The 144,179-nt window shown below is 45.5% G+C and overlaps 2 protein-coding genes across 2 annotated transcripts in view; both read right to left on the bottom strand.

The window, feature by feature from the left end:
• Nucleotides 1–34,948: 34,948 nt before the first annotated feature.
• Nucleotides 34,949–123,129, bottom strand: IPMK (inositol polyphosphate multikinase). Its single transcript, XM_075935027.2, has 6 exons — nt 122,759–123,129; nt 106,196–106,281; nt 76,899–76,995; nt 62,328–62,500; nt 41,062–41,143; nt 34,949–38,977 (listed from the first exon to the last, which is right to left on the bottom strand). The coding sequence occupies exons 1-6, from the start codon at nt 122,982–122,984 to the stop codon at nt 38,343–38,345; spliced, it is 1,299 nt and encodes a 432-aa protein (XP_075791142.2). The 5' UTR covers nt 122,985–123,129; the 3' UTR covers nt 34,949–38,342.
• A 19,332-nt stretch (nt 123,130–142,461) lies between these two features.
• The window catches only part of CISD1 (CDGSH iron sulfur domain 1), a 14,852-nt gene continuing 13,134 nt past the window's right edge, over nt 142,462–144,179 (bottom strand). The window contains exon 3 of the mRNA XM_006131979.5: nt 142,462–142,844. Within this exon, the coding sequence (XP_006132041.2) occupies nt 142,755–142,844 (90 nt within the window). The 3' untranslated portion in view covers nt 142,462–142,754. The remainder of the gene's footprint in view (nt 142,845–144,179) is intronic.

The raw sequence follows: 144,179 nt of genomic DNA, 5'->3' as shown, positions 1-144,179 counted from the left end.
GCGGGTGTAAGTATCAACCTGTGAACATCTCTTTGCAGGACTGAGACTGAAGAAAACAGTAGCTATCCTCTTTGTGAAGGTATGAACCTATATTTAATAGTAAATAAAAACTATCATTTTAAAACAAAACAAAAGAAACAACCTGAAGATTTTCTAAGCATGATAGAAGGGGAAGTGAAGACTGTTGGAAGTCTTGAAGACAAGTGGCACAGGAAGAGGGAAAAATGATAAGGAATGTACATCCTCATTCTCGAAGGTATGTCTTGTGCTTTCAAGAATTCCTGGAAAGTTTTTACAAATCTTCCTTGAGAACTATACAATAAAAAAAAATTATATAAAAAATTTTTTAAACAGACAATCTTTCTAAAAGTGCACCAAAAGACTAAAAATACTAAAAAAGTGCACCAAAAAAGTAAAAAATAAAGTTTTAAGCTAGCAATGTAGCAGAAAGTTTGGATGGCTAACAGTTAGCAACTGCCGTGAATCATACTTAGCCATCCAATCTTTCTCCTAAATTGCTAACTTAAAACTTTATTTGTGAGTTTTTTGTGCACTTTTTATTATTTTTAGTCTTTTGGTGTAATTTTAGAATGACTGTCTGTTTGAAAGGGTTTTTTTAGTTTGTATTTTTGGTCTTAAATGTAGTGTGTTTCAACTAATAAACATATCAAAATGAACCATGGAATTTTTTATGTATTTTTAGCTAGACTGTCTTACAAAATGTTTTTTGCACTAGGTATCTACATTGTTGATTAAAATCAGTTGTGTTTAAGGAAAGGATAAAGGAATTGAGGTGATCGATCAATTGTTTTCTTGATCAGAAAAGGAAGAAGACTTCAAAGATGCTGTAATTCTTCAAAGACGTCTTTATGACAAACATTGTCGCCCATGAATTTGTTTGGATCGATTTCATCGATCTCTACACCTTCCAAAGAACGGACTCGACTGAGTGCAAAGTATTTGTTGTGGCTTGCAGGGCACCCCATGCCAGTCCCTGCACCCCTCAGCCTGCCCGCATGGGCAGACGTTCCCCCCCACCAGCAGCCCTCTTTGTGGGGCTTATTTGGGGCTCTGCCTGCGCCAAGGGTGGGGCTTGCCTGATTCATCCATGGTGGTGTTCGCATGCTGGGGACCCAGTCTACAGGAGCACAGTCTGGGTGGGGACAGGGGGCACATGGGGAGCTGGGGGCGGTTGGATGCTCCTGCTCCTCTGCAGTCTCCCATTCTTCTTTGATCTGCACCAGCACGGCTGCCATTGGCTGCCCGCTTGTGACATGCAGGGACTGCAGTTGTCCCACGTAGCAGCGCTGGGCTCAATTTCCATTCCTTTAAAGGAACCAGGATCGGGGGGTGGGGGACGGCGGCAGAGCATGCCTGCCATGTCGGCCACAGCGACAGCACTTCCCCACGAGTGGAACTGCACAGCACTGCACCGAGGCAGGCCATGTTGACACGTCCACAGGAGCTGCTGGCCGGCGGGGGAGGGGGAAGTGGTGGTGGCAAGAGGCAGTGGTAGAGCACGCCTGCCGCATCGGCCACTGTGGCAACGCCCCATGAGCGGAGCCATGCAGCACCGTACTGAGCCAGGCTGCATTGGCACGTGTGCAGGAGTGTGTGTGAAAGTTGAAAATCCCATGACAGACAGACTTGAATGATGGCCGTTTAATAGAAAGATTGTCTAATAAAAAGAGGATTAAAAACAAATGATGTGCATAAGTATTCTGATCCAAGTAAATAACCATGCTTCCTTAGAGTGAAATCATATTGCCACACTTTGGTCTGTGTACTAAAAAAGGGAGATGATAGTAGTCACAAGCCTAGAGTTCATTTGCCCCCATTAAATTTTAAGATTACTGATGCCTCTTTAATGGGCTCTGTCTCAAAACAATCTAACAGAGTGGAGAACTACAATTCCACATTTTCTTCATCAAGATTGAGTCATCATTGCATAAGAGTGATAAAATAGCTTTCATTTGCCACCCTCCATTTCAAAGAACAGCAACTCTATAACACTAAGAGCTAGAAACATAGCTATTATTTATAATGGACTTTCATCATTCATTACATGTGTTAAGATACATGAAGCATCACCTATACCCTATTCTAAACAAACTGATTTATTACAAACAGGATTAGGCCTAAATGTATTAAAATAAATATGGAGATTTTGATAAACAAGCATTTTGTGCTTTTTCTGAGAGTAAGAATCTTAACGTAATGTTTTCAAATAGTCCAGTTAGATTTCTGGGTTGTCTGATCCAGCTAAATATTCCAATGTGACTTCATTCAATAGGGCTGGGATATGTCATTGTGGCCAAAGATTGCCACCACATTCCTATAGGAGAAGAGAAGCCATGCTCAAATAAACAGCTGTCCAGTGTTTGCTTTAAAAATAATTCCTTCGACCCTGATGATCTTCCCAGGTTCTAGCCCTCATCTCATCTTGTGTTTTGGGCCCAGTTATTGAGCATGTTATGACTAAGCAGTTCTAGCACTCCCTAGAGTCCCTACCTGACTGTTCGACCTGATTGTGACATAGCAATAAAGTTAGTGTCCCTGATCAGTTGCACACTTTCGTTCATCTGGGCAGCAGTTCCATCAGTGCTCTGATGACACTCCATTCTGCATGTCTTCTTCACAAGCTCCAGATACTGCAGCTCGTTTACTTGCCCAGTGCCCGATCAAGAGAGGGCCATGGCACAGACTGGTCTGCCCCAGATAGTTGAAGGTGAAACTAGACAAGAAGGGGCACAACAAAGAAGTGTGAACCTGCTTTTTGTTAGTGTGATTTGAAGCCTGGGGAATCTCTAATGTTGCTGGAGTCCCAGATAGCAGCAGTAGCCAGAGAAGCTTTTTCATATGTGTGTCTATCTTTCATATTGTGACCATTCCTTGTGGAGGCAGATCTAGTCAGTTGCCTACATACATGGGGCTTCCAGGGCTGTGTCCAGACTCAGGGGGTTTTTCGGAAAAAGTAGCCTTTTTCCGAAAAAACTTCACCTGCATCTAGACTGCAGCCGCGTTCTTTCGAAATTAAATCGAAAGAACGTGGCTTTTCTTTCGACGGTGGTAAACCTCATTTTACGAGGAAGAACGCCTTTTTTCGAAAGTGCTCTTTCGAAAAAAGGCATTCTTGAATGCAAACAGGGGTTTTTCAAAAGAGAGCATCCAGACTGCCTTTCGAAAAAGCGGCTTGCTTTTTCAAAAGTTCCGCTTGCAGTCTAGACGCTCTTTTTCGAAAGAGGCTTGCAGTCTAGACATAGCCCAGGTTGGTTGCTGCATTGATTTCTCCATGGGCCTACCCTTACAGACCACTTGAAAGCTTCACCTAATGCAGATGCAACCACTCCGTTTTATACAAGTCCTTCTCATGCTGAGCACATTCTCCCCATGTTCTCTGGTCTGCACTGACTATACATTTGCCTCTGGGACCTCTTCAACATATGTGGTTTTATTATGGCCATTGCAGAGATCTTTCCTCTCCTTGTGCACAGCTCTGGAATTCACTTTCCCACTTAGCCTGTAAGTCAGGGATGAGCAACAATTTTTGATGAGGGGGGACTCCAAGAATTTGGAAAGTGGTCAAGAGCCTCACTCCTCCATATTAATGGAGGAGGTGCAGGGTCTGGGATGGAGCTTGGGTGCAAAAGTGAGCTTGCAGTAAGGTAGTGGGAGAGGGTGTGGGATCTGGGAGGGAGTTTGGGTGCTCCTGATTTCTCCTGTTGGGATCTGAAAGCTGAAGGCAGAAACATCAAGGAATGACAATACCACGCTGAAATGCTGAATGGCTGGGACCATGCTGTTTTCCTGCAGTAGTACTTCTTGAAGAGATATTAGTTTGCTTTGGGATGAATTTTCAGGGGAATTTTCATGCCAGACCAATTTTATTTTACAACAGTTAACAATAAATGACTGCATGAGGATAACTACATTACCAACGTGAAGGGCTGGCCATAATCAGGAATTCTGTAGAAGAAGGATGCTTACAGAGAAAGTTATATATTTATTAATTTTCAGCTACTCAGCCATTATAGCTTTACAAATAAGGGAACAACTAACTAATATCCTTAAAATCCCATTAAAAAAACACTTGAAAAGAGGTCAGTGTTTTTCAGTAATGCACACCAATGAGAATGTGCAATAACTTCCACCGAAAAATTCCACTGCTCATTAACACTGAATAATTAATCCTAACACTAATTACCACAGACCCATAAGAGCTCAATTACTTCTTTTTTGCCTTCGAAGTAACCCTATGCATTTATATTATTATGGTGCTCCCGATACTCCTGTTTATTGCTTGCAATTATATCAACGTAAGCCAATCGTGGCCAGGTTTAATGCACTGTCAGTAACGTCTAGGAGAATGGGGTATAACTTTTTACTGTAAGCAATCGTTAGGTGCTACCTTAGAAAATGATTCTAAGAGCAAAACTTAGGCCCTAAAATGTATTAGTGCAGGCAACAAACATCCTCATAAGATTTCTCTAGCTCTAATCAAAAGATTTTACGACCAGAACGCCAAATAATCTCTGTAACAGTGCCATCTGGTGGTATTGCATTAATGTTTCACTATATTTTTAAGGCTGCCATTCCCTTTCAGAGTCCATGATGTAGCAAAATCACTCAAACAGCCCTTCCAATTAGTTTTAAAGATGCACACAAACATTGATCCAAGACCATTTGAATAACACTCTTAGTTGGCTCTTGCAAGCCTCTGTTAGAAATGCAATCAGCAGCCTTTTTCAGACAGAGTCATCATATGGCCCCACAACAGAAACACTAATCTAGGAAGTTATCCATGCAACAAACGCTGTTGCCAACTCTGTCCAAACATTTACTCTAGTGACACCATCACAGGACCTAACCACATCAGCCATACCATCAAAGATTCATTCACAAGCACATCTACTAATGTGATATATGCCATCATGTACCAGCAATGCCCCTCTGCCATGTACATTGGACAAACCAATGTCTCTGCACAAAAGAATAAAGGAACACAAATCAGACATTAAGAATGGCAACATCCAAAAGTCAGGAGGAGACCACTTTAATCTCCTTGGACACACAGTTTCAGATTTGCAAGTTGCATTCTCAGACAGAAAAAAAATTTAAAAAAGACTTCAGAGAGAAACTGCTGAGCTGGAATTCATATGCAAATTTGACACTTGAACCAAGGTCTAAATACATAGACTGGTTCTCACATTACAATAGGTAATTTCCCATTCAGGTATTCTCAGCTTCTCACCATAGTTGGAGATGAGCCACCTCCACTTTCACTTAGTTCACAAAGATGTCAAATTCCCATCTCTGATTCCATGTTTTTTTCTTCTCTTTCTTTTTCTCTTCAGCATCTGAGGAAGAGAGTTGTAGTTCACAAAAGCTTGTGCCCTTAAAAAATGTTAGCCTTTAAAGTGCCACAGGACTGCTTGTTGTTTTTGCTGAAACAGACTAACAAGGTTACCCCTCTGAAAACTTTCAAAAATCTATACTCTTTTAGAGTATGTCTACCCTGCCACCCTAGTTCGAACTAGGGTGGCTAATATAGTCATTCGAACTTGCAAATGAAGCCTGGGATTTAAATATCCCGGGCTTCATTTGCATGTTCCCGGGTGCCACCATTTTTAAATGGCAGTTCGAACTCCCTGCCCATGGCTACACGCAGCATGGGCTAGGCAGTTCGAACTAAAGCCCCTAATTCGGACTACCGTTACTCCACCTGCAATGAGGAGTAATGGTAGTCCAAATTAGGGGCTTTAGTTCGAACTGCCTAGCCTGTGCTGCGTGTAGCCGCGGGAAGGGAGTTAGAACTGCCAGGCATTTAAAAATGACGGCGCCCAGAAACATTCAAATAAAGCCTGGGATATTTTAATCCCGGGCTTAATTTGCAAGTTCAAATGACATTAGCCACCCTAGTTCGAACTAGTTCGCGCCCCGCCTCCCAGCCACTCCCCCCACCAGGCTTCCGGGCGCCCAGTCGGAAAACCAGAAAATACCGGACATTATACATGTCTGGTATTTTCTGGATTTTTTTTTTAACCGGTCAGAGCCCCCAAAAACTGAACTGTCCTGTAGAAAACTGGACACCTGGCAACCCTAAGACATTAGGATGTGCCTGGGCGCACCCAGCACACTCGGTACGCACGCCAGTGATTGTACCCCAGGAGACAAAGGCAGTGTTGCAGACCTCTTTAAATGTAGTACCAAGCCCTCTGATGGGGGGCATAGGGAGCAGTTGCCTGAGAGCCTGGTAATTTAATGGGCCTCAGCAGGGGCGGATGAGAGTGCCGCGGGGCCCAGGGCAGCACAATTTTACGGGACCCCCCCCTTTGACACGGCACATGCGCCGTGGTGCCACGGCACATGCGCGGGGCCTCTGGAAGCATGGGGCCCGGGGCAGCAGCCCCACTCGCCCTGCCGTAAATCTGCTGCTGGGCCCCAAGGCTCCCGGCCACTGCTGCTATAGAGGGGTGAGTCTGCAAGCTAAGAAACTGCTCCTCTTCTTTTGCTCTTATTGGCTCCTGAGTTTGAAGAAGGAGGATGTTGCACATTCCTAGTAAATAAATGAGATTGCATCAAAGAAAATACCAGATTCCATCTATTCATACTTACAGCAGGAACATCTCCAGGGTCCCAAACTTTGACTCAGGCTAAGAAGGGCAACAGTATCCAAAAAGCAACAAAGGCTGCCAAATTACCCATACATGAGCTGACAACATCCAGCACCAAATACAGAAAAACAAATACTGAGCAAATGGCTGAATGCAAATTTCAGAAACGTCATGCTTGAACAGCCTGGCATGAGGGAGGAGAACCTGTGTGATCCCCCCTAACCACATATCTTTTTGTGGTCTTAATGCTTCCACTAACTTCCTGGATAGAGGAGTAGAAATACATGTAAAAGACAACACAGTAAGAATGTGAGGTGGGTAAAGGTGAATACTTGGGGTTTGCTTGTTTGGGTTTTTTCAACATAGGATTTTCCTTTTGCTAGGTTGAGATATCCTGGAGATATCTTGAAACCCTCAGAGCCTGATTTTTGGAAGCACTGAGCAGTTCCCTTAATTTTTTCCATCCATGTGCAGAATAAATTTTGTTATGTGCACTGAGGCATATTATGTGCACCATCAATAGAATCACATGCTGCCAGATGTAAGTACTCTGCTAATCAGGATAGCATTTGAATCTCTCCTGAGTGGCTGTCCAAATGCTCTGCTGTCAACGCTGTTCTGGCATGATGAATGCAGAAGTTGGGGACCCACAAGAGCACTCCAAAACCTTGCCTCTACAGGCTCTGGTATAAAAACTTCCCCCACAAAATCTTAATACCCAGATTTTGGGGGACCCTCTGCCACCACCCAAGTAATTCTAAGAAAACCAGGGAAGAGATTACTTGGGAAATCCCCTCCCTAAAGTAAAGCTTTCCTCTGCCCCAACCTCAATTTTGCTTGGAGTTGGGAAAAACAGGGATTCCACAGAGAACAATGGACTCTGCCCTTCTATCTAGGCATTAAGTCCTAAGAACACAACAATCACCAATACCAGTTAATTAGAAAAAAAAACAATCTTTTATTATCAGAACAAAACTACAGGTGCAAGCATAGTAAATTGGCTAGATGGAAAGAGCCACCATTTGATATAAATACTCAGGGAAAAACCCTGGGCTGTAATGCTTTGTAACAAAAGAGGGGAAAAACAATTAGCAAGCTCAGACATGATTTCCAACCCCCCAAACAAGGAAAACAATAAACTCTGACAGACTACCTAAACTTTTCCCTACTTACACATTTTAAGAAATCCATTCTTGGAGAGCGAACCCATCTCCATCTCCCTCAAGCCCTGGAAGAAACTGCTCTGGTCTCAAACAAAGACAAGAGAGAGAAAAACCCCTCTCTTCCAGTTTGAAATTCCTACCTGCATTGTTATTGGCTGACTGCCTGACACCTTGGCTCAGTACCTGAGTTAACCCCTCAGTCACCACTCCTGATTATGACAACTGCTTACAAGGAACACTGCTTTATAGCTCCCTTTGACTTCAAATGGAGTTAGGAGTGCTCAGCACATCTGGGAATGAGGCTCATGGCAGAGAACAAGTTCAGTAAATAGGATGTGTGGAAGGCTCTGGGGATTTCAGACCTGTGAAGTTTAGAAATAGGGTTTGGGGGAGAGGGGGGTGGGTTGGTTGGTTGGTTTTTTTGGAAAATAGCTTTATGCACACAGGTTTTTTTATTGGGCAGCCTTGAGAAGGCACGGGGGTAACTTAAAGATGTATTATTTCTTACTGATCGCTAGTTCTGAACTATACCTTTGTCTCTGCATCAGTCCAAGCAGCAACAGGGGGGAGCTGTTGCTTACCCTAGCTTTTGTCTCCATAGGAATGCCTTAGAGCAGGCATGTCCAAAGTCCGGCCCACGGGCCAACTGCGGCCCGTGTTCCGGTTTAATACGGCCCCACAGGTAATTTGGCAATATCTATCTTTTATGGCCCCCAACGAATCCATATGTATTGAGATGAATACATTGTAAAATCTCAGTTAATGTCAGTTGGTCTAAATCAGTTATAAATATATTTGGACACAACATGTATACTTGGTGTTATGTTCCTCTTCATATTTTTTGAACTTAAAAGTTGAGACAACCTTTATTACCAATAATATGTAATGTACTTTACAATGTTCCTGACATATATTTCAGCTTCCTGGATTTTTTTTTTCATCTGGCCTTCAGATATGAAAGGCAGAGTGATTTAACACCTGTTTAGATTTGTCATCCATGTGACGAAATGAAAAGTATGCCGTTTGCAATAAACTTTGCATAAAATAGTTAATTTGCATTTAATTTTAATGGTTCAAAGAATGTCAGGCAAAATGGTCGGCCCTCAAGCATGTTCACGTCATCAAATCTGGCCCTCTTTGAAAAAAGTTTGGACACCCCTGCCTTAGAGGCATGTACAGACAAAGCTTTTAAGGCCATCTCACCTTTTCCTCAGTCTTTTAAGAAATATACTTATGTAAGTAGGTGGACATTCTCTTGGAGGATTGTTTGTGCCTATATACAGACAAGGTTTGCACAAGAAAAATAAGCTGCTGCTAATAACTGGTATCAGCAAGGAGGGCAGCAGAACAAACGCTGAACATGACTCACCTGCAAGCATAGACAGGAACAAACCCCATTCAATATCATCTCAACAGCTGTGATTAAATATGGCAACATTTGTATTAGAGGGAACTCATTAATTTCCTATGCAGTACATAGGCGAGTTATTTTAAAAAGAGAAGAAGATTTTAATTCCATTGGCTGGGGATTCCCCAACCTCTCATCACAGGTTCTGAAATCTAAAGATGGTTTGTGGTTCTTTGACTGCAATGGGGATTGTTGACAGTATTGTATTTTGACTGTGATAAACTGAAATAGATTACAGAAGCAAGAGAGAGAGGAGTCTTGTGCAGACCAACCCCATGAAAACAGTTCCCATTGTCATCCACATGCTCCTCTAGAAAAGGGAGAGAGAATGTCCCTTATATTAACCAAAAGCATGTTTGATGTGTCAGTGGTTTTGGATCACACAGCCAAGACACTGAGATACAATGGTTCAGTTAGTGGGTCTAGTGATGGGGAAACTCAGGAAGAAAATCTCAGTTTATTTAATTTCCCATTATACGTCATTATGGAATATATGAACAATTTCTTCCTATGAAGAGACTTGGGGTTAGCGTTTTAAAGAGAGGGAAAGAGAGTTTGCACTGCAACTTCCATGTTGTAATTGTTGGGCTGATAAATAAGAGAACATCAGTTAATGGGCCACCAACCTGCCATATCTTTCTTGAGCATTAAACACACTTATCTTTCATTAAACCTCTTCTACTTTTCACAGAACATTTCTTTAAGGACAAATTCATGCTTCCCCACTACTTGGCTCCAACTCTTCTGAGAAGTTCTCCTCTGTCTTTTATTCTCTCTCTCTCTCCTTCAAGCACATTGATTTTTATAGCCTTAGTGCAACTCTTTTCATTTAGACCAAAGCTAACATAATTGAGGTCTATAAGTGACACTGCAAATCACCTTAATTTCCTGCCAGCAAAAAGTTTAAATTTTAAACAGACTCAGTGATTCATCTCTCTGAAACATTTCTCACTGGGTTGTCGTGCTGACTGCTCTTTCTGAAATGTACTGCAGCTACTTTCGTATGATAAAGCATCAGGCAACTTCAAAAGATTTTGGGAAGCTTCAAAGTTATGAAGGTAAAAAAAAATCATAATAGCGAGGGAATTTCCAGTAGCTGTTCTTATTCTTGTCTGCTCTGCTCTTGCCATGCAAGCTTTTGGGCAGGTGCATACAGCTATTCCTCATTTCTTGTCACTGTTTGGGTACAGGTTGGAATTCCCTGGTCCAGGACCCTTGGGACCTGACCAGTCTGGAATGAGGGAACTTGCCAGATGAGGGGAGGTTCCCTGCCACCAGCCCACTACCCCTCCCTGCCAATGTCTCCTCTTCCAGTCTGGCTGGCTTGGATGGGAGGTCATCCCTCCACCCCACTTCTGCTGCCAGCCCCCAGCTCCAGGGCTCTCTGGTCAAGAAACATTCATGGTCCTTGTGGACCATGGATGTTGCTGGACCAGAGAGTCTCAGTTGAGGGAGGTACAATCTATGGACCAGGATGGAGAACCTAAGGCTCAGGGGCCAGATGCTTCCCCCTACTTGCCTGGATCCAGCTGAGGCTCAGGGGTCCCTCCAGCAGCGGAGAGCCTGTGCTGGTGCTGCAGCCTGCCACTACCACCACCTCCCCATGGGGCTGGGGCACACAAAATCTATGAGCCTCCCCCCCCCCACCCCTTGTGAGGTTCTGGTGTGCGAGGAGAATGTGGGGAGTGTCTTTCTCCTCAGTCAGGGGCTTTTCGCTTTGATTCTCACTTGTGTGTGGCCCCTGACTGATTTTTCTGTGGGTCAGCAGCCCCAAAAAAGATTCCTCATCGCTGCTGTAGACCTTTCCCTTCCAAAATGTCAGTCTCGAACACTGGGTTGCTATGTCACAATGCTGCATCATCTATTTTACCTACAACTATGTCACACGAGATCCTTTGCAGAACAGAGCTTCAGTGCATGGATCTCTCCCTTCCCAAGGAGAAAATAAGACCTACAGATTTCATTAATGCATCCCCCTCTCCTCAGATCTCAAAAAGAGTCCAAGGAGGATCCATAGAATGCAATATGCTATGGAGTGGGCACATCACTGACTCCTCTACTAAGCTTCAAGACAAGAGCCTATGACTTGTGTTCACTTCCCAGCAGAGTGTCTTCTGTGCTGGGAAATTCACATAAGAGAATGAAGTATCTAGGCAGACAACAGATGGGAAGGGAGCAGGGACAGAAGACCCAGAGCCAAGCAGACATGGGGTTTCTGTGTGTTCTGTTGGATCTCAGAGGATGTGCAGGGTCTGGTTACGTCTAGATTGCAGGCTTCTTTCAGAAGAAGCTTTTTGGAAGAGATCTCCCAAAAAAATCTTCTTCCAAAAGAGCACGTCCACACTGCCAAAGTGCATCAAAAAAGCGACCTTCTTTTCCGAAAGACAGCATCCAGGCTCGCCCCTCAGTCCCAACTGATCCGGCTGTGGAGAATACAAAGAGGAAGAGGTGGTCAGTCATCCATGCAGACACTGTCCCCACTCTCCTCTGTGTGCAGCGACCAACAGTCCTCGGGGCAGAGGAGGGGGATGTCCTGGGAGCAAGGCCATGTGTGGCCTGCACAGCAGGTGCTGCCTCACAGGGGCCCCGAGGTGCCCAGGGGTCCATGCTACCCACTTACCACCCCCACCTCCGGCCCACGGACAAGCAGGCAAGGGAAGTGTCCAGCCGCAGTGGGATCCTATGGGAGGTAGAGGAGCTGGGAGCTCTCCCTGGGGCCCACACACCTGTGCCTGGCAGCACTGCCCAATGTGTGTCTAGGGTCGTGCCTGCACCCTTGTGGCTAGCCTGTTTCCAGCCGTGGCAGGTGGTGGGAGAACATCCCCACCCCCCGGAGCCAGATGTGTGGCCTCCCCGAGCCTGCGAGCAGGATCATGGGCATGCTCAGGGCCGCCTGCTGTGTCTGCATGGTGCACACTAACGCTGCACGTAGTTCCATGTGTATGGACTGCAGCACAATGTGCAGCCCGAGCAGGCAGATCAATGCTCGCACCTCTCCCCCTCTGTACCCACCTCCCCTGCCTTATGTGCGTGACAAACTGAGAGCACTCATCTGAATATCCCTCTCTGGCATCAGAGGAGACCTGGGAGACGTCCAGGCTCACAGGATCAGCTCTAAGGAGAGCGTGACAGTGGCCATATCATCCACTTCTTCCTCCCCCTGCTGCTGTCCCTGGTCCTCCTCCTCCGCCGTGACCTCCGCTCCAGCCGGGCAATGACAGGAGTGTTGAGGCTGGAATCCATGACAACGGGTGGGGAAACGGCTCCCCACCCTCCAGGAATTGGTACAGCTCCTAGTATGAGGGGCAGATGTGGGGTTCTGTCCTGGAGCATGTGCTGCGCTCTCTGGCCCTCGTGTATCCCTGGCAAAGCTCTTTGACCTTACTCCGGATCTGTTCCAGGGTCCAGGGTGGGTGTCCGTGCTCTGCCAGGGACTCAGCCATGTGCCCAAAAATGTCAGTGTTCTGCTGCTTGGAGCGGAGATCCTGGCCCACAGCTCGAGAAGGGACAGGATCTCCGCTCCAAACCAGGAGGGTGCATGCCTCTTGGTCCCCTTGGGTGGGTCCTGGGAGCCCTGTGGCCAGGTGGGTCAGGGGGCTTGTGGCTCAGACATAGCTCTGAATGCCTGTGGCAGGGAGAGCCGCACGGTCAGGGTGCTGCTCCCAGGCCAGCTTCCTGCCACAAGGCTTGTCCAGGGTGCTTGTAGCTTTAAGAGGGGCCAGGAGACAGGAACTATAGAGTTGATTACTTTCTGTGGAGTGGCCACCAGGACACCTGTGTTATTTCCTGGAGGCCTCTTCTTTCAAAAGAAAACCTTCTTCCTCGTCCCCACACACGCCTTTTTCCGAAAGAGCTCTTTAGGAAAAAGGCTTCTTCCTCGTAGAAAGAGATTTACCACTGTCGGCAACAGCTCCTCTGTTCTTTCAATTTTCTTTCAAAAGAACACAATTGCAGTGTGGATGTAATTGAAGGGTTTTTTTGGAAAAACGGCCATTTTTCTAAAAACACTCTGTAGTGTAGACATAGCTTCTGTGAGCCAGACATCTAATTTATTTCACAATGAGGAGAAGAAGCAACAGTCCTCCCCCGTTTCAACCAGCAAAAGAACAGAGATGACACTGACAGAGGGACTTTGCAGAGTGCCCTCTTGCCTATATGAATATTTCTACAGAGCACTAGGATTGACCCCATCCATCTACATAGGTAAGGGGGGCATGCAGAAATTGAAAAACTATTTAAAAGACAGGAACTGACCCTTAGAATCTTATTAGACAAAAGTGAGGCAGGTGCTGACAAGAATAGGAGAGAATGGAGATAAAACGTGTTACAACAGCAAAGGGGTTATGAAACAGTTAAGTTTTAAAAGCCCATTAAACATGAGGCTATAGGCCCTAAAAAGAAATAGGTTTCATATTCCTCATAACTTCTTCATTGGTATTAGACAGCTTCAAAGGTCATTTCATTTCACTTAAGTACCTACTTTTATGTCCTTCCCTGGGAAGTTTTCAAAATGTCAGAGGTTGATAACTTTGCAACAATTTCACAGGCAAATTGATCTGTTTGGCAACCACAACTCTTACTTGATTTTGACAAGATTCTCTTTCCTTCAGTAGCTGAGAGAATGTTACAGACCCCAAGTCCACCCTGCATTCCTCATCCCCAAAGCCCTTTTCCAATGATAGTCCAGACATTTCATGCCAAGCCTTGTTCATGCCATGTAAACACACCACCTACAAACACACAAGAGATCCAGCTGAAAGGCAGGCAAAGCACATCACCTATAGAATCAGAGAGCTAGAAGAGACCTCAGGAGACCATCAAGTCCAGCCCCCTGCTTAAGACAGGATCAATCCCAACTAAATCAACCCAGCCAGGGCTTTGTCAAGCCAAGACTTAAAAATCTCTAGGGATGGAGATTACACCACTTCCCTAGGTAACCCATTCCAGTGCTTCACCACCCTCCTAGTGAAATAGTTTTTCCTAATATCCAACCTAGATTTCCCCCACTGTAACTTGAGACCATTGCTCCTTGTTCTGCCATCCCTCACTTCTGTGAACAGCCTCTCTCCGTCCTCTTTGGAACCTCCCTTCAGGAAGTTGAAGGCTGCTTTTTAATCCCCCCTCACTCTTCTCTTCTGCAGACTAAACAAACCTAAATCCCTCAGTCTCTTCTCATAGGTCATGCGCTCCAGCCCCCTAATCATTTTGGTCACCCTCCGCTGGACCCTCTCCAATGCGTCTACATCCTTTCTATAGTGGGAGGCCCAGAACTGGACACAATACTCCAGATGTGACCTCACCAGAGCTGAATAAAGGGGAATAATCACTTCTCCAGATCTGCTGGCAATGCTCCTCCTAATGCAACCGAATACGCCATTAGCCTTCTTGGTTACAAGGGCACACTGTTTATTCATATCCAGTTTCTCATCCACTGTATCCCCAGGACCTTTTCTGCAGAACTGCTACTGTTCTTGTTGAACCTCATCAGATTTCTTTTGGCCCAATCCTCTAATTTGTCTAGGTCACTCTGGACTCTATTCGTACCCTCCCACCTATCTACCTCTCCCCCTAGCTTAGTGTCATCTGCAAACTTGCTGAGGGTGCAATCCATCCCCTCATCCAGGTCATTAATAAAGATGCTGAACAAAATCTGTCCTAGAGCTGTCCCTTGGGGCACTCTGCTTGATACCAACCACCAACTAGCCATTGAGCTGTTGATCGCTACACGTTGGGCCAGACACTCTAGCCAGCTTCCTAGCCATCTTACAGTCCATTTATCCAATCCATATTTCCTTAACGCGCTGGCAAGAATGCTGTGGGAGACCATATCATAAGCTTTGCTGAAGTCAAGATATATCACATCCACCACCTTCCCCATGTCTACAGAGCCAGTTACCTTGTCATTGAATGGCATCAGGCTGTCAGGCATGACTTGCCCTTGATGAATCTGTGTTGACTATTCCTGATCACTTTCCTCTCTTCCAAGTGCTTCAAAATGGATTCCCTGAGGATCCCTTCCATGATTTTTTCTGGCTAACTTTTCCAAATAGTTCTTCATTTGTTCTTTCTCCACTGAGGGCTGCCCTCCTCCTTCCTATACTGTGTTACCTAGTGCAGTAGTCTGGGAGCTGACCTTGTCTGTGAAGACAGAGGCAAAAAAAGCATTGAGTACTTCAGCTTTTCCCACGTCATCTGTCACTAGGTTATCTCCCTCATCCAGTAAGGGTCCCACACCTTCCTTGACCACTCATTGGGTGTGTCTAAACTACATGGCTCTGTCGACGGAGCCATGTAGATTAGGCTGATCGGCAAAGGAAATGAAGCCACGCTCTGCTGACCAGCTGATGATCAGCTGTTTGTCGGCAGATCAGGACAGTCTGGACGTGCCGCAGTTGACAAGGAAGCCTTTGTCGACTGGCGCAGGTATGCCTCGTGAAACTTATTGCTAACATGCCCACAGAAACCTTCTTTGTTACCCTTCACATTCCTTGCTAGCTGTGATTCCAATTGCACTTTGGCCTTCCTGATTACATCCCTGCATGCCTGAGCAATACATCTATACGCTAGTCAAATAAGTTTCCACTTCCTTTAAGTTTCCTTTTTGTGTTTAAGCTCGCCAAGGATTTCACTGTTAAGCTGGTCTTTTACTTGCCATCCATGAGTGCAAGGCCAGAGAAGCCAGGGGGTCTACTAGCACATGGGGCCTGCTGCACCTTCCTCTTTGTTTTCTTCACTTCCTTCTCTCTCAATCACCTCTGTTTACCCTTTGACTTCCTAGTGCAGCACAGCCCTCCATTATGGCCCCCCATTATTGGCTTCTGGCGCCAATGCTGAAAGTTTTCAAGTCTCTTTTGCAAATGTCCTTGAGTGTGACCTAGGTCAGCCCTTTGGCTTTGTTACATCTATATCAGGCCCAGGCAAAACATGGCCAATGGCCCCAATCCAACCCACCAAGCCACCAGCCTAGCCCTGCCTGCCCCATTCCCACACACCACTCACAGCACCAGCTATAGGGCCAGTGCATCTCTGAGCACTGCCACAAGCCAGGGAGGGCAGAGGACTATGTGTGCTGCCCCACCTCCAGCAAAATTTCACAACCCCTATTGGTCAGTTTCTGGCTAATGGGAACTGCCTGTTTTCAGGGCAGGCAGTGCATGAAGTACCTTCCTTTCCATCTCACTGTGCTCAGAGTAGCACATGACCCCTCACAGCCGGCCTCTCTGAGCAGTGTGAGAGAGCTACAGCAGCCAGGAGAGCTGCCCGAGGGACCTGCTAGGCTGCTGGCCAGGAGCCACCCAGGTAAGGGCCTCACAGCCAAAACCTGCCTCTGGCACCCCAGCCCCACCCTGCCTCCAACCCTCTGCCCCCCCCATCCCATGTAACCTAAACCCTCTGCATTCCCACTCCTGAATACCTCCCTCCCAGACCCTGCACCCCAATCCCCTGCCCACAATCCAAATCCCTGCCCCAGGTTACAACCCCCTCAACCCAAACTCCCTCCCTGATCCCACACCCCTTCCTGCACCCAATACCCTACTCTAAGCTCCCTTCTGCATCCAGCCTTCCTCTCAGACCCCTCACATCCTCCATTAACAGAATGGAAAAGTGCAGCTCTTGACCACTTACCAAATTCTTGGAGTGACTCACCATCAAAAATTATTGCCAACCCCTGATCTACATGTTCTCCATTCAAAACACCCTTTGGACTTCATCCATCTGATCCAAGTGGTCATGCCACAGAGATGTCTGTGTATGAGAGTAGTGATTAGCCTTGGCAAATTTGCTATCTCAGGTACTTCAGTGTAAGGAACTTGCTTTCCCACTTGATATTTAGAATATAGTGAAGATGGTGAGCGTGGAAGAGGTTTGGCCTGCTCTGGCCTGCTGTAGGTAGTCCAGGGTCTTGTCATCATACTGCAGCATGCTCAGAATGCACATCTGACAAACCCAGCTCACTGTTAATTTCCCGTTATCCCACATGCACTTTGCTATTTGGCTGAATGTGGTGACTACCTGTCTAATGTGAGAATTAGGCTTACCATGTAGAAATAAGTTACATGATATAGTTGATTCTAGATAGCAGGGCTTATGCACAACTTCTAATGCATTGCGATTAAAACATGTACAGTAAACAAATCTTATGGCAGAAATATGATCATGTTTAGGCTGATGATTAGTCCTAATTCACTATGAGCTAGCTCAAAATACTTACAGAGTTGCAGGAGCTCTTCTTCACTGTGTGCAACAAGCCCTGCATTGTCAAAGGAAAGAAACACTCTTACAGCAGGTGTTTGAGTTTGCTCTTTGCTTTTAGATGTCCAGTGGTGAAAGATTTTCAAGCTAATCTTGCATGGAGAGGTTTACCTATGGTGCTAGATAAAAAGGAGTGATGAAGCAGCAGACAGAATATACAAAATGCAAAAGACATCCCTCTTTCCCACCCCTGCAGATATCAGTGGTCATATAGATCACCTTTATATTGGACTACAGCTTTCATACCATCAAGGAAGGACAGAAATAGATTGAAAGAGACTGCGGGGGCAAACAATTCTCTAGCAGCTGGAAAAGGCCCTTTTTACTCACCAAGCCAAAAACCTTTTGAAAGATCCATGATAGCTATGTAGGTAGGTTTTCTTTGTTCTTGACATTTGTCTTGTAGTTTTCTTAATGCAAAGACCATGTTGATAGTTGATCTACCAGCAAGCTGCACAGGCTCTGGGTATACAGATTCTTTTAGGCATGACCTTTATGACTGTCTTACCCTAAAGTACCAAGGAGAGACTTCCTTTCATCATTGTTGCTATTACTCTCATTGCCTATAGATTTCAAAACATTATGTTGATATCTTTTGTTTCGTGGGGTATTCCTATTTACATCTAACCGGCAAGCCACCTGTGGTCAAATATTCTTAGGGAAAAAATACAATCCAATGTCGCAACAGGGTATTCAACCAGGGATGCTAGCTAATGAGTTGACTGTAAAACCCACCCACATCTACAGCAGTCTTCTTGGCTTTTTCCTTGCTAGAGGACAGTGTAATGTGTGTTGCATAGAGAACCTGCATCAGCTAGCCTGGTCTCGGACACATTGCTACATTCATGCCCAGCTCAATGATGGCTCTTTCTAGAGTCATTGATCTCTTTTAGATTTAGATAAACCAGTGCATATTGTCCTCACATGCCAACAAGAAAGTTTGACGAGAGTGACCATCCTAAGTCAACCTTGGGTTGTACTCCTAGGCCTTGGGCCCTCCATCTCACTGGGTTGCAAGACTGTTGTAACGAAACAGTCTCCCATGATAGGGTAATTTTGCTAATTACACTTGCATACCTAGAATTTGTGGGATGTGCCCAACTGAACACTAGCAGTGCTTTGATTGGATGCACGGCTCTCACAGTCCATGTTGTGTGCAATCATCATGCACCTCACTTCATGTGCCACTTTATTAATACCAGAAGGAGAAATAGTAGGTGAACGGAAACCAGCAGAATCTGGCAACTCTGCGTGTGGGCAACGGTAAACAAAATGTCTCACAGTCCACAGGTTACCCATCACTACCCTTGGCAGGAAAAGAATTAGAGGCAGAGGCTTGCCTTAGAACTAAAGCTTCCCTTTTGGCAGAACTGACAGTGTCCAAAGACTAGGAGACCAAGTCTTTTGAAAGCCCGTATACGACAGAAAATGCTGGAAAACAGTTGCAGTGCCACTATGTGATACTTGCTCCACAGTGGATTCGTTCCAAGATTTTCTTCTCTGGCCTTTGTTCAAAATACTAGATTCACAGCAGCAGAGTGAGACTGAGTTCCCCCTTGCAATGAAAAACAATATCCACAAAGGAGTATCTGGCATTCCCCCACCACCACTCAGTGAGTGACAAGGTTCCCAGTGTACTTGTCAAACAGCTAACCAGCAGCAGTTTGTACTGGGACATGGCATTATTAGCAGGTACTAAATACATCTACTAAACAGAAAAGCTTGCTTGCAGCTGTTGTATGTCTCCTCCTGTCGTTTCTGGGAATGTTCACAGATGTATAATTGAGAACCAGCTGAAATATTATGGGCATGTTGGACACATCACAGAACATTTGGCCAAGATAATTTATCTACAATTCAAATCAGATTTTTCATTGTTCTGGCATTAGGCACATGAATCACAAAGGTGAGCAACATCAGTCTCCCTATGGCTGTCCATATAGGGCAAAATGATGTACAGGGGGTTAGGATTAGATGTTTTATGCTCACTGAATGGGTTATAAAGAAGTCACATTTTTTATGTTTAGGCCAAATTTAGAAACTCTACTATTGCAACTAACTTCATTTGTTTTTTCTGTATATAGGAATTTTCAGTGATATCTTAATTAAGTGCGATGAGTGCCTTCAGAAATTTACACAGCAGTTTTTATGAATCTATGATAACTGCATCAAAAATCATGTTAAATAAGCCTTCATTAGCTTTAAGCATGTCTGCAAATTCATAGAACAGATTCATGGCCATTGCTTTTCTGCAGTTGGTCTAGTAATGCAAAGAAGAGTCTGTGCAAACTGTACAGATTTATCCATAATGTGATACGGTTTTCCAATTTACAAAGATTAATATATACCCACAAAAATGCATCTACTGACAGAGACAGGCCACGACTGTTGCTTTGATGTCCATATTGTTTTGTTGATTAAACAGAGCACAAAAATTGAACTATTTCACTGACAGCAGAAATTGTGATATGCAATCCTAGCATTTATTTTCAGTCCACAATTAAAAAAAAGTGTAATACATTTACAAGTGAAATTTAAATCAGTTTTATACCAAATAGAATCTGGAGAGTCCAGACGACAAGAAACAAAATTACTTCCAGCTTTCTGTTCCTCTTACAGTAATGTGTAGCCCTGTAATTTTGTAAGTAATAAGTCAGTCAGTTATAATGAATGTATGTTATAGAAAAAGGTTTGGATTAAACTTAAACACAAGGGCTGCGTCTACACTGGCATGATTTTGTGCAAATACTTTTAACGGAAGAGTTTTTCCATTAAAAGTAGTTGTGCAAGAGAGCGTCTATACTGGCATGTGCCTTTGCACAAAAGATTTGCTTTTGCGCAAAAGCATCCGTGCCAGTGTAGACGCTCTCTTGCACAAGAACATTTAGCCATCGGGCTTTCTTGCATAAGACACTGATGTTACCTGTCTACACTGGTCTCTTGCGCAAGAACACTTGCGCAAGAGGACTTATCCCTGAACGGGAGCGTCAGAGTATTTGAGCAAGCAGCACTGATTTTGTACATTACAACGTCAGTGTTCTTGCACAAATACTCATGGCCAGTGTAGACAGGAGGCAAAATTTTGTGCAAAAGCAACTACTTTTGCGCAAAATCTTGCCGATGTAGACACAGCCAAGATGTAGGCTTCAGACAGGCCAGGCAGCTTTGTTAACTTAGCTCCAGCTCTGTTTGATGTTAGCATGTTGAAGCGATGAGATGGAACATTGTAATTAGGGTTGCCAGATGGTTAAAACAAAAATACTGAATACACACACACCCAAAAAAAACACCAAGAAAAAATTTTGTTGAAGGGGGAAAAAAAGGGGAAGGGGAGTGAAACCAAAGTTGTTGAGCAAAAAAAAAAAAAAAACTTCAGGCTAGTCTGGATATTTAAATCCCACGCTTCATTAGCAATCCCACGCTTCGAACTAGGGGGCTAGTTAGACGTACCCTTCTTCATTCTGTGGTGCAATTGTGTAAATGTATTGCTTGTGTGAATGAGAGAGAGAATGTTTTGGAGAGATAAGAGTGAAGGCCACTGCATGGTCAGAGGAGGTCCAATGGTCAGAGGAGGGGCCGTTGACTGAGAAGCACCAAATAATTATCAACTAAGCCAGGTATGTCAAACTGGCATTTGGAAGGCCGCATGCGGCCCGATCAAAATTTTTTGTGGCCCACCAGAACATTTTTATAAAAAAATGAAGTGAGGCCCTCTGGCCACTTGGAGCATGTGACCGAGTGCCTGCTCACAGCTGGCTGGGCCACTCTGCACCGCAGCAACTAGTCACGGCCGGCTGGGTACTCTGCGCTGGGTACTCCAGCAGGTACTCATAGCTGGCCGCTGTACTCATGCCGCACCAGCGCCTCAGGCGGCAATGTTGACTCCGGGACACAGGTATTAGGTTGGGAGGGGCTGGGAGTGCCTGGCTCTGGGGCAGTGGGAGGCATTAGGTTGGGGATACCTGGCTATGGTGGAGAGAGGAGGTATTGGGTTGGGGGACTGGGAGTGCCTGGCTCTGGAGTAAGGGGAGGGCATTAGGTTGGTCTGGGGGAAAGCAAGGGGTTATTTTGTTAATATTTTGTCTTTTATTTATTTATTCCCAAATAAAATCACAAAATGTATATTAATTTTATATCAATAAATGTCAATTTTTTGCAATTCCATGAATAATTATATCTTTATGCAAAATCTCAAACTTACAAAGTATCTGCAATTTTCACAGAAGCCTGTTTTATTTGAGTAACCATGGTCTATACTTGCTTTTATTTCAACAAAACAAGTTATGTATCATATACTAAATTTAAAAGTACCTTACATTTCTATTTAAATTTAAAAATGTGAAATTAATTTAAAAATTATTTAATATGAGCAAATAAAAATTTTACACATCCAATTATTGTAATAATATAAAATATTCCTAAAACATAATCTATAATAATAAATAACTATGACTTTCCAATAAAGTACATTTTCTTTGGTGGCCCTAGGGTGCCAAATATCTGGTATTGGTGCCTTCTGCTTGGCACTTTAAATGTACCTTTTTTTTTTTTTTTTTTTTAGGTGGCCCTGAAAGCTATCAGTTTTCATTTGTGCAGCCCTCAGTAGGCTTCAAGTTTGACATGCCTAAACTAAGAGAAAGAACACTGAAGACGCAAACTGGACCAAGGCAGACTGACGAACCCTGAAGTTAATGGCAAGCACCCCTTGATAGGGAACTGATGATGTCTTTCTGGTGAAAGTTAACACCTCGAACTGTTTGTCAGCATATCGATATCAAATCACTGCAAGAACAACTTCTTCCCGATAACATATGTCATAGGAAGATTGATTGTGATGCTGAGTGACTGATTAAGGCCTGACAAGTCAAAATGCATAGACTTGCGTGGAAGGAAAATCCTATAAAAGATGGGGTGTCTTGTATGGTTTTTCAGGTTCCTGAGCTGCTAAGACCATGGAGCATCAGTTCGGACTGACAAGAACCCAGCTCCTTCCTCGCACCCGACCTACCTGGCCAATAGGTTGCGCAGAGCAACAGACAGCTAACTATTCCATGAGAGAGAGAGAGAGAGAAAGCATATGCTACTTTGTTACATTATCAATAAATGCAGTATGTTGCCTGAAAAAGATCCCTTGTGCTTCTTTTAAGCATAATAAATGTCATCCTGTTATCTTTATGTACAAGGTTTCTACCCTACCAAAGCACACCAATGTATGAAAAAAATACAGCATGCAGCAATGTACTTTTACAGATTACAGGATTTCAAAATGTGTAAATGGATAAAGACAATAGCAAGTTTCTAGGAAATGTCTTTGGTAAGCATTTCAGCTTTGTTTTGTGTACTTTTTCATACATACTGTCCCAAAATGCTTTACCTTGAAATAGTACACCGCCCTCTATAAGAAGCAATGGCTATTCAGTCTAAACAATCTCTGTAGACAGAGGGATGCAAATCAAGCACATCAAAATTGATAATGAAGCAGGGTTTTAAATATCCCACACCTCATTAGCATAAACATGGCTGCCGCTTTTTTTCAAAACTGAGGTTTTTTTTAAAAAAACAGCAGTCTAGACACGGATCTGTCAAAAATAAAGCCTTTTTCGACAGGTCCTGTATTCCTCAAAAAATGAGGTTTACAGGATCTGTCAAAAAAGGCTTTATTTTCAACAGATCAGCATCTAGACTGCCTTTTTTTAAAAAAAAACTCCGTTTCGAAAAAATGTGGCAGCCATGTTTGTTAATGAGGCACGGGATATTTAAATCCCTGCTTCATTAGCAATTTCAATGTGCCTAATCTACATCTCTCTGTCAACAGAGAGGTGTAGTCTAGACACACCCTCAAGTGTGGTAATAAATTCAGTGTCCAAGTCAGAAGAAAAAAGAAATTAAGAAGTACAGGCAAGAGAGTTTTAGATGAAACAAAGTCAGATGGAGCTTCTATGAGCTATATGCACACAGGATGGCTATTCCTTGTGGCAGAAACGGCAAAGGAGACTTTTTTATAAATAAGCTTTGGTGAAACTAAACAAAGGAAGGGAAGTACTTGGCAAGGTGAACGATAAAGGGGCAGAGAATTACATAGTTTATGAGGCAGGCTAGAACTAAACAATTCAAAGGTGTTCAACACAAGGGAAATTTTGCATTGGATCTTAAAGTGAAAGAGAAAATCTAGTGCTTAGGGTGGTAGGGATGTGGAGGTAGGCTTTTCCATATGTGAGAAAAGGTCGTGATCAGAGCATTGTGGAAACTATACACTGTTCCATTTTGAGAGCTATGTAATCCAAGGAGTCAAGTTATTCTAAAAGTGAGAAGTTCTAGCTCAAATCATAAATTTGATGGTTTTAGAAAAAGTGATTCTACAAAACTGGCTCTTTGTCACAGCATCTATTTGATCACTTCCCATCTGGCTGCTCAATTACATCTTCTGAATTTGATAACAAAACCAAGTTTTTACTGCTGCCCACATTTGAAAGTTAATACAGCTGTGGGAAAATGGACTGCACTCAATTCATTATGGTTCAACAAAATTGTCAGCTGATTTCGATGCCACAATGTTTATTGCTGCTGATAATGGTGATGCTGTGTGAAAGAACACTGCTTGTACATCAGATGCCATGAGCAAGTGACAGTTAGAAATATTTTATTTCTGATTCAAACAGCAGCTTAGATATATTTGTTGTCCTTCTGTGGCTCCTATATCATAAAAACCACTGATTATCACTGCATTCAAAACTTGCTTCAAAGAAAGATTGAAACTAAAAAATATTTTGTAGTATGAGTGGAAGCATGAACTTGGAGAAAGGAGAGAGAGAAATGTAGCAGGGGGACTGAGAAGCAAAGAAAGAAAGAAAGAGACTTAGGTCCTCAACAATAAAGCAGCCCAAGCTTATAAACAAGTTCGATTTACTTTGGCAAGTCACACCCTACCCGATACCAACATAGGGCAGTCCTGCTGAAGGCAATGGGATGTAGCATGACGTCTACAGCCCTACCAAATTCATGGTTCATTTTAGTCAAGTTCAGTTCTAAGATTTTTAAAATAATAATTTTCACAATTACAGCTATTTAAATCCCCAAAAGGGAACTGAGTGGGTGGGGAGGGTCATAAGATTATTTAAGAAGGGTCATAACATTGCCACCCTTATTTCTGTGATGCTGCTGACAGCAGTGCTGCCTTCAGAGCTAGATGGCTGGAGTATGGTGGCTTCTGGTAGGGATGCCAGCTCTGAAGGCAGCCCCACTGTCAGCAGGGGTGCAGAAAAAAGGACAGCAAGGCATGGTATTGTCACCCTTATTTCTGTGTTGTTACCTTTAGAGCTGGGTCCTCCTTCAGCAGCTGCTGTTCTCTGGCCATCGACCTCTAAAGGCAGCACAGAAGTTAAGGTGGCAATACCATGACCTCCCTACAATAACCTTGCAACCTGCCCATAACTCCCTTTTGTGTCATGACCCTCACTTTGAGAAACCCCGGTCTCCTCCATGAAATAACCTAGGTAAAAGTTCACAAGACTAGATTTCACAGGAGACACTAGATTTCACAGTCTGTAATGCGTTTCTCTCAGACATGAATTTGGTAAGGCCCTAAGCACGTTTGTAAGGCCGGGACAGGCAAAATCCAGTCCACCAAACCACCATATCCAGCCTTCCTCCATCCCACAGCCCAGTGGGAGCCTTGGGCAAGCTCCCTGTCTACCACATCCCCATATGCCACTCAAAGCAGCCAGCTGTGGGGCCATGTGCTTCTCTGAGAGCCACACACCCTTGGGAGGAAGGGAAGGCTTTGTATGCTGCTCCCAACACTAACACAATCTCACAGCTCCCATTGGCCAGAAACTGGCCAATGGAAGTTGCCTGGACCATGTTTGTGGCATGGGCAGTGATCAGAGGGGCCTCCCCAGGGATGCGTGGCATGCAGAGATGCACATGGTCCCCGCAGCCAGCCACTTTGAGCAGCATGCAAGAGTACAGCAGGCAGGGAGCCTGCCTGAGGGTCCTGCTGGACTGCTGGCCAGGACCATCTAAGGTAAGCAACTCCCAAACAGAAACTCACCTGGTACCACACCATCTCCCTCCCCCCCAATCCTCTGCATCCCTACCCCAGGCCACAGCCCAACCCTCTGCACCCCCACTCCTGCACCTATTTCCCCTCCTAATCCCCTGCTGTCAGCCAATGGTCAGGGCAGTGTATGTGTGTGTGTTACCAGGGAAAGGTTTAACGTTCGTGACTTTACCGCTAGGACCGGGGTCCCATCGTGGAGGGCAGCCAACAGGCTGACAGACGCCCCAGAGTTTATAGGAAGAGCTTATTACATCTCAGATTTCAGCTGATAGGATACAGAATCCCTTCGCAGCGGGCAGTCTAGGGAAGACTGAGAGATGCCCCAACGGATCTGTCACCTGGGAGTGACACGATCCAAAACGCCCAAGCTCTTCCTATATCTGTCCCTTATGACCGGCTGAAGTTCTTTTAAATTGTGCTTGGTTCTGTTACAGCAACTGAAGGAGTCAGGTTAAAGCTTAAACAGTTACTATTTTATTGTTACAGGGTAAACTTAGCTGTTAAATGCTACTACTGTGTTACAGATAACACAGCCACTACAAAGGACAGGACAGAAATTACACTAATAAGTCACTTACAGGTACCATGAAACCTTTTGGTTCTCTGAGCTCTGATTAAATGCATGCAAAAGACACCTAGCAGGTATATATTCTCACCCCTGCGTTCCAGACTCGGCATGGCCAGCGTCTTTCTCTCAATCCCTCGGGAAGAAGTAGGGCGAGGTTGGGTGTCCCACAAACCTCGGGAGACAATCAATACCTGCCAGCAGGTGTAGATGACTGGCGCTCAAATGGGGTGGGCTACTAAACCCCTCTTTATACCCCTTGGGTCACGTAGGCTTCTTCCTGGTCTCAAGTGGCCAATTAGGAAAAATGGCTTTGAACACCAAGTTTCCCACGAAGGGTGCAAAGCATAATTCACACCTGGGAAAATGCAGACAATGGGCACCTCTGGTATGTGATGGGCGAAGATTCCTCTTCTGGGACAGTGCAGGCGTGTCAATTACTGGTACTAGCCATCAGGGCGACAGGTGGCTTCAGGTCGTCAGCTTGCCCATTTACTGTCTGGTTTCTGTTTATGGTAGAGCCAGGGACAGGCAGCACACCTGTGTTCCCAGGGCATCAAAGGCTGACTGCCTTTCTAATGCTCTCGGGGGGGGGGGGAGGACAAGATGGGGTTCATGTCTGGCTACACCTGCCCTAGGTCACACCCCAAAATCTTGAACCCCTGCCCTAGGTCACAACCCCTTCCTACACCCCTTCCCCAATTCAGGTTCCTCTCCTGAATCCATACTCCTTCCCGGACCCTGCACCCCAGCCCCAGGTCACAACCCCTTCCTTCACCCAAATTCCTTCACAGACCCCACTCCCTCTCCTGCATCCCAAACCCTTATCCTGAGCTCTCTTCTGTACCCAATCTTTGCCCCAGACCCCATACCCCTTGTATTAATACCATGGAAGAGTGCAGCCCTTGACCATTTACCAAATTCTTGTAGTGCCCTCACATCAAAACTTACTGCCTACCCCTGAGGTAAGGGGCCACACATGAACCCCTTTGTAGGATTAGGATTTCAGTAAGTTCTTTGAAACTGGGAGTTGATATTCCCTTATAGCCTGTACAATACTAAGCACATTGTCAGTGCTCGAAAAATAACAGTAAGGGAGAATAAAGAGGAAATACAATGTATAAAAACAGAAGTAAAGCTATAAGATGGCGAAAGAAAAGCTGAAAAAAATAAAGCAAGACTTCAAAAAAATGCAGACTCTTCAGGAGGAAAAAAAGGAATTTTAATGAAAAGTCATTTTTAAAATGTGTTGTACACACAGCAAGCCTCCGGGTACAATGCTTGAAGTAGAAATTAAACAATTTCTACGTAATGTAATTAAGAGGAAATCAGGCTGAATTCTTTCAAGTTTATAGAAAATACACTATGAAAGTACATCTCCATTTTGCTTTGTGATTATTTTAAAACAGATTTCATGGCTCTCACATTTCTGGCTGCTTACAACAGAAAAATGTTTCTTTCTTGGATACATTCTCAGAGCTCTTTAGGACTCAGGACTGCACTTTTCGTGCACAAAAGCATTGGCTAATATGATCAAATTCTACTAGATGGCATTTTTCTCTTAAAGTGAAATCACTTTTTGGGGGTGGCAATTTTTGTTTGTAAGGAAGTGATAAAATTATTAATGAAATCAAATGAGGTATCATTAACACCAGCATTTCCCAAACTACGGGCCGCAGCCCGGTACCTGGCCACAGGAAAAAAATACTGGGCCACAGCATACCTGGTGGCTGCCAGCAGGGCCGGCCTAAGGCCGATTCAGGCCCCGCGCCCCTGAACCCGGAAGTGCCAGCGAGTTACCAAGCCAGGGGACCTGCTCCACCAATACATGGAGCTGCGTCTCTCCCCCGGCTCCACCTGGAGTGGGCCGGGGCCCCCGCGCCAGCCCCCCCACGTGTCCTCCCACCCCACCCCCAGAGCATCCCCGCCGTGCGCAGCTCCTCCTCACTGCCAGCTGCTGCCCATGTGCAGCGTTGCATGTGGGCGGGGACGATGCCCAGGCATGACGTGATGTCACGTCCCGGGATTTTAAAACTCTTCAGAGGCACATGGCAGGGCCATGCTGGCTCCAGGTTCGGCCTCCTAAGCGCAGCCTCCGGCCCCACAATGTGGAAGGCAGAAGGTAGGGAACGGGCTTGGGTGGCGAGGCGGAGGCGGAGGGCAGAAGGAGAAGGGGCTTGGGAGGGGAAGGCACTCAGGGACAGGGTGCAGGCGAGAGAGACAAATGCCAGGGGGCCAAGTGCAGACAATGAAGAAAAGAGCAGGAGGGGAGGTGTCAGTGGGAGGGGGGACAGGGTGTTGCTGGAAGAGGAGAGGAGAGGGGAAGGGCATTGGGGACTGGAGGAGGAAGTGCTGGGAGAAGGCTTGAAAGAAGGGGTGGGCATGAAGAAGGCCAGGATGAACCAAGTCATGTGTGAAGGCACAGAGGGGCAGGAGGGGAATGGGGCAGAGATGGTGAGGGGTGGGTATTAGGGAAAAAGAGAGTAAAAGGGGGTAGGAGCAGTAAGGGAAGGGGGAGGCACCAAGAGGGTGCAGGGCTAGGGGAAAGTGCAGGTGCCAGGGGATTTTGGGGTGAGGAGGAGGGGACAGCTGGCCACCGGAAGTAGCACTGGACGGGGGAATCGGGGCAGGCTGAGGAGATTGGGGGGCCGGTGGAAGCAGGGCTGCCGGGGGGTGCGAGGTTGGGGCAGGGAGCTGGCCGGGGAAGATGTGGAGGGGGTGAGAGAAGGGGCCGCCGGAAGGAGGGCTGTCGAAGGGAGATTGGGAGGAGAAGCGGGGGAGAACTGGCTGCCCGGGAGGGGGTTGAGGGAATTGGGGCTGGCCAGAGGCGCAGCAGGGGGAGAAGCGGGAGGAATGAATCGGCCTGCGGGGAGTGGGACTGACCCGTCCATATGTAGATATTGGGGTGCTGCCCCCGTTCCCCCTTCCCCCCCCACAAAGCACAAAGGATGAGTTAGTCCAGCCCGGGGATTCTATTGTCCCCTCACACACACCCCTCGAGTAGTTGCGAACTGTCTGGCTGGTAGACACACTCATGCAGCCTGAGCACATTTACCAGCCAGGCAGTTCGAAACTACAAACTGATACATCTAGTAATAATACAACTTACCTAATGAGAAAATACCAGACATATTATTTGTTTTTTATGTGTTTATATTTTTGGGCTGCAAAAAGCAGTATTGAAAAAAAGGGTTCCAACTAAAGTAAAAAGTTTGGGAAACCCTGGTCTAACCAGCTTTCTGTCTGTCTTACAGTCCATTTATCCAATCCATATTCCTTAACTTGCTGGCAAGAATATTGTGCGTGACCATATCAAAAGCTTTGCTAAAGCTGGCACTGGGGGTTTTGGGAGGACCAGAAACAACTTATTTGAATATTCATCATGTGATTAATAAATATACAAATGAACATTACCAGTCCTCCAAACGTTTGTGAATGGATTTACTGGTCCCCGTGTCAAAAAGTTTGGGAACCCCTGATTAACACCATATAGCATTAAAAGTCAGACAGGTCATCTGCAATCCCAAGCTGAGCTACGTGACACTGGAATGTTGTGCTATTGGGACTCTCATGGCTACATCGTTGCATGCATATTTGAGTACTTGTTTGCTGAATAGCTCATATGCCTTGGAATATGGATGTCTCTTTCCATTATCCTTAAAAGTAACAGGTACTTGCTGCATTGAAAGGCACTGTATAATTGATACAAATTTTCCTTACCTCCAAGACACCAGCAAAATTCAGACAGCTATAGTGAAGATTTGACTGTGAAATACACAAGGATAGTGTATTGAGCTTTTTACCTGAGATGCATTCTGCCTTTGAAACAGTGGGTGCAGGAAGAATAGACATTTAAAAAATGTTAAATATCAGAGCTGAATCTAGAAATGAGGAGGAAATATGTAGCACAGAAATTTAATACAACTCAATCTTATAATTTATTAAATGTTAATGGATTTGATAGTCTCAGTGGCTGCCAGAACACTTATCCACACAATAAACCAACTTCAATCATCATATCCACACCAAATTTGAAAACCCAAATGAAATAAAGCACCAGAAAAAGAAATTACAGTTGTGATCTCCATTATGTGTGAGATGCTTTTGATTTCTAATATAATGTAATGAGTTCTCTAGAAGTGCTTGCCATAGAGACAGAGCATGTGTGCCTTTGGAGTCCTAGATCCTTTGCATATAAAAGCTGGCAATTTTGCATCTAACCTTCAAGGTAAGTTTCCTAAGTATTTTAAGTCTCTATAGAACTGAAAATTTAATCTTGCTTATAATTCATTTCATGCCTCTTACTATAATGAGGCACTTCTGCCAAAGCTATCTTGTTAAAAATTTTCCTTATTACAAGAAGTCCTGTCTCCATTTACTGGCTAAAAAGCTGCCCTCTACTCGTGTTCCAATATAGGCTTCCAAAGTTTCACTGTATGAGAAAAAAACAGGCATCCTATCTTCTGTAACTTCAAAAGGCAAAATGTTCCCAAAATGGCTGAGAAGTGACTTCTCAAACTATTTCCTCAGGCAGAATCGCATTTCCATTAGATTTACAAATGAACTTGTGATGCCTGGACGGCTCGGCCATCTGTAATGGGTGGAAGGCTGCTTCTTTCAACAAAACTGTATTTTATTAGCTAGTCAGGCCAATAATGTCCTTATGAATTTTATTAATAGCTGTTAAATCAGCTTAAAAAATGTCCTCCAAGTCTAGAAAAGGTTAAAAGTATGACTATCCTATTTTAAATGTTACCTGGAATGGCAAATATTAGGAAGTGGTAGCAAAGGACAACTGGGATTCAGGAAGTCTAGTGAAAACACAGATCTTCTAGAGCAGCAGTCTCCAACCTTTTTATACCCAAGATCACTTTTTAAATGTCAGAACAAGCCAAGATCTACCACCCATGCTTCCCCCAAAACCCCACCCCTTCCTTGAAGCCCTGCCCTCTCTATTCTCCTCCTCTCCATCACTTGCTATCCCCAGCCGGTATACACTCTACACTGAAGCTTCCCCTCCCCCCCCCCCCCCCCCCGATTCTTCTGTAGGAAGAGGTTTTTCAAACATATGGTCTATCTAGACTGGACCAAATGTCAGGAAAAACCCTTCTTTCAGAAGCCCCCTTATTCCTCATGGAATGAGGAAAATAGGTAGGGGTTACAGAAAGAGCATATTTGCTCTTCCACTAAAAAAAAGCGGAAAAACAAACACGTCCCTGGATGCGGAAGAGTTTTTCCAGGATATCTCTGGAATTCTCAAAAAACTCCTGCAGTCTAGCCATACCCTCACTGGGTTGAGACAGGATGTGTGGGCTCTGGGGTGGGAATGAGGGATTTGGGTGTGGGAAGGGGTGAGAGGGCAAGCTCTGGGAGGGAATTTGGATGCAGGAGAAGGTGGAGAAGGGGACGTTGGCTCAGGGAGGGGGCTCCAGGCTGGGGAGTGTTGGGGTCAGATGGAGGGTCGGTGTACTAAGCAAGCCACAGACTTGTAGATTTGAGGGTGCAGGAATTTGGACTGTATATGATAAGCTCAGTATATGATAAGCTCAGTATATGATAAGCTCAGATCTAGGGTCTGGGGGCGAGGGGTGTGCAGGAGTGTTATGATGCTGCGGCCAGATGGGGGCTTGGCCCCAAATGGGGGTTTGTTGGCCAGGCTTCATTTTTAAATAAAATACTATGTCAAACACAAAAAGTTTCTGCATTGTCTTTATTTCTGAGAAGGGCAGGGAACCTGTTTTGAGTTGGGGTCACTGATCCACAGAAAAGTCAGTTGGGGGCCACACAAGTGAGATGCAAAAAAATAACTTCTCCAAAAACCCCTCAATCCTCACTAATGTGGACCCAACTGTGCTGGTGGGAGCAGGGGACATGGTACTGGGGAAGGGTGACAGTGGTATTAGGGAAGAGGGCAGGGTGCCAGTGGGGGCAGGGGACAGGGTGCTGCAGTGGGAGCAAGCTACCAGTGGAGACAGAAAGCAGGGTGCCAGTGGGGGACAGGGGGCAGGGTGCCGGGGGAGGGGCAGGGGACAGGGTGCCAGTGGGAACAGGGGACAGGGTTTTGCAGCAGGGGACAGGGATGCCAGTGGGGACAGGGTGTTGCTGGGTGCAGGGGACAGGGAGTCCCCCAATCCCGCCTCCTCCCGGGACTCCTCTCTCCTCCCCCCCGCAGAGCAGGGAAGCCCCGGCACACGCCTCCTCCAGGGCCGACTCCCCCCTCCCACAAAGGAGGGAAGCCCCAGCAAGCGCCTCCTCTGGGGACTCCGTCCACCCCTCGCAAGTATCCCAGCACGCCACAGACCTAGGAGTGGGGAGCAGCCAGCGCACTTCCAGAAGTGGCGCGCCAGCTGCAGGACTTCTGTCCAACCTGCAGGAAGCCAGAACTACCTCCATTGTGGAGGTAGATAGTGGGGCTTCTTGGGGGGGTGGAGGAAAATGGGAGGGCCCCTCTCCCCGAATACCTCACGATCGACTGGTCCAGCCCTCACAATCGACCAGTCGATTGTGATCGACAGGTTGGTGACCACGGTTCTACTGCAAGTCTTCTGAAACATAAGTCTAGTATTTGCCAAGTATCAATTTCCTTACCGTCAGATTTAGGTCTGAAAATTCAAGAACTTGTTAGAAGCCTTGCTGTCTGCTCTCCCCATCTAGAGGGTTCATTTGTCTTCTCTCTCAGAAAGCTGCTTCTTAGCAGGGAATCAGAAAGTAGTTCTTCTACAGGGAAAAGGCTTTCAATGGATAGCAGCAGTAACTAAAAGCAACACTAATTGATGGAAGCAGAGAACTGTACCTCAGAAGTAGCACAGCATTCTTTCCAGTAGAGAACATTGACTTCTGTGGGAAAAATCCCAGTTTCAGCAGAGCTGACTTCCTAGTCCTGGAAGGCAGACTTTTCCAGGCATGGGTGCCACATACAAGAGAAAAAATTCTCTCTCATCAATGGTGCTAAATCCAAAGAAATATCTCAGTATCATTCTTGTTGATACTATCTGGTATGTAATGCTGAAAAGAATGAGAATGAACTGGACAATAAATTAGTGTAAGCAGTGGCGAAAAGAATATAGATATACAGATTTTTGTTTGTTGACAGTAGACCATATTAATAAAAGAAACCATTACACACACAATGTTGATTGCTGAAAATTTTAATAGTTTGCGAAATATACAGCTTATTACAATTTCCTAAATATCACTCATAATTAAATTTAAAAAATTGGTATATAGCATATGATATTTTCTATAAAATAATGGACACGTTATACATCCACAATACCCCCTGCAGTCCAATAATGGCAAAAAACGAAGTATGAACCACATTCAAACATATACAAATTAAGGAAGGTAGAGTGACATAATTTAGACATTTGAACCAAAGAAACTGAGATCAGACTAGGTACATTCATTCATCAAGTACAATGAATTTAGCACTGTAGTTTTTAAAGTCACCAGTTAATAACACAGCTTTAGGTATAATTTCACATGCTTTCATATATCTTCCAGTACAGATCCCAGAGTAATAAAGTGCGCCTTTGTTCACTCTAGTTTCATTTATAGGCAGGTGTAATATACATCACACATGGAAAACCTTATTCCATAGCAGATTTATTAACCTCATCGAACAGATTTGTATCAAGTCTCAATGTTTATACAACTTAAAATAAGGTGTTCTTAAAGTACATTTGTTCCTGGTTACCTTCTTCTACATAACCCCCTTATTTCTGTTGGATTTTACATCATCAAAATGATTTCCAACAAGAGTTAACCGTAGGGCCCATCTTTATGAAATAAAATTGTGGCAAAATATTGCCTGAAATTCACTTTTCCTATAATTGATTTTTTTAAATGTTACTGTGTCAATTATTAGAAACATTTGCCATTTGTAAGTTGTAATGTTCGCTGGTACTTTAACAATTTATGTACAATGGCAAATGTGCAGTATTTAGCCTGTGGATATGTAATTGAATCAAATTCACAGTAACCTTTAATTACAATATGTTGTAATTCAATGGACAGCATGAGCAAGTACCATAGCAATGAGACACATGAAAGATTATAGTCTTTGGACAATCTGTAATAGCTACTTGCATTGCAGGTTAGAGCAGATGTTCCATTCATTGCATATGACAATCTTTTACTTTTTTCAGCCACACCCAGCTATTTTAGCCACCCCCGGGGCCAATACTGAATTCTGATTACATTAAAACAACAGTTTTGTTTTCATGCATCATGCTTTGAAAGGTTCTCTCAAACACAGACACAGCTAGTTTAATAAACCCTAAAATAACTAGTTTTCAACCAGATTATATTTCAAAATCATAATTCCATTACTTTTTTGAAGGTGACAAAATGTTAACACACAATTTCATTTCCATATTATTTAAAATATCTGGGTAATGCTTACCAATATGTGTACCTTAGGTATATGGATATGGGACTTTTATATTTTAGGACATCAAAATCCTTTTTAAAGTGTTTAATTATGGTGCTTAATTAAATGCTACATATGTGAGGTCACCAAAGGTATAAAAGGAGGAGCTGAAGGCACTCAGCCAGGAAGAGTATTGCAAAAAAAAAAAAAAAAAAAAAGTGTAAACAATTAAATAAGCAAATAATAGTTTTGAATAGCAGATGTAGACATGTTTATATAGAAGACTATTAAACTAGTCCAAGTCCTTAAAAAGCCCACAACAAATCTAGTTAAATTTGTTAGCCCCTACCAAACATGTTAGTGGTTTTATCCTTTCTTCTTCTTCCTAGACTTTAAGGCTTTATATTACTTCCAGTTAAAACAGAAGATAAAATAGGTCCAATGGTGTTCAAAAGTTTTTAGGCTGCAAGTAACAAATGCTCTCAATCTTAAATAGGGTTTTTGGGGGGTTTTGGTTTGGTTTGGGGGTTTTTTTTTGGTCATGGACTAAGGGCCTGGTCTTGAATACTTTCATATCCAGAGCTCCCACCTAAGTCAACAGGAGTTATCCATACACATAATGCGTCTTCCTTTTGTTACATGATTGGCACCCTAGACATACAATACATGTTGACATCACTTTGGAAACCAGTCTATTGACTTATGCCAATAACTTCATTACTCTGTTAATCCAAAACATGTAATTTTCCTATTTGACAATCTCTAAACCCCCACATGAAAATGTAGTGTTACGAAGAAGCAAAAATACAGTCCAACTGCACACTTGAGAAAAATAATTAACTGTTTAAGAATATTATAAGCTCCACGCTAAACACCGTTCATACAGAAAATTTTATATTTAACTTGTAAAACTAGTTGAATAAATTATTCAACATTTCATAATGGCATAATAATTTCCAACTTCATTTCAATCTATGCAATGAATTCCACAAATATTCAAAAATATCAAGAATGTAAATGCTTTGTTATAAAAATGTATACAATTGAAATTCCTATTAGGTAAACCTGTACACAATTCCTATAATTACATAGCATAAAGTCTTTAGACTATATTCACAAAAAGTACATTTAAAGCAAAATTTTAATGAATTTTCCCTTTTGACAACTGACTATTTTGCTAGTTCACATGTCTTTTATGCTTATTGCTTAAATCAAAACACTCATTTAGTCAAATTCAATCAATAGATAATACTGATCAGGTAACACTCCAATCAGATGTTATTTGTTTTTATTTAGGAGAAATACCCATTAAGTTTCACTAATTTTTAAGTGACAACTACTAAGTAACTGTTCTCTATATATTGTACATTTCATACATGTATAATATGAGGATCATAAAGAGGAGACACAGATCATGTGAAAAATTAGGCCCCAAAAAAATCAATATTAAAAACACACATACTGGTCAATGTGTCTTCCTTTTGTTTACTGTTGATTTTTGTAATCAGTTTGCCAATGAAAGATGCAAGGTACTGGTTTCAGCAACCCAACTGCATTTCCAGCTAAAACTGTAAATGTTTATTTGAACTGCACAAGACATTTATATATTAACCTAAAATGTGCAAAAATAGTCTGAATGTCTGTAGTAATTTTTTAGGCTCAAACTCTCAGTTGATACTATGCTGAAGCACTTCCACAACAAGCATTCAGCTATACCTAATTTCAGATTAAAAATACTAGTTATATCTTCTTTGTTGCATTCTTGTTTAATTAATAGAAAATATATTTGTAATTTCTGTTAAAAAAGGATATATTTCAATTTTATTCAAAATAATCAGACATGTTAAGAATATTCCAGATTCACGGCCTGCCATAATCAACACAGCCATAATCAACACTAAAAGGGCATTCCAACACTTACACATATACTACTGTATAGACAACAGTGTACTCACATTTCTGACAGAGAAGACAGATCATTTTTGCAGCAACAGGCTCATTGGAATAAAAAACCTGATTTCCCTCGCATAAATGGAGTAATATGCAACAGAGATGAATTACAGGTAAAAACTCAAAGCTATGAAGAGGATCTCTACTGCTTTTTTATAAAGCTTTTTTAATATAATTGGAGAAATTACTTTAGCTTGGTAATGGCAGTCTAATTACCAAAAAGAGGCTAGAATAGTGTTAACTACTTGCAGGGTAGAACAAAACTGTAACGCACAGAAAAGAGCACAACTGCAACAAAAGGAAACTTTACCAGGAATATGACTAAAATCAGTACTCCTAACTTCTGGTGAGCATCAGAGAGTCTAAATTTAACCTTGTAAATAAAATGCCACCAAAACATAAAATATCTGTTATTTTCCTTTAGCCTTCACTATACTTTGCGTAACATTTCCATTAAAATGACTATCTTCCTACTTTTGAACAATTATTTTACCATGCTTTGAATATATCTTGCCTTGCAAGTTGCTTGTTTCAACACTCAAATATTATCAAATACGAACTTTTAAAAAAAAATCAAACAATTTCGTTTACAACCTATTGTGTTATACTTTTAGTTTGCTTCTAATTAAATAAGTATCTCAAAATCTAAATGTTAAGACAGCCTAATATAAAAATGAGTTAGATCAAAAAGGCAATTATCTGTTTCCAATGTACAAAACCTGTTTCTAACAAAATTTGCAAAGGTATTGAACAAATGAGTGCACAGTGCATAACACTATATTGAGAAGCAAGGTCACTTTAAATCCATATTCAGATTTAATAAATATTGTAATTCCAAGAGCAGAGTTCTAGCCATTTTATTATGGGGTTTTAATTCAGCATAAAGCACCTTTCATGGCACCAACCACAACATTCTAAACACCTCTTCCTCACAGTATCTCTTACTGCTGATTGTGTAACCCAACAGACAAAGGAAACCACAATATGTAACCATTTTTTTCTTTTTAAAATGTCATGTTTTGTTTTGCCTGTTTTTGCTATAATATCATTTTAGAAGGAAGGTGTCTAATGGAAATTCTCTAGACATCCACTGAGTCATAATGACCGTTTTATCCATGGAATATCTTTCTTAAAAATATGTTTCTGAAGACAACCTGATCAGGCTTAGGAATTTTACATCAAACACAAGATGGAATTTCTAGATTTTTCTTTTTCCTTTTAAAACATTAATGAAGACTTCCCAGGCAATTATACAATTAAAGTAATTTTCATTTATGATTCTTTAGTCCAGCACTTCGATAGTACTTACACATTAAGTACACTGTAGCCTGAGAGAGGCTACACAGAGAAAGAGGAATCTCCTACTAGTTTTAACAATGTAGCAATATCATGCCATTTCATTAAAAAGCACCATTTGATATGCTGGTTGCTAAATTAAAATTCAGCATGTAAATAGGATTTCTCTCAAAGTAGGGTTACTCCAGTTTTAAAAATGCAATAATCACACAAGGGCAATACTGAGGATATCAGCCTGTGCTTCTAGTTTTCTGCCTATCTTCTAACAACCTGTTAATTTAGATATGGCTCAGTGTCAAGGCTTGGTGGGCAGACATCATCTAACCTAAAGAAGTTAGGGGGAGCTACCTCAACCATTGATTATGAGATAGCACTTTTCCTTTGATTTGGGTAAAGCATGTTTCATTACATTAAATCATTTATCCACTATCACTTCTGCTTAAATGTCCTAAGAATTATATCCTTTCATACTTCACTAATCAACTACCAATTAATTTTCCTGAGTAAGAGTATAAAAAGTTAAATCCTTCTACCAAAAGTACAAAGACAAATAAAATATAGTACAACAATACAAACCCAGTTATACACGTTACAAGTGCAGAAATTCTTTATGTTGTTGCTTTTCATTATCATTGGCCCCTACTGAAACCTATAACAAAGAATTTAGTTATCCAAAATATTCTGAAGTACAGTAATTAAATTCTTCAAACCATATATGTAGCCCTTGTCCTTTGTGTTACTAGGAAACACATGAGCAAAATCTATCATTCTGACTTCTACATCTGCATTTTCCTTTGTCTCTGTGGGCATATGGCAGAAAACTTTTTCCAGTTGGGGTATAACATTTCCATTTAGATGTTCTTGAGAGATGCGAGTGCTGTTTTTCCATTCATTCTCTTGTTTCAGGTTTTCAGCTTTTAGTGAGATCTGACTGTGGTGCCTCTTTGAATACACCTTTTTATGAAATGCATAAATTTTGGGCAAGCTTTTACCTACAGAGGACTCTATTTTTCCATTTTCTGTAGAATTTATTACATGAATATTATTATTATACTCCAGTAAATCTCCATCTTGTAACAGTCCTTTGGACACCACTCTCTTTTCTGCTAAAGTGCTGTCACTCAACCTTGTGGCTGCCAGATGACATGAACCTTCATAAACAAACAGTAATGAACTTGCATAGAAGTTTAGTTGTTCCTGGCTCTCGAACCACTGCAAGATTTTTTCAATCTTTTGAATACTGGCAGCAACAGCATCTTTTCTCAAGCAATACCCATTGTGAAAAAACCTGGACATTCCTGAAAAAGGAAACAAACTTTCAGGATAAGTAATAAGGTATAGTTTAATAATTTTAAAATCAATATTAAAATTATTTTCTATTACTGTGATAAGCTACATGGCACACACTAATCTGTTCTCACCAATTTCAGGTGTTCAAAAATCAAGATATATCCAGCGTATTTCTTTCTAGACACACTTAAAATTCAAATTAGAACTATATTGAAATTCATATTAAATTAATTACCATATAGAGTTTTTTGGCAATATATCCAGCACTCATTATAAGTATAAAACTGAAAGTACTCAAAACTGACACATTTCTTCACAGAACAAGTACAACAAGACCAGCCAAATAAATTTTCAACCATGTTATACTACCAATGCACATCAATCTTTTTGTGGAAAAAACAATGTCCCAGAAAGAGCAGGAAGTTTGGTCTCCATGCTCAAGCAGTTCCTTAGTTTCGTAACTGTCAACAAAGATGGCAAATTAGTGTAGGCACTTTTGTTAAATGTACAGATGTCAATTAAATGTCTAGCTTTGAACAGACTGGTTTTAGAGAGAAATATTTTATTTTGAAATATACCAAGGCCACAGCCCCAACCTTTTTGTTACCGTTATTTAGGAGGCTGCTAAAGGCTCATTGCTGCTAAAGTTGCATGGTTAGAAGCAGTCCCCCCCCCCCCCCCCAAGCTGAAAGGCTGAACAGCTTCACAGGTGATTAATCAGCCCCACCCAGTCAGAGGCTCAGGACTCATGCATGGAGTTGACTGACTGGGCAAGGCTGATTAATCACCTGTGAAGCTATGCCGCTGCTCAGCTTAGAGTAGGGGTGGGCAATAATTTTTGATAGGGGACCACTCCAAGATTTTGGAAAGTGGTCGAGGACCGCACTGTTCCATGATATTAATGGAAAAGATGTGGGGTCTGGGATGGAGGTAGAGTACAGAAGGGAGCTTGGGGTAAGGGATTAGGGTGCAGGAGGGAGATTGGGTGAAGGAGCCAGTTCTGACCTAGGGCATGTGACTGGAGTGCAGGGTTTTGGAATGTGACCTATGGTAGGAGGGTATTGTGATCTGGGGCAGGAGATTGGGGTCCCAGATCTGGAAGGGGGTATGGGTGTAAGAGGGGGACAGAGGGTTTGAGTATGTTGAGGGGGGAGCGGGGAAGAAAGGGCTGGGGTGCCAAAAGCAGACTGTGGCCAAGAGACTTACCTGCCAGCTGCCAAACTAGCCTGCCTGGCTGCAGAGCTAAGGCTTGCAGAACTTAAAACGTTTCCCAGACAGACAGCCTGCCTGCTTGCATGGCCACATGCTTCACTGAATAACTGAGTTGAGGAGAGGGGGCATAGTTCTTCTTGGCTGCCTGTTATTCCAACAAGCAGCTCCCATCTGGCCAGAAACTGGCCAATGGGATTGTGCTGGGGGCAGAGCGGCTCCTGAAACTTTCCCCGCCCCTTCCAGTTTAAAAACAGAAACAGAGACCTGCAGCCACATTTCTGCATGGCGCGCAGGGCTGCGGGGCAAGCAGGGGAGCCTGCCTGGGGCTCCCCGCTGCCTCTGCAGGCTTATGCAGGACAACTGATGTTCTTATATAGCTATGAGACATGTATGTTGGCGGGCCAGATTTTGCCCAGGCCTGGCTTAGAGGGAATACTGGTTAAAAGGTAAGGGTGGGCTTTAACTCAGGAAAACTGAAGTAAATATACATTTACAGCAGCCTTATAAAAGTACATAATCCATGTTCTATGATCTTACAAGGGTAATTTTTTTATCTGATGCTGCATATTTAATACTCTTGTGAATTTATTTTACTAAATCATATCTGCACAGAGCAATTTACTTGTATTTACTTGTAGTTAACAAACTACTTCCCTATTCACAAGAAATTCACAAATATTCTGGGACATTTACCATAATGACTCAGGTTTACTTAGACTGTCACTGACTAATTCAAATGCCACTTGAGGCTACTGCAGATCTAGCAGATTATCCATTGCACAAGGGCCTACAAAAATAAAATAAATTTACAGTCTGAAATTACTTTTCACTTAATACTGTATGCATGTGCACATCCTTCCACACACACTAATTCACTTACCATCTTTTATTGTTTCTTTTGTTAAGCTTCTTCCATAGTGCTGGTTTTGTGTCTCATAACTGTCAGAATGGATGTGGTAAACCTGCAAAAAACAAAGGAAAATCTGAATCTGCACTTATGCAGGACAACTGATGTTCTTATATAGCTATGAGACATGTAAAAGATATACTAAAACATCTTTGATGCATTTGTTTTACTGGGTCATATCAGATTTTAAGAGGTCAACACTGCCCTCTTGTGCTCTATTATGTCAATTACCAATCTGACCCAACTGTCCTTTTTAAGAACACAGACTTTTGTAGTGATGAAACATCCTCAACTAGATCATTAACAACAAATTACTAATATATGGGAAAATAATGAATGTGGAGTTATTTGGCAAACCAGAAACTAACATTTCACTACAGGTTTAATTATTTCAGTAAGTTATTGCAACAGTAAAATACTCTAGAGTAAACCAATAAAACACAACAAACTTATACAAATCAATCCTAAATTTATAGTTGTATAGTTTTCAAAGTATGAACTATTTCTACAAGTTTACTAACAAGTAGTAGCAGATTTTCAAGGCCTGACAGGTAAGTTTTCCATTTGGAACTGAAATTGGCATCAATTGGGGATGTTAAAATGTATTTATTCAGGTAAACATGTAACTTCTGAAAATGTCAGTGGTTACACATTTTCAGGGTAGGTGGCTCCCCATGCACACCTGCTTCCACCTGCCCCCCCATTGCCATTGATAGAGGCAGGAGTGGGGGGGGAGGGGCTTGCATTTAACTATACATATTAACCAATACATCAGGCTCAACGGTTAACCATGTACACGTTTACATTTTTACATCCCCAGTTAATATATGAAATGATATGTCTATCCTATCAATGATCTAGTTTGGGAAGCCCATCCACCATTATTTGAATGTAGGCCAGCACAGCATTAGCTGCCTTGAAATCTCCATTACTACTGCACTAACTGTCTATTGCCTAACCCTGAACGGGTCACCAACAAATCTATAAAGCAGTCCGGGTTGCCAGTTTCTCTAGGGTGGTAGCAACACACTTTTGAACCTTTTCTTGTTCTCTCATATGGTTGTTTACCCATGCAAATGCCAGGGTAAGGTCCCCCCACAGCTCCGTGAATTTATCTTCATGTGAAAGTGCTGGGCCCACTACTGATTATCTTATGTTTCCATCACAATTAGGTCCCCCAGTGTGTGCTTCTGTTCTTAGCTCAGAAGTGGCAATCTACACAAGGATCATTTATCATTAAAACTGCATCAGCTCTGTTTACATTGGGTGATGTACTACTACTAATAGCAAATTAGAAGAGTCTTCTCTGCTCCAGAACAGATTCTGAAACCCCTGTCAAAGTTCCCTGGCAGCAGCTTGTGAAGAAAAACACTGCTTCCCTAAAAAGCCTTAGTCCCGTTAATTAGGAAGAGTAGAACCCGTACCTCCAGCTTGTAACACCACATCAGCACCCTACTTGGCTAAAGGTTAGTGCATTAAACTCTGTCTCCTTAATTAATCTGAGTGCCATGACCCCCAATGGCAAAGCGTTAAAACATTTTGAAGAAATACTGTTATTGCCATTACGCCTTGTTCATCAGTCGTTATTCCACCAAAATGCCAAATGACCTCAGCGTTTTGCTTCAAAGAGACTCATTATATTTGTCTCCTCTTTACACAACGTCCTTTCCAAATGAGGGCCTTTTGATCATTTTTGGTTTTTAAAAGTTATATATTCTACAGTACAATAACTGTGCACCCATCCACAACATGATCCATGAAACAAGACAACAGTACCTCCCAGTGGATCCTATACATGACCTCCAGTACACATACATACCCACTGACATTCTCTGAGTCATTCATTCTCTAATTCACAAATGATTCATCTTAGGATCTGTGATGGGGCGTCCCGGCCCCGCACTGTAAATCAATCTGTGTGCAGAGCCCAGCTGGCCAAGAGCACCCCTCACCCATGGCCTTGCCGGGCATGCTCCCTGAGGAGCCACACTATAAAAGGCCTTGAGCCAGCTCACTTGGGGCTGACGGCCAACGGGTCAGAACTTGCAAAGCCAGCTCCTGAGTCAGAGGAGTCCACGCAGCCTGAGCCAACGCAGCAGCCACTACAACTGCAGTAGCAACTACCGCAGCTGCAGCTGCAGCCACAGCCCCGACCCCAGAGATGGAAGAGGTATGACAGCAGAGCTGTCCGGAGTAATGTAGGAAGCAGCCCAGGGCAGGGAATGATAGTCCCCGGAATGCTCGGCTGATTGAGGGGAGAAGTCTCCTGGATGAGCAAGCAGCTGATCCTTCTACTGTCGACAGGGCCCTGGGTTGGGACCCGGTGGAGTGGGAGGGCCTGGATCCCCCTATCCTCCCCTTCTGCAGCACTTGGAAGCAGAGGAAGGCCCAAAGCCTGAGGACTAGGCTGCAAGGCTGTATATTCCCCAGGAGGGGAGCCTATAAAGGCTGTGCCATAAGGCCGCATTTACTCCAAGTGGAGACTGTAAAGACTGTGCCACAGGGCCGTATATACCACAGGAGGGGAGCCTATAGAGACTGTGCTGCAAGGCCGTAGTGACCCCAAGTGGGGAACTGTGTAAAGACTGAGCTGCAAGGCCAGACTGAGGGAGATCCCGACTGAGGGGCTGCACCCCTTGACAGGATCTTGCGTTCTTGCTACTAATTTTGTTCATTTTATTGTTTTATCAGTAAGACTCCAAAATAGACAACTGAAAAATTAAGGAGAGCTGCTGCTGTTTCACAACAATGGTAAGATGTGTTCTTTGGAAGAAAAAGCAGTGATTGTCACAGTCTGGAGTGCAATTCAGACCAGTGATGGGTTGTGTCACACTGTAACCCTGGTGCCTCACAATGCTTTGCTTCCAATCTGTGCTGCTCACAACCTGCCTACCCTGAATATCTATGTAGAGCTGCAGCTAGGGTTGCCAGGTGTCCAGTATTCACCAAGACAGTCCAGTATTTTCGGCTCCTGCCTGGTAAAAAACAAAAACAACCAGAGAATACTGGACACCTGAGATGTCCGGTATTTTCTGAATTTTTCTCCAGCCAGGAAGTGAAAATGTCGGGCACCTGGCAACCCTACAAATATTCAGTGCCGAGCCTCCCTCTGGCCCCCCCAAGCCCAGTCCCCATGCTTACCTGGTTCGCAAGGCTACAGGCACAAAATGGCTGCCAGCCAAAAGACCTAGGGGAAGTTTCCCCCGGGTCTTAGTGCTCAACCGCTCCCCTGTTCCTATCCCTGCATTTAAAAGGGACATGCTCTTTTATTTTAATTTTTTTTTTTTTTTTTTTGTTGTTGTTTAAATCATTGGAGACTTTTTTTAAGCTCAACAATTGTGGTCCACCTCCCCTTTCCCCCCCCCCCCCTTTCAACAAAATTTTTTCCCTTTTTGGGGGTGGGGGGGAGTGTTCGGTATTTTTGTTTCAACCATCTGGCAACCCTAGCTGCAGCCCTGAACCAGCAGCCTGACACCACCACATCAGCTTCACACTGGATTCCACCAGCCTTGACCCAAACACACCCCATTCTTGAACTTCCCCAGACATTTGTGCTCTGATATAACCAGCCCACTCCTGTAACATACACAGGAATACGATCCATTGGCTCCTTTAAAGAGACAACACACCACCAGTTTGCCACACTAACTGTGAGGAGGGAGGCAAAGAAGTGAGAAGCAAAGGAAAGCACAGCTTCTGCAAAGTAAAATTGTATCCCCCCCGCCTCACATCTTCCCTCTGCTCCAACCTCACTCCCCTCAGCCCCATGATCCCCCCCAGCCTGATCCCCTGTAGCACCCCATCCCCCTCAGTGCAACCCCTGTCCCCTCCCATCCTGCTTCACCCCCCCATACGCCCACATCTCTATGCCCCCAGCGTGCACACCTGCAGGGCAGCAGTGCTGGGACTTGCAGCCCCCCAGGAGCAGCGCTGGGGCAAGGACAGGTTGGGGGGGCAACAGAGTCACTACCCTGCCTGGCCCAGCCCTTTCCCAGGGCCTATCCCTCACCTGCAGGCTGCTGCTCTGTGGTGGCCAGAGCCCAGGGCTGCTCAGGGCTAGTTCCAGCCCAGCAGGGTGCTGGGGAAGGGGCTCCCTGCTCCCAACGCACATCTTGCAGGGAGAAATGCAGCACAGCCCAGGCCCCAGCACCCCAGAGAAGCAGCAGCAGCTTGTGACCAGCTGCTCCACCCCTGATCTTCAAAGCAGGCAGCAGAGCCTGTAGTGAGTAGTGGGGGGGGGGGGGGGGAGTGCTAACCACTTAGACCCTGGGAGCTGCATGCCCAGGCTGGGCAGAAGCAGCCCCAGGACATGGAGTCGAGTGCAGGGTCATTCTGCCCACCTTGACCTCTATATGCCCATGTTTCCCCTGCGATGCTTGCCCTTCCAGCAGGAAGCCGTAGCTGGTTCTCCAGCCTGCAGCGGCATGGCAACGCAAGCTCCAGTACGGTTACCAGATGGTTTCAACAAAAATACCTAACACACTTGACATTACATCACAATCTACATTATATCTTATTTAGAAAATACCGGACATTTATATGTTCTCAATTTGTTTTCCAAACAGAAAGCTCAAATACTGGACTGTCCGGTTCAAAACTGAACACCTGGTAACCCTAGGCTCAGCCACTGCTGAGCTCCTGCTGAGTATACCACTCAAAATTGGCTTGCATGCCATTTATGGCATGCGTGCCATAGGCTGCAGACTCCTGAGTTAGAGTTTTGGGCTATGTCTACACTGGCATGATCTTGTGCAAAAACTCTTCCAGAAGAGAGCGTCTACACTGGCATGTGCTTTTGCGCAAGAGCATCCATGCCGGTGTAGACGATCTCTTGCGCAAGAAAGCCCTGATGGCCATTTTAACCATAGGGCTTTCTTGCACAAGAAATTCATGTTGCCTGTCTACACTGGCCTCTTGCGCAAGAACAGTTGTGCAAATGGGCTTATTCCTGAGCAGGAGCATCATAGTTCTTGAGCAAGAAGCCCTGATTTCATACAGTAGAACGTCAGTGTTCTTGCGCAAGAACACACGGCCAGCGTAGACAGGCAGCAAGTTTTTGTTCAAGAGCGGCCGCTTTGGCACAAGATTGCGCCAGTGTAGACACAGCCTTGATGTACACAGTATCCCTACAATTCAAAAGAAAAAAAGAGAAACACCAGGCCTGGAGAATGGATATTTTATCATTGTAGTGTACCAGAGTGTTACAATTACTAATACATTTCTCAATCTCCCTCTACACTAATATAAATACTACGGGGGTTATCCATATTCAAAATGGATTTAGCTGCAATTCCTATATTTTTAAAAAATGTGTTAAAAGAATGTCTAATTGAAAGCAATATATAAACTTCATTAGGAATTTTGTTTCCAATAGCTAAAAACAGTTAATCATGACTATGGTACTCAATTCTATTCAAAAACATCTTTTCTGAATTCAATAGAAATTATCTATTTGAATGTTCAAGGAAAAAAAGTCTGACGTCTCAAATACATCAGTTCCTTTTCTGATCATCAGTTGAAACTCAGGATCCAATAGGAATGTTCCATTATACCCATTACCTAACCTTTCTCAATCATTAGCTGCTGCCAAACAATAACAGTTGCATAGTTGTGGCTATATTCCTCTGTATAACCAACTCCTTCTCCATACTCAACACAATTAATTAAAACAACCTGAATTCTTATTTGAATGTGTTTTCTTCCCATTTAGATGCTGTTAACAAGGAGACTCCTTTCCCCAAATGTATTTTCCTCTGAACTAAACTGTTTCAACCCAGCTGTTGCAACTAACAGTACTAGCTCAATTCTGTCAAATATATTAGCTAGGCATATGACAAGCCAAACTTATAAACTTTAATGCAAAAAGATCATTTAGATGGGAAAGGTCTCCATCTATCCTCCTCTTTGCAACTATACTTCACCAATTGCAAGGAGCATGCCCACATGATTTTCATTCAGCATCCCAGGGAAATGTAAAATCAAGGCCCTTACCAAAATTACCTAAGAAAATTCCTCCCTTCAAAGTTAACTGCCATTGTTGTGCTATCCATGCAAGCAAGAATTACTGCAAGGATCTGACCCCCACGAACCCGCAACAAAGCCCATTCATCTGGTTTTTGTCAGCATATCTGTTCATCAATGAGGTACTCCAAGTTAATCAGTTTCCACATGGGAAACTCAGATACAGAAATGGGGCCCAGCACACTAACATCTGTTTAAACAGATGCTAGTAACATGGATTCTACAAGAGGAGGTGGCAAAGAAATCCAAATAATGATTAACTTCCAAAGAAAACCATCCAGATATGCACTTAACCAGGACTTTGTTCTTATTTCCAGGTGTGTCAATGTGTTATCTTCTTTCTGTTTAGTTCAAACAGCCATATATTTGTGAAATCTCTTTATAAGTACAGCATTAGTTAACTTTACATATTTAATGTAAACCTCAATTTCAAAAGAAAAGGTGGATCCAATATTTTCTTTTTAAAATACTGACTACATTAATAAAACAATTGGGTTAAAAATTTGCAACTCCAATGTCAGATATTAAGTTGCAAACTGATTTACAGAAGTCAAGAAACATATTACAGGTTGGACCTCCCTGGTCCATCACGGTTGGGACTTCACCAGTCCCAAATGAGAGAATCTGCTGGACCAGTAGAGGTGTCCCCTGCCACCTCCTGCCTCTGGCCCCCTCTATTCCCTCCCCAGCTAGGCTGCACATCGTGCTGCCACTGCCTCCCCGATTCCAGGCCGCCATGAGCAGCTGGGGTTCTCCAGCTTCGGCACTGGCCTCATGCTGTTTTCTTGGCTCCATGCTGCCACAGGCACCTGAGGCTCTCCAGCCCCCAGCTCCATGCTCCTGAGGGTATGGATGTAAAAGAGTAGTCGACTACCCGATAAGCCTAGGCACAAGCTGGGACTGAAGCCTAGGCATAAGCATGGGACCTGGTGTGAGCCAGGACTGAAGCAGTCTTGGCTTGCACTGGGTCCCAGACCTACTCCCACTGCAGCTCTGCTTTTTAAATGAAGTAAGATCTGGGCTGCCTGTGTGCTCAGCTCCTACTACAATTATAATGCAGAGATGCAGTGGAGATAGTTCCTGAGCTGGGACTAAGCTGGTCTTACTCAGTCCCGGCTCGCACCAAGTCCCAGGCCTGCTCTTGCTGCAGCTCTGCAGATCAAATATAGTTGAAGCCAGGCTGCCTGCACAAATTGTATCAAGTACATAATTAGTCATTTACTTGATACTTAACATCCTTAGCTGCAGGAGGCCTGGCTTCTTTGGCCCCACACTGCATGGGCAGCTAAGGCTCCCTAGCCCCTCACTGCTGCATGCTGCCAGGCTTCTCCAGTCCCCAGCCCTGCGCTGCTGTGGGTGGGCAGGTTTCCCTGGCTCAGTGCTGCCACATACTGCTAGAGTTCTATGACCCTGGTTCTAGCATTGCTGTGGGGCTCTGGCCCCGCTGCCTCCAGCCCTGCGCAGGCTGCTTGCCCTCCTGACGTTAGCCTCCTGAACTCTCTTGTCCCGGTGCATTCATGGTCTGATGCAACCTGTACATTATCTTCATCCAGTACAGGTTGAAACTCACTAGTCCAGAACTCTCAGGTCTAGAAACATCCATCATCCGGAATGATTTTAGTTAGCCAGATGTCCACTTTTCATGGGTTTCGCCAAGTATCCCGTGGTCCAAAAAGTTTGTTTACAGCCACCAGTCCTAGCTTTCAGTGTTCTGTGCTGTTGTTTAACCCCTAAATGTCCTCTAACAGCCCAGTAATCAGTGGAAATGTTGGTAATGCTGCTAGACAATATTGACCACCCCTTGTCCAGAAAATTCTCATTTAGAACTGGTCAGGTCCCAAGGGTGCCAGATTAGAGAGGTTCACCCTGTATTGATTTTTAGGGGAAGACAGCAAAATATATACACAGTTGAAAATCATAATCTGTGGCTGATCCCTTCTCCCAATCCTCTAAATACTTTCATCTAAATATTTATCAAGTACAATTCTGGTTTCAAAAATAAATATTTTGATTAAATATTTTTCAGACCTCTTGTACATCTGCCAAAAATCAGTCTTATAAATGTGTAAACTTCATTACTGATTTGGAAAACATTTAAAGGATGTTCACTTGTTCAGGAGTGCTTTTATTTATTTGGTGTATCTCATTTATTTTTACTTCTATAAACATTTTATAAAATATAAATACATAAAATTATATATAAAGGTATATCAGCTCTTACCATAAAAATCTTAAATTAGGGATGTTAGTTTGTACTTGTTTCCACAATTAACCGATAAGCGTAGGCTCATCAGTTAATCTTAATGATTATACATACACCCCCCCTTTGCTGCCTCTGTATCAGAGACAGAAGAGGGAAGCCAGTGCACATGGGGAGCTGTCTGCACCTCCCCACCCACTGCCTCCCACAGAGACAGTAGTGCCAGGGGAAAGGCAGTACAGCTGCTTGGTGGGGAGATGGCTTAAAAGCTGGTTCCACATGAGCACCAGGTCTCACAGACCCACCTGGCCCCCATGCGCTGCTTCCTGATACAGGTGCAGCAGTGTGGTGCGTGGGAAGACAGGACATGTGGGAGGCCGGAAAGCTGGTTTGCTGTATGTACCAGCTCCCATGGAGCCACCTGTGTGAAAGGCAGCAGTGTGGGGTGGGTGGAAGGCAGGCAGGAGCTGGTGCTCACCGCCTCCTCCCCAGCATGTAAAAGTATAACCGCTAAAAACTTCAGTGGTTACACATTTACAAGAATAAACATCCCTATCTTAAACACCCCTATCTTAAATATCAATAGCCTGCCTGCTTTCTCAAGACTGGAAAAGCCCGTCAGAAAGGAGTATGTGACATGATGAAACATAGCAACCAAACAACCTAAGAACATCTTTTGATGCAAATCAGTCGAATTCCACTATGCCAGCAGAGGACCTTTAACACCAAGTTTTGATAAGCACTTTTTATTGGGGGAGCAGGAGAATTAAGGATTAGAAAAACTCTAGGATTTTTTTTTTAACTCTCTCATTCTAATACCCAGGGCTTGACAAATCCTTTTATCTACTTGCCCATGGCGAGTAGATTTCAGCCAGTTGCCCCGTTCACCAGCAATGCATGCATGCACAGCGCAGGTCTGGAGAGTGGATTTCGCAACGGTTTGTCGAGCCAATAATGGCTGATATTTTACTGTTATTGATAAGGACTGTAAATTTACTTAGCAATGTTAACATAGGTTCCTTTTGTTGTGCAAAATCTCACTGCTGCTGAGTGAGAGTCACAAAGACACAGTGTACAGTTTGTTCTCTGGTTTATAAACGGTAGTTCTGGATTAAGTACACACTGGTTTAGGAGAAGAGCTCTGAGTAAGCATACAATTAACCTGAAGATACATACTTTGAATATACAGTTTTAACTCATTCCTCCTGTAAGTAACAAAGAACATTTCAATAACAAGTTATGGAATCAGAATGGATTTAAATTAGTTCAGTGAAAAAGCAGAATATAATTGAGGATTCCTATGAAAAACCCTCCAAATTTCGAAATCTTAAAATGTTTTCTGAAATACAGAAGATCTGAGTCCAGAACATTATTCCACAAAGTAGCTAAACTTTCAAGACCAACTAAGACATCTGTATTGCATCATAGCCTTTCCATAAATGAGGGGTAGTTGGGGACAGTCTCTTTGCCTCATGCATTATTATTATTTATATTATTATGGTAGCACATAGAAATCTCCAACAATGATCAAAGCCCTGTCCCATTACAGACAATAATGGCAACCGTCTAGAAAAACTAGAGATATATATTTTAACAGTCAAAGGATAATTAACTTTTGGAATTTTTAACAGGCAATGTAGTGATTACGAAACACTCAGAATCTGTCATCAAGAAGAGAAGTCTTTCTAAAAGATATCTTAGTTCAACTACAACTTATTGGACTGACATTTTGGATTTATTGTATGGCCTACATTCTTCCATAAATCAGACTAGATAATCATAGTGGTCCATTAGACCTTAAAATCTATGACTTACAGTATAGCTGTCAGAGAAAATGACAGGTGACTAAAACAAATAGGGGAAGTCGGAGGACAAACTAACTAACTAAAGAGTTTGGCAGCAAATCAAAGTCTTGGCTTGTTACTTGCCTTAAACAATCATCTTGGATTTAACTTGCAGTAAGTTCCTCTGAGTTTTAGTATCAGAAATGTAGACTCATTAGTATGTAGGAGAATGTGACCTGCTATGGTTTTCATCACACATTTACACTGTTAAAAGAGTATGAAAAGTGGGTGTGGGATTTTTCAACAGTTCCATCACTAGTCCCCCTTCATCCCCTATCGGATCTTGCTATAGCATATTAAATACAATGAGCCTGACAATCACCTCTGGAGAGAGCATTCAACCATAACAAAAATGGTTTCAGTTGCAATCTGTCAAGGTAACTAGCAAGAATATATGGGTCATGGAAACTTTCCATATACTGGAAAGAAAAGCCATCAAAAAAGCTCTAATGCAGCGTTTCCCAAACTATGGGCCGCGGCCCGGTAAATACCGGGCCTCAGCATACCTGGTGGCTGCCAGCAGGGCCGGCCTTAGGCCGATTTGGGCCCTGCGCCCCTGAACCCGGAAGTGCTGGCGAGTTACAGAGCCGGGGGGCCCTGCTCCACCAATGCATGGAGCTGGGTCTCTCCCCCGGCTCTCCCTGGAGTGGGCCCGGGCCCCCGCGCGTCCTCCCACCCTGCCCCCAGAGCGTCCCCGCCGTGCACGGCTCCCCCTCACTGCCTGCTGCTGCCCATGTGCAGCGTTGCACGTGGGCAGGGACGACGCCCGGGTGTGACGTGATGTCACGGCCTGGGATTTTAAAACACTTCGGAGGCACGTGGCAGGGCCACGCTGGCTCCGTGTTCAGCCTCTGGGGCTTGAGCGCGGCCTCCAGCCCCGCAATGTGGAAGGCAGGGAACGGGCTTGGGCAACGAGGCGGGGGCGAAGGGCGGAAGGAGAAGGGGCTTGGGAGGGGAAGGCACCAAGGGACAGGGTGCAGGAGAGAGAGACAAATGCCAGGGGGCCAAGTGCAGACAATGAAGAAAAGAGCAGGAGGGGAGGTGTCAGTGGGAGGGGGGACAGGGTGTTGCTGGGAGAGGAGAGGAGAGGAGAGGGGAAGGGCATTGGGGACTGGAGGAGGAAGTGCTGGGAGAAGGCTTGAAAGAAGGGGTGGGCATGAAGAAGGCCAGGATGGACCAAGTCATGTGTGAGGGCACAGAGGGCAGAAGGGGAATAGGGCAGAGAGTGGTGAGGGAGTGGGTATTAGGGAAAAAGGGGGCAGAGGCAGTAAGGGAAGGGGGACCAGGAGGGTGCAGGGAAAGTGCAGGTGCCAGGGGATTCTGGGGTGAGGAGGAGGGGAGAGCTAGCCACCGGAAGCAGCACTGGATGGGGGAATCGGGGCAGGCTGGGAAGATTGGGGGGCCGGTTGAAGCAGGGCTGCCGGGGGGTGCGAGGTTGGGGGCAAGGATCTGGCTGGGGAAGATGTGGAAGGAGTGGGAGAAGCAGCCGCTGGAAGGAGGACTGGCCAAGGGAGATTGGGAGGAGAAGCGGGGGAGAACTGGCTGCCCCGGAGGGGGTTGGGGGAAGTGGGGCTGGCCAGAGGCGCAGCGGGGGGAGCAGAGGGGAGGCATGAATCGGCCTGCGGGGAGTGGGACTGACCCGTCCATATGTAGATCTTAGGGCGCTGCCCCCGTTCTCCCGTCCCCCCCACAAAGCACAAAGGATGAGTTAGTCCAGCCCGGGGATTCTATTGTCCCCTCACACACACCCCTCGAGTAGTTGCGAACTGTCTGGCTGGTAGACACACTCATGCAGCCTGAGCACATTTACCAGCCAGGCAGTTCGAAACTACAAACTGATACATCTAGTAATAATACAACTTACCTAATGAGAAAATACCAGACATGTTATATGTCTGGTATTTTCTCAGTTTGTTTTTTATGTGTTTATATTTTTGGGCTGCAAAAAGCAGTATTGAAAAAAAAAAAAGGGTTCCAACTAAAGTAAAAAGTTTGGGAAACCCTGGTCTAACCAGCTTTCTGTCTGTCTTACAGTCCATTTATCCAATCCATATTCCTTAACTTGCTGGCAAGAATATTCTGGGTGACCATATCAAAAGCTTTGTTAAAGCTGGCACTGGGGGCTTTGGGAGGACCAGAAACAACTTATCTGAATATTCATCATTTGATTAATGAATATGCAAATGAACATTACCGGTCTTCCAAAAGTTTGTGAATGGATTTACTGGTCCCCATGTCAAAATGTTTGGGAACCCCTGCTTTAATCTATGTACTAACTGTATTAACATCTATTACTGGGGGACAGATAACACTTGTGAAGATTAATTTACTGTCATATGTAGGCATGTGAACGCTAGTCGACTAGTTGCTTCCCCCTGTCTTGATGCCTCTAAAGAAGTAGCAAGGGTGGGGGAAAGAGGAAGGAGTGCTTCAAAATGGCAGCACCGTGTGCAGCTTGGGGCCAGACCCAGGCTCCACACAGTGCTCCTGCTTTGAAATGCTATGTTCACCCTGGCGTTTCAAAGCGGAAGCTCCACGTGGAGTCCAGGGTCTGCCACTTTGAAATGCCACGTGCAGCCCAGGGATAGCTGGGAGTCCCCAGCTGGCCCTGGGCTTCATACAAGCTGCTGCTTTGAAATACCACAGGGAGCACGGGGCCAGCAGGGCACTGCCTGAGTCCCACACTTGCCCCATGCTCCCTGCAGCGCTTTCACCTTTGAAGTGTAGCAACAGTGAAATGTAGCCAATTAATTGAAATTTGACATCCCTAGCCATACGTTTTAAAAGTAAATTACATTAGCACTAAGGACAAGTTTTGAGTGCACTGTTATAGATGAAAATTTAATCTCGTAGAAGTCAAGAAATTTAAAATTACAGATCCTAAAATCAACAACTTCCCTTGTCACAGGGTGACACTCTATCCCTCTAAGCTGTGCAGCTGCCTAACAAGCCCCGCGCAGAGTTTACGGGCTGCTGCACAGAGTGCCAACGCCTCTGTCCACCAGCCCCAGCACATAGCTGCAACGGAACAGTCATGGCAGCTTCATGCTAATGTTGGCTGGGAGGGGAGCCCCTCTCCCAGCAGCTCCATGCTGAGGCTAGAGGAGGAGCTCCTCCCTCCTAGCCATGGCAGCTCCATTCTGGGGCCAGAAGAGCACACCATGGCATCCAGCCTGGAGCGGCCCCAGAGGTGCCGCTGGAGCTGCAGTGGCTGTAGAGAGGCACCTCTCATCTGGTACCTAGCTGCAGAGATAAGAGAGAGCTGGAGATAGGGAGATAGGAGATAGGGACTGTAGGTTTGTTCTTAAGTTAAATCTGTATGTAAGTCGGAACTGGCGTCCAGATTCAGCCGCTGCTGAAACTGACCGCCAGTTCTGACTTACATACAGATTCAACTTAAGAACCCCAAGCTTCCCCAAGTCAGCTGCTGCTGAAACTGATGAGCGCTGATTCCAGGAAGCCTGGGGCAGAGCAACTCTGCCTCGGGCTTCCTGTGGTCAGCGTTGGTCAGTTTCAGCAGTGGCTGACTTGGGGACGCCTGGGGCAGAGCAGCTGGGGTGCTGCTGGGTTGCTCCAATAGCACCGCTCCTCGGCGCTACTGGACCAACCCAGCAGCACCCCAGCTGCTCTGCCCCAGGCATCCTGATTCAGCCACTGCTGAAACTGACCAGCAGCGGCTGAATCAGTATCTGGGGCAGAGCAGCTGGGGTGCTGCCGGGTTGGTCCAGTAGTGCCCAGAGCGGGTGCTGCAGGACCAATCCGCAGCGCCCCAGCTGCTCTGCTCCAGGGTCCAAAACAAAAGCCTGGTCTGCTGGGGAGGGGCACACTATCCGCGCCACCCCCCCCAGCAGACCAGGGACACGGGGAGCAGAGCAGCAGCGGCAGTGGGGTGCCGCGCCTCTGAGGCTTTGCTCTGGCAAAGTCTCAGAGGCGCGGGACCCCTCCCCCCTCCCCCCCCCCCCCGCGGCTGCGGCTTCAGTCCCAGTGCCTGTGGTCTGCTGGGGACTGTCCCCAGCAGACCACAGTCACCGGTTCTCAAGCGGCAGCAGCGGCGGTTCCCGCGCTTCTGAGGCTTTGCTCTGGCAAAGCCTCAGAAGCGTGGGAACCCACCCGGTGCCCCTGGTGTGCTGGAGACGGTCTCCAGCAGACCAGGGGCACCGGAGCAGCTTACGCACGGGGCTTTCTTGCCCCGGAGCTCGCAGGTAGCAATCCGCTACCTCGACCTCCGGGGCGAGAAAGCCCTGTTCGTAAGTGCGGATCCGACGTAAGTCGGATCCGCGTAAGTCGGGGACTGCCTGTACATATTGTTCGTTTTAAGATAATTTTCACTGCAGATTTGACAAAATGCAAAGAAAGTTCCAATGTGAGATTTCTACAGATAGCTACAGCACTCGATCCAAGGTTTAAGAATGTGAAGTGCCTTCCAAAATCTGAGAGGAACAAGGTGTGGAGTATGTTTTCAGAAGCCTTAGAAAAGCAACACTGACATGCGAAAACTACAGAACCTAAACCATCAAAAAAAGAAAATCAATCTTCTGCATCAGACGCGGACGATGAAAATGAACATGCCTCAGTCTGTACTGCTATGGATTGTTATTGAGCAGAACCCATCATCAGCATGAATGCATGTACTCTGGAATGGTGGCTGAATCATGAAAGAGTATATGATTCTTTAGCGCATATCTGGCATGTAAATATCTTGTGATGCTGGCTACAATGGTGCTATGCCAACATCAGTTCTCACTGTCAGGTAACATTATGAACAAGAAGTGGGAAGCATTATCTCTTATTTGTCTGAATGATTCTCTGAACAAGAAATGGGACTCAATGGACTAATAGTCTCTAACATGTTTGATTTTGGAGTGCAGTTATTTTTGGTACATAAATTCTCCATTTGTTAGTTTAACTTTCATGATAAAGAAATTGCACTAAAATATTGTATAGGTGAACTGAAACATTCTATTTCTTTTGTTTATTACAGAGCAAATATTTATATTAAAAATAAAGTGAGCACTGTACACTTTTTATTCTATGTTGTAACTGAAATCAATATATTTGAACATATCCCAAAATATTTAAATAAATAGTATTCTATTATTGTTTAACAATGCAATTAATCACACAAATGCATTTAACTTCAAAATTAATTCCAATTTTTTAATTACTTGACAGCCCTATGTTAAATTCATGCCAGACTGAAATACTGTTTGCCATTTTTTACAGTTGTAAATGGGCTATATGTTGCTAGGTTATCTTGCAGTGATATGTATCTCTGTACTTGTGATAATTAAAACATGCTGTGGCTTGTTTTTTTTTTTTTTTTAATATACTTTTTTTTTCCTGTACTCTGTCCAACATATCCACCTCAAAACATTACATTTATATAGCTTTTACTTACATTACATGAGTCATAAAGTATTAAGAGCCTGATTGGATAATATAGTTATTCCGGTGGACCACCTAAAATTGTCAGGGCCCACAGTTTGGGAATCCCTGCTCTAAGGAATTGCCTCTCCAGCTCTTTTTTTGTGTAGACCACTACACAAGAGAAAAATCCCCTATGGATTCCCTACTTCCTATCCTTCACCTAATGGCTCTCAAAATGTTTCGTTTTGCAAAGCCTATTCTGTATGGCATGTAACTTGAATTATTCACAATCGCACAAATTCAATGTCTCTAGATCTTTCCTCATAATTGCCCTTCCAGGTACATTAAAGCCAAGAGATATTTAGCACGGTTGGTAACTTGGCTGATGAAACTAAAAACATGATCCTTTAAAGCACTTCTCTGCAATCTACTGAATTATTCAACAATTTTTATTATTCGAGATCATCATTCTTGAAGAACAAGGAAATGCCTACTTTCTTTATTATAATGCCCTTAGTTTATCAGCTTCTCTATCAGAGGGTAACACCCTTGCACCCAACAGCTGGCATATTACATGAGAGATGACTGCATAAGCAAGTATTCAGTTAAAATCAGCTCTTTACCAAAAATAAAACAGGAACACAGGAAAAACTTAACCAATCATGGGAGTTTGGGGTCTGGGGGGAAAGTCTTGTGAATCCCTTATCAGCTGAGTATTAGACAACAAATGTACACATAAGTACAAAACAGAAATTCTATTTTACCCTGCCACTTTTGTACACAATCCAGATACAGCATTGCAATGCCACTAGACAAAGAAAGCCTGGTGCGCAGATGAACTACAGTTGTGAAGATAACTGAAAGAAGTGGAACGAATTTTCCATGTGAATAAGACTACCTCAATTAACGACAGAATGTAAACACTAGCTGTCACAACTATAAAATAATGTAAAAATAAGCATTCTATTTACACTGTCAGTGAACTATACAAACACAAACTATAGTGTTTTACAGATCAGAAAAGAGAGGTTATATAACAAGAACAATAATAGTTTAAAAAGCCACATTCCAGCAGAGCTGTAATCTCCATCCTTCCTTCTGGGACTGGAATCCAATTGCTTCAGCTTAGTCATTTTATTCTTCCTGCACAGTTTCTTATATATTGTTACGAAAGTACTACCTGTCCATATTACAGTTCCTAAACAAAAAACCCCAAACAATACCTAGAAAAGGAATTGCAGTTAAGAGCTGATGTCAGTAATTTAGAGTAAAAAGCATCAGAGATATGGGAATTATCTTCAAAATAATCATTATAAACCCAAGTATCAGAGGGTAGCCATGTTAGTCTGAATCTGCAAAAGTGACAAGGAGTCCTGTGGCACCTTATAGGCTAACAGATTTATCGGAGCATAAGCTTTCGTGGGCAAAGACCCACTTCGTCAGATGCATGTAGTGGAAATTCCAGAGGCAGGTATAAATTACAGGCATAAAAAAAGAGTTCTAATCAAAAGTAAGGCTAGAGATAATGAGGTCAATTCAGTCAGGGAGGATGAAGCCCACTTCTAGCAGCTGATATGAAGGTTTGAACACCAAGAGAGGAGAAACTGCTTTTGTAGTTGGTTAGCCATTCACAATCTTTGTTTAATCCTAAAACGATGGTATCAAATTTGCAGATGAACTGTAGCTCAGCAGTTTCTCTTTGAAGTTTGTTCTTGAAGGTTTTTTGGGGTTTTTTAAGCTCTCCATACAAAAGTTTTCAGGCATAATGAAGGTTCTTCCCCCACCACCACAGGCTGCACAGGGAGCCCATGGCTCCCCTCCCCATTTGCAAGCTCCCCTCCCAGCTGAAGCTTCCTGCCTCCACCTCCTCAAACATCTTCAAACTTTGCCTACTGCAGCAGGGACAAGATTGTTGGTGGGGACATTGCCTGTTGACACTGAAGACATGACAACATCATTCTGTTATCTATCAGGAAAAACTTTTTTATATAGGCTGTGTCTAAACTACACACCTCTGCTGGCAGAGATATATAAATTAGACACTTCGAAAGTGCAAATGAAGTGAGGATTTAAAGATCTCACACTTCATTTGCATAATTGCATCATGGCACTTTTTCTTCGAAAGTAAAACCATGGTCTAGATGCAGTTCTTTTGAAAACAGGGAGCTTTTTCGAAACATCCTGTAAACCTCCTGAGGTTTTCAAAAGAATGCATCTAGACCACGGTTTTACTTTCAAAATGGCACTTTCAAAAAAGCGCCATGATGCGATTATGCAAATGAAGCGCAGGATATTTAAATCCCTGCTTCATTTGCACTTTCGAAGCGTCTAATTTACATCCCTCTGCTGACAGAGGGGTGTAATTTAAACATAGCCATAGAGAAATTAGCTGAGACAGCAGAAATTTCAAAATTTCCCCAAAAGATCTCAGAAAAACTATTCCAAAGAAATATAATGTAAAATAGTAACAGGCCATCCCACTCAACAAAATAAAGTAGAACCTCATTAATTAGCAATTAACAGAATGTAAAGAAAAACAATGAGAAAACAAAATGAAGACAACAAGCGTAACAAATCACAAACAAATCATGACAAACCAACCTGATAAGATAAGAAGCGTTGGGAGTAAAAGAGAAGTAGTAGATGTGCTATATCTAGATTTTAGTAAAACATGCTACAGTCTTGAGTGTCCTTATTAATAAACTATGGAAATAAAACATAGACGGGGCTATAGCAAGGGGGGTACATAACTAATAAGGGAGATATAAGAAATAATTCTTCTGCCCTACTCTGCACTGATTAGGCCTCAATTGGAGTACTGTACCCAGTTCTGGGTACCACATTTCTAGAAAGATGTGGAGAAATTGGAGAAGTTCCAGAGAAGAGTAACAAAAATGATAAAAGGTCTAGAAAACATGACCCATGAGGGAAGACTGAAAGAAAAGGGTTTGTTAAGTTTGGAAAAGAGAACAAGCGGGGACATGATAGCAGCTTTCAAGCACCTAAAAAGGTGTTACAAGGAGGAGGGAGAAAAATTGTTCTCCTTAACCTCTAATGATAGGACAAGCGGTAATGGGTATGAATTGCTGCATAGGAAGTTTAGGTTGGGCATTAGGAAAATGTTTCTGTCAGGGGGGTTGCTGAAGAAGGTTATGGAATGTCCATCATTGGAGATATGTAAGAACAGGTTAGTTAAACATCTGTCAGGGATGTTCTAGATCCATGGTATCCAACCAGCTCTGAAGCAGAAGCTATAGGAAACTTGCCACATTCAACTGGTCAGACAGCCATGTGTGGCTAGTGGCTAGTGTGTTAGATACCACGGAGCAAGATGGTGCTTGGTCCTGCCATGACTGCCGGGGACTGGACTTGATCTTTCAAGGTCCCTTCCAATTCTAATATTCTATGACTCGAGGAGTAACACTTTTCATCTACTATAAACACAGACAAAAATGCATGACAAATTGAAATGTGTAGTAAATCCATAGAAAAATAAAGTCTTGCTGAAAAGGATAATCTGGTTGATAGGCTGCAACAAAACATGTCAATCGATGTACAAAATTACTGTATAGAGAAGATTAGGGAAGATCTAAGTGCATGCAATAGTTCTTCTAATGCAAAGGAGCTCTCTGTTGCCCCCAAAGCTATAAAGCTTAGTTTTTAAATGCACTCCAAAATCATGATCTGGTTTATAGAATTGAGAGCAAAATGCTTCATGATCCAGAATAAGCAGCTTAACATTTCAGTATAAAGGGAAATTGTGCAAGATCGTTACAAGTACATTTTCCATGATTAGTAATAATATAAGTGAAAAAAGCCTTATTTTAAACCTGGAGTGAGACAGGCAAGGATGAGAAAAAAAGATGCAGCAGTTTAGCTCAGATGTTCTAAAGGTCTGTAACCCCAGCCTTCCCTTCTCCCATCTCAAACATGCATTACACTGAGTTTCTATTTAGATACAAGTATACAAAGGCTTGAGTGGTTGGTGTTTGAAAAGTTTGCTTCTGATAGAGAACACACTCAATACAGTACTCAAGAAACTAGTGATTTTTTTTTGTATTTACTTTTTGCCTACTCTGTTTCCCTCAGTCCATTAAAGCGTAAGCAAATGCACACATCAGAAACTAACAAATCAAAATTTCAGATTAGGAGACTACCGATCATTAATAGATTATCCATCTATACTCAAGAACAAGTCTCAACGTGCGTTTTTGGTCCCCAACATAAGTAACAAGGAGCAGCATCATGGTCTATATTATTTTTTCTCCCCAGAGTAATTCTTTGGTATTACACTAAGACTCAGTCTGAACTACACCCCTGTCAGCAGAGGGATGTAAATTAGACGCATCGAAAGTGCAAATGAAGTGGGGATCTTTTGAAATGGGGCATTTCTATCGAAAATGCCCCATCTAAACTGCCTTTTTTTTTTAAAAAAAAGCCCCGTTTCAAAAAAAGTGGCGGCCAACATTATGCAAATGAAGCGTGGGATATTTAAATCCCCACTTCATTTGCATTTTCGATACATCTAATTTACATCTCTCTGCCGACAGAGAAGTGTAGTTTAGACCCTCTGGATCAACACCAAAACATGATCGTGAAGGAAAGACTGATGCAATTAATCTATTCAAAATTACCTCATATTAGTAAAAACGAGCAAAAATGTTTGTAAGTAAAATCCTTGTCAATTATTTTAGTTTATCAGTCTCTGTCATGAGCTCAATAATTAGTGCAAAGGGGTTGGAAAGTGTTTTGGCAATATAAAGAAATGTTACTTCTATAAACCGGAAGAAAGACATGGATAGAGGAGAAAAAATTCCTATTTGAAACAATCGTGAAGATAAAAAAGTCAATCAGGCTGTAGAGCACTGTCTTTGGTGATGGAGTGCACCATGTGTCTCTCCACATGATCTAATCAATATCTTCATGAACTAAAGTCCAACAATGCCAAAAAATGTGACTTTGTTTATTGTTAATAGTAAAAACTGAAAATTCAGAAAGTATTAGAAGCATAAATAAAACATTTAAAAAAAAAACAGATTGTAATGTGTGCATCTGTCCATGTACAACAAATTTCTTTGAAATTTCAACATCAAATTTCTTTTCATCTCAGAAATATAGCATCTGTTTTTATTTAATATCTTAGGCTCTGATCCTTGCAAACACTTAAGCATGTTCTTCACTGTACATGAGTACAGCTGACTATTGGACTATTCGTGTGCAGAATTGAGCTAATGTAGACATTTACATGATGGATCTATAGTGTTGAAAGCAAAGCCAAAAGCTGTCTTAATGTGTATATTACTGACAAGATGTTCCATGAAAACATTCTATTTTTAAATATTTTTATTTTTCATGTACCAAAATAATAAAAACACATTAAAATGTGGACTTATTACTATGCAAAGTAACTAATACATTGTTTATAAATTATTTTTAAGGGAAAATTGCTTTGATAATCCCCATAAATTATATAACGAGTGAAAAATAAATCTTTGGGACATTTAAATTCAGTTTTAAAACAACCAATTTCTAGTTTGACAAATTTCTATATCATACTCATTTCCATTTTCAATGTAAGGCTAGATCTTGGAAGGAATATTGTACAAACGCTTGCTTTAAATATTAGTTTTGGTTTTAAATACATTTTATATGACATATCAGTACTCATGAATTTACTCAGATAACATTTTAATGACACAAGAGCAATAGAAGTGTGTTTTTAAAAACTACTTGTTAAATCTTGTTAATTCTTGGCAATCGATCAGAGCATAAACTGAACTTGAATACGACAAAAGACTAAGTCTTACCCTCATGCCCAGCACCAAGAACCCAATATCTTCCATTAATGGGTACTTGCTGATCTGTTGTTGAATCTTCTCAGCTGAAGCATATGGATCATAACTTTTCTGGCCTATTTTCACATCCATTATACACGGCTTATTAAACTTTCGGGTAACATCTTCCAGTTTCAGGTACAGATCTGATAAAAAGACAGCTTAGTTAACAAAAGATTGAAACAAAGCACTTTATTATGTAAGTTATGCCTGAATCAGTGAGGGAAAAACCCAAAGCACACATTAGATGTTAAGGTTAAGTTGCAGACTAGGGAGAACAAATCTGTATCAGTGTATAAAAAAACCTCACTAACATTGTACACCTATTTCTCAAATGGTAGACATCAATCTTCCCTGCCTCAGGAAAGCACACTAATTATAGCAGCATAGCTGTCACTGAATCGGACTCCAATTTATTGCTGAAAAGGAAGTTAGAAGTTTGATTCACATGACTCTTCAACTAATTTAAGATTAGTATCCAGGATCGTCAAATTAAATATTATTTTTAAACATGAAACAAGTGGAATTAAAAACAACTGCAACTGCGGTTTTAGGGAAAAAAGACATTTTATATCCTTGCCACAACAAGATGAGAATTTTCCACCCACTTCTCTCATCAGTTTGACCAACCTAGCTCAAGTCTGAAGCTTCCATCTGTACTTAGCAACAAAGCATTTTGGCCCAGGATGTGCAATACAATCTTTAACTGGAATAACAGAAACTTTCCAGATGTTTACAATTTCACAAGTTTTTTGGACTGAATCACATTCAAGGTCCTATATCTAGTTTGTAAGTTTATCCAACCAGAAATATTCTCTGAGCATTTTCAGGCATGCTTGCATGTGTTCATTTCTCCACTTTTCATGGATACTAGTTACTATATCGTGGGTTAGAGAGTCTTTAAGATCAGCCTGAGTATCAACAGTATATTTGCTCTGTCTCCCCAGAAGGAGTGTTGAGTAAGGATGTTAAAATGCGGTTAATTGACTAATTAACTGGTCAATGGAATTTCCATCGATTAGTCGATAGGCACTTCCACATTCCACCTTTGAAATGTACAAGAGCCCCCGCTGCATCCTTATGCCCCCAAAAAGGAGGTATACCAATCTTGCGGAAAAAGGGGTTTTGGCGCAAAGTAAAACATCCACACTGCTTGTTTTTTGCAAAAACACCTACCGCAAAAAGGATCGGCAGAAAATATGCAAACAAGATCATGACTCATGCAAATTAGTCTCATTAGCAGGGCTTGACAATTAGTGTAATCTACTCGCCCGTGGAAAATAGATTACAAGCCGGCACAGCCATGCAGTGCGATAAGCACATGCGCAGCATGGTCTGAGCATGCGCAGCGTGCCGAACCGTGCGTCTGGCGAGTGGGGCTCGCCGCCGCTTGGCGAGCCCTGCTTATTAACATATTTTTTGCCAAAACTTGTAGTGTAGATGTAGCCCAAGAGCCAAGGGTTCTGGGGAAGTGCCCCGCAGAGTCCGGGATCAGGACTCCCCAGCTGATCCCGGGCTCTGAGTGGCATTTCCCCAGAACCTAGAGTCAGCTCCTGGGCTCCACGGCAGTTGCCCCTTCGAAACACGAGAAGTGGCGTTTAAAGGGGTAGCCGCCACACAGCTGATCCACAGCATTTCAAAAGGGCAGCCTCTGGCATTTCAAAGGGGCAGCTGCTGTGGAACGCGGGGAGTCCTCAGCTGACATTGGGCTCCACTGCTGCCTCTTTGAAATGTGTGGAGGTGATTTTTTAAAGGGGCAGCCACCGCACAGCTGATCCGCAGATCAGCTGTGCGGTGGCTGCCCCTTTGAAACGCCGCCTTCGGGTTTGTGCAGTGCTGCCACTTTGAAGTACCCCTTCCCCCACCCTTTGTTGCCTCTATCTCATACAGTCAGCAAGCGGGGGAGGGGGAGAAGGTAAAATCGACTAGTCAAAAGACTATCCGATAAGCATATGCTTATCGGATAGTGGACTAGTCTTTAACATCCCTAGTGCTGAGCAGGGAACACAAACTCAAACTACAGAGAAGGATCAAGGCTGGGCCAGGGGGTGACAGGGGAGAGCCCTAGAACTCCAGGACCCAGCAGAGAACCATCACCTCCGATGATGTTTCTTGAAGTGCAGTTATGCAGGAAAACATATCAAAAGTGCACTCTCATTCAAGAGATCTCATTTTTTTTGCAGAGACTTTAATCAATCTTATTTACTGACAGCTCTTATTGCTTTTAACTCCTATGAGCACTGCAAAATCAACACTGCTAATGGAGAGAGAACTGGGTTATATTCTGATTCATTCATCAAGAAGAATTGTTAACTACATTCCAGCTGCAGCAAGACACATTATTTCTCAAATAATCTACAGATTAGGCACAAGATCAGAATATGAAAGAAAATAAAAACTGTATTACCACTATAAAAGTGACACTAAGTGCATTTAATAGTTGTTTGCCTTATGAGAAGAGGGAAAAAAGCCAGAAACTATCTTGAAAAGCTGTGCAGAGTCTTTCTTTTGACTTGAGTCAACTTTGGACAAAGACCTTACTCAGCCAGAACCAACTCAAGCAACCCCATCACAAGATGCCAGTTTAAATACACTGCACTTCTTCTGACTGAAGCGTTTCATCTTTTTATGGTTATCCAGGAAGCCTATAACCGGCCCATTGTCATTGATTTCTTTTAGTTTTTATTCAGTAATACAGATGACATGATAGTCACAAACTGAGTACTTTTTTGTCTTTCATTAATGCCATGTTCACAAAAAGGGGCCTCAAAGACTCAGCCATATGCCTCCAATCTCATGTATTTGGTCCTGGTATTTCCATACTCCCTCTCTTCCTTTGAGTTATTTCTGACGCCTGTATCCTTACTACAGTACTTGATAGTTCAGACTATCCAGATTTAACTAACAATTCTCTCATCCACCAGAATCTCCTATTGCCAAAATCAGGCTTTTAATGCTTTTTACTTGTACTGCAATACGAGCTTAAGCTCCCTTTCCGTGTTATATGCTCACAAAGTGTCTTGCTTATCTGTTTGTATGTACAGGCAGTCCCCGGGTTACGTACAAGATAGGGACTGTAGGTCTGCACTTAAGTTGAATTTGTACTTAAGTCGGAACTGGCATCCAGATTCAGCCGCGCTGAAACTGACCAGCAGCTGACTACAGGAAGCCCGGGGCAGAGCAACTCTTTTGAGACCATGGAGACGCGGGTGGCGGGACCGAGACACGCCGCGGTGCCGCCGCCCGGGTCCTCTGTGGCTTTGCTCCGCGTCTCCCTGGCCTGCTGGGGGGGGCCTCAGAGCAGGGAGACGCGGAGAAGCTTTTCTCACCCCGGAGGCCGCAGGCAGCGGGACCGCGGCGTGTCTCGGCAGTCCTGCCGCCCGCGTCCTCCGGGGCGAGAAAAGCCCCATTCGTAAGTACGGATCCGACATATGTCAGATCCGCATAACTCGGGGACTGCCTATATTTTCTTTCTGAAATGTTTAATTTTTACCTCTATTCTCTTCAACACTTTATTATCTAAGACCTTTACAATACATCTACTTATATAGTTCCCATAACTGTAGTATCAGAGCACCTCACAACCTTTAGTGAACATAATCATCATTATACCTCACAGTACTCTTGGGGAGATGAGGAAGTGAGAGACACACAAAATGACTTCCCAAAATTCATACAGTGAGTCTGTACCAGAGCAGAGAACTAAGTCTATGTCTCAAGTTCCACATTAGTGCCCTAACTACTGGATCATCCTTCCTGTCCTATTAAAAAAAGCTAATCGTATTTTACAATGCAAATTTCCAAAACAGCCAAGTAAATCATAGCAAGTATTTAAAACAAAATTTTCTAAAAAGTGTGTACATCAGTTACTCCCAAATTTTCTTCAAATTATAACATAGATATACACAAAGATGATATGTATTAACAATATCTAAACAAGTATCAAAACAGAACATGAAGGGACTTTGCATACCTTGGATCAAAAACCAATGTGGAAAAGAGGATTTCTACATGTTTAGATTTCCATAATTGTGCGCCCTGGTATTATGAAGGAAACATTTTTATAATAAAAGTTAGTTCCTTTAGATATTTTAAGAGGTATAGAAACTGAATATATTGTTTTCAGCTGGTTCTTTTAGCAATATTCACTCACAGATGCATTAGTGTGAATTTGCTTAAGCATTCAGACTTTACTGGAAGAAATAGTGGCATAATTAACTGAGGCATTTCATTTGTTTTTCTTAACTTACATAAACACATTTTGAAATAAATGAAGAACTCAGAGGGAAAAAATGTCTATCAGTGACAAAGGTGAAATTTTAAAATAATTCATATTGATCTAGCCTGTTCTGAGTGCAGGAGAAAAGAAATTAGAGCTGTGACAGACCCAGGGCAGCTGGCTACAATAGTTTGGTGGAGGGCACATATAGGCTACGTCTAGACTGGCATGATTTTGCGCAAATACTTTTAACGGAAAAGTTTTTCCGTTAAAAGTATTTGCACAAAAGCGTGTCTAGATTGGCACGGAGTTATCGTTATAACGATGCGCTTTTGCACAAAAGCGTGTCTACATTGGCAGCGCGCTTTTGCACAAAAGCAGAAGCCCGGAACCATTTTGCAGAGGGCAAAAGGGCACCAGCCCTCTCCGGGGGCGAGGGATGGAGATCCTTTGAGACACGTGCTTAAAGGGATCTCCCTGGACAGCCATTTCTCTCCTGCTCTGTGCTTTAGTACCACTTGCAGGGACTGACACCGTAGCAGTTTTGGTGGTTGCCCTCTGCCTTTTGGACATCACTGCCTTTTGCCACCTAGTGCTTTTGCCTGGTTTTTTTTTCTTTTGCCTTGTTTTGTCTGCCATGGAGACAGGGGTGGCCATGTGCCTGCTCTGGCCCCTTCCAGCCATTTTGGAGTGCCTGCAGCTGGTGCTCCAGGCTGGTGCCCTCCTGTTCCAGGACCAGGAGGCGCAGACCGCTTTGGACTCCCTCACCAGGGAAGCCATGGCGTCCCTGTGGCATCACCACCCCAGGGTGGAGAGGCCACTGTGGAGACTGGACACCAGTATGGACTGATGGGACCGGCTGGTCCTGGGGCAATGGGACGACCAGCAATGGCTCCGGAACTTTCGCATGCGAAAGCAGACGTTCCTGGAGCTGTGTGCCTGGCTCACCCCTGCGCTCCAGAGAGCCACCACCCAGCTGTGGGCACCCATCCCCGTCAACAAGAAGGTCGCCATCGCTCTATGGAAGCTGGCCACCTCGGACAGCTACCGATCGGTGGCACACCAGTTGGGATGGGCAGATCCACCGTTGGTGTCATCGTCATGGAGTTAAGTCCCAGGGGAGTGGGGTAGGGGGGAGGATGCTGCACTCCATGCCCAGGGGCAGCATGCTGCGTGCTCCACAACGTTGTGGAGTGGAGTGGGGAGGCCTTCCTCCCTGCAGAGATGGCAGCCGAGGCCCAGACTTACGAACAGCCCCACACAGCTGCCATCCGCCAGGCGCACCAGGATGGGGTGCACATCTGAGAGGCCCTGACAGGCATGTTAGCACAGGTCCCTTAGTAGGGTCGCCTCAGTCTCCCTGTACAACTCCCTCCCCTTCCCTTACCTCCCAATAAACACCAACACAGTTTTGTTTTCAACAGAAAAACTTGTATGTTTTTATTTACAAAGGAGAGAGGGGGAGGAGACCTTGAACAGGTAGGGGGAGGAGCTACTCCTGGGAGGGGTGGCCTCTGCACATGGGGGGCAGGCCACATCGGGGCAGGCTGCACAGAGAGGTGGGCAGGAGGGGCAGAAGCAGCGGCAGGATGGGCCATTGCAGGAGGGGCAGGGACAGGAGCAGGAGGGGCGAGGGGCAGTGCTAAGGGAGGGATGGCATGGGCATGGGGCAAGGCCATGCCATAGTGGACGGCATGGCAAATATGGGCGGTGACGGTGACAATAGAATCTGCCATGCGGATGCACTGGGCCTGGAAGGCGGCCCAGGTCTCCTGGCCCCACTGCAGGTCCACCTCCATGCGCCAAGTGATGGCTGCCTCGATGCGCTCGACGGCCTGCACGTGGCGCCGAAGGAGCTGGTCCTGGTTGCAGAGCCGCTGCCTCGGTGGTTGGGCGGCTGGGGATGCTGCTGCTGCCGCTGCTGCAGGACTAGAAGGTCCCTGGCTTGTGCTTGGTCCTGCTGCAGGGAAGAGAAGAAAGGATGGGTCAGACAGGCAGGCCAACCACTGTCCCCACACCTCATGCCCTCCATCCCTGAGTCCAGGTGACACCACAGTAGTGTGGCTTGGGCACACTCGGTTACCCCCGTCCCCTGTGTTGTATGTTTGCATACAGGAGCGCCCCTGGAGTAGGGTCCTCCTCCATGTATTGGAACAACCGGTCTGTGTCCTGGCCCCGTGGAGAATGGGAGGGCGCTTGTGTTGTGTTCACTTGTAGAACTCCCTGCCGGTGGAGGCTGTGAGGCTTTGGGCTAATCACTGGTGTTTGACAGGGAGCGAGATGAATCCCCACACAGTGCCTGGGAGCACATCTGGCAGACGTGGTCTGGGCTCTCAGATCCCCATCACGTGGGATGTCTCCTGGACAGAACCAGGGGTGACTGGGGAGTGTACCATCCTTGCAGCAAAACTCAGGTGGCCCTAGGGCCGGCCCGAGCACTTCCCCTCCCGTTAGCCCTCACACACATAGCCTGGGGACATGTGTGGCTGCAGTGGGGACTTCCCTTGGGGAGCCAGCCAAGGCACCGGGAGCAGGCGAGGGGCTCAGTGGGGGCCACGCTCACAGAGCTGTGATGCTGCGGTTTTCCCAGGAGCAGCTGGCTGTGCCTCACAGCCAGGCATGGCACAGTGTTGCCATTCTGTGTGCTGCACCCTTGCGGAAGTGCGGGCTCTGGCCTGAGTCCCTGGGGCCCTGGCTGGTTCCAGCCGGCATCCACCCTTCCCCCTGGTCCCGCCGGATGTGTGTGAGCAGCACAGTCCCAGGCGTGCCCTGTAGCTGCCTGCCGTGGCCACATCCCGCTTGGTCACCAGGCTGCACGTGGTGGCACGTGCTGCTTCCTGCCTAATGCTACACAGCGTGCAGCTCACGTGGCCTGAGTGACGTGCTATCCCTCCTCTCCCCACCCCACCCCCGCCCTTGTGAGTGCAAAGTGCAACACTCACCAGTGGATCCTTCCCCGGCCTCTGAGGATGCACGGGAGACATCAGGACTGCCGGAGGGGGCCTGCAGGGTGGCAGTGCTGGCCTCGTCCTCTGACACACTGCTGTCCACCGGGACATCTGGTGCCTCTGGTGCTGGCTGGCACAGGATGGTGTGGAGCCGTTGGTAATGGGGGCAAGTGTCGGCTCCTGTCCCCTGGCCCTCGCTGGCCCGCACAGAGCCCAGGCGCAGTTCTTTGACTTTTGCCCGGACTTGCTCCAGGGTCCGGGCTGGATGACCCTGCTGGGCGAGCGCCTGGGCCATGCGGGAAAAAATGTTGGCGTTCCGGCGCCAGGAGCGGGTCTTGTGCAGGGCCTCCTCCTCCTGCCAGAGATCCAGGAGGGCTTCCAGCTCCCCCGGGGACCAGGATGGGGCCCTTCTTTTTCTGGCCCTGAGGGCCTCCTGTGCTGGGGGTGTGAGTGGCTGATCCCCACCTGGAGCTGCCATTGTGCTCAGGGGGGTGTCTGCTGGATGGCAGGGGCCACGTGGCAGAGCTGTGGCCAGAGGGCTCCTGCCTTGTGACCTCAGCAGCCTGCGTCTGCTTTAAGGAGGCTCGGGTTACCAGGAAGTCCAAGAGCTGATTGTGGCTATGAAGCCTCCGAGCGTCCACTCAGGGTTTTTTCCGTTTAGCCTGCTTTTGCGCAAAACGTCTTGCTGCCTGTCTACTCTGGCCCTTTTGCGCAAAAACATTTCCGCAAGAGGGCTTTTTCCCCGAACGGGAACATCAAAGCATTTGCGCAAGAAGCACTGATTTCGGACAGTAGAACGTCAGTGCTTTTGCGCAAAATCAAGCAGCCAGTGTAGACAGCTGGCAAGTTTTTGCCAGTCTAGACACAGCCATAGAGAGAGCTAGGTAAATAGTTTTCTGTTCCCTAAGCGAAGTGGCCAGGTAATTAATGCAGGTACCCGAGGCCAATTAAGCACTTGCCTGAAGCAGCATGCTAATCAGAGCACTTGCAGCCCATTAAGGCCTGCTGGGGCTAGTTTAAAAGGCTTCTCCTCAGGAAAGGCAAGGGAGAGGAGAAAAGCCAAGTGCTGAGAGTAAGTGGTACACTACCAGAGAGCTGACAGCTGCAAGGTGGGAAATGTGCTGAGCAGAATCAGGAGAGGACTCACTCAGGTACCAGGAAGATGGTATTCAGGGAAGCATTTGGGGAAGTGACCCAAGGAAGAGGCTATTGGTCTGGGGCTAAAAGGAAAAATCCTGTCAGCTGTAGCTACCTTAAGAGTCTCTGGGCTGGAGCCTGGACGGGCATGGGTTCCCCTCAAGCCTCTCCACACCGTTGCAGAGTCTGCCCCTGGAAAGGAAGACCAGGACTACAGAGGGGCTTTACCCAATCCTTGGACATACCTATGATGAGGATGGCTCAGTAAGCTGTGACTCTTGCTACTAGTAAAGTGCCTGGTGCCAACCCCCTGCCCTCAACCTTGCCCTGGGGCCAGTGAATCTATCAGCTTGCCTATGTGGGACAAGGTCCCACAACAGGGGAAAAAACTAAACTGCACTGCCATGAAGCCTTCAGGAAAAACTTTCCTAGATATCTCTCTGGAGGATTTCTGTGAGATCGTGGTGTATATCAACATCCTGTTCCTCTGTACTACCTACCTACCTAGGCAAATATCCAGCTCTCAGAAACACAGCAGCTACGTCTAGACTAGCATGATTTTCCGGAAATGCTTTTAACGGAAAAGTTTTCTGTTAAAAGCATTTTCAGAATAGAGCGTCTAGATTGGCACAGACGCTTTTCCGCAAAAGCACTTTTTGCGGAAAAGCGTCCATGGCCAATCTAGATGCGCTTTTCTGAAAAAAAGCCCCGATCGCCATTTTCGCGATCGGGGCTTTTTTGTGGAAAACAAATCTTAGCGGTCTACACTGGCCTTTCTGCGCAAAAGTTTTGTGCAAAAGGGACTTTTGCCCGAACGGGAGCAGCATAGTATTTCTGCAACAAGCACTGATTTCTTACAGTAGGAAGTCAGTGCTTTTGCAGAAATTCAAGCGGCCAGTGTAGATAGCTGGAAAGCTTTTCCGCAAAAGCGGCTGATTTTCCAGAAAAACTGGCCAGTCTAGACACAGCCAGCCAGCTTCACACATTTTTATACCCTAAGCCAGTGGTTCTCAAACTTTTTGGCCATGGCCTACCTGGCTAAATTCAAACCTTTCCATGAACCACCAGTTGCTAATGGAAACTCACTGTTAATTACATAATTGTACCTGAACCATCTTGCTAGTGCTGCAGCTAGAAAGAATGGTTTAATTTAATCAGTAAGAAAAAAATATTAAATTATTAAACAGATTACGCACTCTAACTTTCTCGTGTTACATTATTTAAAATGAAGTTTGATAAATTAACACATTTATGTCCAGCACAAAAGGTTTCAATGTTTTCTTTATTATGGCAGGAGTGAGGAACCTTTTTTGATCGGGGAAACTAACCCACAGAAAAAAAATCAGTTGGAAACCACACAAGTGAGAATAAAAAAATAAAAATAAAAAACACACACACACACACACACACACACACAAAAAAACCCTCAATCCTCACTGATATGACCTCCCCCCTCCCCCCCCAACTGAGACACCTCACTCCTCTGGCACTCCAGCCCCATTGGGTGAAGGGGAGGGACAGGGAGGACTGAGGTTCAGGGCTTCCTATGAGCTATACTCTTCTGGGGTTCCGGGATTAGTAGAATTTTGTGGACCCTTCCCCTACAGTCTCTGGAGTGGGGACAAAAATGAGGGGTTCAGTGTGCAGGACAGGGCTGCTGGCAAGTGGGATGGAGTGAGTGCACGACAGGGTGAGGGAGCAAGGACTTGGCAGGAGGTGGGTGCAGAAGCAGGCTGGAATTAGGGAGGCTGGCCAAGGGGGAGGGGGAAAGAACAAGAGTGGGTTCAGGAGTAGGGATGTTAAATTTTGATTAATCGACTAGTTGATTGGGGGGGGGGGGTTGCTCACTTTCCTGCTGCACCTCTCCCTTTGAAATGTACAAGAGTCACCTGTGGCCCCCCAGCTGAGACGCTGCTGGGGGGCACTGGCTTTTAAGTCAGCTCCCCCCAGAACTGGCTCCTGCTCCATCCCGCTTGTTGCCTCTCTCTGATGGAGGCAGCGGGGGGGGGGGGGTCAAGCAACTAGTTGAGTGACTCCTCAACTATGCAATGTGTTTATGCCTAGCAGATAGTCAACTAGTGGCTTATATCCCTCTTCAGGAGCAGGCTGGTGGTGTGGTTTCTAGCCAGGGGAAGAGTACAGGAATGGGCTGGGGGCGTGGGGTCTTGGCGGAGGGTGGTGCAGGAGCACAGTAGGAGTGTGAGTATGAGGGACGGAAGGGCACTTACTTTTGCACCCCATGCCACTCCCAGGCATTGTGTCTCAGGCACGGCCTCCTGCTGCTCTCATTGGCCAGACTCCAGACAATGGGAGCAGTGGGGAAAGCTTCCAGGGAGCATGTCAGTGTGCTGCTGTTTCCCCAGCCAGGGTAGGGGGAGTGGAAGCAAGGCCACTTCTAGCTCTGCTTCTTCCCCGTAAGGCAGATCCAGCGGGGAGGCTCGGGGTTCCTCCCCAACCTCCAAAGGATGCCAGCACTGGCGCTTCAACCTCACAGCCAGGTGTGCAAGGCTGGAGCACCAGCGCAGGCTCCCTGCTACGGAGAGAGGGAGGTTGAAAGGGGGGAGCTGAACTTGAGCCACAGATCACCTAGAAGGCAGCCACCGACCACTAGTTGTCCGCGGACCACAGTTTGAGAACCACTGCCCTATACCCACTTTCACAATACACAAACCACAGCCACTTACCATGTGTCTCATTTCCTGGTTCCTGCTCCCAGAGAGCAACTGCTGAGTCTGGCTAGGCACCTCAGGAGTGGAGAACAGTTCCTGGCAGCCAGCCCTATTAGGTGACTGTACCAGAATCTGCACATCCTTGTCTAATTCCACCTCCTCTTCAATAATTTTGGTAGGTCTGCTTTCTGTTGCCTCTGTGTCCTCCAAAGTATCCATGGGCTCTTGGTGGTGGACAGGCACTCATCACCAAGGATAGCGTCTATCTCCTTACAGAAACGGCAGGTCTTAGGCAAAACACCAGAGCAATGGTTTGCCTCTCACCTTATGGTGCACATGCCTCAGCTCCTTTATTTTTACTCTGCATTGTCACATGTCCCGATCATAGCCATTTTCACAACAGCCTTGAGAAATCTGCCCACAGATATCCCAATTCCTATGGTCAAGCACAGCTGAAACTGCACAGCTCCTCTCCCCATATACTGATCAGCTCTAACAGCTCTGCAGTGGTCCAAGCAGGAGAGCATTTGGTGTAATAGTCTGCCACTGTCACCTGGAAAGGTGCAATGAGACATCTCCATGCCAACTCATCAGGAAATGGAATTTCAAAAATTCCCAGGGCTTACCAAGGCGAAGGGCAGATGGTTGGTACACCCGGTTGCAGGACAGAGGAGTTCAAACTGTTGATCAAAAGGTTAGGATGGGACAATGTGGAGGTCAAAGTGATCAAAGCAAGTGTAGATACTTGCTTCTTTCCAATATATACATACAGGCAGTCCCCGGGTTACGTACAAGATAGGGACTGTAGGTTTGTTCTTAAGTTGAATTTGTATGTAAGTCGGAACTGGTACATATTGTAGGGGAAACTCTAGCCAAACATTTCTCCAGAGCTCAGTTTTATTCTCCCACACCTCACTTCCCTCAGTCCTTTATTCTCAAGCTGAGGTGTCTGCTGAGAAAAGCCGCTCTGCGTCTCCCTGGTCTGCTGGGGGGAAGCAGCTAGTGCGGGGTTGCCTCACCCCGTTTGTAAGTAGAGATCCGATGTAAGTCAGATGCATGTAACCCAGGGACTGCCTGTATAGGGAAAAGTCAAGCCTCTCCTCAGGGTGGAAGTATTTTATTGCCAAAACCAGGCATTTTTCCAGACAAAAGTTGCATTGTATCATGTACACCCTCAGTGTTTTGTCAGCAAAAGGGACAGAGGTTTCCTCCCACCCCCCAGGTAACAATTATTGACACTGATTTTAATAATAAACAAAAGTGATTTTATTAAATAAGTAAAATTTAAGTAGTTATAAGTGATAGCAGACAGATCAAATAAGTTACTTAGCAAAATAAATAATAAAAGCTTAGCACTATAAAACTTGTTACATGCAATCTCTTACCCTAATGGTAGTACTAATAATCTTTGATAGGGTCTGATCCTTCTTAAAGTTCAGTTCCAGGTAGCTGCAGCAGACATCTTAGATGGCAAAACAGGGGTGTCTTGAATTGTGGCCACCACCTCCCCATTGTCTCATTACTGCAAGTACCTAACTGTTGCCCAATGTGGGAACCCTTTCTGTTCCGTTTAAACTTTCACACTTCTCATGAGAAAGTACAGCATCTAAAAATGGGCTCGAGCATCAAGTTACCAGACCATATGTCTTGACAGGACCAAAAATAGTCCAGGTTTACAGAAAAAGCAAGGACTATTCAGAGATCATTGTCCTGAGTACCAGGCCATTAAGTTCCTTGAGTATTACTAATGGTCCTCGCTTAGCATGTCTAGATTAGTGAACAGGTTTATACTTCATATTTGTAACTTCAAAAGCAGGAATGATACATACATATACACAGAATATTCAGATAATTTCATCATCGATATTCAGCAGATTACTTTTTTTAAATAATATGGTATGAGGTGTTTTTCATTAAGCATATTTGAGATCTCATTCCTATTCATAGGCATATTTCTATAAAGAATAAGGGGTACAATAGCATACTCGGGAGGCTAGAAAAAGCCTTAGACTTCTCATTTCCACCCTTTACCAGTGAATTAAATCATCCTGTCCTATCTTGGTTATCACCTGTTCTTGCTTAATTCCTGGCCTTCATAACAACATTTGTTTGTCCCTCCCAGATCTGTTCAAAAAATCTCAACTCTGAATAGTACTGTTCTTTCCCACTCTCATTTACCATTCTCAGCAGAGTGTAGAGATCAGGTGGTTCTCAAACTTTCTTGATCCCATTCTGACAACAAATCACTACATAACCCTAGGAAGAGGGCTTGAAAGTGGAGACTGCCCGTGCCCCATTGCCCAAGGGGCAGGCTAACGTTAAAGCCCAAGGACTTTTGCCCTGGGTGAGGGAGTCCTGCCAACACCAGCCTTGGCAACCCCCCAGTTTGAGAACCCCTGGACTAGATCAATCTTCTCTCCTATTCCCACTCCCTTTCCAAAAGAACATTTCTAGAAGGAGTGACGATTTTGGCACTCTCTATGTACAGTTTATAAATTCTGGTTGACATTACAGAAATTGTCATAAGAATAATTTGATTTTTTTGAATATCTCTGTGTATGGGGATTCCAGGGGCTGTGTCATATCTCAGACAGAGCAGTTGTTAAACCTTTACAGTCAGCCATTCAAGTGGAAACAATGGGCTAGCTCCTGCCTATGAGAACCAGCATTCTCCAACCCCTCAACAAAGGAGCAGGTGTTTGGAAAGTGGAAAGTTATTGGTAGCAAGATAAGAGAACCAGGTATTTGACAGCAAAACATATAAACATGAGGGACTCACAGGAACACTTTAACAGGAGAGAAAAAAGAGCCTGGCATGCTGAAGAAGGGGAACAGGGGAATCCATGACTGAGGAGATAAGCCATGTGCTGCAGCAGAAGGACTCTAGACAGTCCTAAAGGAACTGACTCCATACCAAAAAATGAAGGCTAAAAAGTATAGGTACTATGATAAAGCTCTCTGCGATACTGTCAAACAAAAACAAGAAGTCATTAATGTGAATCAAAACAGTACCAGGCATTAAAGGAATTATAGTAGAATTTCTCTATATAGAATAATTTATACTTTTAAGTGGAAAACAAGTTATCCTAAGGGAGCATAAGCAACATCTAACAGAGTTATACAAAAAGAGTGCAACTGGTAAAGATTTACATAGGCTTTACAGTGTCCTGTTCCAGAGGGTCTACCTTCCCATATGGATAAAAGACAAAGGAGGGGGGGGGGGGACAAGTTCATTTCTTAAATATAAAACAGAAATTTGCATCTTTGTTCACAGATACCCACCAGAAAGATCAGAGAAAAAATTGCACCATATTTATAGCGTTATACAAATAAAGTTTTTGTAAGTGTCAGATCTTGGTCTCAATCAGATACTCAGGATTATCTATAGGACAAAATATTTTCCTACGTTGACATTTCTTCTTAAATAGAGTACCTATTTAAATAACTGTCAGGTTCAATATTATAGGGAATAGGATTATGCCACAGAGAAGTCACAAAGGATGGTATTGCTGAACTAACTCCCCAGAAAATTTATCAAGTTTGGGAAACTAGCAAAAAATTAAAACAATACCATTAGGCGCAGTGGGTGGTGACCAGTTGCCAAAATATTTTGGTAAGTATTTTCGCAGCTCTAGAAGAACACTGTCACAACAGTCAGCAGCATAAACCTGAAACAAAAGAAGACAAATAGAACTTTAAGTTATGCATTTTATACTTTCAAGAGCCAAACAACTGCTACCTCTAACAGACTGTTCTAGGACATTTCCAACTATTTTATATATAGAGAGAAATTCAAAGGCATTTGTAATCTTCCAACATGCAGAACACATATTCATTGTTTTACAACCCATAGCTAACTTGAACAAAAAATAGTTAATCTTGTTTTATCCAAATTTAAGTTGCAATTGTTGGGATTAAAAAGTCAGTATAGAGTAGACTGAATTCATTCTTCTACCCTAAATGCTGGATTTTGAAGGAGTACTACAGATTTTAGCCGTTTTAAATTGTATCAGGCTTAAAATACAAATTCAGTTCAGATTTATTCCTTCACTTCCCCCAGAACAACCCACTACATCATTTGAATAAATTACACAGGCTTAACACACTATTCAGATACATCTGTGTTCCTCCGCTTTTGTGTTTTTCTAGAATTTAGCAAGAAAATTTTGACAAAAAAATGTTCTGCTCTTTATTATATTTCTGCAGTACAGGCAGTCCCCGAGTTACGCGGATCCGACTTATGTCAGATCCGCACTTACGAACGGGGCTTTTCTTGCCCCAGAGGATGCGGCCGGCGGGACCGCCCAAACGTGCCGAGATCCTGCCGCCCTCGTCCTCCGGGGCGAGAAAAGCTGCTCCGCGTCTCCCTGGTCTGCTGGGGCGGGACCGCGGCGCATCTGGGCACTCCCGTCCCAGGGAGACCAGGGAGACGCGGAGCAAAGCCGCGGAGGACCCGGGCGGCGGGACCGCGGCGCGTCTGGGCGCTCCCGTCGCCCGAGTCTCCATGGTCTGCTGGGGGGGGGGGGGCGGCACGCAGCTAGTGCCCCCCCTCCCCCGCAGCAGACCAGGCTTTCTTGGGACGCCTGTGGTAGAGCAGCTGGGGCGCTGCCGGTTGGTCTCGCAGTGCCGCTCCTCGACGCTACTGGACCAACCCGGCAGCACCCCAGCTGCTCTGCCCCAGGCGTCCCCAAGTCAGCCGCTGCTGAAACTGACCAGCGGCTGACTACAGGAAGCACGAGGCAGAGTTGCTCTGCCCCCGGCTTCCTGGAATCAGCCGCTGATCAGTTTCAGCAGCAGCTGACTTGGGGACACCTGGGGTAGAGCACCTGGGGTGCTGCCGGGTTGGTCCCCGCAGCGCTGAGGTGCGGCGCTGCGGAGACCTACCCGGCAGCGCCCCAGCTGCTCTGTCCCAGGCGTCCAGATTCAGCTGCTGTTGAAACTGATCAGCAGCTGATTCCAGGAAGCCTGGGGCTGAGAAACTCTGCCTCGGGCTTCCTGTAGTCAGCCGCTGGTCAGTTTCAGCAGCGGCTGAATCTGGATGCCGGTTCCGACTTCAGTACAAATTCGACTTAAGTACAAACCTACAGTCCCTATCTTGTACGTAACCCGGGGACTGCCTGTATTAATTTCTCACTCTCAAACTGGTTTCAGAGGTAGCCATATTGGTCAGTTACAGCAAAAGCCAGGAGTCCAATGGCACCTTAAAGACTAACAATTTTATTATGACATAAGCATTTGTGATTTGCAACTCACTTCATCAGGCACATGAAGTGAAAGAAAAATAAACAGACAGGAGGGATAATATGGGAGTGTTACAGAGCTCATTCAATCAGGGTCAATGTGGATAAAAACGTGAGAATACCTGAAGTGGAGAAGTGGAAAATTATAAGAAGAATAAAATGGATATGGTTAGAAACTGGGAATAGCTCTCTCATTACAATAAGTAATTTCCTACTTCAGGTAATTCTCACCTTATCCACATCCAGCTACGGAACTTCAACCTGGATCTGGATTATCCTAGCTCACACTGATGCTAAATATTCCACAAATCAAACTGAGATGACAAATCTGTTGACAAATGACTCAGAAAAGAGTTTAGCTACCTGTCCTGCTTTGGTTTTATGATACTAATGAAGATTTATTTTAGCCAATAAAGTAAGCATCTATGATTCTGATCAGACGGGATCAGCATGTTGAGTTAAAAGATCTGCATCACAGTTTGATATTACTATCATAAAAGTAAGTCAATGTCCATGAACTTGGGATGGTACCAAAAATACATTTCAATAGATTTAGAACACTAATGCAGTAGGATATCCCAGCTTCAAGATCAAATAAAACAGGGCTTAATCATGCTAAGAATAAGGAAGGCTTCCTAGTCTATCAGCTTGTGAAGAAGAGCAGACATAAAACAGCTGTGTTTTAAAATGGAAAAAGTATCTTAATATCATTCTAAACAATGAGTTACTGCTTCAGCACCGATGGAGAGACATGAAGGGTACTATGTCAATCTGCTTCCAAAAAGCTGTCCTGATTCTAGAAACAATACAGATTATTTGTAATCTATAGTAATATCGCTTAAAATATCCAGAGTGCTTGTTTTTCTTTAAACACAGATCTCAGTATCCATTTGAATGATTACATCGGAAGGTGGGAGGGCTAAACAAGAACATTTATTTGGTACAAAATGGAGGAAGATCTGGAGTAGTCACCCAATTAAGCACTAACTGCAAAAAATTGTTCAGGAAACATTGCTCATTCTCATGCACAAAAGGACAGCAATACCTGTTCATAAGAAAGAGCCCAGAAGTAATAATCAGCAGCTAATGGACATCTTCTCCTTTGATTACAGTGTGCCTACTGGAGTACACACAATCAGACACTAAGTCCAGAATGCTCAATATGAACTGAACAGGGTATCTTGCATATGAATGTGAAATTGCATTTCTAGATTGTTTTAATACCGCCAAAGATATTCAGATACATTTCAAAAGTACACCAAATTCAATTAAGATATCTACAACAGGCTCATACAATAGCATGATGGTTAACACTACATTAACCATGCTGTGTTCACTGCTTACTACAAAGGAATGGAATTTTCTTCTTCTCTAGCACTTAGGGTTGCCAGATGGTTTCAATAAAAATACCGGACACACTTGACATTACATCACAATCTACATTACATTTTATTTAGAAAATACTGGACATATATATTTTCTCATTTATATTTTCTCAATTTGTTTCCTGAACAGAGAGCTCAAATACTGGACTGTCAGGTTCAAAACCGGACATGTGGCAACTCTAATACCACTCTAATACCAGCAACAGGCAGGTGGGAGTCCTGAGCCCCTTGGAAACACTGGGCCCTGGAGCAACTGCCCTCTCTGCCCTCCCACATCTGCGGGCCTGCCTAGCACACTTTATGAGAAGCTACTACTCCTTTGTAGATGCAGGTACAAACAACTGTTGCTTCCCTTAAGCTATTTTATTTAATAGCTGTGTTCTTCTGTGCTACATCTCCTCTACATTACCCCAAATGGTAAGTCATCTTAGATCCTGTTTACTTACTTTAATATTTGGCCGTGTCTACATTGGTGTGATCTTGCGCAAAAGCAGCTGCTTTTGCGCCAAAACTTCCTGCCTGTGTACACTGGCCGCGAGTTCTTGTGCAAGAACACGGACATTCTACTGTATGAAATCAGGGCTTCTGCACAAGAATTATGATGCTCCCACTCAGGAATAAGCCCTCTTGTGCAACTGTTCTCACGCAAGAGGCCAGTGTAGACCGGCAATATGAATTTCTTGCACAAGAAAGCCCTATGGTTAAAATGGCCATCAGAGCTTTCTTGCGCAAGAGAGCATCTACACTGGCAAGGATGCTCTTGCGCAAAGGCACATGCCAGTGTAGACGCTCTCTTCTGGAAGAGTTTTTGCACAAGAACTCTTCCGCAAAAGAGTTCTTGTGCAAAATCATGCCAGTGTAGACCCAGCCTTTCTGATGGTGGCAGAGTCTCACAAAATTGAGTCCCATCCATGAATTTCATTGAAGTGATGTTTACTCTCTCAAATCCTTTCAGTTTAATCCTCATAGCTATTTCTAGAAATCCTTCAGTGCATATAAACCCAAACCAATCTGAACAATTCGTAACCCAAAATTTATTAAAGAGCCATTTACGTTAGTGGTGAAAGACCACAGTTACAACACATAATCTGAACATTTCTTTTGTTATTCATTAGAAGGATCTCTAAAAATATGCTCAAGAATAATCTAGAGATCTTGCAGCCGTTGTGCTAGCCCTGTGTATCATGGAAATCACTTCTAGCCAGGGAGTGCTGCACCCCAGGACCCATAATTCCAGCATCTATAACTTATTTGTTTTAAACGAAGTTATGAAATCATAGACTACAAAAAGGTTCCAACACTTTTTTTAAAAGGCTGAAAATAGTGCTTAGACCAAGACTCTTGGGCAGTGTTTGAAACCCAAACATTGGAGCACTAGGACACTGAAAATGAAATCAATTAAAAGTTGTAGAATTTAATTTCCCCCCTCAATGTCTACACTTAAATGGAGAAAATAAAGCATAGCAGTGCTGCAGAATAAAAAACCTGCAATCTTTCCTGCTGTGAGCAAACAACCATGAGCTACCACTCCCACAAATACTACTTAAATTACACTTTAAAAACTTTCCAGTTTTTTCCAGCTCTCTAATTTTGTATTGAGTGGCAGTACTCCGGGATAGCTATTTATTGTGCCAATTAGTCTCGTTTATCTGTGGGAGACTTTCTGCTGCCAACAATGGGCTTTGGGTCAGGCCCATAGATTGGCACAGAATCACGGATTCTTCTGTGAATTCCTAGATTTTACCAAATGGGGGTACACTTCTCTAGAACCTTTTACCCATATACCTTTTGAGGAGCTGCTTAAAGATGTTAAAATGCAGTTATCAAGCTAATCACATAGTAGATACAATGTTTATCAACTACATAATTAGTCAGTAGGACCACTCTGCAGAGCCGCAGCAGAAGTATCTCCAGAATCCAGCTCGAGCTGGGACTGAGCAGTCCTGGCTGGTGCTAGCTCCAGGAGCCACCCACGCTGTAGCTCCCCTCTGTGACCCCTGTAGACTGGGGCCGCTTTGCAGCAGCCTCCCCTATTTCCCCACACACACACCACCTCTGATAGAGGTAGTGGGGGCACGGGGATAGGCAGCACCCTGGAGGAGGTGCTGCGGGGAGCTGGCTTTAAGCCAGCTCCCCCCAGCACCAGCTCCTGTCCCCACCCCCTTGTTGCCTCTCAGAGGCAGCCAGGTGGGGAGGGTGCTGCAGGGAACACAAGGCCAGCGGGAACTCGAGCAGTCTCCGCTTGCGCCAGTTCCTACTGCGGCTGCTTCAGCCTTTGAAATGTACAAGAGTCCTGAGCTGCCACAATGGGAACACTGAGGAGTGAGGAACTACTTGAGTCCCTGCTGGCCCCCTGCTCCTTCCTGTGCTTCTGCTTTTGAAATGTACAAGAGCCCTGTGGGGCTCTTGTACATTTCAAAGGCTGAAACAGCTGCAGTGGGAACCAGCATGGGGTGGAGGGGGAGAAGAGGAGGAGACTGCCTGAGTCCCCACTTGCAGTTTCCCTGCTGCGCCCCTGCCCCCAACAGAGATGGTGCCGGCTAGGCTTATTGGGTAGTTGACTACTTGACTAGTTGCTTACATCCCTAAAAAGAATAAGACTAGCCTTACCAAGACCACTCCCCTGTTGCTGTCTACTGTAGCTTGTCCTTTAGATTAAGTGGTTGCAATCTGTGCTATAGTGCAGAAGTTCAGGGTTCAGAGATTCCTACATGTGATGGGATGTTGTTACAGTTGTAAATAATTTTTTTTTCTAAGAATGTTAGGTTGTCAAGCCAAGCACTTAAAAGCAAAGAAATGCCAGACTGATGGCTGTGTATGCAACTTTAATTCTGCTTCTTTCTGCAAATGCATTATGATATATCCTTTAATTATATGATCTGTTCCATATTTCCCACAGGACCCCAATCTCATGTAGTTCACAAGCTGCAAGCACAAAGGAAGGGGAGAAATTAAAGTTGCACAGCAATGGTAACATTTCCTACTCTTGACTTTACTTCTTAAGTAATATAATTTGTCACATAATAATACAGAAATACACTTGTTACAAATCAAAAGTCAGAAAAGATTTTTTTAGCCAATGATTCCAGTATTTCTCAACATACCCCAGTAAACAAATGTCAGAAGAGAGTCATTCAACCACAAAAGGAGTTAATTATAAAACTTAAGTTTATAAATATTCATGAACAATTATGTAATAATTATTTTTAATATAAAAAATACAGTTGTATGTAAACCTTTAGACTAGTGATCCCCAACGCAGTGCCTGTGGGTGCCATGGCACCCGCCGGGCCATTTATGTGCGCCCGCAGAGCAATCTGGGCTGGCCCCGCCCCCGGGCGTATGGCAGGTGCCAGCCCTGGGCACATGGGCGGCCCCTGCCCCGGGGTCACGGGACATGCCAGCGCCAGCCCCGGGTGCACAGCGCATGCTTGGCCCCACCCCCAGGCCCGTGGCCCGTGAGTGGTCCCACCCCCAGACGCACGGCGCGTGAGCAGCCCCGCCCCCAGGTGCCCGGCAGCCCCAAAATGTTGGGGACCACTGCTTTAGACTCTAGCAAAAGATGCCTGTGTCTAAGACTACAGGAAAACTGCAACTAAAGTATCAGGATAGTCTTTTCTCACAGCTGTGTAAAATCTTTTTGCAGGGCAAAGCAGTGCCTAATAAACAATATACAATTACTCTTCTGATAAAGACACCTATACTTCATTAATTTTTCTACTGAATTCAACAGCTAAGTGGCGTGCCAAAATTTAACCCTCCTGCCCTGGACCTGCCACTCTCCTGATCTCTCCACCATGCGCCCTGTGGACCACCAGGGTCAATGCAAACCATTCCGCAGACTACCGGTTGCTAATGGAAAATCATTGTTAATTACATAATTACACTGAAGCCATTTAGCTAGTGCTGCAGCTGGGGAGAACAGTTTAATTTAAATTATTAAGCATTTTAACTTTCTCATGTTAGTTTATCAAACCTGATTTTAAATAAAGTAAAATATTATGTCCAACACAAAAGGTTTCAATGTGTTTTTTATTTATGGCAGGGGTGAGGAACCTTTTTAGGGTTGGGAGTCGCTGACCCACAGAAAAATGAGTTGGGGACCGTGCAAGTGAGAAGCAAATAAAACCACCTCCAAAACCCCCCAATCCTCACTGATGTGGCCCCCAACCGAGACACCTCACTCCTCCAGTACTACAGCCCCCACAGAGTGAGAGAAAGGGACAGGGAAGACTAAGGTTCGGGGCTTCCCAAAGACCAGATTTACTTTTCTGGGGTTCCCGAATTAGTGGACCTCCTTAGGCTCTGGGGTGGGAGCAGAAATGAGACATTAATGAGTGGGATAGGGCTGCCAGTGAGTGGGATAGGAATGCAGGACAGGGTGAGGAGGGCAGGGTCTGGAAGGGAGTTTGGTGGCAGGAGCGGGAGGCAGGGGGTAAGAGAGAGAGTTTGGAGGCAGGAGATGAGAGGGTGATAATGCAGTCAAATAGCTAGTTGGGGAGGGAGGCAAAGAAGTGGGGAGTGAAGGAAAGTGCGGCTTCTGCAAAGTAAAATTGTATCCCCCTCACATCTTCCCTCAGCCCCATGAACTCCCCCAGCATTGCCCCATGCCCCTCAGTGCAACCACTGCTCCCACCCATCCTGCCCCTGCATCCTCTTTCACCCCCTCCCACTCCCACATCCCTGTGGCCCCAGCACGCCCCCTGTGGAGGGCAGCAGCGCTGGGGCGAGAAGAGATGGAGAGAGCAGTCTCCTGCCTGCCTGGACCAGCCCCTGGCCTACAGCCAGAGGCAGCCCGTGAGCCTATGCAAGCTAGGCAGCTGCCTAGGGTGCCGTTGGCCTGGGCGCTCGATGACGACGTCACGGGGCGCCGGGGCTGGCCTGTGATGACGACATGGCCATTGACGGCCGTGCAGGCAGGGGCGCCGATTGTGCCGCCCCGCCTAGGGCGCCAGCTGCTGCAGCCGGCCTCGGGCTGCTCCTGCCTACAGCTCCAGGGCTGCAGCTGGGGCAGGCAGAGCCCAGACTGCCCAAGGCTGGCTCCAGCCCAGCCAGGCACAGAGGGTCACTGGCAAAGGGGCTCCCTGACCCCACACACAGCCCACAGGGAGCAGCCCGGCACACCATGTGTGCCCACCGCCCAGCCCTGCTCCTCCCTAAGCAAGAAGCCTGTAGCCAGGAAGGGGTGGAGGGTTGACCCCTTAAGTTACCGGGAGCTGCATGCCCCAGCTGGGCAGAGGCAGCCCCAGGGATGTGCATGCACTTCTCCTGCCCCCTCCTCCCAGCAGGGAGCTTGGAGCTCATGCTCCAGCCTTCAGCCACGCAGCTAAGGCTGGAGCCACAGCAGAAGCTCCCAGCTGTGTAGGCGGAGGGGTGGAGCTGAGCTCCCATCCCACATGCCAGTGAAAATCAGTTTGTGCACCCAGAGGTTGCCAACCCCATAGCTAATATTTGACAATTCCCTAGTTTAACTTTGTAAAACAACTTCTGGAAGTAGATTTTAGAATGCATCTAATACGGGCGTGGGAAACCTTTTTTGGGTTGGAGGCTGCTGACCCACAGAAAAATCAATCGGGGGCTACACACAAGAGAGAAGCAAAGTGAGAAGCCCTTGACTGAGAAGGAGAAAGACACTCCTCACATTGCCCTTGTGCACCAGAGCCTGGAGGAGACGGGAGGCAGGCTACAGGTTGGACCTTCTTGTCCAGCACCCCAAGACCTGACCGGTCCTGGATGAGGGAAATTTTCTGGTCAAGAGGAAGTCCCCGATACGAGCCCCTCAGCCTGCTGCGTCTCCCCACTGATGGCTCCTTCAGTGCAGTTGGGCTGTCTGCAGGTCAGTTTCAGCCCCGACTCTGCTGCCAGCCTGGCAGCTCCAGCCCCACTGCCAAATGGCAGATTGTCTGATAGGGCTGCCGCAGCCTCAGTCCCACTGCCAAGTGGGACGTGGCCCTGGCTGCACTGATTCTGCCGGGTTGCTACAGCCAACTTCCTCTCCTGGGCTGTCATGGCTGCAATCCCAGCCCCAATGCCAGGAAGCAGACAGCCCATTCACAACAATGATGCCCGGGCTGATGTGGCCCAGCCAGACTTCCCCTTCTGGTCTGCTGTGGTCCATGCCACACTGCCGGGCAGCAGACAGCTTCCAGGCTGCTGTGGCCCTGCTGCTAGTAGACTGCCAGAGCTGCACCAGGCTCCCACGTTATGCCCCACAACTCTCTCATCCAGGAACATCCGTGGTCATGCCAGACCATGGATGTTGCTGGACGAGAGAATCCCAGATTTGGGAGTTGCAACTTTTCATAGATTTTGTGTGCTCTAGCTCTGTAGGTGGGGGGCTGGAGCACCAGCGTGGGCTCTGCACTGCTGGGCCAAGAGGCCAGATTCAGGCAAGCTGGGGGCCACAACCAGCCTCCTGGACTGAGGTTTCCTCACCTTTGCTCTAATACTTTCAAACTCTCATTTTTCTTAAAGATACATTGCTTTGCTTGGTATTGCTAAGAAGATTAGTAATATTGCAACAAACTATAGATTTTTAATCAAGACATATCCCAAAAAAAGTTGGCCCAATAGCTTATGTAGCTCTCTTGTCAGGGTCCTTCAAGTATGTCTGTATTCTGGCCAGACACACTCAAACTGTCGGACTGGGATCACGTCACCTCCAGAGCATACTGCAAACAGCAACAAATCTTTGTTAGCCATAGCTTATGTACTACCCCACCCTTAAAAAAATTTTGGTTTTCATGTCCACTTCTAAACTATATTTGGGCAGTACTATATAGCTTGCTAATCCAGTTTGGCATGATTTCTCCTTCTTTCCTTCCCATCACCACCATGTTGGAACAGTGAATCTCCTCTCCTTCACTGCCCTCCCTTCAAACCTATTATCTTTTAAAGATCCTCAACACTACCTACTTTCAGGCTAATCTTAAAAAAAAAATCCAACACATGTCAAGAGACACAAGCCTGTCCATGACAACAAGGCAAACATTTTCAAAAAGTTTTTACCCCATAGCCACCGGTATAAGTTATTCAAACAGAAACTATTCTGTGAGCTCTCTCATTCAAGAGCTTGCAAGTAAGGCTGAGCCTCTCAAATCTGGGATTCTCTGGTCCGGCAACATCTATGGTCTGGCACAACCAGGAATGTTCCAGGATCAGAAAGTCCCAGTGAGCTGCAGGAAGGTGGGGGTCCAGGAGCTGGCGCACAGTTCAACTGGGTTGGAGGGTGGGGGTAGCCGGTGCACGGCTCAGCTGGACTGGGCGGGGGGGTGGGAAGGGAGGGCACCAGGAAGTCCAGGGGAGTGGCGGCAGCAAGGGGCCTGAAATGACCTCCCACGGTCCGAAAAAATTCCTCATCCGGGACCAGTCAGGTCCCCAGGGTGCTGGACCAGTCAGGTCCAACCTGTACAGCAATACATAATTAAAATCTGTGTCTGTTGTTTGTTCTCTTTCCTGAGAGAGAGAAGTGTGCACAATTTAGCATTTTGGTTTGGTAAAATGGGACCTTTTTTGATTGTTTGTGTTGTTCTTTTTGATACATTCCATGTTGGTCAGGTGCCTGCTGTGGCTGAAAGAAGGAGAGGAAGGAGTGCTAAATTTGCATTTCCGCTATAAATTTCAACAGACATAATCCCTATGATATTAAAAATATAGGTAACGATACTGGATTTGCCTATCACCCAGAAAGGATAAAGGAATGGATTTTTTTCAAGCTCTAATCAAAGCAACCCATGCCAAACACACAAACAAATTAAACTCATTTACATTTCTTTAAAACAATCTGAGGGTGTGTAGTAGCTCCCTTTCTAAAAGAATGTTTAAAGTTCCACACTGCTAAGTAATTTTCAGAGAATCCAGTCCATTTTATGGATAATCTAGATTAAAAAGACAGTCCATTTCAACAGGAGTTCAGTCATAAATGTGTTCTTTAAAAAAATTACTATTGCTACAAGTAACAGCTAAAATCAGTCAGAAAAAAGATTAAACAAAACAATTCTCACAAGAAAGGGGAAAGAAAAGTGACCTGAACAAAGACCTGACCTGAGTAAGAAAATGTGATCATAAAACATTAACAAGGGGCAAGCATATTAGACAAACTACAGATTTACACTTAGGACATATCTGAAAAACAAAATCTAACCCACACCTTACAAAGTGGATCTCTTGGCAGGATCCTTCAAGCATGTCTGTATTCTGCCATGGAGCAAGGTATCAGAGGTAAGTATAATACCTGAAAGTACTTCTAACTCATCTGATTATGTTTTAAAAAAAAAAAAAGTTTACCCAACACTGCTTGGGTCCTTAATTATTGTTTTTCTGGGAAATAAAATGAAAATATACATATTTCATTTGAATCATTGCTCTGGGATGGGATTAGGGATGTGGGGCTCAGTATGCTAGCTGCCCCAGGGAGAGAGGAAAACCCCAGTTCTCTCCTACCACAGGAGCTTGGGGCCAGATGAGAAGTGCCTCCACATGGCCGATACAGCTCCTGCAGGTACAAGCTGGGCACGCAGAACACGTCCTCTGTCTGGAGCAAGTCCAGCTTCGCCTGCCCCTTGAGCTCCCCAGCCAGAGAGAGGAATGCAGCAAACTGTGCACTTGCACTTGCATCTTGCTCCCTGACGAAGGGGAACAGACAGCAATGTTCCTGTATGAATCGGGGGAGGAGGGGAGATGGAGCAGTCCACCCCACTCACCTTAAGGACACCTGAGGGGCAGAAGGCTCGAGACTGGGCCAGTCCCAGACCAGGGGTAGGGTGCATACCCCCAGCAAGCCCCTTTCACCTGCTTGGTGATTCTGTCTTTTTTCTGTACTGTTTTATGAGAAGCATTCTCATTCCAGGCACATCCCATTTTCCTGGCACAACCAAACCATTACCTTACTTTGAGTTATGATAAGCACAAGCAGTATACTGAATTTGATAGTCCTAGCTCTTACCATTTAGAAGTTCTTGACAAAGACACCCACTACCAAACAGATAGTAGCTTATTAGTACAGTAAAATTCCGATAATCCGTCACCTTTAGGACCCAGGGAGTGCCGGATTATCAGATATGCCGGACTATCGGAAGGGGGGACTAATAAGGGGTCTGGGGTGGGGTGGGGTGGATGCCACCCCAGACCCAGTATAGCCCCCCTTCCAATAGTCCGGCTCTGCCCCAGGCGTCCCCGATTCAGCTGCTGCTGGTCAGTTTCAGGAGCAGCTGAATCGGGGACGCCTGGGGCAGTGCAGATGGGGTGCTGCTGGGTTGGTCCCACAGCGCCGAGGAGCGGCGCTATGTAACCAACCTGGCAGCACCCCAGCTGCTCTGCCCCAGGCGTCCCCGATTCAGCTGCTGCTGAAACTGATCAGCGGCTGACTCCAGGAAGCCCGGGGCAGAGCAGCTCAGTTTCAGCAGTAGCTGACTTGGGGACGCCTGGGGCACAGCAGCTGGGGTGCTGCCGGGTTGGTCCCGCAGCGCCACGGGACCAACCTGGCAGCACTCCAGCTACTCTTACCCAGGTGTCCCCAAGAGCAGCTGGGGTGCTGCTGGGTTAGTCCCTCAACCCCGAGGGGCAGCACCCCAGCTTCCCCAATTCAGCTGCTGGTCAGTTTCAGCAGCGGCTGAATTGGGGAAGCCGGGCGCAGAGCAGCTCCAGTTGTCTGGCAGCCAGAGCACTTCCGGGTTCCTGATGGTGCTGGACCATCAGGAGTGCCGGAGCATTGGATGCCGGACCAATGGAGTTTTACTGTAATATCTACTAGTTTGCCTAGTATATTATGGGTTCTACTGCAGTCTCTTTCCAAACAGAATAAGGAAAAATCTCTACATACAGTCCTTATCCCGAATAGCATACAACCTAAGAAAAACATAAAAAGACAGATCACAAATCTGTCTTCTCTTGTGCTAGTCTTCCCTTTTTCCCTGTGCCCCCCTTCTCCAAATTTAAAAAACACACTAAATCCTTCTTCCCACCACTCTCCTTCAACAATTCACCCACTCAGCTTTTCTCCACAAAAGTTCCCAGCTTCATTTGTGATATACTAACTGTGGTGTATAACCAGGCCTACTTGAAACACATCAGAAGTCCTTTACACTGTCCACAGCTATTTAAACAATGTCCTAGGATGGGCAGAATCCCTTTATAAGAACTTTCTGCTGTAAAGGGTACAGAGAATGCTTAAATGGTTAATTTATCCTGGACTCAATATATAAACAAACTATACACACACACCCCTACTTCTGTTCATCTCAAAATAGGATCTAGGGATGTAAAAGAGTAGTCTGATAGTCAACGACCCGATAAAGCTAGACTTATCGGATAGTCAAGGTGACTACTTGCATTCCCCTCCCATCCCACTGCCGCTATATCACAAGCAACGAAGGGATTTTAACGAAGATTTTAATTATTATGAAATTGGCTTCTAAAATTCAGCTATTTATTGATGTTACAGCAGTTAAAAAACAAGTCATACTAAATTTGTAATCACAAAAACATCTGTCATAGTAAGAACCTCAGTACAGAACAGAGTTGCTGCATTAAAAAGAGTTCATTATGTTACAGGAAACATATCAACCCTAGAAGTATTTTCAAGTTTTACATATTTAATAAACCACTGAAGCCTCATGTTTTCTATAGTGAAATCATATTCGGGAAAGGGGTTAAGTCAACCCACACTATTCTCAACCATCTATTCACAGTCTATGGACAGCATGTGATAAATAAAGCAACAACAGGAAATGCAGTGCTGCTTTAAATGAACTATGCATATTACTGTTTAGTACTAACACCTTATTTTGACTGTGGATCATGTAATTCTAGGTTTACATTCTAAAACGATGCAGAGAAATTAAGTACAGGGTAGCTGTCTTACCATAGCTATTTTGATATTATAATCCAAGTTACTACAGTGCAGAAAATTATCCATCAAAATCTGTATTTTTGCTTGAACTTCAGTGTCGTGTTGACAAAATAAAACACTCACGCTTTGCAAGATTAAACAAAACCTACCACACAGAGAATAAATTAGCAGTAATCTAGGTTGTAATTTGAGCATGTTATGTTGTGGGGAACAGGGTTTTCTTATCAGTATTAAAAATAAAGTCTTTGGTTGGTGGTTCTAACTAGATCAGCGATGGGCATCCTAGACTAGTGAGTGGCCCTTCTTTATCTCAGTGGGCCACAAGTTTTTTAAAATCAAGACTGTCTCCTGGGATAGAGTAGTTTTGCTAACTGTGCTTGTGTATCTAGAATTTGCAGGATGGGCTGACTGAACACTAGCAGTGCTTTGATTAGTTGAAGAGGGAGCGCACAGCTCTCTCAGTCAATGTTGTATGCAATCAACAGGCGCCTCCCTTCACGTGCCCTTGCTTTACATCCGTGGTCACCAACAGGTCGATCGCGAGGCCTCGACCAGTCGATCGCAAGGCATCTAGGCCCCATCCCATTTTCCCCCCCACTCCCGAGAAGCCCCACTACCTACCTCCAGTGAAAATGGAGGTAGTGTCGGCTTCCCACGGGTGGACAGAAGTCCTACAGCTTAGCGCCACTTCCAGGGGTTCCAGAAGTGCGCTGGCTGCTCTGCTGGGCGCGCTGCGGGAGGGAGCGTCGGCCCCAGAGGAGGAGCATGGCAACTTCCCTGCCCCAGCGCAGGAGGGGTGAGTCGACCCCGGGGCACGTGCATGCGGGGGTTTCAGCCCCGGGGCAGGCACGCACGGAGTTTTCCTGTGCCACAGGGGGCAGGGGGGTTGGCCCTGGGGCAGGCGCGTGCGAGGCTTCCCTGCGCCACGGGGGGGTTTCGGCCCCGGGGCAGCCACGCATGGGGTTTCCCTGCGCCATGGGGGGAGGCGGGGGAGAGTTGGGCACAGAGGAGGCACGCGCCAGCTTCCCTCTGGGGGCGGGGAATTCTGGGAGGAGGCAGATGCAGGGGACTCTCTGCGTCCACTGGCACCCTGCCCCCTGTCCCCACTACCGTTCCCTCTCCCCTGCCCCCACCCCCCAGTTCCCTCTCCCCAGCCACAGCACTCTGTCCCCACTCCCCTGCCCCCAGCCACAGAACTCTGTCCCCACTGGCACCCTGTCCCCTGCCAAAGCACATACTAGCACCCTTCCCCAGTACTGTCCCCTGTTCCCACCAATACAGTTGGGGCCAAATTAGTGAAGCTGGGGGGGAGGGGGAGGGTTTTTTTGCATCTCACTTGTGTCCCCAACTGATGACCCCGACTCAAAACAGGTTCCCTCCCCTTCTCAGCAATAAAGACAATGCAGAAACTTTTTGTGTTTGACATAGTATTTTATTTGAAAATGAAGCCTGGCCAACAAACCCCAAATTGGGGCCAAGCCCCCATCTGGCCACAGCATCATACCGCTCCTACACTCCCCTTTCCCCCAGACCCTACATCTGAGCCCATCATACACTGGAACCCCCTGCCCTAAGCCCCTCACATACCCCAACCCAAATTCCTGAACTCTCACATCCAGAAGTCTGTGGCTTGCTTAGTACCCTAACCCTATATCTGACCCCAACACTGCCCAGCCTGGTGCCCCCTCCCCGGGCCAGCGTCCCTTTATCCACCTTCTCCTGCATCCAGATTTCTTCCCAGCGCTTGCCCTTCTCACCCCTTCCCACACCCAAATCCCTCATTCCCACCCCAGAGCCTACACATCCTGTCTCAACCCAGCGAGGGTACAGTTAGACTGCAGGAGTTTTTCAGGATTCCAGAGATATCCCAGAAAAACTCTTCTACATCCAGGGATGCGTTTGTTCTTCTGCTTCTTTTGGTGAGAGAGCAAACATGATCTTTCGGTCACCCCTATATTCCTCTTTCCACAAGAATAAGGGGGCTTCCAAAAAAAGGTTTTTTTCTGACATTTGGTCCAGTCTAGACAGGCCAAATGTTGGAAAAACCTCTTCCTACGTAAGAATTGAGAAAAAAAAGCAGCAGTATAAGGGTTGGGGATAGCAAGTGATGGAGAGAAGGAGAATAGAGAGGGTGGGGCTTCAAGGAAGAGGTGGGGCGGTAGACGTTGGCTTGTTCTGTCACTTAAAAAGTGATCTTGGGTGTAAAAAGGTTGGAGACCACAGCTTTACATGTATGCCACTTTAGTAAGAGCAGCAGGAAAATAACTATGTGGATGGAAACCAGTGGAGTCTGGCAACCCTGCATGTGGGCCACACATAGAACCCCAATGGGCTTCAAGTGGCCCTCAGGCCACAGGTTGCCCACCACTGAACTAGATGGTTCAGGCAATTCTATACAGTAAGTACAGAAAATTAAATTGTTTACAATGGCATAAGCCATGTCATAGCTAAATGTGATGGCACTAACCGCATATTTTGTACTGTTTATGGAGAATAAAAAAACCCACATTTTCAAGAAGCGGCATACATTCACAGATACCTCTGCACACATTTTTCAAGCACTATCATCACTTCCCACACAGAGGAGCATGTAAATGCTAGGATAGTAGTTTGAGCAGGCACAGGGGGAGCAGCTTGAGGCTCCCTTGAAATTGGCAAAATATGGTCTTTTTCTAAACACAGCACTAAACATGAAGATTAGACAACTGGAATTCTATGAAGGGTTACATCTGACAAGCCAGACAAGAAAAGTAGGTCATGAGCATTTAGAATCAAAAATTCAAATTCAATTATAGCTTTCTTACTTAACTAATCACATCCCTTAAGAACAGCACTGATTATACACAGACCAAGATGATGACCTGGAGATACGATGGAATTTTGAAAACAGGCTGAAATGACACACACTTTAGACTAGTGTTTCTCAACCTTTCTTTATAAAGTACCCCTTAAAAATAATTTATAAGTACCCCCAGTACCTAGTTTTCAGACATTTTTTTCTACCATTGCAACATATTTGTTTAAAGAACTTAATCGTAGTTGGGAAGGCAATTAAAATTTTGGGTGTATAAAGTACAAAAATAAAGCGCTGTAAAACTTTAAACAAAAATTCAGTTTTCTCCAAATTTCAGTTGTGTTGATGTACCCCCTCCCACAGACTTCTCTTGAGTACCCCCAAGGGTACTCGTACCACACTGCTTTAGACTACGGAAGAGATTTTGTTTTCAAGATTTTAAAATATTTTAGACAATACTTTTAAACGTCGGTTTATGACCTATTCAGGAAATCTTTCAGTAGTAACTTTAAGTACATAATCAGCAGGTGGTCAGAACAAAATACACTTCTTTTTCCACATGCAAGTCCAAATGCTGCCTTCAGGTTTATCTGCACAATTCCTCTTAAAGCAATGAATTTGAAGAACTGGTGGCAAAACATTTTCAGTAGAGGGTATGCAAATGAAGTTGACTCATCAACCTCTTTAACTTTGAATTGGGCCCTGAAAAATCATCAGTTTACTCAGGCCAAGTCTACACTGGCAAGTTACTACACAGTAAATCAGCCCGTCACTAACTTTCAAGTTGTTCACACTGGCAAGACACTTAGTTCACACTAACTCCTCAGTAGCTATGCTTTATGTAAACCACCTCAATGAGAAGCATAGTGCTTGCTGCAGTCTGGATACAGCGCTGGGTGCAATGTGGATACCATGGCATAGTACCACCTTGTGGTGGGCTTTCCCACAATTTCTGTTCTTGCCTGTCTGGACATCTATTTGAACTCTACTGGCCTGCTATCAGGTGATCAATCCTCAGACCTGCCTTTTGTGTTCTATTTGAAAGTCCTCTTCCTGTTTGCTCAACGACCTGTGGTGTGTTCTCAGGGCATCTTTTCAGCTGGCCATTCTTGCTCCACACACCAGGAGATCCACTGCTTGGAGCCATGCTGAGGTGCTGAACCTCATCAGTGTTTGGGGAGAGAAGGCAGTTCAGTCCTAGCTGTGCTCCAGCCCTAGGAATTATGTAACCTATGAGCAGATTTCAATATGCAGGATTGAAAGGGGCCATGACCAGGATGCACTGTATGCAGGCTCAAAGAGCTGTGAAACACCTATCGCAAGGCATGGGAAATAAACCGCCGCACCAGTGCTGCACCCACAACCTGCAGGTACTACAAAGAGCTGGATGATACACTTAGAGGCAATTACACCTCCCCTCCAAATATCCCCGGTGGATACTTCAGGGGTCATCTAACAGCAGACGGAGCCAGGAGGAGGAAGTCATAGACAAGCGTGCTGAGGGGGAGGACCCAGAGCCAGGGAAGGACTCAGCATCCACAGATGCTTGCAGTCAGGAGCTGTTTTATACCCATGGACAGTCGGTGCAGCTAGAGCTGGGGGAGGCAAGTCCCCAGCCCCACCCCCTCTGCTGAGGCCCTGCCTCTCCAACACAGGGAAGGGAAGAGGGGGTGGGGAAAACCCCAGCCACCCTGGAGTACTATGGAGGGAGTAGGGATGTAAAAGTGTAGTTGATTAATCAATAAGCAAAAGCTTATAGATTAATGTTATAAACTACATGCAGTTTCCTCCTCTCTCCCTGCCAGTACATTTTTTAGCAGGCTAGCCAGCAAACTGTCTCACTCCTGGCTTGCAATGGGTCCAGGACCTACTCCTGCTGTGGCTCTGCATTTAAAGTGTATTAGGAGCCAGGTGGGCAGGCAGCCAGGCTCAGTTCCAGCTTGCGCCAGGTCCAGGAGCTCAGACCCACCCTAGACAGGGGCTGCTGCCACCCCGCACTGCTGCCTCTTTATCAGAAACAGCAGCACAGAGCAACAGGTAGCTGGTCCAGGAGGGTAGCTGGTTTTTAAATTGGCTCCCCTCAGAGACAAGCTCCTGTCTGGCACCCCCTGCTTCTTCTTTGAGCACACTGGCTGTCAGCCCCACCTTTGGGGACTACAGAATAGTCAAGTAACCAATAAGAATTTATGAGGTTACTCAGCTATTCAATTAACTGACATTTAACATCCCTAAAGGAAGGAGGCCATATGGCTCCAACTCCACCAGAGCTCAGGGAGGGCGGACACTCGGGGGCAGCAACACTCTGCCCCAAGAATACCTACAGCAGGCATTCTGGGGGTGGAGTGTGGGCGGGGCCATGCCTGGCTGTTTGGGAAGGCAAAGCCTTCCCCTGCCTCGGCTACCAGACGCCCCTGTTTGTACCCCCAATGAGGCCAGCCAGTTGCAGCACTTGGAGGCTAAAGACAACACATCTGAGAAGTGGTCTGGGTCTCAGAAGCACTCAAGCGAGTTACAGAGAGGAGGTTTGGTTCTGTTGCTGCTATGAGCACAGGGCTGCTCAGATGCTCAACAGAGCATTGATGCAATCACTTAACAATAATCTGCCTCACAGTGTCATGAAGCTGCTGTGCCAGACGTCTGCGCAAATGTGCTGGCAACGCTAATGTGGACTTTATTCCCTGAAGGCTGACACTCCCTTGCCACTGTGCTGTCAGCAGGATGGGGGGACACGACACCAGCACTGCTCAAAGATAAGCCATGATGGTCCACCACAGAACCTGCAGTCAAGTAAAACACCCACCTTCGCTTCCCTGCTCACCCTAAGCAGCAAAATGTTTTCCAGGATAAATACTGCCTGTGGAAAACTAGTAGCCATCATTAACTATCAAGCACTCCAGTGCTCTCCTCAAGTCACACCTGTGGATAAATTCCATATAACCATGTATCATTCTCATATAACTTTGTATTAAGAGATTTTATATATACATATCTTGTTCTTTTAGATATATCTTTATGTTAAGCTTTCTTATAGAATCCTTGTATTCAGAGAAACCTTGTATCCAGTCTTTCCCATAAACACTTTGTATCAAGCTCTTTATGCTATAGATCTTAGGAATAGTTAAGGCAAAGAAAAATGTCTTTTTCTAGGAGTAGAATAGCTCTCTCCCCTTTCCTTGATTGCCCTGCTGAAATGAATGAGGTGTGAATGGAGACTGAAAGGTGAGCACCTCCAGCAGCAGTTGCAAGGGTGGAGCGAGGCTGGGAGCCAGATCCAGGACAATACCTGTGAAATGAGCTCTTTGAAAAGATGACTGGACATACATCTTGGGAGTTGAGCAGCAAGTGCCTGCCCTTGAAAGAACTCTCTTTGAAGCATTAAAAAAGGCAAGGTGATGACTAACTGGCTGCATGAGAGGGATAAGTATGAGGCATCTTGTAACATCTGAGCATTGATCTGGATCAGCAGAAGCCCGGCTCCACCCCTCCCACATCTCACTCACCTGGCCAGGGTAGGTAGGGGGAGCAACTATTGGTAACAACAAGACGAAGTGTGCTTGTGCATGTGTGTGTGAATGCGAGTGGATTGTAACCTGGAAGAGCCAGGTTTGGGCGATCTGCGCATGTGCAGATTGCCGGACAGCGCGGCTGGCAAGCGGGGCTCGCCGCGGTTTGGCGAGCCCTGCTCATAAGCATTATAGGGCAGCAAGCGAACATGCTGCAAGCACTGCAAATGGAGTAGCTTCGCGACCGGCACCCCCTTGTAGCCAGTGCCCCTAAACTGTTTTCCATAAACCCTCTCCAAAACCACCAATGCAATTTGGCCACCATCCTGTCACTGAGCAGCATCTACCGCACACCACATCTGCCCACCCAAACTCCACCCATGAAGACACCCACAGGCTACACATGCATTCAACACCCATCCATGTGCAGTTTAGCTCTGATGAACTGCAGCCCCCCACACTTGCACAGCACATCAGATGGCAGAGCTGCAAATGAAACTTGAACATATACAAATCTATGAAACTTCACGACATGCCTCACCACCTGCCTCTCCCCCTCTGTGCAGATGTTTGATGGTTCACATGTTTCCTACATTTATGACAGTATTTAATGAACAAAATTGATGAGTTTCAAAGCAAACTTTATTCCATTACATGAAAACAAGCAAGCGAGTGTACCCTAACCAAGCTATGGTCACTGTAGCAATAAGTGCAGTGCACAGACCAGAGTAACCCCCTAGCAACACAGCCACTACACTTCCATGCACAACACAAGTTTTACTGACCTTCAACATCAAATTGCTGCCTCAACACATCCATGAACCTTACGGCCTCACACTGTGCTCCTCTAATAGCCCTGGCCTTGGGCTGTTCAAACTCGGCTTCTAGGCACTGTGCCTCAGCAGTTCAGCTCTGAGTGAAGCTTTTACCCCTCCCTTTGTAAATATTACAGAGAATAAAGCATACAGTGATAGCCATAGGGATGTTGTCATCAGCCAGATCCAGTTTCCCATATAAACATCACCAGCATGCTTTCTAAAGGCCAAAACCACACTCCAAAGTCATTCTGCATAGGAATGTAAGCAACTAGTCAACTACCCAATAAGCAAATGTTTATCAGGTAGCCGAAAAGCAATTCGACTAATAGAGGCAGCAAGTGGGGGAGGAGGAAGCTATCAGAGAGACGCAGCAAGGGGGGGAGCACAAGTTTGTGCTGGGGAGAGCCGGCTAAAAAGCCAGTTCCCTTCCCAGTGCCGTCTCCATGGGGGCAGGAGACAGCAGAGAAACAGCACGAGCGGTGACTGATATAGTCCCATTCACGCCAGTCCGTTGCTGCTCCTCTCCCTTTGGAATGTACAAGAGCCTCTTGCTGCTCGTGTACATTTCAAAGGGAGAGAGGCAGTGGGTTTCCTCTGCTTCTCTTCCTTTTGAAATATACAAGAGTCTCGGCAGCTCCTGTACATTTCAAAGGAAGAGGCAAAGAGGAGAACCTAAGCCAGCAGGGACTGCTTTGCTCCCTGCCAACACCAGTTCCCACTGCCTCTCTCCTTTGAAATGTACAGGAGCAGCAGGCAGCTCCTGTACATTTCAGAGGGAGAAAGGCAGGGGGAACCCACTGCCTCTCTTCCTTTGAAATGTATAAGAGCCCTGTGAGGCTTTGAACATTTCAAAGGGAGAGGCACAGTGGGATAGCAAGTGCCCCTCTCATCGACTAATCAAGTAGTCGATGGAAATTCCATCAATTACTCAATTAACTGATTAATCAAAATTTAACATCCCTAATTCTGCACCTGCTCAGCCTGTTATTGAACTGCGCCTTGCTGCTGTCAAGGCTCCCCATGTATGCCTTCTTGAGCCATGGCATTAAGGGTTGCGCAGGGTCCTCAAGGACCACAATGGGAATTTTCACCTCCACCACAGTGATCTTCTGGAAAAAAGTCTCCACTAACAGCTTCCAGAACATGACAGTGTTCCAAAACATGTGAGTATCATGCTCGATTCTACACCATTCTACATTAATATCCATGAAAAACCCATGGTGATTCACAAGCGCCTGTAGGACCAGGGAGAAATACCCCTTACACTTAATGTACTCAGAGGCTAGATGATCTGGTGCCAGAACTGGAATATGCATGGAATCTATTACCCCACCATAGTTTGGGATGCCCATCTGGGCAAAGCCACCCACAATTTCATGCACATTGCCCTGAGTTTCAGTCTTTCAGAGCAGAATGAGATTGATGGCCCTACACACTTCCGTCAGCATGAGCCAATAGTCGATTTTCACCCTCCAGACTGATTGGTAACCGAGTGAAAGCTATCTGAAGTAGCCAGCTTCCACAGCGTGATTGCAACGCACTTTTCCATTAGCAGAATAGCTCTCATTCACATGTCCATGCTGGTCCGGGGACCAAACTCTGTCCACAGTGGGCCCAAGCTCACCATGGACAGAGGCTTCTCCACATTCCACAGAGCAGCCTCTGTTTGCAGGGAGCTCAGAATCGCCACCCCCACCCCCACCCCCCTATGGACAGGAGCTGCTGCTGCAAAGCAACCTCTGCCCGTGACAAGCCAGGGCCCACTGCGAGAAGAGGCTGCTTTGTGGCAGCCTCCTGTGGCCCCACCCCCAGCACTGCTGCTTCTGATAGAGGCAGCAGCACGGGGCAGGCAGGCAGCACTGCAGAGCCAGTGCTGGGGCTTTTAAACCAGCTCCCCATAGCACTGGCTCCTGCTTCCTCCCTCCCCGTTGCCTCTGATACAGAGGCAGGAAGGGAGGGAATGCAAGTAGTTGAATACATTAACGGATAAGCCTAGGCTTACTGGTTAATCATCTAGTCGACTGCTCATTGACATCCCTACCTGAGAAAAGAGGGGAAAGGGGTAAAGAGGGTTTGGGTGGTGCCCTGGGGCAGTGGAAATAAGGTGCAGGGTCAGAGATGGGATATGGGTGCAGGAGAGGATTCTGGCCTGGGGGGAGGGGTGTATGATGAGGTGCAGGATATGGGAGAGAAGGGGGGGAAAGGGATACAGAGGGTTTACATAGTGGCCTGGGTCAAGTAGTTAAGCAGGGGGGAAGGGGTCAGGGTTCCAGAGGCAGGCTCTGTCTGGAAGGCGCTTATCTACACAGCTCCAGTCAGCAGGGAGGAGGGAGTTTCACACTGCCCTGCCCCCCCAGAAACATTTCTCAGCTCCTATTGGCCAGGAACTGACCAATGAGAGCGGAGAGATTTTGCTGGGAGCAGGGCAGTATGCAAAGCCTCCCTCTTTCTTTCCCAGCATCCAGAGCATAGAGCAGCCAACCTTTTAAGTGCCTGCAGCTGCTCTGTGCATAATCATAGAACACTAGAACTGGAAGGATCCTCGAGAGTTCATCGAGTCCAGTTCCCTGCCCTCACGGCAGGACCAAGCACCATCTAGAACATCCCTGATAGATGTCTGTCTAACCTGCTCTTAAATATCTCCAGTGATGGAGATTCCACAACCTCCCTAGGCCAGGGTCCCAGTGAGGTGGATACGGACCACTGGCCACCTCCTCTCCTCCCTCCTCCACCCTCCCGACACAAGCATAGAATTAAGATTTCATGATAAACAGTAAGTCTTACTTCTCAGTGCATAGGTACCTGACTTTGCAGCCTAATGCTTTTTAAATGGGACTGTGTGTATGCCGGAGTGGGCAATAAGATGATGACAATTCTCCAAAGTTAGCCACTGGCAGGCCACTGCCACTATATTTACCTGTGTCCCTGCTATTACGAAATGCTATTCTCAGCCAATGAGAGCTGAAGGAAGTGACACAGACCAAAACACCACTTCCTGCAGCTCGGGAACAGTGACCCACAGCCAACAGGAGCTACAATCACACGTCTGTAGAGATGCAGGTAAATACAATGGCAGAAGCCCACCAGAGATTAAATCTGGTGTACCAGATCCAGCTGGTATTTGCCCACCCCTGGTGCACATTGCCTTAGTTTATTCATTTTAATTTTAAAGTAAAGAAAAATGTAAAAGCCAACTTCAGTATGAGAAACAAATAGCTTATCACATGAATCAACAGGATTTGAATCCCAAACCTGCAGTACAGAATGCTATTATTTGAGCTGTAAGATGCACATCTGAAGGCAGCAGGAGAAAACTGTTTTCCCAAAAGGACCAGAATCCAGCCATGCCCATATATGTCTTGTGCCAGATTTGAGGGAGCTACAGCAGACTTCCGATAATCCGGCACCTTTGGGACCCAGGTGGTGCCAGATTATCAGAAATGCCGGACTATCAGGAGGTACTCTGGCAGGGGCGGGTCTCGTAGGAGGGGAACAACGCCGCAAGGGCCGAACCCTCCGCCATTTTAGAAGGCAAAGCCTGCGAGCCGCGGAAGCAGAGACGGGGAGAGAGGCAGGCAGCCGCTTCAAGAAGTTCTAGTCAATTACACTGCCGCCCCTGGATCAACAGGCTCTCAATGGGGGCTAATTTGGCTACAACAAATCAGGAAAGAGATCTTGGAGTTATCGTGGACAGTTCTCTGAAAACTTCCACACAGTGTGCAGCGGCGGTCAAAAAGGCAAATAGGATGCTAGGAATTATTAGGAAAGGGATAGAAAATAAGACCCAGAATATCTTACTGCCCCTGTATAAAACTATGGTACGCCCACATCTTGAATACTGTGTACAGATGTGGTCTCCTCACCTCAAAAAAGATATTTTGGCCTTGGAAAGGGTTCAGAAAAGGGCAACTAAAATGATTAGGGGTTTGGAATGGGTCCCATATGAGGAGAGGTTAAAGCGACTGGGACTTTTCAGTTTAGAAAAGAGGAGACTGAGGGGGGATATGATAGAGGTCTATAAAATCATGAGTGGTGTGGAGAGGGCTGATAAAGAAAAGTTATTTATTAGTTCCCATAATAGAAGAACTAGAGGACACCAAATGAAATTAATGGGTAGCAGATTTAAAACTAATAAAAGAAAGTTCTTCTTCACACAGCATGTAGTCAACCTGTGGAACTCCTTGCCAGAGGAGGCTGTGAAGGCTAGGACTATAATAGAGTTTAAAGAGAAGCTGGATAAATTCATGGAGGTTAGGTCCATAAAAGGCTATTAGTCAGGGGATAAAATGGTGTCCTTGGCCTCTCTTTGTCAGAGGCTGGAGAGGGATGGCAGGAGACAAATCGCTTGATCATTGTCTTCGGTCCACCCTCTCTGGGGCACCTGGTGCTGGCCACTGTCGGTAGACAGGATACTGGGCTAGATGGACCTTTGGTCTGACCCAGTACGGCCGTTCTTATGTTATATTCAATCTACCTTTCCCCTCTACTGCCTGGGGCAGGGGGTCGGCGGGTGGGCGGGGGTGCTGAACCCTCCCTCCTGTTACAGGGAGGCAAAGCCTGCAAGCGGCAGAGCCACAGAGGCAGCGAGAGGCAGGCAGTTGTTTTAAAATTTTCTAGTCAATTACACTGCCCCAGGCTGGATCCACAGCCGAAAGGCTCTCAATTTACCTTTCCTCTCTACTGCCTGAAGGGGGGGCAGGAGAGGATAGGGGTCGGTGGGGGTGTGCTGAACCCTCCCTCCTGTTGCAGGGAGGCAAAGCCTGCGAGCGGCGGAAGAGGAGAGGCGGCGAGAGGCAGGCAGCCGCATTCAGGAAGTTAAAGTCAGTTACATTTACTCCGGCAGGCTCTCAATCTACCTTTCCTCTCTACTGCCCGGAGGAGGGGGGTGTGCAGGAGAGGGTAGGGGTTAGCGGGGGTGTGCTGAACCCTCCCTCCTGTTGCAGAGAGGCAAAGCCTGCAAGGGGCAGAACCAGAGAGTGGGCAAGAAGCAGACAGCCGCGTTCCGGAAGTTCTAGTCAATTACACCCCTGCTGTTCTGGCTTATAAAAAGGCTTGGTGGAATGCACTCTATGTTTTATAACTTTGTGTAATGTTTTAAGCTTTCCATCTTTTTATAATTTTCACAGTTATTGGGAAATTATGGAGAGAGGTCCGATAATTTTTTAATGATGAAGTGGAGATGCACGAGTTCAACCTTTAAAGCTGTTAAAACCCAAACAGAGAGACAAGGTGGGTAAAGTAATATCTTTTTCTTAAATAATTTTGGAACAGTTTTGGTTGGTGAGATATCAGCCCTTTTGAGCTTCACAGACCTGGAGAAGGGCTCTGAGGTTGTCTCTATCATCAACCATGTTTGATCCAATTAAAGATATTACTTCACTCACCTTGTGACTCTCATCCAGGCACCAATAGGACTACAACAAAACAGCAAAAACCACCATATCACGTCAAGATATATGTCCAGATATACAAAATAATTATCCTAACACCAGACATGATTTGTTGATTTAACTAATCATTCACTCGTCCATTTGTGACAAGACCAATTCAGAAGTTTATATCATTGAATTTTAACTCTAACAAGTGCTCAGGAAGCATTTTTCTTACTTTCCCTATCTGTAAATAATTTAATTATTACTGATGGAAATATTTCAGGATTTCTGTATACTGTGAAACCAGCGAATTTCTACATTATTTGCAAACAAACAAACAAAACAAAATAAGCACAAAAACTCAAATCCCTAGAGATTTCAGGTGCCTAACTATCCTCTAGAATTGTTAAAGGTGCCTTTCCCAGCTCCACCACATCTGAACTGGCACCCCTGGTGAGTCAGGAGTGGCCAGAGGGCTGCAGGAGGGCCACATGCACAAGATGCAGCCCCCACCTGACATCAGGGAGCTCTCCATGAGCTGCAGACCAAACACCAGACATAAAGGGCAGGTGCTGTGCAGCAAGGACGCTTGCAGTGCTTCTTCAGAGCAGCTCAAACTGTCAAGGAAGAACCCACTTACAAGGGGGCCCGCGACCAACTTATGGGGGGAGGGGTCGCAGCTGCTGGCTTCCCCAGGGTCCTTCGTGCCACTTCCAGGAATTCTGGGGATTCTGCCACTTCCGGGGATCCCACAGCTGTGTAGAGGGGGTGTCAGCCCCGGAGGAGGAACGCGGCACAGTAACTGCAGGAGGGGTGAGTAAAGCGTTGTTTTTTTTTTTTCTTTGCTTAACAGCTTTCTTTGGCTCCCTCCCCCTTTTTTTTTTTGCTTAACAACTTGGGGGTGGCATGTCACACAAATTAAATGAGCATTTTAGGGGGTCTCAGTATCAAAAAGTTTGAGAACCCCTGCCCTAAAGCAGTGTTTCTTAAACTTTTTAAGACCGAGGAACACCAAACAATCATTAGGAACACCAAGCATTTTTTGTTGAACAAAAAAAAAAAAAAAAAAACAAATACAAAAACAAAACCAAAAAGGGTCAGGGGGAAAGTTATTAAGACAAAAAAAGGTCGCCTGCTCCTTTAAATGCAGCCATTTCGAACTCTGTTGTTCTTCACGGTAAACCTCCGACTGCTTCGCGGCACACCAGTGTGCAGCAGAACACAATTTAAGAAACACTGGCCTACAGGCTTTCCACAGGGCAAATGCAGCCTGTAGACCCAATTCCTCTCAAATGTCCCTCTACCAGCGTACCTACAGCCTTCTGGCCTTGTTCCAAACACAGTCCCTTCTAGCAGGGTATATATGGCCCTGCGGGCCTAGTCCTGAAGTATAGTTCCCTCTCAGAGGGAATATGGCCTCACAGGCCTAGTCCCAAAGTACAACTCCCTCTATTAGGGTAAATACAACCTCACAGGCCTAGTCCCAAAGTACAGTTCCCTCTAGCAGGGTATATACGGCCCTGCAGGCCTACTTCCAAACACAGTTCCCCCTATGAGTGTAAATACGGCTCTGCAGGCCTAATCTCACACACACTCCCTTCTCTCAGGGTCACAATGGCCTAGAGGCCTAGTCCAAAGGTAAACCTCCCAGAATGTTAGGGAGCTGGATTGTTGTGGGGTGCGAAGGCAGGGGGTCCCAGTCCAGGGCTCCGTTGGCAGTGGAGGATTTCACTGCCTGCTCAGCGGTGATGTCTGCATAAGCAACAATCCTCCACTCTGGGCTACTTCCTACCATTCCCAGTGTTCTGTGCTGTCCTCAGGGTGTGGCTCGTGGAGTCGTAGTCTCCTGGATGGCTTCACTGATCAGCTGTGCAGCAGCTTCCCCTTTGAAACTACCATCTCTGTGCCTTTCAAAGGGGCAGCTGTGGAGCCCGGGGTCAGCTGGAGACTCCCCAAGTGACCCCGGACTCCACAGCTGCCCCTTCAAAGGCACACAGGCACCATTTTAAAGGGGCAGCCATCGCACATCTGATCCGCGGATCAGCTGTGCAGCAGCTGCCCCTTTAAAAAGCCGCCTTGGGGTTTCAAAGTGGCAGCACCACTATGCAGCACTATCACTTTGAAGTACCCTTCTTCCCTCCCCCTCCTTTACTGCCTCTATCTCATAGAGGCAGCAAAGGGAGGGTGGATATCGACTAGATAATTCGTCAAAATGCTATCCAATAAGCAAAACCTTATTAGACAGTCGACTAGTCTTTTACATCCTTAGTCGGAACAGGAGATGGACCATATATCCTACATTTCTAAACAGAGTATTTTGAGGCATAATATAAAAAAAATATGAAGGAATAAGAAGCTGAAATAGACACAGTGTTTCTGCAGTGACAGAAAGTAGACAGATGTGGTGGTAGGTTTTTCTAGTCTGGTTTTTTTTTTTTTTAAGTGTTATATGTGGAATTGTTGTTTATGGAACAAATATATGATCCCAAAGCCCTCTGTAGATAGTCCTTATAGGTAGAGTCCTGGAAATAAGCCGATATCCTCTTTATACCCACAGGTATCTGCATCTGCAGTTGTCAATGGTTATATCCACAGCTCATTTACAGCTACAGATGTGGATACCAAGTCTGTATCTGCACAAGGCTCTACATACATGACTCAAAGAGCAGAAACTCTACTCACAACAAGACTAGGCAGTGCACAAATGTCCTGACAATTCTGCCAATGCAACACCACTCAAGCTTCCAACACCGGGAAATCAGGATTTGAATACAAAACTCTTCATTGTGTATGGATGATGCATTACTTATCACTTAAGCCGTGACATTCCACTGTAACTTTTTCAGGCAGCTATGGGAGAGAATCAGAAACAACATTCCCCCTTCAACAAGAATGAAGGGTTCTTACCTTGTTGTAGAACTCTTGTTCTCTGGGACCCCGAGGCGGAGGCTGCAATTGCTTCAAGACTGTGCCATCTGGATGCTGCAATATACCTAGAAAAACAAACATATCATTTATTGTTTAAGTCTAAAGAATGCAACCATTCTGTCTTTTAAAACTAGTAGGGCTGCCAGGTGTCTGGTATTGAACTGGACAGTTCGGTATTTTCGCCTCCTATCTGGTAAAAAAAATTCAGAAAATACCGGACACCTAAAATGTCCGATACCCTCTGATTTTTTCCTGGCCAGGAGGCGAAAATCCCAGGCTGTCCGGCTCATTACGGAGGCAGCCTGGTAACCTAGTGCTTAAAGGGTTCTGCAGGAGAGCTGTCCGGCCCCGCGCAGGGAGGCAAGATGGCGGGCGGCCGCCGGCAGCCTGTTAGGGCCAAAAAGCCTCACCATGTGTTTCTTAAAGGGGCCACGCAGTGTTGGGTTTTGGTTTTTTGGGGAGGGGGGGCATAACTCTTGGGGTCCTTTTTTTTGGTTCGGTATTTTTTCTGAAACTATCTGGCAACCCTAAAAGCTAGTAAATATTACACACACAAAAAAGTAGCCCAACTTCTCAGTGTAAAACTACTCCTCCCATTCTTTACACAGAACAGTGGAAGCTAGCAAACGCAGCCCAAATCACCAAACTCTTATTAGGGCAGGGGTGGCCATCCCCCGGCTCTTTACCGCAGTAAGTGCAGCTCGTGTAACGTACTCCATGGCCCACAAAGCCGCCCCTGAAAAAGGGCCCCCTGGTTCCCTGGTCTCACCGAGTGCAGGGGAGCCATCCGGTGCAGCAAAGCAAGATGGCACCAGCTGACAGGAGCCTGATGTGGCCAAAAAGCCAAACTGGAATTTCATTTAAAGGGGCAGGGTCCTTTTTTTGTTTGTTTGACAACTTTTTTCCCCTTAGCTCTTTGCGTTATGTCCACCACTATCTTGGCTCTTTGCCTGTTACGGGTTGGCCACCCCTGTAGTAGGGGTTAAGGAAAAGGAGAAGACATGATCTTGTAGAAAGTATGTTAAGTTAGAAAATTATTTTTAGGAGGGAAAAAAAATCTTAACTTTACACAAATAAAGAGGGAAGTCTTCCATAACTCCCCATGCAAGTGAGTTTATGGTACTATGCCAGAAGGAAAAGGGCAGAAAGTAGAAGCTTGATAAAAAGTGTTTGGAAGACAAGAGTAAAATTGAGGTTGCAATGCACTAATATGGTGACCCCATTTCATTTCTAGTGATGTTTTATTAAGCATATTGTGGGTGTAGCAGCCTTAATTGATACACTATGCAGTGCTTGGGCATTAATCTTAAAAACCGTTCATTAGAAAATAACTTTTAACTGCATGCTGTGAGTACTTGTCCCTTTGTAGACAAAATATTTCTGAAATTAATCTCAGAAACAAAACGAGTTTTATCGCTCCTGTGAATTTCACAGGATCCTACTGATCCTGTAATTGTTCTGCACAGGAGAATGTGAATATAATGATTAGTATGTATTTGAATATGGCCAGATTGCTTCCTTTATGGAAGTATTCAAGAATGTGTGTGTTTCACTATCAATAAAGTTTTCACTAAAGGCATTCTAACTTGTACAATATTTTTTACCTCATCCTGACACTACCAAGTAGATGAGCTAAAAGTACCTTAAAAATTCCTTTACATTACAAACTAAAGCAGAAACTAGACTCAATTATAGGCCATTTTGATAACCAGAGCTTGACAATTAATGTAATCTACTCGCCCGTGTCGAGTAGATTTTAGCCCGGCACGGCCGTGCAGCGCAGTTAGCATATGCGCAGCGTACAGTTCCACACGGCTGGCGAGCGGGGCTCGCCGCCGCTTGGTAAGCCCTGTTGATAACCATATAGGACTAATAAGATGATTTCTATACATTTGCTAATCAAAAATAGTTTTTAAACATATGAAGTGATCTTTTTATGGTAAATATTGTACAAAGTGGACCAAGCGAGGTGTCTATCAATTCTGGTAAACTGCTCATATGCATGTATCATTTTTGTATTTGAAGTTAGGAATAATGGTCACATATTTGTATTTCAAATATTTGCTGCTAGGAGACATCAACAGGCTTGGCCAACCTATTGCTAGTTTGCTAGTCACATGAATATCAGTACGTCCCTCACAATTCACCTCAGGTGGTGCCAATACCCACCTGATGAGCTTTACTGTGAACCTACAGACCAGCATGTGATGCCTGCTGCCTAAAAAGGACTGAATCATACATGGACAGGTGACTTGCTCATGTGACAAGCTCCATCTTGGCACATACATTCACACAAGAAAATCAACAGAATTCTCTCCACCTGGGCAAGGGTATAAAGCAGGCCCTGAGGGCTCCTCCATTTTGTCTTCAATTCTGTCTTCATTCCAGCTGACCACCTATGAAGGATCTTCTATGAACTAAAGCCTGAAAGACTGATGCCCCATCCTAAAAAAGAATGCATTCCAGAGACTTGTTTTAAAGACAGATTATTCCATCTGTGCTACAAGCCTGCACAAAGAACTTGTGTATGTATTGGATTCCTTTAATGTTAACTCTCATCCCATCCTTCTTTCTTTTAAAATAAATCTTTAGATTTTAGAATCTAAAGGATTGGCACAGCAAGCTCTTTTGGGTATGATCTGAGGTGTAAATTGACCTGGGAATGTGGCTGGTCATTTGGGATCAGAAGAACATGTTTGGATTTGGTGAGGTTGGTTTTCATAACCTCTTATCTGTAGAAAGAGTGGTACCGATGGTGGCACAGAAGAACTGAACTGCCTAAGGAGATAGCTTGTATGACTTCTTGCTAGCCGGTGTGGGGAACAGACCCTCTCAGCAGGGCTCCAAGTACTCCCACCCCAGCCCCACCCCCACTTCACCCTCCACATTACAATAGGACAAATAGGAAGGCTCTGAGATATTTTCAACAGTCTCAAGGGTAACTCTGTGACTAAACCCATCACTACCCCAAAAAACAGCTCCTTCTTTACCATTGCCCATACAGATCTCCTTGGTTTTCTGACATGCACTGTTGGATGGAAAATGATAGGCAGAAACTCGAGTGGAGAGGGCAGAAAACAAAGGCTGATTCAGACAGAGTTAAACAAAAATTCCTTGAAGCCTATGCTGAGACTGATTACAAGCCAAGGGAACCTTCCTATTAGCCTCCTCTGAGGTTGCCATATCCTACCACAAGAAGCTATTCACCATGGTAAATTATTTAATTCTGTGGGCTTATCTATACTAACTCAGTTATGCTAGTAACTGAAGCCAACATAAGTTACACTGACTTACAATAGCGTCTACATCACTCTAGATTGACTGGAGATGCTCTCCCATGGACAAAGCTTCTGCCTCTCCGCAATGTGGAATACACTGGTGGAAGAACACTCTGCCATTGACTTAGTGTGTTTCCACACTCTGACTTATCTCCTTTCTTAAAGATTGTAAGGAGGCCCCCGACTTGCGATGCTTCCCTGGGAACCAATCATGTTGCAAGTTGGGGGCATTGTAATTCGAACCCTCATTTACGTGCACCTGTCGTAAATGTGAGATGAGGACGTTAAGTCGGGGGTTTCAGCCCCTCCCACACTTACAAAAATGGTTTTAAGTGCAGGGAAATCAGAACTTGGGTGGTCGCAAGTCTGGGGCCTCTCGTAATCATGTCAGTGTTTCTCAAGTGTTCTGGAATCTTCTCATAATACCAGATATGAAGTAAAAACTTGTGCAACTCCTTTACTAGTTCTTCACCTCCAAACTTGTTGATTTTGGCTGGTAAGCCCTCTGGCCCCAATGCCTAGTTGTTCTTGGTTTGCAGAATGGCTCATGTTGCTTTTTCAAGGGTATGGGGCTCAGCAACAGATTCACATCTATACCTCAACAACATGAAAGAGATAGTGGCATCAGAGACAATTGACTCACAGTTCAGGAGCAACTCAAAATGCTCCTTTTATGTGACTTTGATGGCTTTATTGTCCATAAAACATGTTAACCCATTTTGGGCTCAGAGTAGAGTAGGTTCCTGGCAGAGTGTATCATAAATGAAAAAAGCTCATGTCATGTTTATCAGCACGTGGCAAAACATATCACACCAGCAGAAGAAAGAGTCATACAAACAACTCAAGCCTAAAGCTCAAAGAAAAATCTGTCATAAAAAATATGAGGTAGCAAGAAAAGGTTGAAGTGACCGAGCTTTATTGCTGCTGCTATGCCACTGTCACACTTTAGTGCAGTCCAGGGCTGGCTATAATTTTTGATGGGAGGGTACTTCCAAAAATTTGGTAAGCATCCATGATATTAGTGGAAGAGGTGCACGATCTGGGAGCAGAAAAGAGTTTGGTAAAGGATTGGTGTGCAGAGTCTGGAAGGGGGTTTGGGTGAATGAGGGGCTGTGACTTAGGGAAGGAGATTGGGGTACAGGAGGGAGTGCACCAGGGGCGGACTGGCCAGGCGGGATACCAGGAATTTCCTGGTGGGCCATCCTCCGAAGGACTGGCTGGCAATAACTGGAAGAGGAGGGGGATTGTGACGGGGCGCCGCAGCCCTGCACTTTAAATTCCCCAGCGCCGGCTATGTACGGGGCATGGTGTGGCCAAGAGAGTGCCTGTGTGGCATGCTCAAACACCACGCAACAGCTGAAAGGGGAGACACTCGGGCGTGGCATGATGTCACAGCCCAAGACTTTAAAACTGCCTGGCCCAGAGTGTATCACGTGGCCCAGCTCCAGGCCCGGCACATGGTCTGGAGCCCTGGAAGCAGCTGGGGCCACGGCTGCAGGACTTCTGGGGCCCAATCACAGACTCCAACCCCGCAAACTGGAAGGCAGAAGGTGGGGGAGGGGAAGAGAGGGGAAAAAATAGGGGAAGAGGTGGGAGAGGAAGGGACTTGTACTGAGGGGGAGGAGGACAGGTCAGGAGAAGAAAGGGGAAGGCACCAAGGGACAGGGTAGAGGAGAGACAAATGCCAGGGGGCAAAGTGGGAAGGGGGACAAGGTGATGCTAGGAGAGGAGAGGAGAGGAGAGGAGAGGAGAGGGTAAGGGCATTGGGGGCTAGAGGGGGAGGAAGAGGTGGTGCTAGCAGAAGCCTTGAAAGAAGGGATGGGCATGAGGAAGGCAGGGATGGAGCAAGTCATATGTGAGGGCACAGGGGCATGAAGGGAATGGGGGCAGAGGATGGTGAGGGGGTGGGCATCAGGGAAAAAGAAGGCAAAGGGGGCAGGGGTAGTGAGGGAAGTGGGAGGCACCAGGAAGGTACAAGGGTAATGGAAGGTGAACGTGCCAGGGGATTCTGGGGGTGAAGCAGAAGAGCAGACACCTGCAGGGGAGGGACCAGCACCAGAGGAGAGAGGCAGGGCAGGTTTGTAGAGGGAGGTATTAGAAGAGGGGATGAGAAGGGGTAGCTCACATGATCAGAGTGGGGCTACTGGAGGAGTGGGCACAAGGGGGAGAGAAGGGCTGGTGGAGAGGGGCAGGTCTCAGGAGTGCTGAGGGTAATGAGAAGGGCAGGAGTCAGGACAGCAGAGCAGGGTGAGGAGTTGGGGGGCAGCAGGCATCAGGGGAGCTGCTGGAGCAAGGGGAAGAGACATGGCAGCAGAGGGAAAAGGTAGAGGTTTATAAGGTATTTTTCAATAACTTGGGTGCCACAGTGGCACATCCAAACAAGCCATATGCACAACACAAAATTCATTCTGCTCATGGGAGGAAATTCTTAGGCTGCGTCTACACTGACGGCTTCTTGCTCAAGAGCTCTTTGTGCAAAAAATCTTACACAAGAACATGTCTATGCTGCCATGTGCTTTTGTGCAAGAGCATCCATGGCAGCGTGGTTGCCCTCTTGCGCAAGAAAGCTCTGATGGCCATTTTAACCACAAGGGCTTCTTGCGCAAGAAATTCATGTTGCCTGTTTACACTACCCTCTTGTGGAAGAGCTCTTGCACAAGAAGGCTTATTCCTCGTGGGGAGAGAAATAACTCTTCAGGAAGAAGCCCTGTTTTACAACACTATACTGTAAATTTATTTGCACAAGAACACTCGTGCAGTGTAGACATCAGGCAGGTTTTTGCGCAAGAATGACTGTTCCTGTGCAAGAAGCTGCGAGTGTAGACATAGCCTTAGAGGAAACACTTCCCCCAGCCTCTCCACCCCTTCCGCCCCCGAGTTAATGTCACAAACATTGGGTTAATGCAATTGCAGAATAGTTGCATGAGGGGAGCTTGGTGGGGGCCAAACTAATCCATATTGGTAGGAGGAAAGTGGGAAAAGTCCTTAGAAAGGGGTCACATGACACCTTTTACTTCTGGTCATGTGTCCATCTTGCCCCGAGAGTGTTACCTTCAGAGGCCTGGCTAATGGGAGTCAGGGGGTGTGGCTAATAGGGGTAAAAGAGTAAATTTTAAAAAAAATTCTTTGATGTGAAAAAGTGGGCCGTTCTCAACCCATTTCCCAGGCCTATTTTGATTGCCAGTCCGCCCCTGGAGTTCAGGGACTGGGAGCTGGCATAGGTACAAGAAACAATTCTGACTTAGAGGAGGGCATAGGATGGGGTGCAGGGTCTGAGAGTGTTTGTGACCAGAGGTGCAGGGACATTAAATAGAATACGGAACATCCGTTCTTAGCCTCCTGGACCATTTCACACTGGTGATCATGAGATACTGTGGTCTCACCCGAGACAAGGCACCAGGGTAATGAAATATAATGGACGGGGAGATAAAGTGGATGAGATTTGAGTCCCTCCAGTAGGGATACACCCAAAACAGTAATGATGGGAAATACTAGTCCCCCCTCTAAGGATGTAAAATCCCAGTTAATTAACTCAGGGGTCAGCAACCTACAACATACGTGAACCAGCTCTGGCTTCCTGCTGGAAGAGCAGAGGAGTTGGGGGAGGCATGGACACAAAAGGGCTGGGGCAGCCTGGCAAGCAGAGTGGGTGGCATGTACCTGCACTGGGCTCTGTGTCCCTGGGGCTGCTCCTGCCCAGCCTGAGTGTGCAGCTCCCAAGGGCTAAGGGGGTTAACACTCCCCCTCACTACAGGCTCTGCTCCGGGAGAGGGTATGGCTGGAGCTGCTCTGCAGATCCAGGGCAGGGAGGCTGCCCACAAGCTGCTGCCGCCTCCGTATGGTGCCGGCATCTAGGCTGCACCGCACTGCTCCCCAGAGGGTGTGTACAGGCTTGGGAGCCCCTTCCCCAGGACTCCACTGCACCAAAATCAGCCCTGGGCTCTGTCCACCCCAACCCAGAGCAGCAGCCTACAGATGACAAAGGGCTGGGTAGGGAATTGATTCTATCCCTTCCCCGGACCCTCTTCACCCCAGCACTGTCTGAGTCCCAGCACTGCTGCCCTGCTAGTGTACACACTGGGGGAACAGGGATGTGGTTGTAGGGGGAAGGGAGGTATAAAGGAGGATATGCGGGGCAGAATAGGAGGGGGCAGGGGTTGCACTGAGGGGGGATGGGGCAATGCAGGGGATCAGATCACGGGGCTGAGGGGAGCAAAGCTAGAGCAGAGGGAAGATGGGGGGGGGGTGGAGAATACAATTTTATTTTGCAGAAGCTCCACTTTCCTTTGCTTCCCACTTCTGTGCTTCCCTCCCCCAATAGTTATTTGGCTGCATTCTCACCCTCTCACCTTTTCTGTGTTATTCCCCAAACTCCTCCCACCCTGAAACTCCCTCTCGTACCCCCACACACCCCCTCTCCTGCCACCAAACTCTATTCCAGACCCTGCCCTCCTCACCCCCTCGTGCCCCCCACCGCCTGCCCAGATCCTGCATCCCTATCCCACTCACTGGCAGCCCCATCCCGTACACTGAACCCTTTAGTTTTGTCCCCACCCTAGAGCCTAAGAGGGTCCACAAAATCCACTAACTCAGGAACTCCAGAAAATCTGAGCTATGGAAAGCCCTGAATCTCTGCCCTCCCTGCCTCTTCCCAACACTCTGTGAGCTGGCGTGCCAGAGGAGTGAGGTATCTCAGCTGTGGGCCACATCAGTGAGGGTTGAGGGGTTTTAAGAGGTTTTTTTGCTTCTCACTTGCGTGGTCCCCAAATGATTTTTCTGTGGGTCTACGGCTCATGACACAAAAAAGCTTCCCCACCCCTGCCATAAAGAAAGAAAACATTGAAACCTTTTGTGTTTCACATAAATTAATATTTTACTTTATTTAAAATGAAGTTTGATAAGCTAACATGAGAGTTAAAATGCTTAGTCTGTTTAATAATTTAAATTGAACCATTCTCCCTAACTGCAGCTGGATCAGAAAATATGGTCACCATACCCAGTCTGCCTCTGCCCCCTTCTGCTCCCAGCACACACATCCGTAAATAGAAGTGAATAAGTTAAATCTTGTCATGCCACTTCTGAAAGGTTGCTGACCCCTGAATTAACTGGTTAAATCTTTGTGTAACTGAGTAAGTGGGATCCCAGTCCCGACCATCTCCCCCACAGGGGGGCCAGTAGCAGAAGCCGGCAGCCCAGCGCACAGGTGGAGCTGTCTTCTCCTCCCACACCCACATGCTCCCAGCCCTGTTGAGTGGGCCACAGGCAGGGGGCCTGTTCACAGGTACCAGTTAACCAGTACACGGTAAGCATTACCTGTAAGGGTGATGCTTAGCAAGTAACCGGTTAACTGTTCATATCTTTAGCCCCCTTATTTATACAGTTCTTCAAAGATTCTTTTCAACACCTACATGCAACCACAAACTCAGTGAGATGTTCAGATATCATGGACTCTTGTGCTAGTGATATGCTGATGGCACTCACCTCTATGTATCCTTCAATACATACGACCATACCACTCCCACTAAGATGACCCAGATGCATGGATGAGATCAACATTTGGATGAACAGCTGACTAAAGCTGAACCCAAGCAAAACAGAAGTGATTCTAGTGCGGAGACTAAAGTATTTTGAGGAATTCACAGCTGAGTGCAGTCTTCTGTGATTCAAGGTTCACATCCAAAATTCTCTATTCAATCTGGGGATGCCCTTAGATTCCTTACTGAATGCTTTCGTCCATTTCAGATTTGCTAGGAATTTCCATCCTCTCCTAGCATATGAAAACCTGGCCTCACCTATTCATGCCTTAGTCATTACAGCTGAACTACAGCAATGCAATATATCTGGGTCTAAAAACTTCAGCACTTAGCAAACTCCAACTACAGAAAAACTCCAATAGTACAATACTCCCGATAGTCCAGCACCAAAATGGCAAGAGCCGAGTGAGCTTCGGCAAAAAACGAGTCACAAGGCGGCAGCAGCAGCAGCTGAACCGAGTGAAACCCGACGGGACCGAGTCAGTTTGCCACTGGCATTGTGTGTGAGAGAGAGTGAGTGAGTGTGAGAGTGAGAGACAGACCATCTTATAGTCTGTCCTGATAGTCCGGCACTACCTAGGTCCCAAAGGTTCCAGATATCAGAAGTCTATTGTAATGCAAAACAATGCTTAGCTTCCCCTCAGCAACATGGGCTACCTACTTGTCCTATGCTCTCTACACTACCTTCCCACAGAACTATGGATCAAGTTTAAGGCCTCAGTCCTTATCAAAGCACTCCATGGCCTGGGCTTAAGTTACCTAAAAGGTTGTGTAATGGTTTAAAAACATAATTGTCAATATTTAGAGTGGCTATCCAGCTGATTGTCTCAGGTGATATGGAATACATAGTTGATATACCACCAGGAGATGATCATTTTGGACGCTATTTGAAGTAGGCTATAGTCTGACATCCATTTCCACAGTCACAAGTAGGATCGTGGCTCTGTCTCCATTTACAGAGGAAGGAGATACCACCTGCCACATGATATGCATATGCAGTTCAGAGTGGACCATATTTTCCAACGGAGTGAAAAGCCATAGGATTCTCTGGCTGGATCCTAGATGAGATGTTTGTTCAGGAAGTTGTTGTTTTTCCACCCTGCCTGCCATTGAACTTTGATTAAAAATATGTTGAGTCTTCAAACCCTTGCACTGCAAGCCAAAAAAAGGTTTTCTGAAATTTAATTGGAGATCTCAGAATGTTATTAAAGTCTTCATGTATTGGAAGATCCTTGTTCCCTCAAATATGATGAGACGACAGAATGATTCCCATGTTGTGACAAATTGGGATTAGATTGATGTCTGCCAGTACAGGAAACCATGGTTGCGTAACACTGATTATACTTTGTCCATAGCAATACACACGGGGATGTCAAACATTGACAAGCGATGTGTGAAGATCCATCATTCTAGACAAATGAGCAGTATTCTGCAGTAAAATAGACAAGGACCAGTGAAGAGGCCCATGAAGTTTTTGCATCAGCTTTCCTAATAATTCCTGACAGTTTCTAGTTATTTTGTCATGGGTATTTTTAGGTAATGGTGGCAGGTGACAACTCATTGAAATGTCATACCAAAAAGAACAGAGGATGGGACACATCTTGTCTGCTGGCCTCAGAAACCCACATGCAATTCTATCCCATACACTTGGCTATTCAGATGAAAACGCTGACAAAACAGTATTAATGGGGGCAGTGAACAAAACAATTTTAGCAGTTAATATAAGAAATATTCTTATATATTGGTATATATATGGTCTTATATATTGGTTTATATATGGTCTTATATATTGGTTTATATATGGTCCATTTTCCATTTCAAGATTCTTGCTTCTCTTGAGCACAGCAAGAGGTACATTTAAAAAAAAAAATCTAATTCTCAATATTAAAATTACCTACAGAACATCAGTTACCATGGCAGAATATAAGCTATAGGTTATCATCAAGGTTAGACAATACAGTATTCAAGACCAGGCAGGTACTTTTCAAAATAATACACATGCAATACTGAATTAACAAATGAAATGTAATATTGAAATTCAAGGACAAACTATGATACAATAGTTTTGCTGGTTTGTTTCGGGGGGTTGCTTGTTTGTTTTTAAACTGCCTACCACTTGGATTATGTTGAAGTTTATTATGTGAAGAGTTTAGTATAATCATTCTTAACTATACAGAACACTTCCAAGTGTTAAAACCCACTAACAAATGGTAAGTCTAATGAGTTTCCAGCACTTTTGTTCTAGCACATTTCAAAAGGACAAGATTCTTCACTTTCCCACCTAAAACAACACAGGCAACAACATAAACACTGAGAATCATGCTAATGTAGTTAAGAGTTTCATTTCATGTACAAGATCTATATCTCAATGGATTTATAAACAATTAGTAAAGCACGCTGGAAATCATAATTCTGACTTCAACTGATGGAAAACAATGGAATTTTCTTTCTGCACATTTACAAATGCTCAAATGATCAAAACAAGAAAGCTACCTTATTTGGTTATAAACACAAATATTCTTACATTACATGTAATACTGACCCTTGATGGAATTATAAATAAAACAATTTTTCATGTAAATAGTCTGAGCATTCTGTTTATAAGACACCAACCACTTCTGCTTATTTCTTAAGTAGAAAAACAGAAAGACATGAGCCTTTGAAAGAATCTCAAAGTACTTTTCAAAGATGGGCCAAGAACATGACCTGTTATCACTTCTGAAAATAGGATGACAAGTTCTTTTCTCAGTTTGAAACTTTTCAACAGATTAGTCCCATCAATCTGCCATGAATAAGGGGGACCAACAGAATAGCTGTCTACAAACATTCTTCAAACTAGCATTGCCACGGAATCCAATCTGGCTGGTAGATCACTAACCTGTGATATTCAGTAATCACTCATTCCCATGCACTCAAACAGAATCCCAGATGTTTTCATTACCAGATGTTACTGAAAAAATCATGTGTGCTGGATTATGGAAATACTGTGAAGTGGCATTCTATGTGCTATGAAAAAATTGTGATACTATTAACTTGTCTTAACTAGGGATGTGAATGGTTAACCAGTTAACATCACCCTTGCCAGATGATGCTTACCAGTTACAGTTAATCAGTGAGGGCTGGACCAGTTTCCCTCCCCACATCTCTCCACCCCCCACAGGCAAGGGGCTGCTCCAGCCCAGCAGGACCTGTCACATGCTAGGGTGCTTCAGCCCAGCTACAGCAGCCCCACTGCTCCAACTCCAGCCCAGATAGGTTGAAGTGCCCTCCCCAACCCCTATTTAAGCGATTAACCAATGTTTAACTGGTTAATTGATTAAATGTGATTTTACATCCCTAATCATAACTGACATATGCTTTATGCAAGATGGCTCATGTAAGATACCACTGAAAAGGTTTGATTAACTAAATATGATTATCCTATTTGCAGACCCACCAGAAGGGGCTGTCTTTGGCCCCACCACTTCCAGTAGTGCAGAGACACCCCATACCCCTTGACAAAGCATAGATGTGGCTCCCCTGCCTATTTGTATGCATGCTTCATTCCATTGCTGGAGTTACGAACTAATGTGTTAATTGTTGGGTGAAGCCTACCACCTGATTTTGGGGTATAACAATGATGGCCCATCAGCAAAAACAATGAACTGTAAAAGAACTTTTTCAACTTGTGAAGAATGGTTGCAGCAGGGGCCCTACGGAGACATGTGACGATGTCATCTGATACTGGTACCCATCTTGAATTTTATACTTTTTCAGGAAAGGGGGGGAGGGAGTCACACTACAAACAGAGGATTCCCACCTTATTGCAAATCCCCACCCAAGATGACCGCTGGAAACAACTAATGGAAATAAGACTGGGGGAAAGAACTGGGCCCAGAATAGAAGGGTATCTGGCATGAAGATTATTAGAACCACATTTAGGGTGAGATATTATTTGTACCTAGTTACTTAAGCAAGACACGAGAAGTCATTCTTCCGCTCTACTCTGTGCTGGTTAGGCCTCAGTTGGAGTATTGTGTTCAGTTCCGGGCACCGCATTTCAAGAAAGATGTGGAGAAATTGGAGAGGGTCCAGAGAAGAGCAACAAAAATGATTAAAGGTCTAGAGAACATGACCTATGAGGGAAGGCTGAAGGAATTGGGTTTGTTTAGTTTAGAAAAGAAAAGATTGAGGGGGGACATGATAGCAGTTTTCAGGTATCTAAAAGGGTGTCATAAGGAGGAGGGAGAAAACTTGTTCATCTTGGCCTCTGGGGATAGAACAAGAAGCAATGGGCTTAAACTGCAGCAAGGGAGGTTTAGGTTGGACATTAGGAAAAAGTTTCTGTCAGGGTGGTCAAACACTGGAATAAATTGCCCAGGGAGGTTGTGGAATCTTCATCTGTGGAGATATTTAAGAGTAGGTTAGATAAATGTCTATCAGGGATGGTCTAGACAGTATTTGGTCCTGCCATGAGAGCAGGGGACTGGACTCGATGACCTCTCGAGGTCCCTTCGAGTCCTAGTATTCTATGATTTAATGTATCTAGCTTAGATTGCATTCTTTGTATTATTTTCTTCACAATTAGCTTGGCTCTGTTTGCTGCCACTTTGACCACTTACAATACACCTTTTCATAGTTAATAAACTTATTTTTGGTTTATAATATAACCCAGTTCATGTCATTTCTAACTGGGGGGGGGGGGGGGGAAGAGGCCAGAGGCTATGTATACCTTCCTTCACATGGAAGGAGGAGACAAACTTCTTATAACTTTGTATTTGCATCCCAAGGGGGACGAGGGGGGAGAAAGGGAAGGGAGCATCTGGGTGCTGCAGAAAGGCCTCTTCCCAGAACTGATCTCAGTGTCTGTATTTTCTGCCCTACCTGTGTGCTTTGCTAGAGAACGCCTTAGGGCCTGGCTCAGCAAGCGTGGGGCCCAGGCTGACCGAACAAGCTGATTCAGTGGAATTTCAGCCCTAAGGTGGCATGCCAGGGGTCCCAATCCGACATATACTCTTTCTTACCATACAGAGCATTTCTAGTATGGACAATTTCAGATAGACTCACAAGATTAACATAATGCTCACTGCATGCATGAAAAAGAAACACAAGCTGAGAAGCTGCAAAACTAGTATACAAATGAAATTTTATATTTAACAATCATAATGCCATTACAGTTTGTTCATAAAGTTGTGCTCACTCTCAGATAAGACTTGCCAAGTAGGGACTTTAAAATGTTTGTAAGTAACCAAGTCACTGCTGAAATTTCAGTGGTTACATGATTAAACATGGGGTGGCAATCAGCTTCCCAGAAGCCAGCTTTACACCAGCTCCTCATGCATACTGGCTCCCGCCTGCAGCCCCATGCTGCTGCCTCTGTATCATTGGTTAACCATTATATTTTCACATCCCTACTGCCAACCACTCCCATTATACAGAGGGTCTTTGATTTAAAAAAAAAAAAAAAAAACCCTTCACATCCCTAATATTCCCTTTACATACACATCAGAAAGTTATAAAGTGTTCTACTATTCACAAGGATGAACGTTATTAATACTACGCACTAAGGCCAAAATCCACAAAAGCACTCAGGTTCCCAACTTCCAATGTAGCCAGTAAAAGCAAGGCTCCACAATGTCTTTGAGGAACTTGGACCTACATGTCTTTTTGGGGATGTGTTTGCTCTGAAAGTGAAAACACATATTCAAAGAACAAGAAGAAGTTGGGAGTATTTTAAACCAGAGTAGAAGCATACCAGAATGTTGCAGTTGCTTATGTAATGTTATTTAGAAAGACTGTGGTTATTATATATAGACTATCTGTATTAGTGTGTCTAATGGGTAAGCTTTGTGGTACAGATGGATGTTTTTCAAACAAATTTGTGTGTTGCTTGTATATATAGATATAAGAAACAAGAACTTTTTAATTAGTTATCAAAGTTCTCTCTAGTAGCTACTGTTTTTATATGCTGGCATATTTTGGGAAGGAATAAAAAAAAAATCACCTTAACTTAACCTTATAATGAATGAGCACATCCATACTTACATGCATATCTATGCTCCAGAGGTCAGTCTTCTAGCATTTGATTTAGCAAGTCTAGTAAGAACCTGTTAAGGGCATCTCCCCTTCCCCCTTGATGCTGGTGCTCCTACTCTTCTGAGGAGTAATGGAAGATGACAGGAGCATTTCTCCCCTCAACCTCCTGCTGTGCAGACAGCACCAAAGTTCAAATTAAGGTACATGTCAATTCCAGCTATGCAATTAACGTAGATGGGAGTTACGAATCTTAATTCAAACTTATCCCCAGTGTAGACCTGGCTTATTATGGAAAAGGTATTTAACTGTATTACAAAGTGAACCATTGCAAAGAAACAGATTTTATTTAAATTAAACTTACTTTTCAGTTGACAGACAAAACATCAGTAGAGTAACAATTTTCCTGAATACATTAATATCTAGTTTAAGATTGGGTTTTGTTCAACTAATATTTTTTTCCTCTCCAGCAACCCAGAACTTCAGTGCTGTAGTATTATCCCTACTGAGGAGTGAAAATAAATATTCACAAAAAGTATCTCAGAAAACGGAAGAGGAAGACAATTAAGAAGAGGCTATCAGAATATTAGGGATTTATTAATATGTACATCCAGCCAAAATAGGCATTTCCTCTCAGTTAACAGCTAAAAGGATTAGTAACTTGCATTTCCTTTTATATAATAATGTACAATGACATTTCCCACAGATCCTTTTATGCCTACTAAGCTGGATCTCTTAAGATTACCTCAGAGACAAGTTGCTTTGCCTAACCCAGAAATTTTCCCAACACATCATCAAAAGGGACCACTTGTTTAAAGCGGAGTGATTAATGTGAATAAAGTCTTGGCTATTGAGAGATGACTGTTCCCTGTTTTTCACCGATTATGGGTACTTCTCTTTCCCAACTATTCCTCCCCCTCCCCCGTTTTTTTCTACACCACAGATACTTTTTTGCATGTAAACTAAACCTCTCTTTAGTTGTTCATAATTAATAACATTATTATATTCAGCTACACCTTACTCAGATGTTTTCCTTATCGCTCTTGTTCAGGCATCCTAGTGAAACCTGAACTAAGAAACAATCATCAACGGTCATGCCCTTTGCTCCAGAGAATCCCAAGGCAATTGCTCCTATAATTTTGTACAACCTTTAGTTGAGAACAATCTCTATGGAGCAATTCCATAGTGGGTCTGGCCCACGAAAGCTCATCATCTAATAAACCATCTTGTTAGTCTTTAAAGTGCTACATAGTCCTGTATTTGTTTATGGAACAATTGACATTTGTTGGCCCCTTGGATGGTAGATTAATGCAGGTTTCTCCCCTCTCTCAGAACCTACCCGTCAGCAGGAATCCCTGCACACAGTATGGGTAGGAGATAGATCCATGCCCCGCCGAGGACTCACTCGCCCCAACAGGCCAAAGGGGAGCCCAGAGACGCCACTCACCTGAGCAAAGCAGAGAGCCACTAACGCAATCCCACACCCGCACGGAAAACTAAGAGGAGCTTTAACTAGAATGGGGCAGGAGGGACGGGTCACGACCCAGTCGAAACAGCGGGTCCAAGTTCAAACTGACACCGAAAAGGGGAAGGAGATTAAACCGGACACACGCCCCCTTCCCCGGGCGCGACCGAGAGCTAGGGCCCGGTGTGCTCCCCACCCCAGGGTGAACCCCCCGGCTAGGCAGGGGCGGGCTCCACGCCTCGGCCGCACTCACCCCCTTTATCCTTGCCGTACATGTGCCCGGCCACTTGGTGGGAGAGCGGGACGCAGCCGTTCAGCAGCCCCTGCCTGCCCCCGCCTGCCGCGACTGAGGGAGGGGACGGCTGGGGCGCGGTGCCCCGCAGCGGCTCGGCCTCCTCCCCGTCCCCAGCGCGGCGCGGCGCGCTCTCCGGGCGCCCCGCAGGCGGAGGCGGCGCTTGGCGCGGGGGCTCGGTTGCCATGTCCCGGGGGATACGCGGGCTTCACCGGCTGCCGAAAGCGCAGGGAGGGGTGGGGCGGGCCCGCGGCCCCATCGCCCCGCGCACCGCTCGGGAGCCCGGCTCCCTCCCTCAGCGCTCAGCGAGCGACTGGCGGCAGCACCGCGATACTTCCCCGCTCCGGCCCGGCTCCTCCTCCCGCGCCCCCGCTCGAGGCTGGCCCGGCCCCCTGCGTGCCGGGGAGCGGCGGCCCGAGCCCGCGATCGCTTCGCCTGGCGCCCCTCGCACTCAACCTACGGCCCGAGGCCTCCTGCGCCGGCTCCGAGCCAGGTGTTAGCCAGCAACAGCCACTTGCTGCAGAAGCCTTCCGCGGGGCAGCGCCTGCCTGGGCGCCCGCGCTCGGAGGACTGTGAGGCCTCGGCCTGCAGACAGCCTGCGCCGCACTAGCGCGGGGCCGGGCCCTCGAGGTGAGCGCCACAGAGCGGTAGCGAGATTAGAGCTTAAAGGTGGCACCGGAGCTTGCAGACTTCCCCCTGCCAGGCCCTTGGGGGGGGACGGGGGACGGAGAAGCTGCTGCTGCCGCCCTTGGCTTCCAGGAGCCCTGTGGTAGACACTGCTCTTGTGGGCAGACCCGCTGCTAGGGGTGTTAGCGATGGTGTAATTGAATAGTGTGTAACCGCATAAAATATGATCAGTTACACGAGTATTCGACAGGGTCTGCAGCCAGTCACTCCGGCCCCACTCCTAGGGCTCCCCTACTACTCCACTCCTGCCTCTCTAGCCGAGGTGGCAGATGGGGGGAGCTGCATGGGCGGCAGGTTTGTATAGTTTTTGGTGGTGCCCCGTTAGCCAGGCTTCGGGAGGTAACAGGCTCGGGGCAAGAGGGACACATGGCCAGAAGGAAAAGGTATCACGTCACCCCTCTAGAAGGGCTTTTCCCACCATTCTCCTACAAACAGGGATTAGTTTGGCCCCCACCAAACCCCCCTCGTGCAGCTATCCTGCAATTGCATTAACCCAATGTGTGTGACTAACTCGGGGGCAGAGATGCTGGGGGAAGTGTTCCCTCTAAGGCTATGTCTGCACTTGCAGCTTCTTACGCAAGTACAGCTGTTCTTGCGCACGAACCCACAGAGCATCCACACTGCCCGCCTGCTCTTGCACAAGGAAATTTACAGTACGGCGTGATAAGAGAGGGCGTCTTGCGCAAGAGGGCAGCGTGGATGCTCGGCAGGGATTTCTTGAGCAAGAAACACCTATGGCTAAAATGGCTATCAGAGCTTTCTTGGGCAAGAGCACGTCCACACTGCCATGGATGCACTTGTGCAAAAGCACAGCTTGCACGTGGCAGTGTGAACGTGTTCTTGCGCAAGACTTCTTGCACAAGAAAACGACAGTGTAGACATAGCCTAAGAGTTTCCTTCCGTGAGCAGAATGAATTTTGTGTTGTGCACCAGTACTGAGTTCATGTGGCTTGTTTGGATGTGCCACTGTGGCACCCAAGTTATTAATAAATATTTTTAAACCTTTACCTTTTCTCCCTGCTGCCATGTCTCCTCCCCTTGTTCCATCAGCTCCTTTGGTGCCTGCTGCCCCCCAACCCCTCACCCTCCTCTGCTGTCCTGACTCCTGCCCTTCTCACTGCCCTCAGCCCTCCTGCAACCTGCCCCTCTCCACCAGCCCTTCTCTCCCCCTTGTGCCCAGTCCTCCAGTAGCCCCACTCTGATCATGTGAGCTACCCCTCCTCATCCCCTCTTCTAACACCTTCCTCTACAAACCTGCCCTGCCTCTCTCCTCTGGTGCTGGTCCCTCCCCTACAGGTGTCTGCTCTTCTGCTTCACCCCCTGAATCCCCTGGCACCTGCACCTTCCCTTACCCCTGTCCCCTCCTGGTGCCTCCCCCTTCCCTCACTGCCCCTATTCCCTTTGCCCTCTTTTCCCTGATGCCCTCACCATCCTCTTCCCCTGTTTCCCTCATGCCCCTCTGTGCCCTTACATATGATTTGCTCCATCCCTGCCTTCCTCATGCCCACCCCTTCTATCAAGCCTTCTCCCAGCACCACCCCCTCCAGTCTCCAATGCCCTTACCCTCTCCGCATCACCCTGTCCCTCTCCCACTGACACCTCCCCTTCTGCCCTTTTCCTCATTGTCTGCACTTGGCCCCCTGGCATTTGTCTCTCCTCTATCCTGTCCCTTTGGTGCCTTCCCCTTTCTTTCCCCTCTCTCCTCCCACTCTGTTCACGCCCATTCCTCTCCCAGCCCTTCCCCTAGTTTTCTCCCTTCCCCTGCCCCTCTCCTACCTTCTGCCTTCCACTTTGCGGGACCAGAGTCTGCGCTCCGCCCCAGAAGTTCCTGGACTCTGAACCCGCAACTTAGCTGCGTGGTGCGACGTGCCGCCAAGCAGTTTTAAAGTCACGGGCCGTCACATCATGTCACACCCAGCGTCTCCCCGCCCACCTGTTTGAGCACGCTGCACATGGCAGCAGCAGCTGGCAAGAGGGAGCTGAGTGAAAGTTGTACACGGCAGGGACGATCCGGGGCTGGGGCAGAGACGCTCTAGGGCTGGGGTGGGAGGACACGCGGGAAGGATGGGGCCTGCTCTAAGCAGGGCCTGAGAGACCCAGCTCCAAATATTGTTGGAGCAGGGCCCCGGCTCTGGATATTGCTGGAGCATGGGCACCACGAGCCCATATGGTTCACTGCCCATGGAGAGCTGATCTGTGAGGGGAGCCAGTTTAAAAACTAACTCCCCTTGCAGATCAGCTGCCTGCTGCCCTGATACAGAGGCAGCAGGTGGGGGGAGTGCATGTAGTAGATAGGATTAATTGATATGCCTAGGCTTATTGGTTAATCATTTACTTGACTATATGCCAACATTCCTATCTGCTTCGTAGGTGAATTTAGGTAAACCTACTCCTCTGCCAATTGAACTGAGTGTTGTAAAACCAGACTCCGGCTGCCACCAGCTAAATTCAGTTGTAGGGCACTGATGCGCATGTTCTTCTCTCACATTCCTTATGGTAGGCAAAGGCTGCTAACTATTGTTTCTATATGTAGACTTACACCATGTCTTCAAGGGAAAGGTTATGCTGGTATAGTGGGCCTAGTGTTTGGGCCAGTGGTAGGCAAGCAGCAGCCCATCAGGGTTCTATGTGTGGCCAGTGACACATTTTGTTTACTGTTGCCCACCTGGAAGGGTTGCCAGATTCCATTGGTGTAGTTTTTTTCATACTGGTATTACTCAAGTGACAAGCACGTAAAACAAGAACACATGAAGTGAGGTGCATGCTGATTTCACTCAACATTGACCATAAGAGCCAGTCCCAGGTGGAGCACAGTGTTGGAAAACAGGCAGCATGCATCTCCAGCCTTCCTCACCCTGCCAGAACATGAGGATGATGGGGCAGTACATGGCCCCAGCCTTCCCTGGATGGCACGTGGGGCAGGGCACACAGCCCCAGCCTTCCCCAGCTCTGGCTGGAAAACTGGGGGAAGGGAGGTGCTGGGTCCCCCATTGACCCCAGGCTCCATGGCTTTGAAATACATAAGAGCCCCGGCGGGGACTCTTGTACATTTTAAAGGAGGAATGCGGAAGTGCCTATCGACTAGTCGAGTACTTTATGGAAATTCCATCAACTAGTCAACTAATCAATTAGCTGCATTTTAACATCCCTAGTGCTAATAAGGAATATTAAATCTAGGAACTAGGGCTGTCAACCACAACTCAAGTGATTAACTCAAAACTAATTAACTTGATTAAAATAATTAATTGCACTGTTAAAGTAATAGAATACCAGTTGAAATGTATTATATTTTGGGGTATTTTTCTATATTTTCAAATATATTTCAGTTACAACACAGAATACAAAGTGTACAGTGCTCACTATGTTGATTACAAATATCTGTATTGTAAAAAAAAAATAGTAAATTTCAATGTACTTCATACAAGTACTGCAGTGCAATTCCTTTATCATGAAAGTGCAACTTACAAATGTGGATTTTTGTTATTACATGGCTACAGTCAAAAACAAAACAATATAAAGATCCTACAAATCCAATTAGTCAATTGCTAAGGCAGATTTGTTTACATTACAAGAGATAATGCTTCCCATTTCTTATTTATTTCTTATTTGAAAATGAGAACAGGCATTTCCAGGGCACTTTCAGAGCCCACATTGCAAGGTACTTACATGCCAGATATGCTAAAAATTCATATGCCTTTTAAAAGCTGAGAGGTAAAGGGTGTGGAACTTGCTGTCAGAAGTCTTAAAAGAGCAACACTTGGGTGCAGAAACTATAGAACCCAAGCCACCCAAAAAGAAAATCAATCTTCTGTTGATAGCATCTGATTCATGACAAAAATGAACATGTGCCACTCTGCAATGTTTCGGATAATTATCAGCCATAACTCATCAGCATGGAAGCAAGTTCTCAGGAATGGTGGTCAAAGCATGAAGGGTCATACAAATGTTTAGCATGTCTGGCACATAAATACCTTGTAATGCCAGCTACAGCACTGCCGCATGGATGCACGTTCTTGCTTTCAGGTGACATTATAAATAAGCAGCAAGTCTAAGATTACATGATAATTTAGGATAGGAAGCAAAGAACCACATTCCTAAGTAGAAGAGCAGGAGGGATTCTAGGTAGGCATATTATTTGAATTGGATTTTGGCCTAAGACACTGATATGACATGACAAATATATTCTTATGAAAAGTGCTATAAGGTCTTTAATGCCCACAGATGGCTCAGAGCCATTTGCTTTATATCTCATAAAAATATAACACCTCCAGCAGCATCATGTCCCCATGAATCAACCAATGATGATTCATTTGTTCAGCACCAACTCGAAGTGAAAAATACATCTGACAGCAGTGCCATATCCTGTGGCATCAGAATGTTTCTTCAAGGTATTCTGTGTAAGTAGTGATTTAGTCCAGTCCTGCCTAGCTTGTGGCATCTAATTAGATCACAGAAGATGGTATTGACTGTAAAATATAGACCTGTTCCTGGTAACTGATACAGATCACCGAAAGCAATGGTGTTCTGCATAGGCATGAGGATCCACAGTTGGGAAAGGACCTATATAAAGCTAACGTGATGTACAGTATACATAATTTATGCTACTATGAATATTGTAAATGTTGTAATTGTGTATTATGTATCTGTCAGTCTCACAGATGAAGTACTGTATTTCATCCTCTCAAAACGATTTTTAAACATCTTTTGTTAAAACGAGGCATTAACTCCATGATTCCTTAAGGTTTTTAGTGAAGGAAAATCTGAAGGTTCTGTGTGGGAAACACTGGACCACTATGTTGCTACATAATTAATAACATCCAATAATTTTCCTGTCTGCTGTTTTCACATCAACATAGAGTCTCAAGGAAGACCTCCTTGTGACTAAGAATTGCTGGATATGATTTCCCCCTGGGCCTTCCAACTCTTCTCCAAATGCTGTGTCTCAGAGCTGTGTCAAAGAAGACACATTTCCTTTTTGGTCCCGCCCACTTACTTTTTCCCCTCTCGCCTCCACCTTTGGGACTGAGAATTCTGACATACATCCTCAAAGGTATTTAGTCACTTAACCCAATTGAAATCAATAGGAGTTAATTGCCTAAATATCTTTGAGGATCTGATCCTGTCTCTAGTACGCCTGAGTTTTGCTGGCCAAATTCATAGAGCAGGGGTCAGCAACATATAGGTCTTGAGCCAAATATTGTCATTCCCAAAATACATGCAACTTTTTAAATTAATGAAATGAAAATGTATTCAAAATTTTAAAAACGTGTAATTACTCATGGCAAGATGGTCTTTTTTTTGTCTATTTCACCTTTAACCAGAGGTGAAAGTAAGGCAGTGTACCCGGTAAGAACCAGCTGTGCTCCAGCAAGAGCTGGCTGGAGCACTCTGCTTGTTTAAAGGGCTGGCAGAGGGCATGCTACAGGGAAGACATGCACGCACCCAGCCAGGATAGTGAGAAGGGCTTTTGGTGGCAGATGCCTCTATCTGACCATTACGGCCTGGTTCCAGCCCCCATCTGACTGCCACGCTCTGTCCCCAGCCCTGTGCTCCAGGACAGACCCAGTGGCCCAACCATGGCAGCCCCACGACTGCTGCAACAGCTTGGCTGCTGTGGCTCGGTGTGGGCTCCAGCAATGGCAGCCTGGGCAACAAGGCCCCAGTCGGGACCCAGCTCCCATTTGGCTGCAGCATACTGTCCTTGGGGCAGGCCCTGCAGTCTTGCCCTCATCTGACCACAGGAAGGACTGATGGCAGCTCCCCTCCTGCTGTTGCACAGTTGGAGGGAAGGCCATGATCTGGCTGCGGTGATCCTGTCCCTTGTCTAGCCACTGCCACCTGGGTGCAGCAGCCCAGCCTTGTCCAGGTAAGGTAATCCAGCCCCTCCACATACTCTGCTTCCCCAGCATCCTGCCCTGCCTCCTGCGCCTCCCACACACACCAATCCCCTGTTCTGAGGCCCTCATATACTCCAACCCTGACTCCTGCACCCCCACATCCAGCAGCAGCAGAAATCCCATTAAATAAAGCTTGTGAGGATGTTTCATGTATGTTATTATTAATCATATCCATTATCTGTAATATTAAATATATTTTCAGTCATGCAAATGGGCATTCTTATACTGGCTCTTTATTGACCACTTGTTCTGAATGTTGATGTAATTTGGCTCTTTGATTTGAAAAGGTTGTCAGCCCCTGTTATAGAGGGATAGTTTCTACAGCCGATCCTAGATCTCTGTAGTGACAGTTGTTACTTGCCAGCTGTGTTCTTGGGGAGCTAGAGTTTGATGCTCACGGAGGACACAGGCCTGCGGGAACAAAGAGGTGAACAAAGATCACCTGTCAGCTCTGTGTTCTTGGGGAACCAAGGCATGATACTCATGGAGAACACACATACACATACATATGGCCTCTGCTTGAACCAAACACAAAGCAATAGAAAGGCAGGGGAAGATGCACCTAAACCCCCTCCAGACGAGGGTGGCAGACTTAAGGAAACACCCCTATCCTCATCTGCATCAAAGATAGAACAGACAGACATCTATACTGACATACAGAATGGGCTACATCTAGACTGGCATGATTTTCCGGAAATGCTTTTAACGGAAAAGTTTTCTGTTAAAAGCATTTTCGGAACAGAGAGTCTAGATTGGCACAGACGCTTTTCCGCAAAAGCACTTTTTGCAGAAAAGCGTCCGCGGCCAATCTAGACGCACTTTTGCGCAAAAAAGCCCCAATCGCCATTTTCACGATCGGGGCTTTTTTGTGGAAAACAAATCTGAGCTGTCTACACTGGCCCTTTTGCGCAAAAGTTTTGCACACAAGGGACTTTTGCCCGAACGGGAGCAGCATAGTATTTCCGCAAGAAGCACTGATTTCTTACAGTAGGAAATTCCAGCGGCCAGTGTAGACAGCTGGCAAGTTTTTCCACTAAAGTGGCTGATTTTCCGGAAAAACTGGCCAGTCTAGACACAGCTAATAGAGTATAGCACTTCCAAAGCAAGAACCACACTGAACTATGGAATATCAAATGCAGAAAAGCACTGCCCTGTGGGAAATCTCTGCTCTGGATGCTAATGAACCCATGCCTGCTCACACCCAGATCAGTAATTATCAGAGCAATTTTAGTAATAGATCCTCTATTGGTATCCAAAATACTGAAACTGCCTGATTGCATGATGAGCTTTCTCAAGGAACATCACCTATAGCCAGAAATGATCAGTTTCTATTGTCTAGCCTAAACAAAACTTTAGAATACTCCTTTGAACCATCTGTTTTCCCATAAACAAATCCAGTGTTCCCCTTGAACTGTTGTTACATTCCTACAAAAACTCCTACCCTTGCTCAAGAAAAGTGTTCTGATATCTGGATCTGAAGTCTGCATCAGTTCCTTTGGGATTTCATCTTCTCCTGACTGATCATGCTTCGGGCTCTGCTCTGCCTGTCTTGAACACTCTGGATCCTCAGCTACCATCGCCATCTGGGAATCCCGATCAGTTCAAGCTTCACAGTGTGGTGCAATTTCTCACCCTGCCTCTCTCTAGGTATAGCCGCCTGACTCTGCCTTATGTGATCAGTTATGGTTTGCTAGCCATAACATTTGTAATCAGTTTTAATATTGTAACTCTTTTGTTTCTCTCCACTTGTATGGTTACTATCTAGAAATAAATAACTTTCATTGTTAAGTTGGTTGCTTCTCTCTCTTTTTCTCTACCCCTCACTTGCTCTCTGTCAGGGGTGTTGTTTTGGCTTCCCCATTCCCTCTGCAACAATGCTTCTTGTACCTAAACTAAAGATCCTTGTAGCACCCAAAAATCCTGTGGGGTTTGCTCATCAAGAGGATTACTAGCACAGTGATTGTGGTATGAAGTGGGGATAAGGGAGGTCCTAAACCTGGGGCATATGAGGGTAGCATCTTAAAATGCTATTAAACCCAGCCCACTGAGTCCAAGGACACATGAGGGTCACAGCTTAGCATTGCTGTGCAACCCAGCCTACTGAATCCAGGGACATACAAGGGGTCAGCTTTTGAGTGTTGATTAACTGGTGCTCTGTTAATGGATGTGAGTGTCTGTGTGTTTGTCTGATTCTAGGCTAGGAAGAACCCAGTCCTGGGGAACATAGTTCCTGCAGAAGAGCTCCATTGGGAGGGTATTGGGAGGAAGAATGCAGCTCCCTATGAGAGCACAGGCAAGGGCAAGTCTACACTGTGGGCTAAAGTTGAGTTAAGATATGCAACTTCAGCTACATTAATTGCGTAGTCGAAGTACCTTAACTCACATTTTGGTGCTGTCTACACAGCAGGAAGTCAAAGGAAGAACACCTTTCCTTTGACTTCCTTTACTCCTCGTGAAATGAGGGTTACGGAAGTCAGAGTAAGAAGCCCAATATTTTGAAATTATTTTGAAATAATGGGCTTGCGGTGTAGACGCACACTGTTATTTCAAAATAAATTATTTTGAAATAAGCATGCAGTATAGACATAGCCAAAAAGAATGATTAACCTCATCCCCCATAAGTATCCCTAATAAATGAGCATACCCCAGAGTAACAGACATGGTAACAGAATGTAATGTGATACGATTAGACTTTTTAGTCCAACTTATTAATTATTAAGGAAATGTTATTTTCTATCCATCCCAGTTTTTCTTCTAGTAATTTAATAGCAACTATCTGTATTTTGAAATTTGTATTTAAAAAACAACAAACATTACACCAATAGACAAAAACTCTCTAATATTATTCTGCTCTTCAAATCCTTTTCATACTTTTGAGTAAGGCACCTAGCAATCCTGCAAACATACATGTTTAACTTTACTATTGTGAGTTGTTCACTTTCACTCAAGGAAGTAGAATTAAATATAGATGTGTTTGCAGGATCAAGACCCAAAAGGTAAATGTCAGCCCATAGCACTGATTGATTAGTCCAGTTTAAGGAATTAAGCCATACATTTGTGTAGTGTAGAAATCAAATGCTTCAAAAGTAAATCATTCTACAAATATTAAAATTCTTTAATTTTTTTTCTTTTCATAGAATCATAGGGTTAGAAGAGACCTTAGAGGGTCATCGAGTCCAACCCCAGTCTCAAACTCCAAAACATGGCAAGAGAAGTTTTGTGACATTGATATTCTAATGAAAGATATTTTCACTATTCTTTATTTCCTTGTCAATTATGCCCATTAAAATGACTTTAAGACACTCCTAGTATAGACGCGCTTTTGCGCAAGAAAGCTCTGATGGCCATTTTAGCCATCGGGCTTTCTTGCACAAAAAATTAAGGTGCCTGTCTACACTGGCCCTCTTGCGCAAGTATTCTTGTGCAAGAGGGTTTATCCCTGAGCGGGAGCGTCAAAGTATTTGCGCAAGAAACACTGAATTCTTACATTAGAACATCAGTGCTCTTGCACAAATTCAAGCGGCCAGTGTAGATAGCTGGCAAGTTTTTGCGCAAAAGGGACTGCTTTTGTGCAAAATCTTGCCAGTCTAGACGCACCCTAGGAGTTTTAAGATTGATTGCAGTGGAAATCTGATGGGACCCAAAGACTGGACCTTTTTGCAAGCTTTGTAGAAGCAAACAGTATGTTTTTTATTTTTGTCCATGTAAGGCAGGGGTTCTCTAACTTTGTGATACCGCGACCACCCTCTAAGTTGCTCATGATCTTCCCGGGGGGTCGGGACCCACAGTTTGAGAAACGCGGATGTAAGGTAATATTTGCCAGCTACAGAAAACTATTTGAGAAGTCATGTAGTAGCAACTTATTCATATTCAGCTTCTTTTGACAGTTTACTGAATTGCAAAAACATTCCAGCTACTGAACTGATTTTTGCTATATGCTTGATTTTTAAAACTTTTCACATTCATGTATCACTTCTGCAGCTTTCATGAAAATTCTGTTTTTCTTTTCTGTGATTGCTGAAGAGGAGCATTATTTTGTTTCATAATTCATTGCAGTCGCAGAAGGAAATCTGCAGTATGCTTGCAAGAATAGTCCAATGTGACATCAGAAAGAGAGTATAGTTAATTATTCAAGGTATTAAAAGGGTTAATCTCAGAAACAACCCTCAATGTTTTCCATATTTTCCCATGTATATCAAAGTGCAGATTTCCTCAATACTCTGGATGAATCAACCTTTTCAATAGTCTCTCATATACCGAATGAGAAAGAACAGTCAGATGCTACTTTCAGTTACAGTGATGTAAATCTGGACTAATTTCACCAACTTTGATGAGCATAATAAAAATGTATAATGACTTGGCTGAAGTAAGACTCTGGGCTGCTAAATATAATTTTATACTGCCGAAGACTCAAAAGTTTAAGGAAGAGCTGCATTCCATGCATAGTTAATATTTTGTACAAATTATGCTACATACTATAGAGACAACATGAAATAGAACATATACAGAATTCTTCTACTTTATCTTAATCCTTCCTGCTACCCTCTAAAAACAGCACAATATATAAAATCTTCTCTGGTAGTTTCCCCTCTTCCTCCCCCCCCTTCTCTCTCATAATTTCTTTTTCTTTTATGCTCAGTGCTGTGTCTAGCCTCCTGCCCCCATCAAAAAGTGTTGCGCGGGCATTATAGTGGTGCTGGTTTTGCCACACTGGTGCTTTTTCATGAACAGAAAATGAGGTTCCTTACCTATAACAGAAGGTTCTTCAGGAGGGGTGGTCCCTAGCTGTATACTACTGAGAGGTTATGCACATGCTCCATGCTTCCAGGGCTGATGCTTTTGAACATAGTACTGTTTGGCAGCCTATGCAAGCACCCTGTGCTGCCTCATGATCTTGCACTGCAAGCCAGGAGCGTCTCCAGTTCCTTCTCACCGCCACATGATCTGAGTCAGACCATCTACTCTCCTAGCCTTATGACTGTTCATAGATTCGTTTTTCTAGTTTTCCATTTACTTCTTTATTATCTGTTCAATTCTTGCTTTCTTACCAAATTTAAGAGTTGGGATGCTGTTTCAGTAATGTTGCCAGCTAACTTGTACACATATACATAATCCCACCTCTAGTACCTGAGCCTGGATACTGGATACTAGATTATGCTAAAAAAAACCAGGGTTCAAAACTTGTCCTTCTTGCCCATACTTGTTTTCCATCAGTGAGGAGCACCAGTGCTGTTTGTACTGCTTGGAGAAAGCCCACATCATGTCTAGCTGCAGTGTCTTCCTCTCCTTTCCTGCATACTTGGGAAAACCAGACTCTCCACCTCCAGAAACATCTTATGGAGGCTGCGATGGGATTGACATCTGATCCTGGCTGGGGATCTTCCACCCTTAAACATTGTTCTGAACAGGCAAAGAGCTCCCTCTGCTGTGGAACCTCCATCAGGCTCTGCTGGTACCAGTGCTAAGGACCCCATGCCAGAAATAGTCTACGGTAGCACAGATGTTTACTACTTTTAAAAATCCTTTCATTTTAATCACATTAAATCCATATAAGCTGACGTATCTCGTAGTGTACAGACTCTTTTCCCAGGTATTTGCCTGGGAACAGGGCCCTACAAATGTGAGGAACATATACTTGCTTCCTTCCTCTGCTTTTTATCCCCAAGGTGTAAGTAAATAAAAACAATGGCTAAAGTCTCAATTTTCCCCTCTATTCAAATAATAGAAGATGCCATTTTTAGCAGTAGCTCTGTGAGACTCTGTCCAGTTAGGTTATTTCGGTTATTTCTAAACAATGATTAATTAATTTTAAAACATTTTATTATCTAGTAAATATGGTGCAGGTTGAACCTCTAAAATTCAGACTCTCTTGTCTGGCAACATTTATGGTCTGACAGGATCATGGATATTTGTCAGCCGACGGTCAGGGCAGTGTGTATGTGCTATACACCTGAGACTTCAACTGCTGGGACCGGGGTCCCTTGCAGCGGGCAACCTGGAGGTTGACGGGCGCCCAGTGAATTTACAGGGAGAGCTTATAACACCTTAGATTTCAGCTGCTAGAATTCGTAATTCCTTCGCAGCGGGCAGTCTTAGGGAAAGACTGAAAGGTGCCCCAGTGGATCTGCCACCTGGGAGTGACACAAATCCAAACGCCCAAGCTCTCCCTATATCTGTCCCTTAAGACCGGCTGAAGTTCTTTTAAATTGTGCCTGGTTCTGTTACAGCAACTGAAGGAGTCAGGTTAAAACTTAAACAGTTACAGGTTTATTGAGGAAGCTTATAAATCATATGGTTGCAATGGCTATTGTTCTATTTCTTAACTGCTGGCAAATATATATGTGTATATATATATATATATATAGACCTTAAAAAACATGGTTACAAAGAAAATAAAGATAGAAAATAGAAAATAATGGTACCAAATGACAGCTTAATCTTTAAAGAGCTCAATTCTATGCATGCACTAAAACAAAAGGACACATACGGGTACAATTTTTACCCCCTTCTGCATCGCTCGGTCCCAGCGTGTCAGGCCAGGATCGGTCCCTCAATTCCTCGGAAAGACGAAAATACGAGGTGGGCGTCCCCGTGGAACCTCGGGAGGTCAAAACACCTAACCCGACCAGCAGGTAGAGGGTAGTTTGACACTCAAAAGTGAGTGTGCTGCTGTACCCACCTTTATACCCATTGGGTCACGTATTTCTCTTTCTTATCTGTGATGCCAAATGGTGCTGGTCTGTCTTTTGTGAGACCAGTTCTTACAAGGGAGTTGTGAACTTAATTTACACTTGTAAGAGAGTTGAGAGGATTAATTAGGAAGTACTGGGCATTCTTTTTCTCAGTGGGAAATTCCTCTCCCAGGGACTGTGTGTGTTCGAATCAACATGGGTGCCAGCCGGGCACTTCTTGCAGCCTTAAGCTCAGTTTATTGCCTTAATCGTTACTCGGAGTCAGAGAACACTCGCATATCCTGATCTCGCATCAAAGCAGATCAAAGCTTAATGGCTATGCTGATTTTCTTATTGTTCCTTCTCTGCCCTGTATACAGACATCTCAGAGGGCAAGCAAGATTGGTTTGACGGGGGGAGGGGGCGGTCTGTCTGGCTACAATATTGCAGGAGTAGAGCGCCCTGGATGGCCAGATTCAGGGGTAGAGCTTGTGGTGGTAAGCACAGCCGCAATGGCAACGCTGCGGTGCAGTGGGGAGCATAACCTCTGCTGGGGCAGGAGGTGGGAAACAGCCCCATCCAGGAGCACAGCCCTGGGCAGGGCCATCACAGAAGAAGGGAATCAGAGGGCCCAGCGGAGGGGAGCAGAGCCAACAGCCAGGAGAGAAATCTTGACCTCCTCCTGCTACGGCATACTCCATGGAGAGTGGTCCCAAGGATGCTGGACCAGGGAGGTTGCACCTGTATCACCAATCACAGCAGGTTTTCTTTCAGCGCTGAATTCACAAGAGCTATGACATTATAATCTGCACAAACCATTGTCACATTTTAGAAACGTTACATTTAAGGCTTGTATGAAAAACTTTCTACGTCATCCTGCCAATTCACTGATCTAAAAAGTGATTTATCACTCTCTTCTACCACATACATGCAATTCTTAAGAGGAAACTAACATTTCACACCCTTATACGTTGTAAAACCAAAAGAAACTATCTAGGATTCCATCACCTGAAAATGTATTTATGACTGAGTATATCACCTCTTTCATCCAAAATTGATGCATTTAGCGTTATTTAAACATTGTAGTGATGGCAGGCTTCAATGAAACTCTCAACTACTCTATTAGTTCCCTGAATTTAAACTAAGAAGAAACTTAGGGTCAAATCCTACAATCCTTATTCTGTCCTTTGGACAGAATTCCTTCAGAATTTACCCAAGTTAGGACCTCAGTAGCTCATAATTCAGGGCTACTGAACATGTGGCCCGTGGCCTGCGGTCTATTTGTGGCCCACGGTGCAGTTTGGGTTTACACAGGTCTCAACACACAGCCTATGGGTGGGAGCCAAAACAAAAAAGTAGTTAATATAATGGTCTTCTCTTGATATGCGTTTAAATAGTTAAATACCTGGACATTTACAGGCAGTCCCCGAGTTACGTGGATCCGACTTATGTCGGATCCCTACATACGAACGGGGCTTTCCTCGCCGCGGAGGACACGGGCAGTAGGACCACCCAGACGCGCCGTGGTCCCGCCGCCTGCGTCCTCCATGGCGAGAAAAGCTGCTCTGCGTCTCCTGGTCTGCTGGGGGGGGCCCAGCGGAGCAAAGCCGCGGAGGAGGCAGGCGGCGGGACCGCGGCGCGTCTGGGCTGTCCCGCCACCCGTTTCTCCCTGGTTTCTGGGGGAGGGGGAGGGAGCGCAGCTAGTGCGCCCTCACCCCAGCAGACCAGACTTTTCTCGCTGCGGAGGACGCGGGTGGCGGGACCACGGTGCGTCCTCTGCGGTGAGAAAAGCTGCTCCGCGTCTCCCTAGTCTGCTGGGGGGGCCCACTCCAGCAGACCAGGGAGACGCAGAGCAAAGCCGTGGAGACGCACCGCGGTCCCGCCGCCTGCGTCCTCCACGGCTTTGCTCCGCGTCTCCCTGGTCTGCTGCGGGGGGAAGGGGAGGCGCAGCTAGTGCGCCCCTCCCCCCCAGCAGACCAGGCTTTTCTTGCCGACGCCTGGGGCAGAGCAGCTGGGGCACTGCCGGGTTGGTCCCCACAGCGCCGAGGTGCGGCGCTGCAGGGACCTACCCGGCAGCGCCCCAGCTGCTCTGTCCCAGGCATCCAGATTCAACCGCTGTTGAAACTGATCAGCGGCTGATTCCAGGAAGCCTGGGGCAGAGCAGCTCTGCCCCGGGGTTCCTGGAATCAGCCGCTGATCAGTTTCAGCAGCGGCTGACGTAGGAACACCTGGGGTACAGCAGCTGGGTTGCTGCCGGGTTGGTCCCCATGCTTCCTGTAGTCAGCAGCTGGTCAGTTTCAACAGCGGCTGAATCTGGATGCCAGTTCTGACTTACATACAAATTCAACTTAAGAACAAACCTACAGTCCCTATCTTGTACATAACCCGGGGACTGCCTGTATTGCTCATTAAAAGTGCTGTCATATGAGTGGAAATCAGGTAAATATTGCATTTTATTAATATCAGCAGAATTGACTTAAAATGGGGCCTGCGTTTTATATAGTTTTGCCTTTATCTTTGTATTCATGCCCATCAGCGTGAAAGAAGCTATTTGCATACATATGCATATACATGCAACCACACTTAAGTTTCAGCCCTCAGCAACTGCTATGAGTATCACTGTGGCCCCCAGGGCTTCCAAAGTTGAGTAGCCCTGGCATAATGCATAATTATGGTACTGAAGCATTTAATTTACATTTATATAAACTTTTATAAGCTCTGTATTCTTTGTTCCAAGCTTTATCATATATTGACATATCCTCAAAATATGCAGCTAAAATAGAAGTGACTAACTACTGCTTATCTAACTACAATTTGAACCTCTCTAATCCAGCATTCTCTTGTCTGGCAACATCCAAGCTGTCTCTACATTGGCAAGATTTTGCGCAAAAAGCAGCTGCTTTTGCGCAAAATCTTGCCGCCTGTCTACACTGGCTGCGAGTATTTGTGCAAGAACACTGATGTTCTACTGTATGAAATCAGTGCTTCTTGCGCAAATACTCTGATGCTCCTGCTCAGGGATAAATCCTTTTGCACAAGTGTTCTTGCGCAAGAGGCCAGTGTAGACAGGTAACATCAATTTCTTACACAAGAAAGCCCAATAGCTAAAATGGCCATCGGAGCTTTCTTGCGCAAGACAGCGTCTACACTGGCACGGATGCTTTTGTGCAAAAGCAAATCTTTTGTGCAAAAGCACATGCCAGTATAGATGCTCTCTTGTACAAATACTTTTAACGGAAAAACTTTTCCGTTAAAAGTATTTGCGCAAAATCATTCCAGTGTAAACACAGCCCCATGGTTCAGCATTATTTTAGTTAGCCAGAAGTCCGCTTACTATGGGTGTGGCCAAGTGTCCCACAGTCCAGTAAAGTTTGATGACCGACAACAGCCCTGGCTTTTAGTAATCTGTGCTTTTATTTAGCTCTAATTTACCCCTAATGTCATCTAAGAACCCTATAAGCAGTGAAAGTGTTGGTAGTACTGCTAGACAATATTGATCCAGTGGTTTGGCAAATTCTCTGATTCCTCATCAGTCAGGTCCCTAGGGTGCCAGACAAGAGGCAATTGACCTGTATTCACTTACTCCATAAGTCTGCAAGGACAAATTGTGCTTATCACAGTATCTTAAGGGAAGATCCCACACCTTATGTCCTCACTAAAACAGATATTAGGTTTGATAACTACAGGAAGTATAGCTATCTTGGAAATGAAGTTTTAAATTAAACAGTGGAGTTGTAAACCTTTAAAAAATTAATTGTATCCTGTTTCATCTACAATGATTGAGATTCTGAACTATGGTACTAGGCAGTTTAATTTTTTTCAGTTTAGGAGTGCAGATTGAATCTCCCTAGCATTCTTGGGACCTTATTGGCCCTCACAGCCCCTCTTTGTGACTACCTGTGCTCTGCTTCCCTGGCCTGCTAAGGTTCTGCTGATGGCCCCTAGGATGCCTGGGCTGGCTACTCTCCTGGCCCCAAAACCACCATTTTTTCCCCTGTGAGTGCTCTAACTTCAGAGCACCCATTAGGCCACCAGCAATTCCAGACCAAAAGTATTGCTGGACTAGGGAATCCCAGATTAGAGGCTGAACCTGTACTGTACTAGAGAAAGTGTTAGCAAAAGGATTGTGCTCAAGTTACATTTCCCTATTATGTTGATCCTACTTTTAAATATGACACCTATTCTGCTGAGTAGGCACTCGTGCACATAAACCACTATAGGACTGGTAGTTTGTTTTGTGGGGATTTATTTTTTAAAAAAAAAGAGAAAGCAGAGTTATACCCAATTCAAAAGAACTGCTCTCCATACCACAAGTCTGAAAGTTACACGACAGACCTTTTGACAGGCTACGAAAGCTACTTTTACAACACAATTTCTTCAAAGCTTTACAGCAGCCCTGTTTACATTCTTTATGGCCATTCAACATGTTCATGTTTAGAGCCACACTTCACATCTCATCCCTAGTATGTGAACAGAATATCAGGAAACAAATTCCAAAGCAAATGCAGTACAAGTTGTACCTCCCCAGTCCAGCAACCTTGGTCCCTGACCAGTCCTGGCTGAGGGATTTTGCCAGACCAGGAGAAATTTCTGGAGCCCCTGCTGCCAGCTTCCTGGCCACCTTCTCACCTCCAGCTGGCCCTGCTGACTTGCAGGGCAGCCACATGTGTTGCCAGTGGCCCTCCAGTCAGAAATAGGCAGCAAAAAGTGGGAGGGGGAGTGTGATTAGTCATATCATTAATAGACTAGTCTTACAATCCTACAGGACAATGAGGGGATTCAGGTGGGGAGTCTGGGCATATGGGGACCCTTACCTGGGTTGGTGTCCCCTTGCAGCAACAGCCACAGCCCCACTGCCATGGCCCACATGGTCTGGGGCTGGCTCTGGAGACTGGAGGTGCTGCTGCTGCTGCCGCCGCCGCCACCATGTGGTCCCAGATTGACCCTGGACCATGTGACTACAGCAGCACCATCTCTAGGGCCAGCCCCAGACTGCATGCCCACAGCAGTGGTGCCTTCAGCCTCTGGGGCCAGCCCTAGACCACCTGGCTGTATCAGCAGTGCTTCCGGGGCCTGCCGCAGTGCCTCCAGTTGCAGCCAAAGTGCTGCTGAGCAGCCTCAGCCGAAGCCCCGCCTTCTCCCACTGCAGCCTAACTTGCTGTAGTGAGGAGGGAGTGCTCTCCAGCAGCTGCATGGGGAAGGAGAGGTGGGGCTGAGCACCCTTCGGGACATGCAGGAAATAGACTTGCATGCCATAAGCCGACCCCTGCACTAGATACTGGGAGCCTCCACTTCCTACTCTTCCCTGTTCCAGCATTTGGAGTGCCAGAAATCCACCATTTTTCACTCAGTTCCCTGTTCTCTCCCCTCCCTCAAATAACTTGAATGCCAGGAATCTGATGTTCATGGCTGTTAGCGTTCTGGAAGGAAGGGGGAGAAGCAGGAACAAAGTGTAAAGCAGCAGATTCCTGGTGCTCCAATAGTGCTGGGAGGGAGGGGGTGGAGTAGGAAGTGCCTCCCACACACTAGAGCCTTGCATATGGAGGAAGTAGCAGGGAAGCGGTACATAGGCTGCAGGTGGAACCCCAGTGGACTGCAGATTGCCCACCACTGCAATCATGCAGCCCACTGAAACAAGGCCCACACACCTGGCCCACCCACTAGTTTTGGCTGGCCATTGCTGATCTAGACCATCCCTGACAGGCATTTGTCTTATCTGCTCTTAATCCTCCAATGGAGATTCCACAGCCTCCCTTAGCAATTTATTCCAGTGCTTAACCACTCTGATAGGAACTTTTTCCTCAAGTCCAACCCAAGCCTCCCTTGTTTCAATTTAAGCCTGTTGCTTCTTATCTTAACCAGATGTTCCAGAATATTCTTCTCCCTCTGTGTAACAGCCTTTCAGGTATTGGAAACTGTTAGAAAATTGGGTCTCACATGTGGAAGAGATGAGAGGACCTATCTTCCCTCATAGGTCTGTTTTCTAGACTTTCCATCATTGTTTGGAGAAGGTCTAGAGAAGAACCTTTCCTAAAATGTGGCACCCAGAACTGGATACAATACTCTAGTTGAGACCTAATCAATGATGCACAGAGCAGAAGAATTACATCTTGCTTACACAAAGCAGTGTTAAGACTGTTCTCTTGGAAGAGCGCACCCTATTCTTATCCACTGTATGCACTTTACTTTGGGGGGGAGGGGGGGAGAAGAGGGTAGTGTTCAGTTCCATTTCATGCACTTGGCACCATGATTTCTTTTCTGCCATTAGTGCCTTTAAGGGATTCACATTTTCATCCAAGTATCAGTTGCCTTTTTGGTAAATTTCAGATTAAACATGGTTCACTAAGGAATTTGTTAATTACACTTGTTCTATTGAAAATCTACCTTTAAGTAGAAAGCAGAACACAAGTATCTGAAAATAGTTTAATATATTATCTTCATACAGTTGAGTACATTCTAATTGTCACTTTAATTTCATACTTAATGAAAGTGTACATACAGTTGAAACAAAAATAGCCTTAAGCCACAAATATTTAACTTACATATGTAGTGTTTAAAACAAGACAAGCACCATGAAATACACATGCTGGAGCCTGCTTTATACCACACCCAAAGATCTTCAGTGAAGTGACTAAGACAGAACTTGTTTACTCCAATTACTAATAAGCATATGTGACGAATAGTGGCCTCAAGCCATCAAGTTTATGCTTCCTTTCTCTTGATGATCAGAGGCCCAACATTGTCCCCAGTTTCATCATTGTGCTTCGTGTGAGACCCATCACACAATGGAAACTGAAAAAAAACAAAGAGAAAAAATAACCCATAAGTATGAAAATAGCCTCACTCAGTAAAGATACAATTCAAGGAATCTGTTTTGGCAGGGTAAGGAACCTTTTTTGAGTTGAACGCTATTGAACCCTGGGAGGGGGAGGGGGAAAAAAGAAAGTCACAGGCCGCACACAAGTTAGAAGCCAAACAAAAAAACCATCATGGACGTGACCCCAGACTGAGAAGACAGACACTCCCCACTTTCCCCTTGCACACTGGAACCTAGGGGGGGCCAGGCTAGTAGATTGTGTGGTCTGCACCAGCATACGCTCCTAATGCTGGGGGAGCCCTGAGCCTCAGGGGCTGGATCAGGCAAGCTGGGGGCCTCATCTTGCCTCTGGGCCTTAGTTTCCCCACCCCTGGGGTAAATGCTCATTAAAATGACTTGAGTGTAAGACATAGGAGCAACAACAATCAAAAGAACCCCAACTCAATACACTGTGGCACTCCAATCTCAGACTGATTCAAGACAACAGATTAGGCTGGCCTCAAATTTCCTTTTCACCTAATGAACACCCTCACCACACTGCCTCTCTTCTCCCCCCCACCCCCCCAAAAAAAAAGATCCAACTCCCTATTCCCTAAGGAGGGCTCTGGAGTGCAATGAACATTACCAAATGTTTGCACAAGAACCTGTTAGGTCCTTGTCCCTACACTAGAACAAATCTGTATAAATTAGGGATGTAGAAGTGTGTTGAGAAATAAGGTTTTTTAGCAATTACAGGCAGTCCGACTTACACGGATCCGCACTTACAAACGGGGCTCTCTCGCCCCGGAGCTCGCAGGCAGCAGTCAGCCACCTCGACCTCCGGGGCAAGAAAAGCTGCTCCCGGTGCCCATGGTCTGCTGGGAACCGTCCCCAGCAGACCAGGGGCACCGCAAGCAAAGCCACAGCGGCAGCGGGTCCCGTGCCAGAGCAAAGCCTCAGAGGCGAGGCACCCTGCCGCTGCGGCTTTGCTCCCCTGGTCTGCTGGGGGGGCGCAGCTAGTGTGCCCCCCTTCCCCCAGCAGACCAGGCTTTTGTTGTGGACCCTGGAGCAGAGCAGCTGGGGCGCTGCCGGTTGGTCCCGCAGCGCCACTCTGGGCACTACTGGACCAACCCAGCAGCACCCCAGCTGCTCTGCCCCAGTCGTCCCCAAGTCAGCTGTTGCTCAAACTGACCAGCACTGACTACAGGAAGCCAGAGGCACAGTTGCTCTGCCCCGGGCTTCCTGGAATCAGCGGCTGATCAGTTTCAGCAGCAGCTGACTTGGGGTTCTTAAGTTGAATCTGTATGTAAGTCAGAACTGGACGCCAGTTC

The sequence above is a fragment of the Pelodiscus sinensis genome, chromosome 8 (assembly GCF_052426305.1).
Source record: "Pelodiscus sinensis isolate ZL-2025 chromosome 8, ASM5242630v1, whole genome shotgun sequence".
NCBI classification, from domain to species: domain Eukaryota; kingdom Metazoa; phylum Chordata; order Testudines; family Trionychidae; genus Pelodiscus; species Pelodiscus sinensis.
This window is presented reverse-complemented; position numbering and strand designations above follow the sequence as displayed.

Coding starts and splice junctions, on each gene's coding strand:
- IPMK (XM_075935027.2), bottom strand. CDS start 122,984: ATGGCAACCGAGCCCCCGCGCCAAGCGCCGCCTCCGCCTGCGGGGCGC. Junction 76,996..106,195: donor AACAAGAGTTCTACAACAAG/GTAAGAACCCTT, acceptor CTTTTGTTTCAG/GTTTATGCTGCTGACTGTTG. Junction 38,978..41,061: donor AAAAGAAACAATAAAAGATG/GTAAGTGAATTA, acceptor TTCCTTTTTCAG/GAATGTCCAGGTTTTTTCAC.